Below are 144,179 nucleotides of genomic sequence, written 5' to 3'. Positions count from 1 at the left end.
TGCAGATTTTTTTTGAGTGGTTAAAGCAGTCTTACTCATTCCAGCAAAATATGAGAGCCTTTATTTACCCCACACAATCACAAATCATGGATTATGAATCATTTCAGTTTTAGACAAACTGATGAATTTCTAACATGATCTTATTGTCATTTTATTTACATTTTCCTTCCCCCATAAAAATGAGCATAATTTAGTTTGCTCATTAGCCATTTGTACTTCCTCTTCTGAAAATTGCCTACTCCTACCCTTTGCCTATTCCTTTATTGAATTTTTTAAATCTTTTCAATTTGCAGAAATTCTTTGTAGATTAGAAAAATTAACCCCAGAGTCCTCCACAGTACTTTTCCTGGAACTATTAAAAAAGAGGCACAGCTTTTTTGTTGGGATCATTGGCATAAGAGAAACAGAAGTCTAGAGGTGTTGATGCTATCCTTGCCACCATGTGAGACACTGATGAAAAGCAAATCAATACAGAGAAAGTAAGTCAGAGTAGGACTTGAGAAAGAGCCAATGATATCATTTGGATACCCAGATACAGCCATACTTGAAGCTGGTACATTTCGTCATTACAGTATCTCAGTAAAGACAGCCAATAACTTTCCGTTTTAGTCTGTGCTGGTTTTTTGTGTCTTGCAACCAAAACCTTCCTGACTATAGTGAGTTTGCACACACTGGACCAACTTGGATTTTGCATCAGTCCCAAAGAATTGGTCACTTTAAATTCTGGGTCCAGCCAATACTTGAACTAGTCTTATCGTTGTTCCCAGGTGTCCCTCAGGTCTCCTACTACATGGCAACCTCTAAAGGTTTTCTGGGACAACAGCACATCAAGCCCATGGGAAGAGTTCACAACACACTCCTGCTTATTGGTCACACCAATGGAATTCAAGTGTCTTCAATTTGTTTACACCTTGTGTGTAGATTGGATACAATTAAATGAGACTCAGGCCAGATCATGTACAGAGGCCCAAGTCAGACAAATCACAAGTTACTCTTCCAACTGCTGGATATCTGTGGGAAAGGGGTCCATGAAATCACAGACGTACTAGAAGGCCTATGCAGGCTAGGTCTCCAGCTGCTCACTGAAAGACAGTGCCTGCCTAAATGGGCTGTCAATTACAAGGTTGCTTTTTGTACTTTATTAAACTACATATTACGGGATTACTAGGCAGTGGTGTCGGAGAGAAGAGGAGGTCAATAGGACCAGGCATTATGAGGCTCTGTCTACTCTGGAAACTCTTCTAATAGAAGGGAATCAAGGGTGCCTCATATGGAATTTCTGATTAGGTGAGAGGGCAAGATACCAAAATTCTAGAAGTTTAAATAAACTCAGAACACGGTATCACATGTGCTAAATTGCTTCAGTCGTGTCTGATTCTTTGTGACCCTGTGGACTATAGCCTGCCAGGCTCCTCTGTCCATGGGATTCTCCAGGCAAGAATACTGGAGTGGCTTGCCATGTTCTCCTCCAGGGGATCTTCCTGACCCAGGGATCGAACCCACATCTTTTATGTCTCCTGTATTGGCAGGCAGGTTCTTTACCACTAGCACTACCTGGGAAACCCACACAGTATCACAAAGTCATTTAGGCATAATATACAGGCATCCCCAACCTCAACAATAACAGCAAGCATTAACATTTATTAAGTACCTGCTGTGTGCCAGACATTGAGTGAAACACTTTTTGTAAATTACTTCATTTCTTTTCCCCGTATAATAACCCAATGAGGTAGGTACCAAAGCTTAGAAGAAATCAAAGCTCAGAGACAGTCTATCGGGCAGAATAAACTGTGTTATGCCAAAGTAGCCAAACCTTCAACATCTCAGTGGTTTGACCAAAAAGTTTACTTCTTGCTCCTGCTACTTAACCTGTGCAGGCTGGCAGGGAGGACTCTGCCCATCTTAGGCTGGTGGATGCTCTAGCTAAACCATGTTTCCATGATCTGCGGCAGGATGCAGAAACCATGGCAAATGGTGTGCTACCTCTTACACGGAACTGATACCCATCACTTCTTGCATCTCATAGACCAGGCAAGTCTCATGCCCTGATCCAAGGTGGAGGGAAGGGTGGGGTGTAATCCTCCTTGTGCCCAGAAAGCAGAGAACTTGAAATATTTGAACCACTCTGAACTGGCCTCACCAAATACAACCACAGAGCATGGTTGTTCTGGAATCTTCCAGGAGCAGAGATGTTTCAATAACTGTAGTGCATTCTGTTTCTTTCTGCAACCACTCCAGGCTAACACTGTAAAGCTGAAAGTCTCTTTGCCTCAACTACCCACAGCCTGACTGCATCTCCATTGCTTTTGCTGTTCTCATAGCTAATGGCACTTATTTATTATAAATCTAATAAATCTATATCTGGCCAGAGTTTCAGAAGGAAAACCTTTTGATGAGTCCCACCAAGTATAATCGTTCTGCCAGTTCAGGTCCTTTGCACCTCCTTGGGGAAGGGTTTTCTCAAACTCATGGTTAGATGGGTAAATGGATTTATCCTTTAGATTGCCTGCTGTCTTGATGCAGGAGAGAGATGGATCCCAGGGGACAAACTCCAGGCAGAGTAGCTGGAGTCTGTCCCCTATGGACAGATACTCCAAAACAGCAGGCGCGGGAGAGGAGCTGAGCCCTGCCCAGATAAAAGATAGAGACCATATATTGCTCATTCTCAAGATCAAGGACACCTTCCCAACTATACACTTGCAGAGACTCCTTGGAGTTCGAAAAGAGTGGTGTCAGCATACCCATAGGCCTCTCCACCAGAATTCACCTTGGCTAGGAGATGCGTGCACACACATGAGAGGTTTCTGAGATACACCAAATACAGACTCAGAACCACACAAAGCAAGATGATTGGCCAAAGGAAACCCAGAAGAAATTATCCAAATGGGTGATTCAAACTACCACCAGGGTGAGACTCTCTCTGAGTCCGCCCATGTGTCTACGCACACGTACTGTACTCTCTTGCCTCCTAATAAACACTACTTGTTTTACCACTTTCTGTCTTTGTGGGAATTCATTTCTACAAAGCTTCAAGGCCAGGCCTTGTCACTGGTCACTGGTCTAGTGGCTAGGATACAGTGCTTTCATTGCCACAGCCTGACTTCAACCTTTGGCCAGGAACCAAAATCCTGCCTCAAAAAGCTAAAGGCCGAGTCCACCAGAGATCAGTTCAGGTCAGTCGTTCAGTTCAGTTCTGTTCAGTTGCTCAGTCATGTCCGACTCTTTGCGACCCCATGAGCTGCAGCACGCCAGGCCTCCCTGTACAGCACCAACTCCCAGAGTCCACCCAAACCCATGTGCATCGAGTCGGTGATGCCATCCAGCCATCTCATCGTCTGTTGTCCCTTCTTTTCCTGCCCTCAACCTTTCCCAGCATCACGGTCTTTTCAAATGAGCCAGCTCTTCGCATCAGGTGGCCAAAATATTGGAGTTTCAGCTTCAACATCAGTCCTTCCAATAAACACCCAGGACTAATCTCCTTTAGGATGGGCTGGTTGGATCTCCTTGCAGTCCAGGGGACTCTCAACAGTCTTCTCCAACACCACACCAAAAGCATCAATTCTTCGGCGCTCAGCTTTCTTTATAGTCCAACTCTCACATCCATACATGACCACTGGAAAAATCATAGCCTTGACTAGATGGACCTTTGTTGGCAAAGTAATGTCTCTGCTTTTTAATATGCTCTCTAGGTTGGTCATAACTTTCCTTCCAAGGAGCAAGTGTCTTTTAATTTCATGGCTGCAATCACCATCTGCAGCGATCCTGGAGCCCAGAAAAATAAAGTCAGCCATTGTTTCTACTGTTTCCCCATCTATTTGCCATGAAGTGATGGGACCAGATGCCATGATCTTAGTTTTCTGAATGTTGAGCTTTAAGCCAACTTTTTCACTCTCCTCTTTCACTTTCATCAAGAGGCTCTTTAGTTCTTCTTCACTTTCTGCCATAAGGGTGGTGTTATCTGCATATCTGAAGTTATTGATATTTCTCCTGGCAGTCTTGATTCCACCTTGTGCTTCCTCCAGCCCGGCATTTCTCATGATGTACTCTGCATAGAAGTTAAATAAGCAGGGTGACAATACACAGCCTTGATGTACTCCTTTCCCAATTTAGAACCAGTCTGTTGTTCCATCTCTGGTTCTAACTGTTACTTCTTGACCTGCATACCGGTTTCTCAGGAGGCAGGTAAGATGCTCTGGTATTCCCATCTCTTTAAGAATTTTCCACAGTTTCTTGTGATCCACACAGTCAAAGGCTTTAGGTAGTCAATGAACCAGAAGAAGATGGTTTTTCTGGAATTCTCTTGCTTTTTCTATGATCCAATGGATATTGGCAATTTGATCTCTGGTTCCTCTGCCTTTTCTAAATCCAGCTTGAACATCTGGAAGCTCTCCGTTCACATACTGTTGAGGCCTCACTTGAAGAATTTTGAGCATTACTTTGTTAGCGTGTGAGATGAGGGCAACTGTGTGGTAGTTTGAACATTCTTTGGCATTGCCTTTCTTTGGGATTGGAATGAAAACTGACCTTTTCTAGTCCTAAGGCCACTGCTGCGTTTTCAGTCTGTGAAAATAGAGAATGCAGATTTCTTGAAACTCCTCCCAAACAACAGCTTTCTTCACCATGCAGGCTACCTCTCCTTCCATTCACTACTCCCATTTTCCGTCTATAACACCTTTCTACAGGAATTTTCATCCATTCACTTTATTTTACTAGAACTCTTAGCTTTTGGGCATAAAACTCTTTAAAGTTTTTGGTTCAGTGGGGTTGTATTTTTTCTTCCAAAGAAAGTTTAAAAACCTTTATTTTGTATTCAGGAATAAATGAGAAGTGGTGTTATTTATAATTGGCTTCCTCTAATTCAGACTAAATGTAGATTAATCCTAATTGATAACACATAAAATTTAATTAAACCTTAATAAAGAACCTGGGAAAGAGTTCTCAATAGATGATATCAATGGTAATGTTGCACGTCGCACGCTGCAGTCCTTGAGATAAAAACACAATTCATAGAAGTATTTTCAGGGCTTTGTGCAAGTCCAGATACAGGTCATTATCTCAAACACGACATTCATTAAAGTTGTTGATAAATCTGAGAGATGGAGTACTCCCTACAACTCACTGATAAGAAGCTTGGACCGCTAGAGCTCCCAGCGACCTCTTCAATCCTCCTTCCTCTCCCCAGCCTGTTGGTCAGATGGCTGCCCAGTTCCCTGACCATGAAGCCATCCCCAGGTCATTGTCAGGAGCTGCTGTCACAGCTCACGTTTCATCAGATAGACTCCAACCGACAGAACATCTCATTCTAGAAATCCAATTAACAATGCTCCATAAACATCACCCTGCTGATCAATGTTCCCAGCACAGTAACATTTTTATTTCATGTCTTCACAAATATTTTATGTGTTCAGGAGTGATTGAGAACTGATCTTCCGTGGTCAATCACCCCAGTATCTAATTACTTAGAGCAGAAATAGACAGCCCAGGCAGAGGGGAGACCCCACCCACAGGATGGGACTCCTGCCATAGAGATGGGAGCAGAGACATTCTAGCTGTGAGCAACTAGTCAAAGGTAGCAAATCCAGACAGCTCCACAGTCCAGGAAGGTAACCTAGCTGAAGAAAGTGGGTGTCGTTGGTACCACGGCAAAGTAAACGACAAAGCATTTCTCCACTCTGACTGCAGTGTCCATTAGAGAATGTGGGTCTGTTGTTACCAGATCACTGTATTCTTCATTAAATTTTTAATTTGGATTGGAATCTGCAAAATGTGCTGTGTGCGCTCAGATACTCAGTGGTATCCAACTCTTTGCGGCCCTATGGGCTGTGGCCTGCCAGGCTCCTCTGTCCATGAGATTCTCCCAGCAAGAACATTGGAGTGGGATGCTATTTCCTCCTCCAGGGGGTCTTCCCCACCCAGGAGTCAAACCCAACTCCCCTATGTCTCCTGCATTGGCAGGCGGATGCTTTACCACTAGCACCGGCTGAGAAGCTTTACTTTGGATTATAATCTGCCAGATAAAACCAGATTTTCAAGTTAGAGTTCACTGTCTAAATACCTTGAGGACCTTGTGATTCTTCATTTCTTTGTTTTTTCATTTATTTTTAAATTGAAGGATAATTGCTTTACAGAATCTTGTTGTTTTCTGTCATACATCAACATGAATCAGTCATGGGTGTACATATGTCCCCTCCCTCTTGAACTCTCTCTTCCCTCCCGTCTCCCACACCATCCCACCCCTCTACATTGATACAGAACCCCTGTTTGAGTTCCCTGAGACCTATTGCAAATTCCCATTGGCTATCTATTTTACGTATGGCAATGTAAGTTTCCATGTCTTCATTTCTTTATTTGGCTGTGCCGGGTCTTAGTTATGGCACGCGGATCACATTTCTTAGTTGCAGCATATAGGATCTTCTAACTGTGGCATGCAAGATCTAGTTCCCCAACCAGGGATCAAACCTTAGCCCTCTGCATTGGGAGCTCAGAGTCTTAGCCACTGAACCAACAGGAAAGTCCTATCATTTCTCATTTATAAGTTGTCTCCAGATCTTTACAGTTGTTCCTTCCCTTGGGTGCACTCTTTCCATTAACAAACATTTATCAAATGCCTACTGTGTGCCCTTTCAGTCCCTTGGACTGCAAGGAGATCAAACCAGTCCATCCTAAAGAAAATCAGTCCTGAATATTCATTGGAAGGACTGATGCTAAAGCTGAAACTCCAATACTTTGTCCACCTGATCCAAAGAACTGACTCTTTGAAAAAGATCCTGATGCTGGGAAAGATTGAAGGTGGGAGGAGAATAGGAAGACAGAGGACGAGATGGTTGGATGGCATCACTGACTTGATGGACATGAATTTAAGCAAGCTCCGGGAGTTGGTGATGGACAGGGAAGCCTGGCATGCTGCAGTCCATGGGGTCACAAAGAGTCAGACACGACTGAGCAACTGAACTGAACTGAACTGTGTGCCCAGTGCTGTCCTAGGCTTTGGAGATAGACTGATGAACAAAGCAAAGATCCTTTACCTTATGGATCTTCTATTCTAGCAGAAGAAGTCTGCCAACAAGCAGTAAATATAATATGTAAGTAAGTGTATGGAATGTTAGGTGGGGTGAGTGTTAGGAAAAGACAGAAGAAGCAAAGAGTAGGGCAAGAGGAATTGGAAATTGTCAGGAATTGGAAATTATCAACCTCCTGTTGATATTTGGGCAGGTGATCAAGAAAGGCCTCATCGAGGAGACAACATCTGAACAGAGATGGGAAGAATGCGAGAGGATGAACCATGCAAATATCTAAGAGAAGAGCATTCCAGGAACAGAGGAACAACCCATGCAAAGTGCTCAAAAGAGGAGTATGCCAGGTGTGTTCAAGAAACATCAGATAAACTAGCGTGGCTGGAATGTATGGGGTGAGAGAGGGAGAGGTGGGAGGTGAGGACAGAGAGGAGCAAAGGAGGGAGCAGATCACATAGGGAGAGACCTACAGGGCCTCATTTGGTTCTCGTTCTGGGGGAGTTGAGGAACTAGTGGAGGCTTTTGAGTAGAGACAAGATGGAACTGACTTGTGTTTTTAAGCACGATCCCTCAGGCTACCGTGTTGATAAAAGACTGTTGGGGGTAAGGATAGAAGCAGGGGGACCAGCTACTGGGTAGTGCCCAGGAGTGAAGTGATGGTGGCTCAGACAGGAGTAGTAGCAATGGAGGTGGTGAGAAGTAGCTAGATTCTACCTGTATTCTAAAGATAGATCCAACAGGAATATCTGATGGCCTGGTTGTGTGGAGTGAGAAAAACAGAAGATTTAAGAATAATTACAAGTTTTTTAGCTTGAACAACTGGGAGGGTGAAAATTCTCTGTATATACTCACCCAACCCAAATTTGCCCATATAATTTCAAGCAACCAAGATACCCTACTTACCATCCTCTGTCCCATAATAATGATGACATTAATGAGTATTGTCTTTTTTTGAGCACTGACTATATGCATTATTGCATTTAATCAAATTATCACATTTCATCCTATATCAACTCTGTGAGTTAGACACTGTTATTAGTGACATTTTCTCTATGAGGACACTGAGATTCAGAAAAGTTAAATACGTTGTCAAGTTAGCAAAGCTAGTAAGTGACAGAGGGACAATATAAGCCCAGGGCTCCATGAATGCAAGGTTCATGATCAAAACCACCATGATATACTACTTCTTCAAACCTATAATTTTATAACTACCACCCAGGTATCAGGCACAGACTGGGGCCATTTACATATGTGATTTTGCTTAATCTCGACAACAACCTTATGAAGTAGATATTCATCTTCCCATTGGGAATGGAAGCAAACTGAAATACCTTCCCAAGTCCTACTTCCCTTAATCAGAAATCCTTGTTTTTCAGGAAAATATGATAGGGTAGTTGACATCTATGTCCCTGCCCAACATTAGCTTGGATAGAACAAGAAAGTGAGTAAATTGGGGGTGGATATAAGGAGGATATAAACAAGCGTAAGATGCAGTTTTTGCTCTTAAAGGGTCAGATTCCCCTGGGAAGATGATCAATAATTCACAGTCACTTAATGCCATTGCCTCTCAGGATATGCATCCTTCAGTGGGCAGCCCCCTCCCCACTCCAGCATGCAGGGGGCTCACTCCACGCCCACACTCTGTACTAGACACTGAGGATAGAAAGATGAACTAGAGGAAGTTCCTACAAAATCCATGGGCAATTAAGAACTTTGGAGGCATCTGCATTTCTGTAAATGATTTGCAAGACTTATTTAAATGCATCATAACTGCCACTGAGCCGAGTGTCTATTCCCAGTTCTTTTCCTTAAATGTTAAAGACTAAAGACAGCATTCACCATCTGCTGCAGCTTGGGATCTGCTCCTTCCCCCAAGGTCTCTTGACACGGCAGCCCTGCCTGGCAGCCCCATCTGACACAGCCTGCCAGCGACAGCCAGAAGCAGCCAGAACATCTGCTGGCCTTTCCTTTGCAATAGGCAGCTGTTATAGACTTGTCACTCTCACCTCTCAGGTCACTGCAGCCTGTGGACAATCGGGACCCTGAATCCGAGGACATTCAGCTCAGTTCTCAACCAGTCGGGGTCCTCTTCATCCTGGTTGTTTACTCAGATGTTTACTAAGCACCTGCCATGTGCCAGGCATGTGATGATGATACCGTGGAGAACAAGAAAGATGCAGCTTCTTCCTTATGGAATAAAATCCTCAAGGGCAACAAACTTTAAGTTCACTGGATGTTGGGAAGATGTACGGAATACTTCAGGAACACAGAAGAGGTAGATCTGCTCCCATTACTTACAGCTAGGAACCCAAACAGCCCAATCTTGAATTTCAAGTCTTCTCCCCACCGTCTGGTTTCTGATGAGCGACCACAAGACTAGTTTATGGAGAAAGAGGGGCAGGAGATCCAGGAGGATCTTTCCAGCATCTGACAGGGTACCTAGGAAAGAACACTAGGACCAGGAAATTATGAAAGGAGAGAAAGGTACAAGAAATTGACTGAGGGCTTCCTGGTGGCTCAGTAGTTAAGAGTCCACCTGTCAATGCAGGAGACGGATTTGATCTCTGGTCTGGGAAGATCCCAGGTGTCATGGAGCAGCAAAACCCATTTGCCACAACTATTGAGCCCGCGCTCTAGAGCCTGGAACTGCAACTACTGAAGCCCATGTGACCTAGATAGAGTCCGTGCTCCACAGCAAGAGAAGCCACTGTAATGAGAAACCTGCGCACTGCAACGCAGAGTAGCCCCCTCTGGCCGCAACTAGAGGAAAGCCCGAGCAGCAGAAAAAGCCCAGCATAGCCAAAATAAATTAATTAATTAAATTTTAAAAAAAGAAACTGACTGAGAGGGACTTCCCTGGTGGTCCAGTGGCTAAGACTCCGTACTTCCAATGCAAGGGGCCCAAGTTTGCTCCCTGGTTGGGGAACTAGACCCCACATGCTGCAACTAAGAATTTGCAAGCCATAGTGAAGACCTGGTGAAGCCAACTAAATAAATAAATAAATTTTTTGAATTTTTTTTTTAAAAAAAGACACTGAGGAATTAACTACGCACAGTGGATCTTCCAAATACTAAAGTTCACTTAGGAGGTCAAGACAAGAGTAAGCCCTCCAGGGTATGGAATGAGCGGGACTAGAAAAACAACCAGGGAGGATAATGAGGGGACAGCAGCTGCAGGAGGGGACCTTTGCTGTGCCTTCCCCAAACAACCTCCAAAGAACAACGTACACTTAAAATGCTGCATGAGTTTGAGACTGCAGTTTGGGAGTGCCTAAAACACTTCAATAATGGTATTGATTTAGGTCCACAACTTCTCATTAAGAGATAAAAGAAAAAGCAAGAACATAGGTAATTATGTGTGCACATAACATAGTGTTCATAATATACTCTTTTTATAAGAGGGATGAAAAGAGCATCTTGTGGTACAGAATGCATAATATGATGTTATTTATGTTTGCACAGAAAACTTTTAAAGTCTGGAAGGATATACCCTAAATTTTTAGTGATAATCATCTCTGAGAGGTGGGAACAGAGTGAGATTCTTGGTCAGCAGAGTTTTCACTTTTTATAATGATTCTGTATTGGGTTGATGTTTGGCCAGTATGCCCAGTGCAGCAGTGAGGATTGTTAATGATGGTCCAGCAGGTGAAGAGTTAACGCCACCTACAGTTGGGAGCTTCCGGGTCCTCTCTAAGGCTCAAGTCTATTCTGATTGGTCAGTTTGTAAGCTGAGCAAATTCTTAATTTTTAAAATACCTACTTTGCCCCAAAATTTATATTCCATTTTTTTTTTTTTGTTTGAAGCATGGCTTTGTCTCCAACAGAATTGCATAACGACTATCCTGAAGGAAAAATTTTAGGATGCTGGTTTGAGGTTTTTATTGTGGTCACTACTTACATGTCAAATGACATTTAATAAATAAGGACTCATTTTATAGGCTTACCCAAATTCTAAAACTTATTTTAAAAATTTTAAAGCAAGCGGTGCTGCAGAGACTTTATTTTTTATTTGCATTTTGCCCTGATGTAAGCTGCTAAAATGAGATTCTTGCCCAGGACTCTCTGCCTGATGCTATGTCACAAGCCCAAGTGTGGTTGCTTCCTCCTGAAGGCCTGTGTCAGCTCGCTTCTTACCACTAATTTTACACTTGGCCTTTGTGCCTTAATATTTCTTGTTATTATGTTCTGTCAGCCTGACTGCTTGGTAAGCACTCTGAAGACATATAATTTGGCAGGTTTTTTTTTTTTTTTTGTCCTCGCTCTACTTAGACGACTGCCTAGTTTGTGGAGACTTTCAAGGATATTTATTGCTACTGGTACTGAAACGTGTTATTTGCAAAGTGATCCTCTTCCCTGGTGACTGCCAGAACTGCCTCTGTAGGGTTAGTGCAGGAAAAGATACAAAGTCTGTTATCAGAGGCTTAAACAGGACAAGAGTAGAAAATATTCCCCCATCTTATGGGGCAGAAATCATCCATCTACCTGCCTGTCCCATTGGGCATCACTTTCACAGTCTTCTTTCATCCTTGATATCTTTTTTCTATTCATACCACTCTCTGGTAACAAATATTCTCTTCTCTCTTAGAATGGTTGCCGTGCATGCATGCCAAGTCCCTTAAGTCGTGTCCAACTCTTTGCGACCCCATGGACTGCAGCCCACCAAGCTCCTCTATCCATGGGGTTCTCCAGGCAAGAATCCTGGAGTGGGTTGCCGTTTTCTTATTCAGGGGATCTTCCTGACCCAGGGATCGAATCCCTATCTCCCGCAGCTCCTACGTTGCAGGCAGATTCTTTACCTCTGAGCCACCGGGGAAACCCAGAATGGTTGTCACAAGATGAAAATTCTTTACTGATCCCAGATATTCCATGCTGGACATGAGAAGGAGCCACTGCTCTTATCAGCACTTCTGGGTCAGGAAGTCAAAGTGTTTTAAACCAGGTAGAAGTTTTCAGCTGATCAGTACAATTAATGAGCAACCCTCAAACTCCAGGAATTCAACCTAGTGAGAACTTACTTCTCATTCACATGAAAGCTCAGTGATGGTATTTGTGGTCAGCAGGCAACTTCCTTACATGCAGTGATTCAGGGACCCAGCCTCTTTCCACATGATGATTCCACTGCCCCCTAAATCTTTGAAATTATCTGTGCACAGTTGACAGAGAAAGAGAAATGGAAAATGCACACACATCACTTCTATTCATATCCCATTGGTCAGGACTCGTTGGACAACCACACACTGATGATGCACAGGGAAATGGGTCACGTGGTCCCTGGATGGGATGTTGTCTCCCAGTAGAATGTCATGCTATAGAAAGGGGATCACGATGTCTGGGTGGATAGCTGGCCATCTGCCATTATAAATGAATATCAAAGGTTTATAAGATTAACTAACAAGACTCTTAAAGAAAACCATCTCCAAATGGAGGCAAATAAAACAATTTCAGGTTTATCTTTCCCAAGACTTTTAACGACACTCCTGTTACTTATCACAGGATGTGGGTTTCTATAGTAATGGGGAAAGGTTTTGAATAGGGAGGGGATTGCATAATGTGACAAGGGTACAATCCACATAAACCCTCAAATGAGGCTCATAGCATCGTCTGGCTACTTCCATAAAGCTTGTGGGCATCAGGAACTCAATAAAACATCCTGTAATTCTTTGAGCCAAATTGGTCTCCATTCTCTCTATGTTACCACTACCCGCCAGAGCACCCTGGCACTAGAATCATCCGTGCTTCCTGTTCTCGATGCAAGAATCAAGCCTGTGAGGGAAGCCTGAAGAAAACTCACAAAACGTGTCTCTAATAAAGCTATTCTTTTAAAAATATAAGCAACTGCTATTGGTCCATAATGAGTATTTTTAAAGTATTTTCGTTCAGAGGGAAGAAATGTAATTCATTCTTTTCCCCAAAATAATACAGAAAATTGCTACTGGGAACAGTTTGGCATTTGAAACCTAGTGGGAGATTTCACCAGCAGATGGTTTAGCGGCAAAAAGCTTTGAAGAATTTCTGACTGCTGGGAAAAAAAAATATATACGAGAGAGACACAGAGAGAGAGAGAGGGTGACTTAATGTGATAAAGGAAAGATGTAGCCAAAGAAAGCAATTCTTATTCAAGGTCTGATGACTCAAATGATCCATTTGACTAGATCACAGATTTCAAAACCTGGCTGAGCATCAGAATAGCAAGGGAAGCTTGTTTAAAATACCCGTGGAATCAGAATATCTGTGGGTGGTGACCAGACATGCTTATTTTTCAAAGCTCCATTGAAGATTCCGTGGAAATCCAATGGCCTAGTTGTTTTCTCATTTCTGTGGTAGTTATGGAGCCAGGCAGTCTTATTAGCTTGGCAAATATTCTGCGTTGTCGATCACTTGGCTATCATTTGTTACACACTCAAGTCCGCCAAGAGCCAGCTTTTCACTAGGCCCCTCATCTTTTCACACAAAGCATTTGGATGATGTACTTGAGAACCCCACAGGCAAAGATGACAGTGTGTCCGATTATCTTATTTGGAAGCAAGGCAGGCAGAGCTCACAGCCAATCCACCCAGCACTATCTGCAGAGGATCAGAACTACGGCCCAGCCAGTGCTCTGTCCAACACCATTGGCTACATCCTCTGGGAATACAGGGTGGTATCTAGGAGAAACACAGGCTTGAGCAGGTCAGCTTTAACTCCCAGGATGACCACCTGCCAGCTAGAGCCCAGAACAAGGCCCCCCAACTCATTTTGTTTATTTGTAAAATAGGAATGAACAGTCTTGGCCTCATGCTGTTATGAGTCGCGAATGGGGAAAAGAGAAGAAAAGCATCTGGAAAATGACCTACCATAGAAGGAATTTGATTGATGGTACTTTCCTTACCATATTTCTTTTAACTTTCTTCCCCCTGGAAAAAGGAGAAACAATGATCAAAGGCCAACAGAATGCATTCATATTTTCCCAGTACGCCATGTATTGTCTATGGGAGGGTTATCCAAGATGGAATTATAGAGGGTTTCCCTGGTAGCTCGGTCAGTAAAGAATCTGCCTGCAGTACAGGAGACCCGGGTTTGATCCCTGGGTTGGGAAGATCCCCTGGAGAAGGAAATGGTAACCCACTCCAGTATTCTTGCCTGGAGAATCCCATGGACAGAGAAGCCCGGTGGCTTACAGTCCATGGGGTCGCAAGAGTCGGACATGACTAAAGCGGCTAAGCACATCCACACATCCAGGACAGAACATGAAGACAGGCGTCCCTCTCTGTTATCCTTTGTGTGAGTGGCTACCACTGACCCATGCTCTTTCATGTAGTCCCAGGTGTCACACCAACCAGAAATCATCTCTACGTACCTATAGCCAATAGTAGGAAATCCCAGATATGGTTTTTGCAGCTGTAACTTGGATTATGGGCATGATCTCTGTGAGTCCCACACGGTCAAATACTAAATTATATGAGATTCAAATTAATCACATAGTCGTAAAACACCAGACTCTAACTATTATTTACCCAGCACCAAGCAGATGTTTGTTTCCAAAGCTACAATCTCCTCTAATTGGCTGACACTGCGCTGCATAAACTCCAATGCAAGCTTATGTTTTATAATGAATGACAAATGCCTAGAAGAATCCTCTGTGAACGGGCAGCCTCCCCCTCCAGCATGCAAATTCCGTCAAAATTCCATCGGCAGATGCAGATAAGCTCATCTGCATGATTGGCAGACTAGTGGATAAACACACCCATGAATTCATTGTCCAAATTCAATTTCGTTGGTTCATCTGTGTTTTTACTGATCACTTACTCGCTAATTTATTCATTCAGCCAAACTTTTATTGAGTACCTATCCCACAACAGGCACTGTCTTAGGTTTTAGGGATGAAGCATGAATGAAGAAGTGGTCTCATCCTTCACGAAGTCCACCATGAAGGAAAGAAGACAAGACTGGGAAAGAAGGAAAATGAACCATGTGAGAAGTGCAAAAACAGAGATGCAGGCAAACGCCCAAGAGAGGGAATAATCAACTCTACCACGGGGGTTACTGGTAGCGTCACAGATTTTCAAGGCAAAACTTGGAGGAAGATTTTAGAGTCCGCTAGACAGACAAGGTGTAGAAAGGGAGATTCCAACAAAGAGAATAATAAGGACACGTGACAAAACATGCTGTGTTCTGGGAACTGCTGGAGCTTAAGTTGCAAGCAAGTGTCGGCTCTGTTTTGGCTTCTTAAAAAGGCACCCAGGTGGGCATGCAAACAACACAGCCCCTCAAACTGGCAATGGGGCTGTATCTATTAATATTTAAAATGTGCATTTCTTGTTGTCATTATGAAAGAAAGGAGAAAAAAAAGTGATCCCCTATAAGGAACTAGTTAAATAAAGTAGGGTACGTCAATGGAAAGAATAATACACAGACCAAATGCTATGTTTAAAAGGCATGAGTACACATTCTATATACTTATATAAGAAGATTTACAGTTATGGGAAGATAACTGTAAACTCCACAATATACTGTCAAGTGAAAGATAGTGAAATAAAGAAATATATATATAGTATGCTAGGAGTACATAGTCTCCTTTGCTCTGTTTTCATCAGGAAGCCCTAAAAGGATGAATAAGAAACTAATACCTTATTAGGGATGGGAGATGGCAGAAAACAGGGAGAGGTGAGGATTTGCAGTGTATACCTTATATAGCATTTAAAAATTTTTTTTGAATCTCATAAATGTTATCACCTACTTGAAAAATAGGACTAAATTTTAAAATGTGTTTGCCTCAGGGCCTAGCAATCTCCGTCTTAGCATCAGTCACAGAGAGTCACTCAAACATACATATAAGGAGATGTCATTGAAGGTGTTTGTTTTGATGTTGGTGTGTTTTTTATAGTGGAAAAAACTGGAAATAACCAGTGAAAGTGAAAGTCGTTCAGTTGTGTCCTACTCCTTGCGACCCCATGGACTGTATTGTCCATGGAATTCTCCAGGGCAGAATACTGGAGTGGGTTGCTGTTCCCTTCTCCAGGGGATCTTCCCAACCTAGGGATTGAGCCCAGGTCTCCCACATTGCACACGGATTGTCTACCAGCTGAGCCACCAAGGAAGCCCAACAATACTGGAGTGGGTAGCCTATCCCTTCTCCAGCGGATCTTCCCAACCCAGAAATAGAACCAGGGTCTCCTGCATTGCAAGAGGATTCTTTACCGACTGAGCTACCAGGAAAGCCTCCATTAGAAAATCATGGAATAAACTGTGGTCTGTTAATACTTTGGAATATTATGCAACAGTTAAAACAACGAAGTAGACCTATGTCTACCAACATGGACAAATCTCCAAGGCTTATTGTTGTCTGAAAAAGAGATACAGAAGAAGATGCCAGCATTGCTGTAACACACACAGTACTATATAATACAGAACTATATGAGCAGAAATAATTCACACAGACTGTAATAGTGCTTGTTTGTGGGCAGGGTCTAGAGCAGGGGTCAGCAATACCCTTTTGTAAAGGGTCACAGATTTAATATTTTAGGTTTATTAGGTCTTACTGTCTCTGTTGTGACTGATCCACTCTTCTAATGGAGTTCAAATGCAGTCACTGACAGTATATAAATGAAAGAGGTGTGCTCCAATAAAACTATTTCAAACATAGAGAGAGTCAGACTGGGCCTGTGGGCCATAGTTTACCAACCTCTGCACTAGAGAATCAAGATGGGAGGTGTTGGTTAAAGACTCTTTAATATCTACTTTTGTTTACAAGGAGAATGGAAGTATCCCTTATTTATATAACTAAAATCAATTAAAAACAATATGGGTACATTAGTCTGCTGAGGTTCCATAATAAAGTACCATGACTGAGTAGCTTAACAAGCATTTATTTTCTCATGGTTCTGAAAGTTAGAAGTCCAAGATCAAGTTGCCAGGGTTGGTTTGGGCTGAGAACTCTCTTCTTGGCTTATAGACAGCCGCCTTTTACTGTGTTCTCACATGGCCCTTCCTCTCTGTGCTGGGAGAGAGAGAGAGCTCACTGGAGTCTCTTCCTCTTCTTGTAAGGACATCAGTCTATTAGATCATCCTTATGATTATATTCCCTCCCATCAGATGGGAAGCTTCCACAAGCCTCTTACCCTCATCCATCAGAGGGCAGGCATAATGAAAACCACAATCACAGAAAACTAACCAAACTGATCACATGGATTACAGTCTTGTCTAACTCAATGAAACAATGAGCCAATCTGTGCAGGACCACCCAAGATTGTCATGGTGGGGATTTCTGGCAAAATGTGGTCCACTGGAGAAGGGAATGGCAAACCACTTCAGCATTCTTACCCTGAAAACTCCCATGAACAGTATGAAAAGGCAGAAAGATATGACACTGAAAGATGAACTCCCCACATCAGTAGGTGCCCAATATGCTACTGGAGAAGAGCAGAAAAATAGCTCCAGAAGGAATGAGGCTGAGGCAAAGCAGAAACAATGCCCAGTTGTGGATGTGTCTGGTGATGAAAGTAAAGTCCGATGCTGTAAAGAACAATATTGCATAGGAATATGAATGTTAGGTCCATGAATCAAGGTAAATTGGAAGTAGTCAAACAGGGGATGGCAAGAGTGAACATTGACATTTTAGGAATCAGTGAACTAAAGTGGACCAGAATGGGTGAATTTAATTCAGATGACCATTATATCTACTACTGTGGGCAAGAAACCCTTAGAAGAAATGGAATAGCCCACATAGTCAACAAAAGAGTCTGAAATGCAGTACTTGAGAGCAGTCTGAGGTGTCTGCTGGTGAAAGTTAAGTCCAACGCTGTAAAGAACAATATTGCATAGGAACCTGGACCAATATTGCATAGGACAGAATGATCTCTGTTCGTCTCCAAAGCAAACCATTCACTATCACAGTAATCCAAGTCTACGCCCCAACCACCAGTGCTAAAGAAGCTGAAGCTGAATGGTTCTATGAAGACCTACAAGACCTTCTAGAACTAACACCAAAAAACAAAAAAGATGTCCTTTTCATCATAGGTGACTGGAATGCAAAAGTAGGAAGTCAAGAGATACCTGGAGTAACAGGCAAGCTTAGCCTTGGAATACAAAATGAAGCAGGGCAAAGGCTAACAGAATTTTGCCAAGAGAACACTCTAGTCATAGCAAACACCCTCTTCCAATAACACAAGAGATGACTCTACATATGGACATCACCAGATGGTCAATAACAAAATCAGATTGCTTATATCCTTTGCAACCAAAGATGGAGAAGCTCTACGCAGTCAGTAAAAACACTGGGAGCTGACTGTGGCTCAGATCATGAACTCCTTATTGCCAAATTCAGATTTAAATTGAAGAAAGTAGGGAAAACCACTAGACCACTCATGTATGACCTAAATCAAATCCCTTACAATTATACAGTGGAAGTGACAAATAGATTCAAGGGATTAGATCTGATAGACACAGTGCCTGAAGAATTATGGATGGAAGTTAGTAACATTGTACAGGAGGTGGAGATCAAAACCATTCCCAAGAAAAAGAAGTGCAAAAAGGCAAAATGGTTGTCTGCGGAGGGTTTACGAATAGCTGAGAAACGAAGGGAAGTGAAAGGCAAAGGAGAAAAAGAAAGATATACCCATCTGAATGGAGAGTTCCAAAGAATAGCAAGGAGAGATAAGAAAGCCTTCCTAAAAAAAAAAAAAAAAAAAAAAAAGAAAGCCTTCCTAAGTGAGCAATGCAAAGAAGTAGAGGAAAACTATAGAATGGGCAAGACTAGAGATCTCTTCAAGAAAATTAGAGATACCAAGGGAATATTTCATGCAAAGATGGGTACAATAAAGGACAGAAACAGTATGGACCTAATAGAAGCATAAGATATTAAGAAGAGGTGGCAAGAAAACACAGAAGAACTATACAAAAAAGATCTTAATGACCCAAATAACTACGATGGTATGATCACTCATCTAGAGTCAGACATCCTGGAGTGCAAGGTCAAGTGGCCTTAGGAACCATCACTATAAACAAAGCTAGTGGAGGTGATGGAATTTCAGCTAAGCTATTTCAAATCCTAAAAGATGATGCTGTGAAAGTGCTGCACTCAATATGCGAGCAAATTTGGAAAACTCAGCAATGGCCACAGGACTGGAAAGGTCAGTTTTCATTCTAATCCCAAAGAAGGGCAATGCCAAAGACTATTCAAACTACCACACAATTGCACTCATCTTACACGCTAGCAAAGTAATGCTTAAAATTCTCCAAGTTAGGCTTCAACAGTATGTGAACTGAGAACTTCCAGATGTTCAAGCTGGATTTAGAAAAGGCAGAGGAACCAGAGATCAAATTGCCAACATCTGTTGGATCATAGAAAAAGCAAGAGAATTCTAGAAAAACATCCACTTCTGCTTCATTGATTATGCTAAAGCCTTTGACTGTGGATCACAACTGTGGAAAATTCTTAAAGAGATGGGAATAGCAGACCACCTTACCTACCTCCTGCAAAACCTATATGCAAGTCAAGAAGCAACAGTTAGAGCCAGACATGGAACAATGGACTGGTTGCAAACTGGGAAAGGAGTATATCAAAGCTGCATATTGTCACCTTGCTTATTTAACTTATATGCAGAGTACATCATGAGAAATGCTGGGCTGGATGAAGCACAAGCTGTAATCAAGATTGCTGGGAGAAATATCAATAACCTCAGATATGCAGAGGACGCCACCCTAATGGCAGAAAGTGAAGAGGAACTAAAAAGCCTCTTGATGAAGGTGAAAGAGTAGAGTGAAAAAGTTGGCTTAAAACTCAGCATTCAAAAACCTAAGATCATGGCATCCAGTCCCATAGCTTCATGGCAAATAGATGGGGAAAAAATGAAAACTTTATTTTCTTGGGCTCAAAAACCACTGCAGATGGTAACTGCAGCCATGAAATTGAAAGACACTTGACCCTTGGAAGAAACGCTATGACCAACCTAGACAGCATATTAAAAAGCAGAGACATCATTTGCCAGCAAAGGTCTGTATAGTCAAGGCTATGGTTTTTCCCATAGTCATGTATGGATGTGAGAGGTGGACTATAAAGATTACTGAGCACCAAAGAATTGATGCTTTTGAACTGTGGAGTTGGAGAAGATTTTTGAGAGTCCCTTGAACTGCAAAGAGGTCAAACCAGTCAATCCTAAAGGAAATAAATCCTGAATACTCATTGGAAGGACTGATACTGAAACTCCAATACTTTGGCCTCCTGATACGAAGAGCCAACTCATTGGAAAAGACCCTGATGCTGGGAAAGATTGAAGGGAGGAGGAGAAGGGGATGACAGAGGATGAGACGGTTGGAAGGCATCACTGACTCAGTGGACATGAGTTTGAGCAAGCTCAGGGAGATGGGAAGAACAGGAAGCCTGGCATGCTGCAGTCCACGGGGTCACAAACAGTTGGACACGACTGAGGGACTGAACAACAACAATGATTCATTTAACCTTATTTACCTCTGTAAAGGCCCTGCCTCCACATTCAGCCACACTGGGGGGTTAGGCCTGCAACATATGAATTTTAAGGAGACACAAGTCAGTCTGTAACAGTGGGTCAAGACATGTATCCTATAATATGCATAGGCTTCTCTTCCTAAAATCCAGGAGAAAGGTCATAATCATGATAGTTTTTGAGATCAGGAGGCCCAGCCAGAGGTTCTACCTTCCTCTCCTAGCATTCTCTCCTCCTCCTCTCTGGCAGGATAATTTCTCTCCCTAAGGAGGTTCTGTTGCCCTGCTTTGGTAGAAAGTTTTCCACCCTCTTCCCCCCATACTCTCTCTGTCTGGATTCCTCCTTACCTGTCAGAGGTGCTAGAAATGCATGTATTGAGAGAAAATCATGACAATAGATCCAGATTCCCTTTGGAACTTAGATCTATATATCTTTATATCTTTCCATTGAGAGAGAGATTGGTTATGAGGAATTGGTCCTTACAGCTACAGAGGTTGAAAAGTCCAGACCCAGGAGAGCCAATGACATGGTTCCAATCTGAGTCCAAGTCCAAACGCAGGAGAAGACCAATGTCCCAGCTCAGAGACAGTCAGGCAGAGAGAGGATTCTTTCTTATTCAGCCTTTTATTCTCTTCAGACATTCAGTGGATTGGCTGAGGCCCACCCACATTGGGGAAGGTGATGTGCTTATTCAGACCACTGGATCAAATGTTAATCTCATACAAAAACCCTCAAAAACACACCCAGAAATAATATTTAACCAAATATTTGGCACCTTGTGGCCAAATCATTGCACATAAAATTAACCATCATAGCAAATGACTGGTAACAACTCAAATGTCCTTTGGTAGAAGGCTGATTAAATACTAATGGGACAGCCAGACAATGGAACACTGCAGTTGTAAATTTTTAAAAGTAAAGAAAAAATGAAGTTCTCTCAATCTTGTCATGGAAAGATCAAAAGTGAAAAAAAAAATCAGAATGTATATAATATGGCACATTTGAAGGAAAATGGAGGAAAAACTACCATTTCTATTTTCTGGCACAGGAGCACCTCTAGAAGGAGTCATCAGAGACCAGGAATAACCTTCTAGGAAAAACCAAACTAGGCAGATGCAAGACCAAGAAGGAAGGAGGAATTTATGCTGATTGTTTATACTGTCTTGGGGTTTAACTATGAAAATGTAGGATCTGTTCATAAAGTTTGTAAAGAGCTGAAAAGGGAAGAACAAGTGGGAAGATTCCGTTTGGGAGCGTCAGCACACAGCTAGCTGTGAGTCAAGGCCGCAGAGAAGATGAGGTTGTCCAGGCAGGCTGTCCTTCCAGAAAAGAAGGAAATGGTGGGGAAAACAAACCCAGGATACAGGTTGGGCCAGGGGAGCTCACGCAGAGCAGTCAGAAAGAGAACAGGGGAGGCCAGTGGTCTCAGAGGGCATATATAGTCATTCTTGCTCATCCAAAGTTTCTCTGCCCTATCTGCATTTTCAGTTACCCGTGGTCAACCACAGTCCAAAGATACTAAATGGGAAATTCAGAAATAAAGAGCGTATGTATTTTAAACAGTGGGCTGTTCTGAGCAGCGTGATGAAATCTCACGTCTTCCAACTCCATCCTGAGCGGCATCCCTTTGGCCAGCACGCTGCCCTGTTGGTCATCTGGTAGACCTTTAGTTTATCAGGACTGCCTGCCTTGGTACTTCAGTCCTTGCGTTCCAGGAACCCTGATTTTACTCAATACTGTCCCCAACACACAACAGTGGTGATGCTGGCAATATGGATTTACTAAGAGAACCCTTAAAATGCTCCCTTTAAGTAAAAAGGTGAAAGTTCTTGACTTAATAAGGAAAAAAACACATATACTAAGTTTACCTATGCTAAGAACAAATTTCCTATCCATGAGACTGTGAGAAAGAAAAAGAAATCCATGCTATTTTTGCTGTCACACCTCAAACCAAAAGCTACAGCCACAATGAAGGATACATGCTTAATTAAGATGGAAAAGGGATTAAATTTGTACAGTATTTTGACAGAGAGAAACCACATTCACGAAACTTTTATTACGGTACATTACTACCATTTTTTATTATCAGCTATTATTGTTAACCCCTTCCAGTGCCTAATTTATAAATTAAAGTTTATAATACCTAAGGATGTAGGTAAAGAGAAAAACACAGTATAGAGGGTTGAGTACTATCCACAGTTTCAGGCATGTACAGGAGGTCTGGGGCATATCCCCCATGGCTAAGGGGGGGACTGTTGTAATGATCTCACACCAAGAAATATAAAGTGCAGACTTAGGCTTTCAGCAGTTGGATCGTTTCTGAGATGATATATTTAACCAGATAGTCTGTATTGTGTTTGCACTTTCTGTAGGAAATATATCATGTAGTTACATTTCTTCCCTGGAAGCCCTTTCACTCCTTGTCAGTACAACCTGATTTGAGATGTAAATAAACAGCAGAGATAATGCCCGGATCTCAGAAGACTCCTGTTCTGCCACCAACCCCGGACGTGAGCCATGATGGATGGCGTGAAGGCTGCTGCATAATCGCTGCTGCCTTCATACCCTATTATCGTGTCCCTCATCTTCCCCACAACTGAGATCCAACACATTAAAATCTCTTTGTTCCTCCCACAATGCTGTATCTCCACTGCATCTCTAGCCTCCTTTAATAGTGTTCATTATTGAAATGAACACAGAAAACCAATTATCCAGGTGACGGCAGCAGCTGGTCATGTGCCCAGCCTGCCACACGGAGAGCCTGATTCCCTGTTGAGATAAACAAGAATCCCCACCAACAGCCCAGCCCCTCACCTGTCCTCGGGCTCCTCGAGAGTCACCCGACACAGCCACAAGGCTTTCCACGCACTCAGCTAATTCAGTACATGTTTGTTGTCACCAGAAGCTACAGCAGGGCCATGGCGTGTCTGAAGTGCCAGGCACGCAGCTCTGCAGGCAAAGCGGTTGTTGATACAGTGGTTTGGGTTACAGCCTCCCAGAAGATCTGAGTTCAAATCCTGGCTCTGCTAATAAAGCTGTATGACCTCAGATAGATTCTTAACCTCTCAATACCTTGAATCCTCATGCTGCGAAATGGAAATAATAATAGTACCTGCTTGTTGTGGGTTGAATTTTATCCCCCTATAGTTGAAGTCCTATCTGCACCCCCCAGGGTCTGTGTATGTGACCTGTTTTTGGAAATGTGATTAAGATCCTCCTTTGTAGAGATATGGATGGACCTAGAGACTCTCACCCAGAGTGCCGTAGGTCAGAAAGAGAAAAACAAGTGTTGCCTATTAATGCATATATGTGGAATCTGAAGAAAACAGTATGAGTGATCTTATTTACAAGCAGAAATAGAGACACAGGTGTAGAGAACAAACGTATGAACACCAAGGAGGGATGGGGGGAGATGAATTGGGAGACTGAGATGACATTTATACACTATTGATACTATGTATAAAATAGATAATTAATGAGGACCTACTGTGTAGCTCAGGGAACTCTATTCAATGCTCTGTGGTGACCTAAATACCAAGGAAATCCAAAAAAGAGAGAATATATGTATACATCTAGCTGATTCACTTTACTGTACGGTAGAACCTAATACAACATTGTTAAGCAACTCTACTCCAATAAAAAATTGTTTAAAAATATGAGGTCCTCCTGGATTAGGGTGGCCCTAAACTCAATGACTTCTGTCCTTAGGAAGAGAGAGAGAGAGATTCGGAGCCATGGAGACAGACTCGCAGGAAAGAGCGCCATGTGAGGACAAAGGCAGAAACTGGAGTGATGAAGTTACAAGCCAAGAAGATGAAAGAGGCAAGGATAGATCCTCCCCGGAGCCTTTGGAGGGAACGTGGCCCCACTGACACCTTGATCTCAGACTTGTAGAGTCCAGAGCCACGAGAGAGTAAATTTCTGTCGCTGCAAGCCCCCAGTTTGCAGCAATTTGTTATGGCAGCCCCAGGAAACTAACACACACCCTCAAAGCTTTGTTATGAGGATTAATTAATTATACATGCAAGCCATGCAAAGTACTTATAAGAGTGTCTGACGTCTAGCAAGTCACACAGAGGTGTAGCATCATTCTCATGACTAATTATTACTATTATTATCACTCTGGTTGCTTTGTCCTGTAAGCAAGCAAGCGTCTCTCAGCACATGGAGTGTAAGCGTGTGTGCTCAGTTGCTTGGTCGTGTCCGACTCTGCGATCTCATGAACTGTAACCAGCCAGGCTCCTCTGTCCGTGGAATTTTTCAGGCAAGAATACTGAAGTGGGTGGCCATTTCCTCCTTCAGGGGATCTTCCCAACCCAGAGGTTGAACCTGCATCTCTTGTGTCTCCTGAACTGGCAGGCAAATTCTTTACCACCTGGGAATCCCCAGCACATTGAGTAATAGCTGACAAATAGACGGACTAGGTGTCTCCCATCCTCACAGAAACCTGGAGTTTCTGGTTGGTAAGTCCTATGTCCACCTCTACTGCAGGTTCCCCTGTCCACGTTGCAAGTCACCTTAGCAGGGTGACAATGTGAGCAGGACACCAAGGGCATTTGTGTAAGTTGACGACTTTCCAAAGACTGATCTTGTTTCTGTTGCACGAAATCATCCCAAAGGGAGGGACCAATTCCTTAGTCTAAGTAATTGGAGCCTGGGTAGCGCTGCAGTTACACACGGGTCTTGGAGACAGACTGGCTGGTTCAAATCCCGCTCCCTCCCCTTACCAGCTCTGTGACCTTCAGTAACTCTTTAACCTCTCTGAACCTGTTTCCTCATCTATAAAATGGGCAAAGGCTGACATAAGTTATATAATCATGTACAAGTGAATAATCTAGGGAAGGGGAGAAAGGGCAATGTTTTCAACACAGCCCCTCTTCTTCCTCCTCCTACACACACATACACACTCATACACATACACATGTCTGGTAGTACTTCTGAGGTCAACAGCCAACTGTAACTTTCTGTCCTTCAGTCTGTCTGTATAGACTAAGCTCTTTAAAAAGAAGGGATGTGTGTTCCCAGCATTCTGAATGAACAAAGTAGTCATTCACATATTGAACAAAGTGACAGCTTAAATCAACGTGTCTCACTCTTGAGGCATTTATATTTCAGCTTTATGGTTTCTACTATATCCACTTACTCCCTGAATTCTAGTTACCATAAAAAAAATTTTTCAATCAGGGATCAGCAAACAAAGCCTACAGGCCAGGTCTGGCCACACAATTGTGTCCATGTTGTCAGTGGCTGCCTTCAAGCTATGACAGCAGAAATGAGTGGTTGCAAAGGAGACGTTTGCCTGAAAAACTGAAAAATATTTACTATCTGACCCTTTGCAGAAAACGTATGTTGACCTCTGCTTTCAATCAAATCATTTTTACTTAAAATACATTTTTAAATAGGAAACCTCATATAACTAATGTAACTGGAAATCGGTATTCCTTACCATAGATGGATTTCCATAATCACATAAGAGTGTGTGTATTCTGTGTGTGTGTGCTCAGTCGCTAAGTTATGTCTGATTCCTTGTGGCCCCATGGACTGCAGCACGCCAGGCTTCCCTCGTTCACTATCTCCCAGAGTTTGCTCAAATTCATGTGCTTTGAGTCGGTGATGTTATCTAACTATTTCATCCTCTGCCACCCTCATCTCCTTTTGCCTTCAATCTTTCCCAGCATCAGGGTCTTTTCCAAAGAATCAGCTCTTCGCATAGGTGGCCAAAATATTGGAGCTTCAGCTTCAGCATCAGTCCTTCCAGTGAATATTCAGGGTTGATTTCCTTTAGGATTGACTGTTTGGATCTTCTTGATGTCCAAGGGGCTCTCAAGAGTCTTCTCCAGCACCACAGTTCGAAAGCAGCAGTTCTTCAGTGCTCAGCCTTCTTTATGGTTCAACTCTCACATCTGTACATGACTACTGAAAAACCATAGCTTTGACTATATGGACCTTTGTTGGCATAGGTCTCTTCTTTTTAATACTCTATCTAGGTTTGTCACAGCCTTCCTTCCAAGGAGCAAGCATCTTTTAATTTCATGGCTGTAGTCACCATTTGCAGTGATTTTGGAGCCCAAGAAAATAAAATCTGTCACTGCTTCTAGTTTTTCCCCTGATCATGAACAGTATCACATAAATAAGTAACTATTAAACCACATATGAGCTAAAAGTACCTACCACACCTCAGGAAGCTAGGTTACTGCAGAGCAAGCAGAAAATTAGGTCAAGGTGGAGGTGACGGATGGTGTAAACTTGATGGCTGAGTTCCCTACAGGAGCAAATATAGAAAGATTAAGGCAGAAGGGTCAGTACTGAATCTTGTAGGGCACCCATGTCATCATGTAGAAGGAAGAAGAATACACCAGTAAATGAGTCAAAGCAGAAACGCTCTGGGCAGAAGGAGAACCAGGATTTATAAGAGCGGAGCATCAGAGGGGACACAGGCAAAGAGACCACTGAGAAAGGCAGGGAAGGTTCCTCGGATGACAGAGGAAATAAAGGCATAAAGGAAAAAGGACACTGGGAACCAAAATAATTCTTTTCCACACCTCAAAGTAATAAGCATAATTTATAAACTAGATTAGAAAAGAACATCTCAGCACATTTATAATGAAAACAGCTGATGCTAATGAGAGCAATAACATTTAAATAGAAATCTGTTTACCTTTGGGAAATTTATGCATAACTTCAATGATGTACTGATTGATTTAAGGACCAGGGACTGGGGCTGATTAACCTTCCTGGTTTGTTTTTAAGGGGTAGCTTGCCTGGGATGCAAAAGAGTGCTGAGAACTCAACAGCCTGACCAATAATTAGAAATAATTGGAAGCAGGTGGAGCAGAGGCTGGCTCGCCCAACCTGGTCTGTGCTAGATAGTCCTTTCCTCTAAGAGCATCACAGACTTCTTGGAAAAGCTGGAGAAAGCTGTGCCCCATCTTCCCAGGAAAAAAAATGCACAGAAATACATATACCAAAACTTTTGCATTTAGATTTTTCTACATTGGAAATGTATTTCCTGCACATGAAGAGAAGTTAAAAGCAATCTTTAAAAAAAAAAAAAAGCCTTGGTCTCATTTTTTATAACTTATTTTAAGATTCAAGGTCTATTTGAGTGGTAGAGCGAATAGATCTAAAATTGCACATAAAACAAAAATTTTCAATTCTTCCTCAAATCACATGTTAATGAGATTGCTGTGATTTCTTGACTTGAATAAAAAGTTGGAATTGTGGAGTGGTCTTTGATATCAACACCAAATCAATTTTAAATTTTAATTTAAATGGAACCTGAATGATCAAAAATCCTGGACCCCAAAAATGCATTGGAAAAGAAAAGATTAACATTCCCAAATGTTTCTCTGAGTTCTGTGAGCCACTCTAGCAAATAAAAAGAGAGGGTCATAGGAACCTCTGATTTATAGCCAGTCAGTCAGAAGCCAGGTGACAACCTGGACTTGCCACTGGCATCTGAAGTGAATGGGGGGACAGGAGTTCTGTAGGACCAAACACTTAACCTATGGAATCTGATGCTGTCTATAGGTAGAGAGGGTTTGAACTAAATTAATTGTAGGACACCCAACAGGTGTCTGGAGAACTGGTATGGGGAACACCCCCCTCCTCATTGAAATTGGTACTAATTCCTCAATGTCTTTAGATTTTAACATACCAAGAAATCAATGAGGCTCTATCATTCTCAACTCCAGTCTTCAGAAGCTCTTTCTTTTAACTACGTCAACTTTGGAGAGTTGTCCTCCCGCAGGGTAATGGGCCAAAGAGTTCAAGGTTTCTCTGCAACATCCATCATGGTAACTGAAGCACCCTAAATGGAAGCATGTGCTTCATTCAGATGGCTAGTAAGGTCCCCTAAGTAAGACCAGTTGTGAAAGACTGCTGCCAAATTATTTCACAAGGCAGCTTTCCCTTCCCTTATAGAGGTAAAAATTCTGTCCAGTGTTCAATCAAGAGCTTGCGGATTTGTTTTCTGGAAAGGCCACATGTTTGTTGAAATAAAAACATAATATTATGCATCCATTTTGTGACAAAAACTCCTCCAACGACCAGCTTTTATGGCACTAGACAAGACTTCTTTCAAGATTTTGGCAGTCTTTGATGCCAACGTAGACAGCAATGAAGCGTGCAGCATCTCCACCCAAGCAAGGAAGCCATGGGTTGTCAAGCATGCCAGATGCTCCCTTCCATGCCCAGATGGTTGTGCCAGTTAAAGTCGTGCCTTAAAAAAAGTAAACTTGCAGTCATTAATGTTTCCAAAAGAACCCATTAAAAGAAAGCCTTTCTTCTGATGGCACAAAAATACACATAACAAAGAGTCATAGCTCCACACTGAAAATAATATGCAGTTTCAATGCAACTGCAGGCCGAAGGGAAGAGGAATAGTTGTACGTCTTGCTGTAAAACATCAGGAAGTAATGTTCATCTCTTAAAGTAGGTGAGGTTATTTGATAAAGGCATTAGATTGACATCTCTTCTCCAAATCATAATACAGCCTGATAATTGCTAGGGCCTGGGTCTTCTCCAAGACATCCCCATTGGGCAGATTCTCTGCTGTTTGGCAATGTGAGAGATGAAGTTGTGGGGTCTTCCAAGATGTGATTTTGGGCAGATGCAAGTAAGTCCAGGTGAAGTTTCATCCTTTCCAAATCTCACCTTCTTCTCAGGAAACACACTTGCACTGCAGGATGCTATACAGGGATGCTGGGCTGGAAGGTGCTCCTTCAGCATGTTTGTTTCATGGGCCCTTTGACAAGCCATTCATATTCCAAGTCCTTTTGCTGCCTTAGTGACCCCTTATGTTCAGTAATGAAAGTGAAAGCTAGGGATACATAAATTTTACATAAATTTCTCCATGCTTTTATTTCTTGAAACTTCCCAAATTAGCTAAGCTTAAGATTTCTGTAAAAATTATGACAAAATATATCTTCTCCAGTTTAAATCAGTGAGAAGCTAATATAAGCATTGACATGTGATAAACACAAACTTTGTATATTGCCTTATGGAACAAGCATCCCATTCCACAGCACAATTTTTTGAAATGAAACAACACCTAAATTTGACAACAAATTTTTTTTTTCAGAGATGTCTTCTCTTACTTCAAAGTAACACAAACAAAGCTGGAAGAAAAGCTTTGTGATTGCATGTGTGTGTGTGTGTGTGTGTGTGTGTGTGTGTGTGAAGATGACACTCATCCACTGGCCTCATATCTGCCTTCCCTCCCCCTGCCCCAGGTTAAGAAACTCTGCGATTCATATTGACTGATCCACTGATGCTTGTACAGTGTAAGGGAACATGCATTTCAAGGAGGGATAATCAAAGAGAATTGCAGTGAGCTGTTCTGAGCAACCAACTGAGGGACCAAGATCTACAGTTGACATATATTTCAAACCCGAATTGGCCCATACTTCCCACCCTTCCCACCCTTTTTATGCTTTAATATTGTCCAGCTCCCTGTTTATAGATAGGGCCCTCCACTGATAACCGAGATCCCCTTTGTGACCTTTGAGGAGCCCAGACTGTTAGAGCTGTGAGTTCTTCCTTTCCTCCCAAGAGTCAGTGTAACCTCGTGTTCAAGTGAACTGATTTGGAAGTCACATGTGCTTGAGTTTGACTCCTATTTCCACTATCCATTTTATTTCTTTAATAGCTACGTGTCCTATTTAATCGTTCTAAGGCTATTACCTCATCTGTAAAATGAGACTGAAGGAGACGATGTATCTCTAATAAAGAGTTTGACTCCATTTTTAACTTTGAGTGCCAATAGCTTTCAAGCTCCATTCTTTTTAGTCCCCTTCTGCCTCACATCTGAATAAGTTGATAAGAAAGTCTGGCTGTTCCTTCCTTCGGTGATGGCAAGAAGTTCAAACTGGGACTTCCCTGGTGGTCCAGTGGTTGAGAATCCACCTTCCATTGTGCGGGAACATGGGTTCGACCTCCGATTGGGGAACTAAGATCCCACCTGCCCCAGGGCAACTAAGCCCATGCCCCACAACTAGAGAAGCCCATGTGCTGCAGCAGAGACCCAGTGTAGCCAAAAATAATAATAAGAAAAGAAATGCAAACTACACCAGCCCCGACATGCGGGCAGTAATCTTCACCCCATCCCTACCCTCAAACTACCATAAAAGCCAACCTAGCCTCCTTTCTTTACTCTCGAGGATCTCTTTGTGAAGGTTGCCCAGCTTCCCAGAAAGCCTCATCATGTGGGTAATAAACCTTGTCAGATCCTCTTGGGGTGTGTGTGATGTATGAATTTGGGGTGATGGAGCTCATCCCAAGTCTTCAGGGTAACACGGGATATCTAGACAATGACCACCACTGAGGGTCTGTCTTCACCCGCACTGACCTGCTCACCAGCTCAGCTGCCTGCTGGAGAGGTTGCTTCATGAACGGCTCCTGGCCAGCCTGCACCTGAGCTATGCTGCTGCCTGCTGGCTAGCTCACACTGAGCTTGCTGCAATTGCTGAGTTCTTTCAAGCCTCTGTTATATTTAACCAACTTAAAGTCAGAAATTTCAATAACTGGCATTTGGGAACCAGAGTATGACACTGGGACATGTGTCTTGGCCTGGACCCATCTGCATGTCTCAGATTGAATTGCACATCTCAATTCCAGCTTCAGCCATGACTGTCACTAGGTTGCAAGGAATGACTCTTATCTTGTGACCACCGTATGTGTCTCCACTAGGCTTTAGTTCCCATTTAATGGAGGGCTCAGGGGAAAGACTGAGACCCTGTGCAATGTGCATGCCCTTTGGGTGATCACTCCCACGGAAGAACAGACTATGATCACACTCCTAAAAGCAGATGGCCCACTAGGACCCTCAAAATGCCTTTGCTGCCATCTGTGCCTCCATCATAACAAAAATTTTTATCCTCATGTTTATAGGAAAAAACGCTCATGGCCCCACATGGCACAGCCAAAGGGTTTATTCAAACCTGACTTAATCAGTGAACCCTAAAGCCACTATTTTCTCAGGGGGAAGCCCCTATACCTGACAATATTATTTTGAGGTTCTCTGGAGGAAAAAATTTTTAAACATGAGTAGGATAGAGAGGACCTCCTCCCCCAAAGTAGACCTAGTAACCACTGCCAAATAATAATAAAAACAACTCCTGGAGAGGAAGAGACAAAGAAACTGAAGCAGAGATCCACAATCTGGCTCAATTGGAAACCTAAAATTCACTTAAAAAAAAACCTTGCACAGTAAGAAGATAAACATGTGCAGTTTGGGTTTTGCAGCTATATAGCACAGGCTCTGAATTAATTGTAACACCTACTGAGATGCACTAGTTGGCCAGCCTTCACAGCCTTAATCAATATTGAGACTCAAATTATAGTTACACCTGGGGATCCCACTTAAGTTAAAGAAGGTACTCCCTGTAATCTTAGGGTAGCTACTGAACCTAAAATGGAAGACAGAAAAGTGTGCCTCTTCTTAGCCCTCAGAAATACTGTCTTTCCTAAGTTCCCTATAGTCAAAGGGCCATTGCCCAAAAATATCCCATAATGGACATGGAGGTTCTGACTCAATTTGTGATAAAGTTCAGTCTTCGATATGTACAATCATTTTAACAAATATAGAAACCCATAGACCTCTCTGCTGCTGGATAAAATATTTAATAAGACCCAGTATAAATCAAAACAGGGCATTTGAGATTGAAACCCATTATGCAAGACCTATTTAGAGAAGGGGGTGATTATCCCCACTACTGCTCTATTGAATAGGCCAATTTGGCCTTTTCTTAACCCAGGAAGGAATGAATGGCACCTCACCACGGATACTGCAATCCTAATTCCATGATCCCACACACTGAGGCTCCCCACACCAGGTATTATTTAAATTGCTGACTTTGTCTGATCAGCAGCTCATAAACACTTTGCAGTCATAGATTTGGCTAAATCTATTCTATTCAGTGCCTATTTTAACAGCTTCTCAGGTGCAGTTTGTCTTCACCATCAAGGGAGTATGATATAGCTTTACCTGGCTACCCATGGGTATCTCAAAGCCCTGCCTTTGTGCACAGTCTTTGCAAGAAAGATCATAATCACGTTGTGATGGAATGTGCTAGAAAGCTGCTGGTCTCCACTTCACTCCAGGATATCCCTGAAAAAGGATGGTACCCAAGGATCAGTACCCAAGGATCAGTACTCAAGTTTAGGAACTTATCCCAGCACTGCAAGCAGCATCTGCACCATTTTACAGACTCACGGACCACTGCCAACACTCTGACCATCTGGTCTTACTGATGGGAGAAACGATATGGTATGTTTTGCCCTGGTATGTTTGCCCTTGATGTGTTTGCCCTGAATCTCTTGCCTCACAGATCCCCAAAATATATGAGTGTAAGTCTTATATGCATGTGGGCTAAGTCATTTCAGGCCTGTCTGACTCTTTGTGACCCTATGAATTGTAGCCCACCAGGCTCCTCTGTCCATGGGATTCTCCAGGCAAGAATACTGGAGCAGGTTGCCATGTCCTCCTCCAGGAGATCTTCCCAACCCAGGGATCAAATCCATGTCTCTTACATCTCCTGCATTGGTAGGTGGGTTCTTTACCACTAGCGCCACCTGGGAAGCCCATGTCCCACATCTCCTTATAAACTAAAGCCAGAGTACAAGCCCTCCACAAGACACTTCTTATCTCCTTCGGAGTTTCAACCAAACTCTCATTTCAGTTTTTAACACACACAATGCTGGGCTCCTTAATGAGTCATTCAGTGGAAATTTCATCTCCCTTACTGATCTCAAGATACAGGCTCACAGACAACCACAATGGTTTAATTAAACAAGTTCAAACTCAATTAAATGAAATATAACACATTTCAGTCATTAGTCAAACATCAAGGATGAACTGTAATAAAGAGTCTGTCTCTGTTTTTGAGGTTTGATTGCTGACATATTCCAAACCCACCCCTCACGCTTCCACTTCTGCCCCACATCTGAGCAGGCGGATAAGAAAGACTTGATGCTGTCTCTTTGGAGCCAGCACATAGTTCACAGCCTCAGCCCTGACACGAGATCCCTCAGTCCAGAGCCACCCCGAACCATCGTGAGCACTGGCAGTCACCTTCCCTATTCTCAAGCCATTTTTGGACCTGCTTGGGAGCCTGCCCTGCTCTCCCCAGAAAGTTTCATTATGTGTGAGCAATAAACCTTTTGCATTACTCTTGATATCTGCACTAAATTGGGGAATGGGAGTCCCTGTCTTCTTTGTGGGATGACCACAATAATACCCACCACATTATACATTTAGTAGTTGGAAATTTGAATATTCGTTGGAAGGACTGATGCTAAAGCTGAAGCTCCAATAATTTGGCCACTTGACGCAAAGAGCTGACTCATTGGAAAAGACCATGAGGCTGGGAAAGATTAAAAGCCAAAGGAGAAGGGGACGGCAGAGGATGAGAAGGTTAGATAGCATCATTGACTCAGTGGATATGAATCTGAGCAAACTCTGGGTGATAGCGGAGGACAGAGGAGCCTGGCGTGCTGCAGTCCTTGGGGTCGCAGAGCCGGACATGACTGAACATCAGCAACAGCAAAACTGGAAATCAGTGTTATTTTTATTTCCCCATTTAAATGGATGCATATATGGAAACCTGATCATTACCATATTTATGCTTGGATACAAGAGAGTCAGTGTATGAATCTAAGTGTTACCCTTGATGCCAACGATGTCAGAGACCGTCTGTGCCAATGGCAGATGCTTCATGCCCCGGGATGCTGAGAACCCAAAATGCAAAGCACTGAAGGAAAACTTAAAGGATAAACACCTCCAGATTGGAGGGGAAAGCTGCACATTTGGGTGTTCAATAAACATTTGTTGAATGAATAGATAAGCCCAGTATATGGGATTTGAGAACTGATTGGATACAAGGCAGAGAACAAGAACAAGTCAAAATATTTCAGAAATCAAGAATGAGAAAACAGCCCTGAGGTGCTCATCCCTGCACTTGGCACACTTCAGCGATTAAGAGAACAATGGTTTAAAAAAAAAAAAAAAGTCTGGGTGGTGAGACATTCAGGAAAACCTATCAATAAATAGCAAGCCTGGTCCTTTTTAAGACACTGTGTAGAAATAATTCCAAAAAGATTAAAATCAGTGCAGAAACCAAGGAACCATTTTTTTCTGTATCATATTGATCATTCCAAGTGGAACTGTTAGTTATCTTAGAAAAATTGTGGCTCTGAATTGCTTTTGCCTCTTCCTCTGAATCTCTGTTCCTAAAGGATTGTTTCCTAAAGGAAAACATTCAACCAGAAAATTTCAGCACATCAGAGTCTCCCTAAAGATGAAGAATTCTCTGTAAAAGACTGAATGTCTAAATTGAAAAGGTTTTGCTGTCACATTCAGGTAGAAGTGAAATAGTTCTTCATATCCCTTTCCTTTTCTGTCTGTAGTTCACCTATGACAACTTTCCTCACAGAAGTGAAATAAAATTAAAGCCCATGACACTGAGTGTCAGTCATGAAGGAACATGTGCCCAAGTCTATCTTTGCTGAAGTGTTTCCAGAGACACCTGTCTCACAATGAGCCTCCACCGCACTTCTTTCCTACTCATTTTCACATAATCCAAAAGTCACATTTCAGACTCACAGTTTCCACCGGGGTGACCTCATTAGGCCTGGCCACCTCTGTAATTCTTTGAGAAGTCTCTTATTTAAAGGTTTGTTTCCCCCTCTCCAGCCTGTGTGGGTTGAGTTTTCCCCCATCTGGGTTGCTTGGAACAAAAATAACTACCTCAACACCTCGGCACTAAAGTGAGAGGAGATGGCATCCGGCTGCTTGGAACAGGATATCACTCCCCTCTGAGCTAAGGTAGGACATTGGAGTGGCCCTCCCTCCACTGACCTTGCCACAGTCTGCCCACATCTGGCGTTTGACCTCCAGAATGCCACCTTTGAGTCCAGCAACTTCATGAGGCTAGAACACAGGAATCTGAGGACCCAACTTAAGTGATTCCACTGGTTTCTTTTATGCAGCTCTGCTTCCACATAACCAAAAGAGGGCCTTGCAAAATGGCAGCCAAAGGGACTCGCCCGTTGGTCCAGTGGTTAAGAATCCACCTTGCAATGCAGGGAGATAAGGGTTCAATCCCTGGTCAGGGAACTAAGATCCCACATGCCTCAGAGCAACGAAACCCACGGGCCGCAACTACTGAGCCCACACACTCCACAGCCTGTGCTCTGCAACAGGTTGTCTATGCGCCACAACAAAAGGCCCACATGATACAACTAAGACCCAACACAGCCAAATAAAGAAATGAACAATTTTTTTAATGGCAGCCACCTTTCTTAAACATTGGTTGATCTGCATATGTAAACCTCATCTCCAGATCCAACAAAAAGTCAGCTATTGACTGTCCTTCAAGGGCAAGGTCAGGTTTGGCAGCTACCTTTGGAACCCAGCACACATGGGACTGTAAGAGATGCAAGAAATCTGACTTAAAGGCTTTTCTAATCTTCCCTCTATCTTAATTCTTCGTTGGAATCAAGGTAATTTTCCTGCTTAAAGAGCTATTTTCTTAGGGCAATGGGCAAGGTACACATCCTTAACCCAGTGTTTTCAAACTTCCATTACATACTACCTTCACTATTGTAGCTATATAAATAGATAGGGGAAAAAATGGAAACAGTGACAAACTTTATTTTCTTGGACTTCAAAATCACTGCAGGTGGTGACTGCAGCCATGAAATTAAAAGATGCTTGCTCCTTGGAAGAAAAGCTATGAAAAACCTAGGCAGCATATTAAAAAGCAGAGACATCACTTTGCTGACAAATGTCTGTATAGTCAAAGCTATGGTTTTTCCAGTGGTCATGTACAAGTGTGAGACTTGGACCATAAAGAAGGCTGAGAGCTGAAAAACTGATGCTTTTGAACTATAGTGTCAGAGAAGACTCTTGAGCATCCCTTGGACAGCAAGGAGAACCGATCAGTCAATCCTAAAGGAAATCAACCCTGAATATTCATTGGAAGGACTGATGCTGAAGCTGAAGCTCCAATACTTTGGCCACCTGATACAAAAAGCTGACTCATTGAAAAAGTCTCTGATGCTGGTAAAGATTGAAGGCAGGAGGAGAAGGGGGTAACAGAGGAAGAGATGGTTGGATGGCATCATTAACTCAATGAACATGAGTCTGAGCAAACTCCGGGAGACACTGAAGGACAGGGACGCCTGGTGTGCTGCAGTCCATGGAGTCACTAAGAGTCTGAGCAACATGACTGAGGGACTGAACAACAATAACAACCATTTGTTTCATTATTTGCTTAGCCTTGTTGCTTAAGTCACTTGTGACTTATTTTTTAATCTTAAACAATAATATCTAAGGGATAATGAAATTGATGTGTTATATATTTCTTTTCCTAATGCACAGTATACCCATGCAAATTTTTTTAATGTTCAACATAGTACCATTTAAGATAATCTTATAAACTATAGGTAGGGCTTCCCAGGTGGCTCAGTGGCAAATAACCCACCTGCCAATGCAGGATATGTGGGTTCAATCCTTGGGTTGGAAAGATCCCCTGGGGAGGGAAATGACAACCCACTCCAGTATTCTTGCCTGGGAAATCCCATGGACAGAGGAGCCTGGAGGGTTACAATCCATGGGGTCGCAAAGAGTCTGACACGACTTAGTGACTAAACACATACTCATTTACCATATATCACAGTCAATATTCAGGCAGGACAACAGAAAATGCACACGTTTGTTTTATCAGAATTATTTAAACAGAGAACTAACAATGCAAAAAGGGAACACTTGAGTTAACACAGAAATAATAACTGCTTGAAGCAGCTACCATCCTGAAGGAATAGAGAGGAGCGTATAGGGTTATTAGCACCTAGAAGCTTAAAGCAGAGCTCCTTGGAGCTGGAACTCAGAGCTCTGAGAAGGAGCTGATGCCCAGACAGTGTTGGTGTCTATGAAGGGGCTCCCAATTCTGGTTCTGGGAACGTGGGCGACGAAATCAGAAACTGGAACACCTCCCAGTGTAATCAACTGCCACTGCCAAGGTGTAGAATCATTACTGGAGTGATACTGACCAGAAGAGAAAGCAAATAAGAAGGAAGGCACACTTTTTCCTTCCTCCCTCCTTCCAGTCTCCCTGTTCACAGAGCATCTGGTGGGGAAAGGAGAAATATGGTTCCCAGGTCCCCGGCCCCAGCATCGCAGAGTGGAGTCTAGAAGGATGGGTTAATTGAGAGACAATAGCTTAACAACCAACACACCACACTTGGCAAAATACTTCCATCCAAAAAAAAAGTGCCCAGAAGAGAAATGTCTGTTTGGGCAAGCATGCTTGTGTGTTGTGAGAGAGAAACAAGTTGGAACAGGCTTTCCAGACCCCCTCGAGGCCCAACAAACAAATTATAATTTAGACAAGTCTGGGATTCTTCGCAGCTCAGCTTGCGGTGAGGATATTAGCTTTGCAACTCCAAACAAGCTAAGCTGTCTTCATGAAAGCCCCTAAGCAGCACCTCACTGGGAAGCCTGGAGGTGCTGAAAACGTGAAGCTTTCTGTTCCTGTTTCCAGCCACAGGGGTTGAGCAGGCAGATGGATGCTGTGTCCAGCCCTGGCCCACCAGCCACGTGGTTAGGCAAGCCAAACTCTCAGAAGTTTCCATCACAGTGCAGCACAACTCAGCCTGGCGTGTGCCCAGCTATTGCCAGTTCCCACTTTAAAATCTCCTGTGCCTTCCAGGAAATTCCTCACTCGGTTGCGAATTCCTCACTCAGTTGCAAATTCCTCACTCGGTTGCAAAACTGCCCATAATTGCGCACCCCTCCCTACATCCCACCCTCTATCATGTGACTTTGCAGCTCCTCCCATCAGGAATTGGAATGTATGTCCTCAGCCCTCGTTTGGGCTGGCTCTGTGACTTGCTTTGGCCGATAGACTGTGGCGGAAATGATAGAGTGCCCGTTCTGAACAGAGGTCTTACATGCTTCCACTTTCCTCTTAGAACCCCGCCACCAGGTGAACAAGCCTGCCTGAGCTAGCCTAGGAGAAAAATGAGAGACCAGATGTCCCAGCCAACAGCCCACCGACCCCCAGAGGCCCCAGCACCTGTGGGTCCTTAGCTGACTGCAGATGTCAAAGGGACTTCAGCCTAGATCACAGAAACTACCAGCTGAGTCCAACCCAAACTGTCAATCTGCTGAAACACGAACCAGTAAATGATTGCCATGTCAACTGGCTACATTTTGGAGTAGTTTGAAAGATAACAATAGCTAACTGCTAAACATGGCCAACAAGGCTGTAGAAGAACCTTCCCTGCCACTCTCTCCAGCCACATATACCATTTTTCTCCCCCTCACTCATTATTCTAATCTCTCTACCTAGACCACACTTTCCTCTCCCTCATCCACCACCCAACAGTAACACATTAAGATCTCAGTTTAAATATTCCTCCCTCCAAGACCTCCCTCAACCTCTAATATAAATTAGATCCATGTCTTATACTCTTGCACAGAATATTCTACTTTTTCCTGCAGGGAATGCATCATGATTTGTAATTATACATCCACCTGTGGGATTCTTTGTTTACTGTCTACATCCTCCAGTCTCCTGGAAGCTTCATGAGCACCTCTCTGTACCCAGCACCGAGGCAACGCCTGGCATACACAGTGGGTGCTCCGTTAATTCAATAATGAATCACTGATGTCTTCCAAGTTAAATAACTGAGAGCCCTTCATACCACATTCTTAAGGAAAGAAAAGAAGCCAATTTGAAGGATTAAAAAAGAAAGTGGCACCTCTTCTTCCTCACTATTTTACCCATTCCGGTCACCAATCCAGGCTGCTTGGAGTGGATGTGACTGATGACAGGTGCAGAATTATTGCTTTTACTGGACCATGATTCTGCCAGACTCTGAACCCAACTGTCCACAAACACAACTGTCCCTCCTTCCTTCTATACTCCCCTATGGGGTTTTAACAGGGTGCATGGCCTCCCTATTTTAATTGATAGGCAGGGAGTTAGCTGAGAGCAAGGAGACACAGACCCTTCAGTTAGCCATGGAATAGCCACCTAATCCCACCAAGCAATTTACCAGTCCTGCCCCTAATACGCCCACCAGTATCCCAAAAATAGTCAGGGGGGAGGGGGGCAGAAAAACCTGGGAATCTCCCTACTTAGCACATGTGCACATTTCCCACCCTCCTATATTGAGATAACCTTTGGTGGCCATTGGACTCATTAACTGCTCATAAATATTTGTGAATATATACATCTAATTATAACAGACTGAATTATGGGAGGGACATGCACAGTAGAACATCTTAGTATATAACGTGCAGCCGTCAATAAAGGCTATCAATCAGTGACACCCCCCAATATGCAAATGACCTGCCTTAAAAACTCTGTAACCCAGCCCTTCAGGGCTATTTGCCTCCCTTGGTGTGACCCACCTCTCTCTTGAGGTGTTCTCTCTGTTCTTTCCTTGCGTGTTCTCAGTCGTGTCCACCTCTTTTCCACCTGTTCTTTCTTTCCTTATTGTTAATAAACTTTCTTGCAACAGGTATGACCTTAGATTCTTCTTTGTGTCCTTACTAAGAACAGAAGCCCACAGGAGAAAGGGTCTCCAGACTCCCTTTCAAGGTATTAGGGTTCTAATGGAATCTCACTTCTCAGCAAGTAGGTATGACCACATGAGTAAATTCCCACCAAGGACATGTGAGTGTAAGTGATGTATCAGCAGCTTTACCATTTTACTTAAGAGAAAATTACTGGTCCTCAATTTCCTCTCACCCTTCCTATTAGCTGGACCAACGATGTGGTGCTGGTGCGTCAACTTTAATCACATGAATAAAGGTGACATCCCAGGGGGTGACAGAGCAGTAAGACAGAAGAAGCTTGAGTTCATGGAATCAGACCACCTACCCAACCCTGGACCAACCTGGACCAGAATATGGAAAAGAATTGCAAGCTTTAGTCATATTTTTTAGGCACTGTATTTTAGGGCTTTTGTTATAGCAGCTCAACTGGTGGTCTAACCAATACATCTCACCAAGTCTCCTGCTCCTGGGGGAATCAGGAAAGGGAAATAGATATAAAACATCAACTTCACCAGCCTCTAGTGGGTGACCAGACCTCAGAATCTCACAGTATTCCTTTTTCACATCTCCCCACCTAGTTCCCATCATCAGACAGGACAAATTCCCGCTGTCTTTTTCCATCACAGATTTTACTTTAGAATAAGAGCTTAGCCTCCACAGCCTGGGTCCTCCTAAGACTCACTCAGGAAAGTCGGACCCATAAACATTTCTGGTGCAACACTTTATCTTGCCGAGGCTGACGGAGTTTAAAGGGACAGGATTTAGAGCATTCTAATCATCAACTCATGATGACTCACACCAAAAAAAAATGTTTAATTCATTATACATTTTAAATGAAAACGTCCTTAATGTCTTATCCTAAACAGATTCTGTACCCAGGAAATTCCTTACCCAGGTGGAGGACTGGTCTCCTGAACTTTCAGAAAATCTCATCACACCAATGTCAGGATTTCTCACAAAACTTTTCTATCCCAGTCTCCTCAAACTGCACCAGGAAAGAATTTGAACCCAAAAATGTTTAGGGATTTAGCAGAAAGTAGCCCTCCACAAGCAGGGGATTTCTTTGAAGTGTTATAGTTTATCTTTAAAAATTGCAATGCAAATTGCTTACATAGTCTGCTTGTTTTAGTATGAAATGATGTTTTCTTTTGCTTGCCATCATTTTAAAGCTGTTGAAAATACATTCGACCTCACTCACAAGAAGAAAAACAAATTAAAATTACTATAACAGTATTTTCACCTATAAAATTGGGAACATTGTTAAATGTGACCATACACTCTGTTGACAAGGGTGTGAGAAAACAATTCTCTCCTCCCTGCCTGGTGGGGCTGTCGGCTGGCACAGCTGGGTGGGAGGAGGGGGTGTTTAGACATTATGTATCGAAAGTTTAAATGCAAAATTTAAATTCAACCCCTGGGAACTCATTCTCCAGATATTCCTGCATATGCATACAAAGACACGTGTGCAAGGATTTCATTTAGCACTACCTGTAATAGCAAATAACCGCAAGCAGCCTCCATGTCAACCAATAGAAGACTGGATAAGGGAGATGTGGTGTGTGGGTGGTTATGTGGCAGTGGGTTCTAGGTGGGTTCTCTGAGAAGCAGATACCAGACCAAGTATAAAAGGTTCATGAGGGAGTAACAGTTATAAAGGAAAGGATTGAGAGGGTAGGGTGCCATTAGAGCCCAATTTAAAGCTAAGAAGGTCCCCACCAGCCCAGAGAAAAGACAAGATTGATTGATGGAAAAATAGCCAGGCCCTTGTACCACCACTTTGCTCACTTCTGGGTTGGAAGCTGCCCCAAGAAGAGTGTGACCCCAACTCGACACTAAGGAGGATCCTGAAAAAGCCCCAGTCAACTCCCCTCCTCCTCACAGCTAGGCAGCCAGCCCTTTCTCAAAAGCTGATCTGAGCTGTTCATCTCCAGGTCTGGCACAAGAGTCCTCCATAGAATAAAGAAGAGAGAAACTTGCGCTTCCCAGTATGGAACAAGCTCCAGGAGGTATCGTTATGTGAGAAATAATAGCAATAAGGAATGGGGGGAAAAAAAGAGTGAAAGAAAACACAATGTTTTGGAACTAGACAGAGGTCTTGGTTGCACATCAACATGAATGTACTAAATGCCACTGAATTTTGTTATGTAAATTTCGCCTCAATGTTTTTTTTTAGAAAGAGAGAGAATGCAGGGTGCTACTATTGTGCTAATAATAAAGGGAATGCATTTATGTGCACAGATAGGCATGGACAATCTCTGGAAGGAGCCGCAAAATACTGGTGCTGAGAAGAGAGACTTAATTTTCACTGAATACCCTTGGTACCACTTAAATTTTTACCATGTGCATGTAATTACACCCCTTCTAAAAAGAACAGCATTAAAGAGGGTGTTTAATTGTTCTCATGAATGAATAAATGACTTGCCATCAGGAAGCACCAAAGAAAAATTCCCCACGAGATTATGATTAGCAAGACCCCGTCATATTGATCTTTCCATTTCAGAAAATGCAGCCTCTGTCCAGGTGCAAGGACATCACAGCTTCAGGGTTGTCCTTTCTCTCAGGGTCAGAGAACTCCAGGAGCAGAGACACAGCACATTTCTGAACCACATGACAAATATCGATACTGCTAGAAAAGGAGAAAAATTATATCTTGCTGAAAATTGTTCACCAGCTGCTATCCCATTCAGCACTGAGCAAATTAGCACACCGGCATGGCCTTCATTATTTTAAAACGTAAAATGGTAAAATGGCCAAGCCACTGACATTTCCCGTTTCATCACACGTAAAGAGCTGGCTGCCCCTGGGTCTCTCCACCAATTGCCCAGGTGCGTCTTTTGAACCCATTTGATGGCATCACTCAATAAGGGCACCTTTTTCAACCTAGCTGCCTCTTTTTGACCCAAAATAATTTCAACCATTTCTACAGCTCCAGGCTCCACCAGGTTTTCTATTATTACATGTACCCTTTACAGTGATTCTAAACTGACCTTGAATGAAGAGACAAGCAATTTTTATCTGTTTATTTGATTGTACTGCTCCAAGCCAAGACTTTTCTTTTGAGTTGCAAAAAAACACGAGCACTTTGCCTCCCAAGTCACACAAGTGGTTTTCAATGTCTCTGCAAGCCCTTTGTTTCATACAATCAGTGCTCAGACTTTTCTCGATGGAGACATATGGTTTGGGCCCATTTTAGCATTTCCATAATAAAACCAATTATAAAAATAAGCATCTAAGAATATCTTATGCTTTTAAGATTGACACCACCACTCGCTACTCGATTGCTGGTTGTGGTTGGCAGTGCACTCAGCTACTTTGTGGTCAAGTTCACTGGCAAACTCAGAGGCAATGTCATTTCCCAGATCAGAGACTTTGGGTCGTGGGGACATCCATCAATCCATAGCACAAGTCATTGATTTTGAGTTTTTGCTTCAAACTCTTATACCTTCTAAGTGAAAGTATAGCTTTAAACATTTTGCTGCTTAAGAAAGTAAGTGGAAAATGATACTGAAAACCAAAAGCTAGAATAGTCAGCAATCCTACATATCTTTCTTCATTCATTTATTCAAGAAGTATTTATCAAGTGCCTCTTTACATTCCAGGCACTGTATGGGACCCTGGGAATATAATCAACGGTGAGCAATAAGAACAAGGCCCTGATCCTGGAGCTTATGATCTAATAGGAAGACACAAATGTTAAATAAATCATCACACAAACAAATAATTACATATTGTGGAAAGTGTCCTGAGAAAAATAAACCACTCTTAAATGAGTATAGGAGGCCTGTTTTAATTTGGAATGTTAGAGAAGTGATATTTTAGGTGAGACCATGTCTTAGTCTGTTTGGGTTAACAAAATACCAGACAACGGCTTATAAACAATAGAAATTTGTTTCTCGTAGTTCTGGAGGCTGGAAATCCAAGATCAGGGTGCCAGCACGGTTGAGTTCTGATGAGGGTCCTCTTCATTGTTGTAGATGGCTGACTTCTCTTGTGCCTTCACATGGCAGAGAGCACGGATAGAGTGCAAGCTTTCTTGTGACTCTCCTAAGGCACTAATGCCATTCATGAGTGCTGCACCCTCCTCCTGCATCTAATTCTGGTTACCTCCCGAAGGCCCCGCCTCCTAATTCATGTGAATCTGGGGACACAGACATTTAGTCCATAACAGACCTGAAAGATAAGTCATTTCACTGGTGCAAAGTGGAAGGAAAAGTGCTTAAGCAGAAGGAACAACACAAGTGAAGACCACGGGGAAAGAAAGAGGGGATGCAGTCGAGGAAATGGAAGAAGGTCAGCACGGCTGGGGTGCAAGATGGAGATGATGATAATATGGCCAGAGAGGCTGGCAGGGACCTGGCTCGGCTTTGCAGACCACAGTAAGACTCTAGGATTTTTAACTTTAAGGGAGCCTCTGAAGGTTAAAATGAAGGGCCTCACATTAGCAGATATGTATTTGTTTGAGGTGTCTCTGGCTTTTGTTGAAAGAACAGCTTGCAGGAGGCAAAAGAGGAAGTGACGGGATCAGGTACTGTACAGGCTGTTGGAAGGAGGTGGAAAGAAGTGGGGGAACTAAAGGTATGTTTTGAAAGTGGAATAGACAATACTTGGAAAGACAGGGACTGTTCAGATGTGGAGGCGTATGAAAGGCAGAGTGTTGAGAACGTCAGTAGAGCAGCTGACACGTCCCCTTTTTAGAAACTGGTCTTCCTGACTGTCTCAAACATCATATCCAAGACTCAGTTTCCTCCTCTATGAAAGAGGACACCACTATTTACCTCTTCAGGTGGTTGTGCTGATCAAAAGGGATAATACGTGGAGAGCACCATAGTCAAAAAATGGCTTTCTTATGACTGTCCCCTTTTTGCCCTATAACTTCAACTTCAATCTAGGTGAGCTAGATTTAGTCCTCTCTTTGCCCATCCCCTCACCTCCACCCAAATTTCCTCTCTCAGAATTCCCTGGCAGTCCAGTGGTTAGGACTTCGTGCTTCTACTGCAAGGGGCACAGGTTCGATTCCCTGGTTGGGGAACTAAGATCCCACTTGGCATGTGGCACAGCCAGAAAAATTCCTCTCTCTATTCCTTTTGTGCAACACTGAGGTTACTCCTTCTCAATCCATTGTGGTCGTTCAGTCACTAAGTCATGTCCAACTCTTTGCAACCCCATGAACTGCAGCACACCAGGCTTCCCTGTCCTTCATTACCTTCCAGAGTTTGCTCAGACTCACGTCAATCCATAAGTGTCCCCATTATCAGCGTTCATGTCCAAGGTGGTTTTTTTCTGGGATGCTGAGCAAAGAGTTGGGCTCTCCTTTATTATCAGCACATCCTTGAGGATCTGTGATCTATTTAACAGGGGCTTCCCAAGTGGCTCAAGTTGTAAAGAATCCACCTGCCAATGCAGAAGACAGGAGACACCTGTTTGATTCCTGGGTCAGGAAGATCCCTGGAGGAGGAAATGGAAACCCACTGCAGTATTCTTGCCTCGGAAATTCCATGGATGGAGGAGCCTGGCCGGCTACAGTCCGTGGGGTCCTAAAGAGTCGGACACGACTGAGCATGCGTGCATGCATCTTTTATTATTTTTGATGGCAAGTAGGTTAGCTAGACTTGTCCCCATCATGGTTGCTAGGGCATTGACTCAACTAAATGAATAAAATATCCTCTAACAAGGTATTCTGGATAAGCTCCTGGCCCACACAAAGTACTCAAGGAAGAGTCCTCTCTTCCTTTTGATGAGGAAAATCACATCGGGCCCCTCACAACAAGAGGTTGTCATCATGGAAATTTCTAACATGTAATCTGTTTGCTGTTCTCACAGAGCGTAGTTGCAACTTCTCCAGCCAGGAATTACAAAGTTTGTGATAGCTGCTTCTGGACAATACCCCAGTTAAGTAATTAATAAATAAAGCTTAAAAATCAATTGGAATAGTATTAAGCCAACATCAATTTCTTGTTTTTGACAATGCAATAGGATTATATAAATATCACTGGGAGAAGCTGGGTGATGAATATTCAGGACATCTATAACTCTTGTACATCTTTGTTGTTTAGTCGCTCAGTTATGTCCAACTCTATGTGACTCCAAGGACTCTAGCCTGCCAGGCTCCTCTGTCCATGGGATTTCCCAGGCAAGAATACTGGAGTGGGATGACATTTGCTTCCCCAGGGATTGAATCTGTGTCTCCTGCATTGGCAGGTGGGTTCTTTACCCCTGAACCACCAGGGAAGCCCTTGTACATCTTACATTGTTTTAAAATAAGAAGTTATAATTTTAAAGATCAAATGCAGCTTAAAAAATTATACAACAATCCAGTTTTGAAACACTCTGTCATTGTACTTCTACATGCTCTGAGGAGGAATAAAATGCTTCACAAACCATCAGAGCTGCAAAAGCAAATGGAAGTCACGTGAAAAGTCAGACAGACACAAGGCAACAAAAATACCTCATTGGCAGAGTCTGAGTTTCAAGTTTATCCCAAATCCTGAGTGGTAGCAGTTGTCCCCAGGTCTGCTGGCAAAGGTTATCTTGTATCCTGGGGCTTTCAGGACCCCAACACAAGAGCCTTCCACAAACCAGCCAGCCCCAGGGCCCTCCCCACCTTCCTCAGCCTAAATCCTGAAAAGTTCATTAAGTAGAAAGATCAACCATGAATTTGTTCTCCCATAACCCTTGGTACAAATACCCTCAAGTGTGTCTGGTAAGCTCATGTGAGGTGCTGAGAATAATCATAGCTAACACTGGGCACATCCAGTATTCTAATTCCCATAACACCATCAAGAGTGAGATCAAATAGTCCACAGGTAATGGGCACAATAAAGGACAGAAATGGTATGGACCTAACAGAAGGAGAAGATATTAAGAAGAGGTGCCAAGAATACACAAAAGAACAATACAAAAAAAGATCTTAATGACCCAGATAACCATGATGGTGTGATCACTCACCTAGAGCCAGACATCCTAGAGTGCGAAGTCAAGTGGGTCTTAGGAAGCATCACTACAAACAAAGCTAGTGGAGGTGATGGAATTCCAGCTGAGCTATCTCAAGTCCTAAAAGATGTTGCTGTGAAAGTGCTGCACTCAATACACCAGCAAATTTGGAAAACTTAGGAGTGGCCACAGGACTGGAAAAGGCCAGTTTTCATTCCAGTCCCAGAGAAATGCCAAAGAATCTTCAGACTCCTGCACAGTTGCACTCATCTCACACACTAGCAAAGTAATGCTTAAAATTCTCCAAGCCAGGCTTCAACAGTATGTGAACCAAGAATTTCTAGATGTTCAAGCTGGACGTAGAAAAGGGAATACCAGGTCATCTTACCTGCCTCCTGAGAAATCTGTATGTAGGTCAAGAAGCAACAGTCAGAACTGGTCATGGAACAACAGACTGGTTTCAAACTGGAAAAGGAGTACATCAAGGCTGTATATTGTCACCCTGCTTATTTAACTTATATGCAGAGTACATCTTGTGAAATACCAGGCTGGATGAAGCACAAGCTGGAATCAAGGTTGCTGGGAGAAATATCAGTAACCTCAGATATGCAGATGACACCACCCTTATGGCAGAAAGCAAAGAGGAACTAAAGAGCCTCTTGAAGAAAGTGAAAGAGAAGAGTGAAAAAGCTGGCTTAAAACTCAACGTTCAAAAACCGAAGATCACGGCATCCGGTCCCATCACTTCGTGGCAAATAGATGGGGAACAACAGAAACAGCGACAGACTTTATTTCCTTGCACTCCAAAATCACTGAAGATGGTGACTGAAGCCATCAAGTTAAAAGATGCTTGCTCCATCAAGTTAAAAGAAAAGTTATGACCAATCTAGACAACATATTAAAAAGCAGAGACATTACTTTGCCAACAAAATTCCGTCTAGTCAAAGCTATGGTTTTTCCAGTAGTCATGTATGGATGTGAGAGTTGGACCATAAATAAAGTGAGCACCAAAGAATCGATGCTTCTGAACTGTGGTGTTGAAGAAGACTCTTGAGAGTCCCTTGGACTGCAAGGAGATCAAACCAGTCAGTCCTAAAGGAAGTCAGTCTTGAATATTCATTGGAAGGACTGATGCTGAAGCTAAAGCTGCAATACTTTGGCCACCTGATGTGAAGAACTGAGTCACTGGAAAAGACCCTAATGCTGGAAAAGATTGAAGGCAGTAGGAGAAAGGGAAGTCAGAGGATGAGATGGTTGGACGACATTACCGACTCTATGGACATGAGTTTGAGCAAGCTTCAGAAGTTGGTGATAGACAGGGAAGCCTGGTGAGCAGAGTCAGACACAGCTGAGCGACTGAACTGAACTGAAACCAGCAGTCCTTATCCTAAACCAGTGTCTTTTCCATGCAGTTTCCTGTTCCCATGGTAGTTAAGACATGTCTCCCCACCCCCACCTTCATTTCTAACCCTTCTGGCCCCTCCTCTAATGTCAAAGAACTTACAAGTAAAAAACACCCCATCTTTTGAGATGTGGAGTGAGGGGAGCAATCACTCTTGCCTTCAACCAAGATTATGAAAAATAAACTTAACCAAACTTGAGATAAATTTTGAATGCTTTTGAAAAGATTCATAAATCAAATAGCATTTGCTCCTCTCTCTGCTCTCTAAAATTATCATGCATGCACCTGAAGTTTAAGCAAAGAAATACATTAAACAAACAAGTCCCAAATCATAAAGATTTAGAGACTTATCCTTTCACTCTAATGAATGTCCAATTCAGAATAACATTTTGTCTTCAAAGAACCCTGAAGGTTCTTATCTTTGCTATCTTTCTGTACTGTTAGCAGAAATATTACATCTTTGAAAAGAAGAAAAACATTATTCCCAGAGCTAAAACAGAAAAAGCTTTGAAGTATTTAGGGATAAATCAACTCATCGTTACCAATAAACCAAAAAGAATGAAAGAGACTATTTCAAACCAAGTGGGCCCCTCTTACATACACAGTATTCAAGTGTTAATTTCCAAATCGGCCTTAGAATATGCACATATACATTCAAATTCTGCTGAAATATCACACAAGCCCTGGTTCAATCAGATAAACAATTTAATTCTTTCTCTAAGAAAAGACAATTCAAGTAAAGCTTCTAGACCCTGATTCAGGTAGATTGTACAGGGTTCCATCCAACCTCATTCACCTGGATGGCATTCTTTATAACTTATACGCAAATTTACCTTAACTTCATTTAGATTTTAAAATGCTTCTCTCAGCTGTCCGAGTGGCTGAGTTTTGTAATGAGGAAGAATAGCAGGTACCCTCAGGGCCTTCAAGCACAGTTGGGCTGTGCGTGCCCTTCACAAAGCGCCTGACGGAAGTAATGAATGAGGTCAGAAATCAAGCCTTCCCTCGGATCACTAGGTAAGCCATCTGGCCAGGTCCAAAGGGCTTCAGCCAAAGGAAGGGTGCCTTTTGGTAACTGGTCCACTCTACCCACTGGAGGAACTTCTTTTAATCCACCTGTATAGAAGTGGTACCTCCTTGTAACTCATCTAAAGGAAATGCAGGTGCCAACTGTGGCCTTGGACTCCACCCACTGCCCCAGGTGATGCATGCACACTTGTGGGGAGAACCAGGCTTTTGTCCACAGCCCTCCCCAGATCCAACCCTTCCCTGCTATTGTCTCTCAGGCTTCACCTTCATTTCTCTTTTTAACAGTTCACTTATTTATTTAGGCCGTGCAGCATGTGGGATTTTAGTTCCCCAACCAGGGCTCGAACTCATGCCCCCTGCAAAGGAAGCACAAAATCTTAACCACTGGACCCCCTAGGGAAATCCCCCTTCACCTTCATTTTTTTTTCCTTTATTTTTATTAGTTGGAGGCTAATTACTTTACACCTTCACCTTCATTTTAAACTTTTAGCTTTCAGTTCCATATATTCCAAGACCCATTCTTTCCGATTCTTATTTAACCTAGAAGTTCAAGGACAGATGTTTCCTGGAATGCCCGGCCTTTGTCATGTACAGACATATAGAGTAAAGTGCACAATACAATTTCAGAGATGAAGAAAATGTCGCATTACAGATGAGTGCACAAATAGTCTGGTGCCCAGATGGATAAACCAAAGAACCTCGGTATATGGAAATTTCAGATTAAGTTTCTGTCTTATAGGATCATGGGAAAAGTGGCTGGAGAGTTTCCCAACAAAGTTAGGGGGACTGTTTGTGATAGCTTTGACTTCAAATATGGGAAACAGGGCACAAGGGGAATATACCTCGGGGGCTGCTGGAGGACCTCAAATAAATAGATCACTATCTTCTAGAGTTTTGTGAGAGCCTTTCTGATCAGGGGGCACTGCCCATATACATCAAGACAGTGTTAATACACACTGCTATACTTGAAATGGATGACTAATAAGGACCTACTATATGGCACCGGGAATTCTGCTCAATGTTATGTGTCAGCCTGGATGGGATGGGAGTTTGGGGGAGAATGGATATATGTATATGTATGGCTGAGTCCCTTTGCTGTCCCCCTGAAACTACCCCAACATTGTTAAGCAGCTAGACTCCAATATGAAATAAAAGTTTAAGATGCTGTCGATACAGAAAACCAGCAGGCTTTCAAAGAGAAGTCCTGGGATGTCAACTGGTCAGCCACTCTTTTTCTGTTCCTTTTTTGTCAAATATTTTTTCCAACCTTATTAGGGTATACAAATAAATGACAAATAAAAAAGTCATATGTATTTAAGGTGTGCAAAATTCTCCAAGCTAGGCTTCAGCCGTACGTGAACCGATAACTCCCAGATGTTCAAGTTAGATTTAGAAAAGGCAGAGGAACCAGAGATCAAATTGTCAGCATCCACTGGATCATAGAAAAAGCAAGAGAATTCCAGAAAAACATCTACTTCTGCTTCATTGACTACACTAAAGCCTTTGATGATGTGGATCACAAAAAAACTACGGAAAATTCTTTAAAAGATGGGAATACCAGACCACCTTACCTGTCTCCTGAGAAACTTGTATGCAGGTCAAGAAGCAACAATTAGAACCAGATATGGAACAATGGACTGGTTCCATATTGGGAAAAGAGTGTGTCAAGGCTGTATATTGTCACCCTGCCTATTTAACTTATATGCAGAGTACATCACAAGAAATGCCAGGCTGGATGAAGCACAAGTTGGAATCAAGATTGCCAGGAGAAATATCAATAACCTCAGATATGCAGATGACACCACCCTTATGACGGAAAGCAAAGAGGAACTAAAGAGCCTCTTGATGAAGGTGAAAGAAGAGTGTGAAAAAGCTGGCTTAAGATTCAACATTCAAAAACGAAGATCATGGCATCCGGTCCCATCACTTCATGGGAAATAGATGGGGAAACAATGGAAAGAGTGACAGACTTTATTTTGGGGGGCTCCAAAATCACTGCAGATGATGACTGCACCATGAAATTAAAAGACACTTGCTCCTTGGAAGAAAAGCTATGACCAACCTAGACAGCATATTAAAAAGCAGAGACATTACTTTGCAGACAAAGGTCTGTATAGTCAAAGCTATGGTTTTTCCAATAGTCATGAATGGATGTGAGAGTTCGACCATAAAGAAGGTTGAGTGCCAAAGAACTGATGCTTTTGAACTGTGGTGTTGGAGAAGATTCTTGAGAGTCCCTTGGACTGCAAGGAGATCCAACCAGTCAATCCTAAAGGAAATTAACTCTGAATATTCATTGGAAGGAATGATGCTAAGGCTGAAGCTCCGATACTTTGACCCCCTGATGCAAAGAACTGACTCATAGAAAAGACCCTGATGAACGAAATGAAATGTGTACAGCAGTGTGCTCTTTATTTTATTTTTGGCTGCTCTGGGTCTTCGCTGCTGTGCATGGGCGTTCTCCAGTTGCAGTGAGTGGGGGCTACTCTCTAGTTGCGGTGCTCGGCCTTCTCACTGTGATAGCTTCTCTTGTTGCGGAGCACAGGCTCTAGGCACACAGGCTTCAGTAGTTGCAGTGAGTAAACGTCTCATTGTGGTGGCTTCTCTCATTGGGTTTCCCCTGCAGCTTAACTGGTAAAGAATCCACCTGCCAGTGCAGAAGATGCAAGGGACGCAGGTTCAATCCTGGGCAGGAAGATCCCCTGGAGAAGGAAATGGCAACTCACTCCAGTATTCTTGCCTGGAAAATTCACAGAGGAGCCTGACAGGCTACAGTCCATGGAGCTGCAAAGAGTCAGACATGACCAAGAATGCATGCACACACACTCTTGTTGTGAAGTGTGAGCTCTAGGGCATGCAGGCTTCAGTAGTTGTGATGCACAGGCTTAGTTGCCCCATGGCAGGTGGAATCTTCCCTGACTAGGGATCGAACCCATGTCCCATGCATTGGCAGGCAGATTCTTATCCACTACACCACCAGGGAAGTCCAGCAGTACGCTTTTATATGATCTGGTCAGGGAGGTGGCCAAGGGGTGACATTTGAGCAAAGACCTAAAAGAAGCGAGTGAACAAGCCTGGAGGCAGTGGTGTGAGCCCCTTCCAGGCAGAACAGCCAGCGCAGGTCTGGGGACTGGAGGGACCAGGAGGAAACTGGAGTGGCAGGAGGAAGGATGGGGAGCTCAGACAAGTTGGGGGTGGGAGACAGCGTGTGCCTTAAAGACGAAGTTAAGAAATCGGGGGTGGGAGACAGCATGTGCCTTGCAGACAAAGTTAAGAAATTTAGTTTTTACTTATGTGGAAAGACACTGGAAGGTTTTGAGCAAGGAATGTCATGATCTGACTTTTTTTTTTTCCATACATCCCTGAAACAACATCCTTCTTTGGCTGCATCAGGCTCTCTACCTTTGGAAACACTATGATGTGTTGCTGACTGTAAATGGGCTTATACAATAGGTGGCCATTTGTGACTGATTTCTTTCACTCAACCTAATGTTTTCAAGGTCTATCCATACTGTAGAATGTAACCATGCTCCATTCCTCTGTATGGGTATATGATGCTTAGTTTATCCACTTATCAGCTGAGGGACATTGGTTGTTTCCACTTTTTTAACTAGTATGAACAGTGCTCTGACTTACTTTTCCAAAGGATCATTCTGATTGTTGTGTTGAAAATAGACCCCAAAGGGGCAAGTCTGAGACGAGAAGAAAAGCCAGGAAGTTCTCACAGGGATCCAGGAGAGAGCTGTCAGAGCCTCACACTTTAAAAAGTCAGAAATGGCCATGTGCTGAAGTATTTTTTTATAGTTTGCTCCTGAAGTTTTCCCTGTATCTTTTTCTTTTTTTAATCATTATTACTATTCACTGCATTTTTTCCAACATATTGGATCACATGTTTAAAACATTGATGTAAACACCTACACTTGTCTTTCTTGCTTGAGTATATGTTAGGTATTTAGCAAGGTCTTAGCTCACCCAGGGTCTGCCTACATGAACCAACCAAGTCAAAAAGTGCAAAACAGGAAGTCTACAGTTTCACTGTAACAATTTCACAGCCTTAGCAGTAAAGAACCCGCCTGCCAATGCAGGACATAAGAGACGCGGGTTCGATCCCTGGGTCGGGAAGATCCCCGGGCGGAGGGCATGGCAATCCACTCCAATATTCTTGCCTGGAGAATCCCATGGACAGAGGAGCCTGGAGGGCTACAGTCTACGGGATCACAAAGAGTCAGACATGACTAAAGCGAGAGCACACAGTCTCTAAAACCATCTCAAGTTCAAAGACTGTGTGTTCTGGAATTCTTTTCTAGCCCATATTTTTCCAACAATGTTACTAACTGTATTTCTGTTGCAGTATTCTTGTCTAACATACTAGCTGAAATGTTAAAAAGCATAGGATTTAAAAGACTTTTTTCCAGCAGCATGTACTTCTCCTTCACATGCCGTGTGAGAACTTGACTCAAACAATGTCATAAGGGCATTTTCTCTGTTAACTGGAAATTTTGTTTGTGCATTTTTCGATAGCTTTGAATAGCTCTTGAATAGCAATATATGCAAAAAAAAAAGCTAAGAGACTTATGTAACAGATATTTTTTAGATCTATAATCCGCACTGCTCCCCGAGAAAGGTGGGCTGCGTTAACAGAGAGGACATTGTTCTGTTGGAAACTTGGGGGAGTTTGTCAACGAGTTAGGGAGTAGAAGTTAGTAAGCATTAAAATTCTCTGCAAAATAGAGAAAGAATTGAAAACCTGAAGTCAATGAAGCTAGGCACTGCCAAGATGAAAAGTGATATCAAGGGAGAGCAAGACAGAGGATCCCTCAGCACTGAGGGGGCTGAGGACACAGAACAATGCCTGCTGGACAGTTATTTGTTGTTGCAAGTCCCACTTTGGTCTCCCCACTGAAATCATCAGTAAAGTTTACTGTGCTCGATGTTTAGATTAGATTACTGTGTTAGATGCTGGAGAAGACTTTTGAGAGGCCCTTGGACTGCAAAGAGATCAAACCAGTCCATTCTAAAGGAAATCAACCCTGAATATTCATTGGAAGGACTGATGCTGAAGCTGAGGCTTCAATACTTCGGCCACCTGATGCGAAGAGCCGACTCATTAGTTAAGACCCTGATGCTGGCAAAGATTAAAGGCAAAAGGAGAAGAGGGTGGCAGAGGATGAGATGATTAGATAGTATCACTGACTCAATAAACATGGTTTCAGCAAACTCCAGGAGGTGGCAGAGGACAGGGAAGCCTGGCGTGCTGCAGGTCATGGTGTCTCAAAGAGTCAGACACAACTGAGCAACTGAACAGCAGTAGTGTCAGATGTACATCACTGTGTAACAAATCACCCCAAAACTCAGCAGCTTAAGACAGCACATATTTACTACCTCACGGTTTATGTGGGTCAGGAATTTGAACCTGGATTAATGGGGCCCTCTGCTTCAGGGTCTCTCACATATTGCAATAAAGGTCTCAGCCAGGTTTTATCCTAAGGCTAGACTAGGGAACTCACTCACATGGTTGTTGGCAGAATTCAATTCCTCCTTAGCTGCTGTTAGAGGCTGCCCTCAGATCCCTGCCGGTGGTCCTCTCCCTAAGGCAACTTACAGCATGGTGGCTTGATTTATCAGAGTGAGCAAGAGGGAGCATGTCAGAAAGAAGGAAGTCCCAGTTTTCTGTAACTTTATCTCAAGGGCAGCATATCGCTACATTCTACTGATTAAAACAAGTCAATGGGCCCAACCTCACTCAGGGAAGGGGATTACAGAGAGATGTGAATACCAAGAGGCTGGGGTCGTTGGGAGATATCTTAGAAGCCTCCCACCACAATTACCCACTAGAGCCCTTCTGTGAATGGGTTATTTGAGATGTTTCACACCCGAGGCAATGAACGCATCAATAGTATACACGTAGGAGGATCCTGGGCTTCCCAGGTGGTGCAGTTGTAAAGAATCTGCTTGCCAATGAGGGAGGCCCAAGGGGCATCGGTTCAATCCCTGGGTCAGAAAGATCCCCTGGAGGAGGAAATGGCAACCCTCTCTGGTATTCTTGCTGGGAAATCCCACGGACAGAGGAGCCTGGTGGGCTACAGTCCATGGGGTCGCAAAGAGTTGGACACCACTGAGCACATTTTAGTCTTTTTAGGAGGACCCCAGAGGCATTGCTTTACCAGGAATTCACAGAAACCCAGATAGGGCTTTGGTTTTTCCCTGGTCATGAAATTGGGGGTGCTCCTCACAGGGTGGATAGATTCAGCTGACCCCAGATTAATTTGAGAATTGTATCCAGGGTCATTAACAACAGGTGCAGTGCCCAGCTAGCAATTCCTGAGTCAAATGCAAGAAGCATGCATCTTCATGACATCAGTAACAAACTTGATCAGAGAAAGTAGGGCAGCATTAATTGACCTGATTCATCCCTACTGGAGGTGGACAGCCACCCCAATCAGAGGGACATTGGAGAAACTTCTTTGGGACTCGCTCGCTTTGCAGCCTTTGGAGAGTGCATTTTTTTTGACACTAGATGTTCTAAACAGATCGGTCTGGTCCTGGAAGGAAAAGCATGGCACACTCAAATGGGGTATTTGAAGAGAGTTTAATGAAGGGAAGATTGCAGAGTTGCAGGCAGGGTTAAGAGAAAATAAAGGATGTAAATTACCTTGGAATTGTCAACAGTGGCAAGCCATTACCACCGGGGTAAAGGGGAAATGGAGAGAGAGGCTTCTGGAACCCAGAGAGAGTTGCAGCTGTAACGAAGAGCCCCCCCAAAGGAACCATGGCCTTCAAGGATGGGACCCTCAGGCTGACAGAATGGGAGTCAGGACCCTCCAATCGTCTGCCACGCCCCACTGCCCAACCCAGCTGGAAACCAGAAACAGTGGAGCCTACCCAGGATCTGGGACAGAGGGGAACTGATGAATGGAGGGCGTATCTGGAGGTAAGAGCAGAAAAATATCCAAACAAAACACCAGGCAGCTTGTTCTGAGCTAAAAAGTGCAGAAGTCAAAGCAATTCTCCTGGGAAGGAGCAGACATGGGAAGGCTCTTCACAGCTGGTATTCCAACCAACATGGAGAAACACAAAGTAGCTTTTAAAATAAAGCCACGACTGAACTGGAGGCCTTATTGGTAAGTGTCGTACAGGCACCAAGAGCCGGGGTTTGAGCCTGCTTCAGGATGCTGTAAGAGAGTCAGTCCTTGGGGAGCAGCAGGGAGTGAAGAACCTTAATATGATGTTCCCAGGGATCCAGTGAGCAGCCTCGCATATTAAGCTCCGTTCTTTCATTGCTACAGCCCAGTACTTGACAAGACTGGCATGGGCGTTTGACTATGGAGACAGTCATGGACTATACAAACAAAGGGAAAAGCCCCTCCCCACCACCACTCCCATCTGTGTGAAGACCAGGCAGGCCTTTACAGGAAATCATACAAGATGCAGCTGGATGTCAGTGAGAAAGTCAGACTTGCTAAGAGCAGGCTGCTGTTCCGGCAAACCCAGGCTGCATGGGAGAACTAAAGGCCCCTCTTCTGTACCCAGAATTCGTGCCCTGCATGATGCTAAATCAGGAGGAAGAAAAGCAGGAGGTGCTACTGGCTGCCCTCGGGGGACAGGAGAACTGCCCCATTGGACAAGCAGATCCAGACTTGAGAATTTGGAGTCAGCCGGTCATGACTCAGCCACCTGAGGCCAAATTCCCAACAAGGAAGGTCCCCGGAGGGTGAGAGGAGCAAATCTCCCACCTCAGATGAGTGTCACCTCCAGAACAAGACCAGGGCTCAAGGCAAAAACCTTGAACATTAAATCATTACTTTGTCATCCATGTAAAGAATAGTTTTCAAAAACAGGGCCCCTATAAACCCAACAGACACTCAGGTGCATCTGAGCCAAATTCAGAGTAAAACAAAGCTGTTAGGGACCCTGTGAAGCCAAGATACCCATAAATGATTTGTTATAGAGGAAATGACACTTTGTGATCAGCTACATCCATAATAAAAGACAATTTGCAGACATTCAAAAATCAAAAAAAAGGAAGAACAGAGATGCTATTCAAACCAACTGGAAGGATAAAAAAAAATCCACTCCAATTTTGTTCTTGTACCTGAATGGTCCAAGGACAGATGTGCAGGTATGGTTTGATCCAGGCTCCAGACACTTCTACCAGAACCTGGGTTTTCTTACATCATCCTCTCTTTATTAAAAAAAACTTTTCGTTTGTTTGCTGTTTCTCACATCCTCCCTTAACTCCATTCTTATTCCATTTCTCAGTTCCATTCCTTCATACAACCTCTCTTCTCACGGTTTCAAGATGGCTGAACAGCTTGAGTACAGAACAAAAGAACATCCCCCTCGCTTTCTCCTTCTCCTTCTCCCTCTCTCTTTGAAGAGTTGAATAAAAATCCCAGGCCTGGCTCTCATTGGCCCATCCCTGAGTCAATCACTGTGACCTGGGGAATGGGATATGCTGATTGGCTTCAGTGCTTCAGAGCCCAGCACTGGAAGTGAAGGCGGTATTGATCCCACCTAATCCACGTGAGTGAAAGTCCTAAAGGAATGTTCTCAAAGGAAATTCATAGTATTGTGGAAAAGGAGGAAATGATGCTACGTAAACGTCACTCAGTCGTGTCCAACTCTTTGCGACCCCAGAATTCTCCGGGCCAGAATACTGGAATGGGTAGCTTTTCCCTTCTCCAGGGGATCTTCCTAGCCCAGGGATCAAACCCAGGTCTCCCGCACTGCAGGCGGATTCTTTACCAGCTGAGCCACCAGGGAAGCCCAAATGATGCTCAGTCACTATCAATGACAAATGCAGAAAATAAATAAACGTGCCAGGCCTCCCTCCTGCCAAGAAGCAAAAGAGGCAGAGATAGTAAAAGGGTAGGATGCCCACCCACCCAAGAAAACTTCTTAGGTGAGTGGGGGCAGGGGGGTGGTAGCGGGTGTTCGTGTTCATGGATATGTTTCCAGGCTAAGCTTAAATTTCAGAGCTGGTTTATTTCAGCCAGAGCTGACCACTCGGCTTTCAGCTCCTCGGACACCTCAGTCATTTTGCCTCCCCTGTGTTCATGTCCCCTTATTCTGTGTCTTGATGTTCCATTGCTACAGAACAGAACAAATTAACAGAAATGGAGTGGCTTAAAGAACACACATTTATTATCTCGCAGTTCTATAGGTCAGAAGGCGCAGCTGAATGCTCTGCTCAGAATCTCAGTGGGCTGAAATCATGATGCAGCTGGGGCTGGGGTCTTGTCTGGGACTGAGATCCTCCTCCAGAATGGCTGGTTTTTGCAGACTTCATTCCTTCTGATCGTACAGCCGAGGTCTCTGTTTTCCTGCTGGTCATCAGCCAGGGACCTCTCTCGCCTTCTTAAGTGCACCCTGGATCCTTGTCTTGTGGCCTCCCCATAGGTTCTCACATTCTGAACAGCTCTGTCATCAGGAAGGGCCTGGTTCCTTTCAAGGGCACACCTGATCAAGTCAGTTCTACCCAGATGACCTCTCTTTTGAGGAACTCAAGAGTCAGCCGATGAGCATCCCAGTCTTGGGAGTGACATCCACCCACACGCACAGGTTCTGCCTGCACTTAGGGGGAGGAGGTTACATGGGGCATGCACTCCAGGGAGTTTGAGGCCAGCTTAGAATTCTGCCTGCCACGGTTTGGTACCTGAACTCCCCTGGAATCAGCTCTTTGCTGTTCGGTCACTGTGATCTGGGGTAGGATTTGGGGTCACCTCCTGACCTAGCCTTGGCCAATTGGTGTAATTCACCATCCCAGCCACAGGGGTCAGTTCAGCAATGCCACCTGCCTCAGGCAGGCTGGATCAAAGTGAATCCAGGGAACCAGATCACTGACGTGACCAGGAAAGACCAAGCTGTCTCTCTTGATAATGCTAAAATGTTAGGCTATGAGTCTAATGCTGATGGTGGCCACCGTGAAAGGAGAGTCTGCCTAAGAAAGAAACCAGGCTTAAAGGCAGAGTCAGAAGATAGCAAGAGGGAAGCCCACTCCCGGGGATGTTTTCAGAGCTCCTGGATCCCGCCAGGCCTGACTTCAGAACCTTTCCCAGCTCTCAGAAGGGATAGAAGTCAAAAGGGTCCTGATAAACCACCTACAGTGATGAGGAGAGACTCCTGCGGCTGACCGCTCACCTGGCAGTGTGGGGAGAAGGAAATGTGCTCTCGGGGTCATCAGATGGAGGAGGGAAGGGTCAGGTCCCTCCCCACATCGAGAACACAGCAAGGGGCCTGGAAACAAAATCCTGAGTTAAATCTTCTAAGATTAAGATAACGCTCACCAAACTGAACTGATGCAAAGACTCCTTTACAAGGAAGCAACAGGGTGAAAACTACAGGGAGCCCGACAATATGTAGAGGTTGCAAGACAGAACCCACTGGGGTTCTGGAGCTACAGCCACTTTTTCTGAGCTGCCCTTGTGTCACGGGAAGAGGGCAAAGATCCCATGGGGTTCCACCTCCTTCCACTTTCTGTTCATTCAGAACCAGGAGACTAAGCCCGGTGATGCCCCCGAGGCCTTGCCTGATCTGGCCCGTCATCTCTCCAGCCTCATCTCCTGCCTCTCCCCACCCACCATGTCACCTGCTGGTCCTCGGACATCCGGAGCATCAGTCCTGCCTCTGGGACTTCACACTCGCTCCTCCTTGCTACCCAGACCGGATACAGATAGAGATGATGACGTCGATGTAGATACGGATGCCGGTGTGAATGTAGATGGAAATATAGGTGTAAGTTTAGGTATACTCATGCCACCCCATACCGCCTTCCAGTCTTTGCTCAGTCACTATCTTTTCCATGACCACTTGATGAGCTTATTCTCTGCCCTCACGCCCACCACCACCAGATTGACCTCTCTCCATCGTATTGATCACTATCTGATTTGCACGTGTGTGTCTATTATGTGCTTCCTCTAGCTCCCAGCACAACGTGGCCTGCATGAGGACAGGGCTGGGTGTGTTCTCCCTCCATCGTGACCAGCACAGGGGCTGGCAAAAAGTGAGTTCTCAATACGCATTTTCGTTAAATGAGTATATTCTTATCACAGCCCCCCAGCACCCTTGGAGCTAAAGTTTACCAACACTTGCCTGACCAGAGGTCCTACTGAGTTCAGTCTGATGTGAGGGGGAATGCAGTTTCACTTCCATATTCAACAAATAGGCAGTGAACACCAACCATGACCCAGCCCACTGGGGACTGCTGAGCAGGAAGAATACGGCAGTGAACAAGACAGTCAGGGCTTCTGCCCACGGGAGCTTACATTCCAGTGGGGCTACATGCTGGCCATGTCCATTCCTCCAATTCCAAATCCTTCCTGGTGTGAGAGGTCCTGAAACTGACTGGACACTCACTAGTGGAAAACCACCTGCCTGCTCATCAGTCTCAGGATCCCTGACCCAAGATGTCATGGTAGAGAGTGGGGTCTCAGTGGGCCTGACATGGCAAGGAGCAGAAGAAGATGGATGGAGCAGACCCCCAGGGGAGAGTAGCTCAAGGTCAGACTTGTGGACCTCGGCCGCTTCAAAGGGTCTTGCAGCTTCCAGGGTGAGTGGCGATGACACACACCTGGAGGAGAGCCAGATGGCTTCTCCAGCTGGGATGCTCTCCCCCGAGGATGGGCCGGTGCACCTATTCCATGTGCTATTACTTGACCTGAAAATCCATCCCTCTGGGAAACTCCAGCTAACAGAGCCTTGATGGTACCAGAGGGTAGAGCTAAGCTGCAGAGTTGGAGGCAGTGATGTTGATCGGTGAGTGCTCCAGGTGAGACAGTTCGATGAGCCATTAGATATGAAGACTGCCATGGCAGAGCAGATGGAACAACCATGTTATGGGCAGAAGCTCTGACCCCAGAGGAGCAGTTACCTGATTTCTACGGCCCCTGGTCTTGGAAATGGGAAGTAAGAGGCAGTTAGGGGCCGTAACGTTGTATCAAGAAGCACAGTATTTAACAAAGAGCTTCCCTAATGGGCACAGTCTACAGGGCAAATGATGGGAATGTGAAGAAAGGGACAGCACATGACCAGCCCGTGCCAGGAAGGCATGTGGAGGACATGGGGTGCAAGTCAGCTTTGGCTACAGTAACAAATAACCCTAAATCTCCATGGCTTCCCTTAACAAATGTTTACTTCTCACATATGAGTATTCAGGTTGGCTGCGGCTCTCCTGGGCTTGGCTGAGCTCAGCTGGGTCCTGCTGATCTCAACTTAGCTCCTAGCTTTGTGTTGGGCTCAGGTCTGCTCCACGTCTCCTCACCCATAGGTCTCCTTACATGCAGAAGCAATACCAAGAGGTCAAATCACACAAGCACGTGTAAGACGTCTGCTGGAGGGATGGTGTCCTGTCTGCTCAATGGCCAAAGCCAAAGTTAGCAGGTGGGGAAGCAGACTCTACCCACTGAGATGCACAAGGAAGCCATGTGGCAAAAGCTTGGCTGTTCCATCCTAATAAAGGGAGTGAGCAGAAGAGTTGGGAACCACTGTCTAGCTGCCCCCAACACAGAAGTGTTCCAGAGGGTCTCGGAGACTGGAAGGAGATCCTCAGGGCCAGAGGTCTCCTGGGAAAGGACAGTCCCTTCCCCCACATTTCATCAGCAGGCATTTTGTTGGGCTTGTAAAAGGCCAGGATGAAGGTGAAGGCAAATAAAGTCTTCGCCTGCTGGTGAGTTGCCAAGATTTCAAGGATCAGACAAGCTATATCCCTTTCTGAAATAATCAGTTCCTGGGGAAGCAAAGACAGAGAAGTGGACAACGACCCTCCTGAGGTGGTTGAGAATCCCAGGAATTGCTGGACGTCCTGGATGGATTTGTAGCAAGGACACTCACTTCAAGAAGGTTTCAAGATTTGCACTTTGAAGACGTGCCACTTAGACACCGCGTGGGCTGGAATTCTGCCAGGCCTCCCTGTTTATTATATATATGCTTTATAGGGAGGCAACAGAGATGTGTTTAAAGGAGTCAAGGATGGACAAAGAACTTTTAAGGACAAAGAAATACCTAGTATTTAATATTAAGTTGTTTACTGCCTCTTCCATGACAGCATTTCTTCAGTAAAGCCAGGTAAACATACACTCACACATGTTCCCACATGCACCAACTCACAGCCACCTTTCATTGGCAGTAGAGCCCATCCCAGCCCCTCTGGCTGAACCCCTGGGTACCAGGTCTAGAGGGAATAGCTTAAATCTAAGTCCCACTGGATGACAGGCTGAAGGTGCAGAAAGATTCCCAGCCCCCATCAAGCTTGATGGCAGGGGATCTGTAAAAGGATTTAGCTGAGCAGTGTTCAAAAATTTGAATAACCACTATGGCACAGGCCCTGACCAATCAGAGCCAGAGCCAGCACACTGTGACCCACAACGGCACCCGCCAGGCACCGTGATCTCTGCAAACAGCTGGGGGGAGCTGCAAAAGGTGGAGGCTGGGAACCCAACAGCACCGCCGACATTGAAAAGGTGAACGGGAGCTGTACCTGTGGTGTGACCGCTGCTTTTCTGCGTGCAGAAGGCTGCACACTTCAACTAGAGACCCCGGGGGTCCTGCAGGGCATAAGCTGGATTTGTCTTCCTGCCTGAGGCAATCACCAATTATATGAGCTGTGAGGCAAGCTGGCCTCCCGCCAGAGGAGGAGGGGAAGGGATCTACAGAACCTCTCTCTGATCTAACTCATTAGAGAAGTTCAAGAATATCCATCCGGGAGGCAGCAGAGGGCGAGACAAAAAGTCAGAACCCAAATCCTCGCTATCTGAGAGGCCTTAGACAAGAGTTCCTTCATCTTTCTTGGGTTCAGTTGCCTCATCTGGAAAACGGGAACTAACAGCATCCACCTGGCAGGGCCGGGGGGATGATGACGTGAGCTAAGGATACAGGCAAAGACCTCAGAGCAGCGCCTGATGCAGACTGGACCTGCAGAACAGGAGCCGTTACTGTCAGCCACAATGGGAGGAATGACCCAGAAACTAACCCAGAAACAAATGATCAGAAGCCAAAGTGAGACGCAAAGCTACTTGGCATGGGCAGCATGAAGTCTGACTCATAGGAAGTTGTGGTTGCCCAGGATAATTCAAGGCTGGAAGAAAGTGGGACTACTAAGCAAGGTCCAAGGCCTCTCTGACAGGAATCTGGGCAGACACATTCTCACCCAGCACCCCGCTCGAAGCAGCTGGTCCCGCCCAGCTAAACTGGGGCTGGAGTTTGTAACGAGATCCGTGATCTGGGCTCCAGAAGCAGCCCTAGCGACCACTTCCCCACCAGGATGAAAGAAAATCAGATCAGACCCCAGGTAACACCCACAAGGCCACACCCTCCACACCCCAGTCTTTTATGACCAACCTAGACAGCATATTAAAAAGCAGAGACATTAATTACTTTGTCAACAAAAGTCCATCTAGTCAAGGCTATGGTTTTTCCAATGGTCATGTATGGATGTGAGAGTTGGACTATAAAGAAAGCTGAGCGCCAAAGAATTGATGCTTTTGAATTGGTGCTGTAGTGTTGGAGAAGACTCTTGAGAGTCTCTTGCAAGGAGATCCAACCAGTCCATCCTAAAGGAAATCAGTCCTAAATATTCATTGAAAGGACTGATACTGAAGCTGAAACTCCAATACTTTGACCACCTGATGCAAAGAGCTGACTCATTTGAAAAGACCCTGATGCTGGGAAAGACTGAAGGCAGGAGGAGAAGGGGACAACAGAGGATGAAATGGTTGGATGGCATCACCGACTCAATGGACATGGGTTTGGATGGACTCCAGGAGATGGTGATAGACAGGGAGGCCTTGCATGCTGCAGTTCATGGGGTCGCAAAGAGTCGGACACAACTGAGCAACCGAACTGAACTGAACTGAACTGAACTGAATAACCACACATGACTTCTGAAGACCCGCCAACCTCCACAACATCTACCTGTATTAATAACCAGTACAGTACAGGTCCTGACGGATCAGAGACACAGCCAGCACACTGTGACCCATGCACCAGTACCGTGATCTCTGCAAACAGCTGGGGGAGTTGCAGAAGGTGGAAGCTGGGAATCCCCCCCTCAAAAAAACTTGCCACCTTAAGCTATGTCGTGAGAAACAACTTTGATGGCTGAATTTGAGAAGGTGTAACATCCGGGAGGCAGCAAAACACCCCCTCCTGAGCTCTGCCTTCCTGAGCCAAAGGTCATGAGCATCTTGCAAATTTCCAGAGGTAACTCCATCCCAGCCTCCAAAAGGACTGGGCCAACGGGTGCATTTCCTCTGCTGCGCCATAATCGCAGGATTACAATGTATTTTCTTTTATTTCAACCCATCCCCAAAGCCCAGAGCACTTAAAACCCAGAAGAGCCACCACCTCCACCAAGAAAGGTATATTTTTGAAAGTTTAACAGCCATTCATTAGCTGACTCCCAAGGAAATGGAAGGTATCTGGAAAGGGTATTTTAAAATTGATTTAACGTTGAGCCATGTTAAATGTTTTAATTTCCAAGCAATGCAATGCCCACCAAAACATCAATTAGTCCCAACAATCAGGCAGGAATATCGGCGTCTATTATGGGATTCATTTATTTCAGCTCTGCTAAATATCTAAGAAGGAGAAATCCAATATGGCCTATATCTCCGAGGAAGGGAAATTAAAACCAGAAGAGAAGCCAGATCAGGTCTTGGTGAAACCGGGGCTTAGGCCTGCAGCCCTCACTGGCTGGCATCTCCCTCTAGAGGGAGGGTGTTAACTTGTACTAATGTTTTCATGCTGTTGACAGGAAATGCTCTCCCCTCCCCAGCTTCCCCGTCTCCAAGCTAGAAAACTAGGGAGACTGAGATGAGGTCTCCCTGCCGAGGATTCAAGCCAGTTTAAGAAGGTGCAGATCACATTTTATTAATTACTCTTCCTTTAGTGCCTCTTCAGTTCCAAAGTCCCAAGGTCTCCTTGCCCTCGTTGAGGCTCCGAGTTGGGGTGGGGGACTCCCATCCTCTGTAGGGTCCTCGGGGTCTGCAAGCGCTTTGGCCAGCTGCTTCGACTCCAGGGCGATGCGCAAACACCACTCACCACAGAAGCTTGGGCATCAGGACCAGAAGAGGGTAGCCCAGCCCAAGACCCCGGGAGACCCAGGCTCCTAAAAGGAAACAAGACAAGAGTTCACAGGAAGTCTCAGCAGTCCACAGAGGGTGGGCACATGGCACCAGCTCCCTGCACCTCCCCCTCACTAGGTCTTGGCTTGCTCAACCCTAAACAAGAATAATGACCCCAAATAGCAAGGGGCGGGAGGGCAAAGTATATGAGACTGCGTGAATTAGCAAGTACCAGAACTGCCTTCGGAGAAGGCACTGGCACCCCACTCCAGTTCCCTTGCCTGGAAAATCCCATGGACGGAGGGGCCTGCTGGGCTGCAGTTCATGGGGTCTCGAAGAGTCAGACACGACTGAGCGACTTCACTTTCACTTTTCACTTTCATGCATTGGAGAAGGAAATGGCAACCCACTCCAATGTTCTTGCCTGGAGAATCCCAGGGACGGGGAGCCTGGTGGGCTATGGGGTCTATGGGGTCGCACAGAGTCGGACACGACTGAAGCGACTTAGCAGCAGCAGCAGCAGAAGTGCCTTAATCACAGGAGTCACCTGGGGAGATGGCTAAAAATGCAAATTTGGGGACCTTCCCCTGCAAATTCTGATTCAGCAAGTCAGGTACCAGGCCGGGGGATCTGGATTTTAAGTATCACACCCAGGTGGTTCAGATAACAAAGCAAGTTTGGGAAACAAGATTAAGTGCCTGGCCCCCAGGAACAGTTCACCCGGCTGCCAGGACCAGCTCAGGCTGGTGGGGTGAATGGAAGGAAAGAGGAACTAAGCTTCTCCTGCATCAGAATTTCCAGATGCACCGACCCTCTGACCCCCAGTCTCACTTGGAAGAGTTTACCCTGCAGATATACTTGAACAGATGCAAAGTATATAAAGTCATTCACTGCAGCATTGATTGTAACAGTATAAAAATAGAAACAACTGAATTATCCTCTATAGAGATCTAGTTAAAGACAGTTACAGCATAGCCAGAAAACCACGAACTGCACGGCTCCTAGACATGGATACGGAACTGTCTCTAAGGTAAATTTTCAGGTGAAAAATGCAAGTCACAGAACAAAGTATATAATAAGCTTTTGTAAAAGTGCAGAGATAATCTTTGGATGTGCATAGAATATCTCTGGACAGATCCACAAGCTGGTAACATTGGTCGCTCTGAGGAGGGGAACTGGGTGACTGTGGAACAGGGGGTGGAGGGTGGATGTTTTACTTCACACCTTTTCAGACTTTTCATATTTTAAACAATGTGCATTATCTATTGTGTGCATTATATAAGACCCAAAACACTGCAACATTTTCAAATACCTTTTACATGTATGCAGATTATATTTCGATGAAAAAGTTTAAAGATAGCAATAAATCAAAGGGCATGGCTCCCATTTGCAGAAATTAGGCATCCTCCCATCCCCAAGGTGAGGCGGGGCACCTCTCTTTGAATTCTGGGTATTTGCATCTGCTCCTGCCTACCTGGGACACTCCCCACGTGGCTGGGTCCATCTCTCCAGCTGGGTTTGCAGCCTAGAAATCAGTCTTCAGGAGGTTTCCACAGCTGCTTGCCCTCCCCGAAGCCCAGGAAGCTGCCTCTCCCCAGCGATCGCTGTGTCCGCCCTCACAGTACCCCTCCTACTGCCACCTGGTCGCCTGGGTGCTGGGGCTTCCGTCACCCCCACCCTGGACTGGGAGCTCCACAAGGACAGGCTTGCTCACAGCTGCCTCCCGAGCACCATCCTTGGTCCAAAGACCGTGCTCAGTAAAGACAGGAGTCATAAACAAGTGTGAGGGAGAGGGGAGGGGATGTGAGACAGGCAAGGAGGGAAAAAAGGGGGCGGGGGGGGGAGAAAGCCACCTCCACCCCGACTCCTCAGCTCAGCTCATTTCTTCGTCACCACCACTTCCTTCTGCTGCTTTCCTTCCCTGGTCTCAATCAGATTTGAAATCTCCTCGTTTATTACGAGAGAGCCTCACCTGCCTTACTCACCACTCACTACTGCAGGCTTAGCACATAGTAGGTGCCCAAAATATATCGCCTGAATTTATTAATCCTGGACGGTGAGAAGGACGGAGGAGCAAAGGAACCACTGAAAGGGCTTAAGTCCTGAGAAACTCTGATTCAGTGGGTTCTGGGTGGGGTCCGTGGGGCTGGCAATTTTTAAGAGCTCCCCCCATCCCAAGACTTGCAAGTGCTCCGGAGTTGACCATTCTTTATACATGCTTGGTACGGACTGTGGGTTTTTCTCTGAATGCAGAATCTTCAAGGACCGTCCGAGACCCCACCCTGAATTTTAGGAACCTTCTCGCCGCCCCATGTCAGGCGGGGCGGGCCGAGAGACGAGGAGTGGGGATTAGGAGTGGGAGGTGGGGCTGGGTCTGTCCGGCTCACCAGCAGGAGAAAGAGAGGAGGGGGTCCGGGCGGGGCTGGCGCTCGGAGGCGCGTCCAGCCAGGAGCGAGTCTTGGCGCCATCTAGCGCCCGCTGGAGGCTCTGCAGCTGCACCATGCTGAGCTGCCGGCGCTGCGCTGGGGTCACCGCCGCCGCGTTTTCAGGGCCCAGGGAGGCGATCTGCTCTGCCGACAGCTCCTGCAGGGGGGAAGGGGACAGCGCCCTCAGAGGCGCCCCTCCCAGACTTTCCCAAAGCTCGGGCATCCGCCCTGGGCCCGCACAACTTTGCGGTACCCATGTATCTCTAATTTGTGCTCCTCTTCAGGATTTTTCCTTAAAATCAGATCACTCTTTCACTTCTAACATAAATGTATGATAAAATGGGAAAAAAAAGCAAATTAATGGCAATTCCAAAAATGGAAACTTAGGATGACTTGCAATAAGTACTCGTTTAAAATATGCCAGAAGAAGTAAAACATTACTAAATTCTAGCTAGGTCTGTTGGCCAACACTGTCTGATCCTGGGGCCTCTTTTAAATATACATATGTGTGTGTGTGTGTGTGTGTGTGTATATATATATATATACTTAGTATATATACAATATATATAATATATACATATATTAGTTCCAAATTGAGATTTCCTCCTTGAAGTAATCAGTAGTAAAAGAGAGTTGATAAGGCGACTTAATGTTGTTTAATGCAGTGCAAGTCACCCTGCCCACAATGCTTCAAGTCCCCCACCGGAGAAACCCTGATGTGGTAGAGAAAACACACATCTAAAGGGCAAAGCTTTTACTCTGTGTCCCAGCTCTGCCACCCACTAGCTGTGTGACCTTGGGCAAGTTTCATAGCCTCTCTGTGCTTTTGGACTAGATATGGGTTGGCACAGAGAACTTATCTCCTATGTGGATTCTCAACTTATCACAGGTGAGTCCGGTAAGGGTTCTAAAAAGGGTAAGTGCAGTAATCTATTAGTGATGTGTGCCATAGACACACAGCAGTGGGAATTCTGCTCAAGGGCCCTAAACAAGATGTTTTCTGCAATCACTTCTGGCTTAGAGGACTCGGTGACTAGTTCCAGTGGGTGTGAAATGAGATGGGATGTCAGGTGCCTCTAAAGTCACCCTGCTCATTTTCTAAGGGCCCCAAAGATTCTGAGAAAGGGGGTTCTGCTCTTTCACCCTGTCTTTGATCCTTCACATTATTCTTTCTTGTCGGGGTTGATGTTTTCCTGGAATCATGTCATTCCCCTGCTTAGAACCCTTTCTGCCCCCTCTCCAGGACACAGTTCAAGCTCTTTACATAGTAATAAGGCCTTCAAGCTCTGGATCCTGCCCACCTCTCCAGCACCCCACCCCCACTCCTTGCTGGTACCCTTCACTCCTGGAGAATGGACAGCCATAGGTGTAACCCCCAGGAGGCAGTACATCCTTCCACCTGGAACACTGTTCCTCCTTCTCACCTAGCTGACCTGTCCTGCAAAATTCAGCATCACCTCCTCCCGCTCACCAAACACACACACAGAGCAGACATGCACTGCTGGCTTATAACTTACATCTACCATTAACACAGAGTCTGTATTATAAAAATTATCTATTTTTCCTATGTTGCTGCTTGCCACCCTAGGCCTATTAAACTGTTTCAAAAAATAAATTCAAAGCGGTTCCAACATTTAATTATCAGGAGATGTCACATGAAAATGAGACTTCAGGATTCTTAAAAAAAAAGAGAGAGAGAGAAAAGGAAGATCCGGCAGCAATGCTAGGCCCACTCTGTCACACTGCATCGCATCCTGTGCCAGAGATGAGAAGCAGCCTTCCCAGCTTTAGACTGGTTCTCCATTTCACCTTAGTCCCTGCCCAGGCCACTACATTCTTTTGTTACTTTTTCAGGTCCCTGAAGGCACTGCATTACACGCCTTCACCGGTGCATGCCATGTGAACCTAGTCTGGTATCTATACCCTAGCACCTAGGCTGAAGCCTACCACAATGCAAGTGGCCGCTAGGAATTTCCAGAAAAAGTAAACTGCAAAGTACGTTCCAAACAAGACCAGGAGAGCATGCTCAGCAACATGCCAACTTCAAGGACCAAGCTGCCTACCCCATGCAGAGCCCCCAGAAGAGAAGCTGAATGGCCTTTAAGGACAGCTACTTATTTATTTCCCCCAAACAGCTTTCCTGGGAGCTCAGCTGGTAAAGAATTCACCTGTAGTGCAGGAGACCCCAGTTTGATTACTGGGTCAGGAAGATCTTCTGGAGAAGGGATCTAGGCTACCCACTCCAGTATTCTTGGGCTTCCCTGGAGGCTCAGACGGTAAAGAATCCGCCTGCAATGTGAGAGCTGGGTTCAATCCCTGGGTTGGAAAGATCCTCTGGAGAAAGGAACAGCTACCCACTCCAGTGTTCTGGCCTGGAGAATTCCATGGTCTGTATAGTCCATGGGGTCAGAAAGCGACTTCCACTTTTCAGAGCGCACACCTGGTCTGTGCTGGGAACTGTTCTTGGTCCTGAACAGTTCAAGATCTGTTCTCTGTCTTAAAAAGAACCAATGACGTGGCATCATGGGAGCTTGTCTAGCCTGGTGTGCCTTATCCAGTTTTGGTGGACAGAATATGTTTCCAAGTTACCCAGCAAACAAGAACACCAGAGTCACTCTTCATCAGAGCAGACTGCCCCCACGAAACCCTCTCCTAATCTTATACATCTGCTTCCCTATCCTCAGATCCACTTCAACCCTCTCAATTTTTCCCATAGCTGTTTACTACCTATCCTATTGTGGCTTTTTTAATTCTTTTCTTTAAATCAATTTAAATGTTTCACGTAAATTTATTTTAAAAGGAAATGTTAATGGAAATGTCATCCCTCATCTACAATTCTGAAGTCCAAAAAAAAGTCTGAAACCTGTAAGTTTTTTCCAAAGTTTAAGACAAACTCATTTGCCAGCAAAATCTGACCTGAATTGATGTGAAACCATTTATAGTCTCTATTTATTCCAATTAGTGTGATTTGTCACAGATTTCTTCACAGAAATATTAATGTACTTGCTTACAAGGTGCTTCCCCAGACATTGCTGAAGGTGTTCATTTACAATACTGTAGATTCATAGAGTGATCTTTCTAAACTCTGGAAAATTCCAAATTCTGAAATATATCTGCTCCCAAGGGTTTGGGATAAGAGAATATACACCTGTCATACCATCATAAATAGAAAATTAGTGCCAGTGGCTGTGAAGAGAGGGAAACCATAAAAATAGACACAATTAAAAGATAAGTTAAAAATCAAAGAAAAAAACTTTAAAAACAAAAACAGCTAAAATTATGTTGTAATCCATCCATTGTTGGCATATAGCTCTCCTCTGGCCCTGTTAGCAGAAGCAGGTTGCAGGTCCCTAGAATCCAACACCCACCATCTGCTTCCCTGTGTGATCTGAAATGGGGTCAAGCTCCCATTCTCCTTGAGGAACTGAGTACTTACTTTGAATATCTCATCAGGAAGGCATTTGATTGCTGATGGCTGGAAATAGGGCATCAGATCCTTATCAAGCATTCGGAGCTCTTCTTTAGTTAATCCAGCTGGGGAGAAAAAGGAATCAGAGGGTTTAATTCAAGCCATCAGAACTCCGTTTGTTTTATTAATGGCACTGCGTAATGTACAGATCTGCATGTTCTAGGCAAACATCATTCCTTACAAAAGGCCCTGAAAGTCACACTGGGGAATTGGGTTCCTTAATCAACCCAGGAAAAAATATGTGGGTCACATTAGCCCTGATTGGTCTCCTACAAGGAAATTTATGCCCAGAAGGAGCTTCACTTTACACAAATTTTAAATTGTGTATAAATCTATTTTGGAGCCAATTAGATAACATTCTAAACCACTTTAGCCACACAGAATTACCAAGAGAGCTTGTTTAAAAAGCAGACTTGCAGACCCCACCCTCTGCAACTTGAAGTCATGAAATCTAGGTTGTACCATATCTCTATGGATGTTCACTATAGGTGGCCAAGGATTTTGTTGTTTGTTTTTGTCCCCAGATTTAAGGTTGGAGAGGGGGAGAAAGGCATGCTCAAGGTGCCTCTTACCTGCAATAGTCCCAAGCTCCTGCAAGACAAACCTGGGCCAGTCAGTGGGCTCCCCAAACACAACTTCTGCCTTCCTCTTAAACTCCGCCAAGACCTGGGGACTGCAGAGCAGGGTCCCGATTCTGGCCACCACCACCCTGGTCACAAGGGAGGGATATAGCGTGAGCCTAGGAGACTCTCCAGCCAAAACAGATATGCAAAAGGTAGGTAGGCTCAGCACTGAGAAAGGATCCAGCTAATCTCACTCCCTATTTTATCCCAGAAAGGTTGCAATGCAGCAGGAAGTAGAGAACATCTTGATGAATAAATTAATGAATGAATCAATCAATTAACAAATCAATCATTTGCCACTCTGTGCACTAGTATTTTGGTTACCTGAATTCCAAGATCTTTATAAGTGAGATTTCGGTGATGTTCATGGCACACAGCATTGCACCAAGTCCTACCAAGTGGAAGCTCTTCAGATCCTGGACACGATAGCCTGAATCCTCCAGAAACCCTTGCAGAATGGATTTAGCCTATAAAAATGTGGAAGGACAAGAAATGAACCATCCAGGGATGATCAAGACCCCAAGATCCAAGGGGATGATGGAGCCAGCTCCTGCTGATTGCTCACACTTCTCCTCTGGACATATTACCCATTCCAAACCATCCTAGCCACTCATCCAGGCTAACCTCCCGATAGTGCTGCTTCTACTGAGTATGTCCCCTGATCTATGGAGGCATCTTTAGACCATGAAGTTCTTGTATCCTTCAACATTAAAGACATCGGTACCTTGGGTCTGTGTCTGCTGGCTTATTCCCCTCATCATTCGTGACTTTCAGATAGTTTGGTCATTTAAGTTCTTCTGCATTAGGATCCAAACTTTTCCAGCGTCTGTTTTCACAATTTTCTGATAAAACCTTGTAATTTTCTGCCTTTACACCTTTACTCAAGTTAGTGCCTCAATCTGAAATGCCCTTCCTACATTCCCAACTGTTAAAATCCATCCTTTTATTTGGAAGTTCAAGTCAGATGTGACCTTCATGAAATCGACCCTGAAATAGGTTTGCCTCTCACTCTTCAGTTCCAGGGGGTAGTACATTAAATGCTTTGGCATTTAAAATGACACGGGAATCTTTCCAATTAGCTTTGGTTTTAGGGGCTGATGTGTAGTGGAGGATCCCCTTAATTTAACATAGTGGCTATTCATTGTTCATGACTTTCCCTGATGAGCCAGCCCTCCCACACTCTTACTTCATGTGGTCCAATTGGAGCTAACTGCATTCTGAGTTCGAGGAGTGATGCTGTGGTCCAGTCCTGGCCAGCCAGAATGTCTCTTAGCCTGACCGTAGTGATTGGTTCTAGATTGGGCATGTGATCCAGTCAAAACCAACCAGGACTTTGGCTGGAGCAACTAGAAGAGCTGAGCTTTCTTTACTCGGGACTGGACCTTGGAAGACAAACACCTGAATCTGCTAGAACTCACCGCATGGAAAGAAACTGCCTCTGAACAAAGCCAACAGAAGAAAGCAGGGTCAAAAATGGTGAGGGATTCCTGACAACAGTGTTGAAGCCCCTGGATCCAGCCATACTTTAACTCCACTCTTGACATCCTCTGTGATAGGAGTCAATAAACTCCATTCTTTTTTAAAAAATTTTATTGGAGTATAGTTGATTTACAACACTGTGTTAGTTTCAGGGGCATAGCAAAGTGAATCACTTATATATATATATGCACATATATATATACACATATATATATATATACAAAATATACACAAATATATATACACATATATGTATACACACACATATATATACAAAATATACACATATATATACACATATATATACACACATATATACACACACACATATATATACTGATATATATATACACACACATATACATATCTCCACTCTTTTTTAGACTCTTTTCCCATATAGGTCTTTACAGAGCATTGAGTAGAGCTCCCTGTGCTACATAGTAAGTCCTTAGTGAAAAGTGAGTGTTAGTCACTGTCATGTCAGATCCTTTGCGACCCCATGGACTGTAGCCCACCAGGCTCCTCTGTCCATGAGAATCTCCAAGCAAGAATACTGGAATGGGCCATTCCCTTCTTCAGGGGATCTTCCCGACCCAAGGATAGAACACAGGTCTCCTGCATTGCAGACAGATTCTCTACCATCTGAGCCATGAGGGAAGCCCTATAGTAAGTCCTTTCAGTTATCAATTTTATATATGGTAGTGTGTAGATGTCAACCCCAGTTTCCCAATTTATCACTCCTCCCCTATCTGCCTGGTAACCATAGTTTGTTTTCTGCATCTGTGACTCTATTTCTGCTTTGTAAATGTGCTTTCATTTGCACCATTTTTTTAGATTCCATATATAAGTGATACCATATGGTATTCTTCCTTCTCTGTTTGACTTATTTCACTCAGTATAAGAAACTCTATGCCCATCCATGGTGCTGCAAATGGCATTACTTCACTCTTTTGATGGCTGAGCAGTATTCCATTGTACCACATCTTCTTTATCCATTCCTCTGTTGATGGACATTTAGCGTGCTCCCTTGTCTTGGCTGTTGTAAATAGTGCTTCAGTGAACACTGGGGTGCATGTATCTTCTTGAATTATGGTTTTCTCTGGACATACACCCAGGAGTGGGATTGCTGGATCATATGGAAATCCGGATTTCATTTTTTAAGGAACCTCCATACTGTTCTCTATAATGCACCAATTTACATTCCCACCAACAGGGTAGGAGAGTCCCCTTTTCTCCACACCCTCTCCAGCATTTATTGTTTGTAGATTTTTTGACCAATCTCAGGTGATACCTCACTGTAGTTTTGATTTGCATTTCTCTAATAATTAGTGATGTTGAGCATCTTTTCATGTGCTTTTTGGCCTTGTGTATGTCTTCTTTGAAGAACTGTCTATTTAGATCTTCCATTCATTTTTTATTGGGTTAACAAACTCTATTCTTGCTCAAGTCTCTTTGAGTTGGGTTTTCTGTCACTTGTAACTGGATGAATCCTGATTAATTTCATCTGCCTATGTTGGACTTGAGGAAGGACCCAAGTCAATCCCCTAAAGATGAGCGCATAATAGTGTGGATTGTCAGGGATCATGGAGACAGATTATAAAGATTACAAAAGGACCAGAGCTCACAAGGCAGAGGTAAGGAGGGGACATCCGAGGATGAACATCTCCTGAGTGGAAGTAGAGGAGTCACAGTGAATCTTCCCATCTCTCTTTAATGTCAGTCCATCCCATCACACAATATGGATCACTCTAGTGTTAAGAGAAAGTGTTGCAAACATTGTGAAATGTTCCAATGGGATTCCACTTTTTAACACGGCTGTTGCCTTTCTATCCCTCAGGTCTGTTTAAATGCCACCTGCTCAGAGAAGACTTCCTGTATTCTCCCATCCCAAGTAGCTTCCCTCCCTGCTATTTCCATGAGAACCTTGTCCATCTTCTGCTTATCCCTTATCAAAAGTTGTTAAATGTTTCCTCTTGATTGCTCAATTTTTGTCTGTATCACCAAGCAGAATCTCCAAAGATGAAGACCCTATCCAGCTAGTTCACTACCATATTCCCAGTACCTGGCACAATGCCTAGCCCACAGTAGGGTACATTATGAATAATAAGTACTTTTTGAATGAATGAATGGATGAACATCTGAGTGAGTGATTTACAGAAGCCATAGGCAATATATATTCCTTTAAAATGACATCAGATTACTCCCTCTCTAATCCAATCACATGATGGATTGGCTTCAGAGAGATTTCCTACATTTCTGCAAATCAGATTGGTCAATGTCTTCATGAAGTTCCCCTCAATGATTACAAAGCTCACAGGTGCTATAAGGGAATTTCAGTTAATACTGTGCTTAGATTTAAATGTCCTTGACTGAATGGAAATGTGCATCCCAAATAATAACAGGTAATATTTATTGAATGCTTACTGTATGCCAACACTCTTTTGACCATTTATACATACTATCTTTTCTAATCCCCACAACCCTAGGAAGTAAATATTATCTCTATTTCACAGATGAGGAAACTGAGGCACAGAGAGGTTAAGTAACTATGCCAAGATGCCAAGGTAATGCCAAGTATGCCAAGATGACTTGAATGACTGGTTCTAGGATTACAACCCAGGCAGTCTGACTCCAGAGCCTCTACTCTTAGCCAGTGAAGATGTTTGGGGATGAAGGAGAGGTAGAGATTCAAGTTAGCTTTTGAACTTTTCTTATTAAGTCTTCATAATCAGGTTTCACTTGTTGACTCATAGCAATCTGTGCTCCCCAACTATCAGGCATGCCCATTTTAAAATGAAAGTGCAAAAATACAATTCAAATAAAATTACTTTGAAGATGTGATATTAAATTGTTTTGCCACTGGAACCTGGAAAATGCAAGCTCAGCCTGCAAGGTGATAAGCCAAAATATATTTCCTTGAACGACTGGGCCAGTGTATCTGTAATGATTCCAAGACAATTAATACCAACACTTTTAGGCAATATTAACCACTGAAAGTGAATAGCTATAAGATTTCAATCTCTCTGTTCATCCCTCTGGCTTCTATAATAGTTTTTTTCCTTTATATTGGTTTTTAAGCTGAACTATCTGTTAATGCAATTCCGCCGGGTCTGACTATTAATCTAGAAACATGCATTTAAGGGTTTGATTGGGAGCTAAAGTTGAGGAACTGACTGCAAATGATATATGCAAATGTTAGGTTTTCATATCCCCTTCAAACATATTGATAAATCTCACTGCCATCCATGGGAATTGAAAATTGGTACAAAGGGAAAGAGACACTGTAGTTTCTAAGTTGGAGATATTTTCCTGTTTTCTCCCAGACTGCAAATAGAATGATTTTAATATTGGAGGTGTGATGTGGCACTTCTTAAGCCGGCCAAAACCAGTTTTAGAGTCACAGAACCCCAGGATTATAGAACGTCAGAGTGGAAGGAACTGCAGACTGATGGGGCAGGGGGAGGTCCAACCCTCTCATCTTGCAAATGAGGCAAGTGTTAAACTGCGGAAAGAGGGGGTGTGATGATGCCAATATACTGATGACAACAATGAAAACAACTAATTGTTTTGACTACTAGGTGGCAGGCATTGTTCACAATGAAAGTGAAAGTGAAAGGTGCTCAGTCGTGTCCAACTCTTTGTGACCCCATGGACTGTAGTCCATCAGGTTCCTCTGTCCACGGAATTCTCCAGGCCAGAATATTAGAGTGGGTAGCCATTCCCTTCTTCAGGGGATCTTCCCAATCCAAGGATCAAACCCAGGTCTCCGGCATTGCAGGCAGATTCTTAATGTCTGAGCCACCAGGCAAGCCCATTGTTCACATATTTAACAGGTATTAACTTACTTCAACCTTCGGGCCAGGACCTCCACGTTGCCCAACTCCGGCGGGGCACAATTCACCCTGTGTTCTATTTGAATGTTGCCACTCAGAGTCATGACACAGCAATCCTGATTGCAAGAAGCTCATGAGAGTAGGGGACATGCCTTGGTTTTGCCTGCCTAGTATCCACGCTCCCCTTGATAACACCACGCTTTTCCCTTGGTGAACCACCTGTATTCATTTCCTTTTGCTGCTGTAACAAATTACCACAAACTCCGGGGCCTGAAATGACACGGATATATTCTATTATAGTTCTGGGGATCTTAAGTCCTAAAATGGGGCATCAGGATGTGTTCCTTTTGAGACTCTAGAGAGCATTCATTTCTTTGTCTGTTTTAGCTTCTGGAGGCTGCCTGAAGCCCTTGACTCAGAGCCCCGTCTTCGATCTTCAAACCCAGCAGCGCCGCACCTTCAAATCTCTCAGTGTCCCCCTGCCTCCACGGTCACACTGCCCTCTGTATCTGGGGCCCTCCTGCCCCCACCTCCATCACTAAGGACCCTTGTGATTACGTTGGGCCCACCAGGATAATCTCCCACTGCAAGATTCTTAACCTAATCACATCAGCAAAGTTCCTTTTGCCACATAAGGGAACAAATTCATGGGTTCCAGCAATGAGGGAGTGGACACCTCTGGGGGTCATTACATAGCCTATCACACACACGTTCCCCGTTCTCAGTTCAAATGGTCTTGATGAGATGGATTCTACTCTCTGATGTGTGCCAGGCCAACCCACATATTCTACTTCTGACCAGATTGTTTAGGACCAGGCAATTGCATGATTGGAGGCAATGCTGGGGCTGTTTCAAAAATTAATGAGAAAGAAGTGCTCTTTTCTGGGGTTGCTAATTACATGATACGTAAGCCTGGTGCTGAAAATGACAGCTGATGGGAGGGCCGCCTGAGAACCAAGTTAACACAGCGCAGCTAAGATACCACTTTGCAGCAATACAGTGGATGAACTTCCTACCCAACAGAAACATATTCTGGGCAGAAGTCCTTCTTTTGCCCATGAAGGATTCACTGACACAGGAATCACCCTCTCACCATAAACTGAAAAAAGTAAATGATATGACTCTATTTAGACACTGGACAACAGGAAGCACAAGCTTATAATACTGAAAGAAGGAAAACAAATCAGGTGACCCCCACAATTGCCCTTACTGTCTGCCCGGAGGCAGTTTCCAGGCTGTGGAGCAGGAAAGGGAACCCAAAAAAGCCCAGTGGTCAGGCTGAGTTGAGGATACAGAGGTCCATGTCCAGAGAGGCCAGAGATCCTAAAATTTGTCAGGCGAAGTACTGGAGAGGAGGAAACTGCACAGAGAGGAGATGGGGTCCAGAAGCCTACAGAGAGGTCTTAGCAAGTCTGGCTGAGCACTGATCACACACAAGGTGTGGAAGTCCACATAAATATCAAAAAGGCATCAGAAAGCAGGAGGCCAAACAATTCTCGGAGCTCACATGGAGCTGGGAAGAGTTCACATTCCCACCAGCCCTAGAGAAGAGATCTTGAAATACACAGAGCAAAAAAAAAAAAAAAGAAATACACAGAGCATTAGATAGAGTCCTCAGAAGAATCACGTCTCAGTGATGGGGATAAATTAACCACAGAATAAAGCTCATTCTAGATTCACCCTTATAATGCTCAAAGGGAAGCCTCAAAATCATCAAACTGATCTAAAAGTAATTGAAGTGTATGCCAGAACAAAGCCTAGTACTCTTCAAAGCAGAGCAGCTAAACTGAGTGCTCAAAGATGTAAAATTCACAATGCCCATTAGCCCATTAAAATTTTTAGACTTACAAATATGAAAATATGACCATAATTAGGGGGGAAAATTAGCTAACAGAAAGACAATGATGAATTTCCCTGGTTGTCCAATGATTAAGAATCTACCTGCCAATGCAGGGGACATGGGTTTGATCCCTTGGTTTAGCAAGATCCCCATATGCCTAGGAGCAACTAAGCCTGTGCACCTCAACTACTTAAGTCCAAGAGCCTAGGTCCCATGTTCCACAACAAGAGAAGCCATGGGAAAGAGCAGCCCCCACTCACAGAGACTAGAGAAAGCCCATGAGCAGCAGTGAAGATCCAGTGCAGCCAAAAATAAATAGAAATGACAATGGTGATGAAATTAGCCACAAAGACTTTTATTTTTTTTAGTTATTTTTTAAGTCTTTGTTGAATTTGTTACAATATTGTTTCTGTTTCACATTTTGTTCTGTTTTTTTGCTGTTAGGCATATAGGATCCTAACTCCCTGGCCAGGGATTGAACCCACATTTCATACATTGAAAGTGAAGTCTTAACCACTGGACCATGAGGGAAGTCCCTAGCAGCAAAGACTTTTAAAGCTGCTATAATGACTAATGTAAGTATGCTCTAGGATGTAAAGGAAAATATACATTCTATTAAGACAGGAATAGAATATTTAAGAGATCCAGCATGTCTACTTACCTGCCCTGGGGTCCACTCTGTCTGCTGGCTGAGGGAAGCCACGGTATCAATGGAGCTGAGATCCAGCTGCTCCAGCTCACTCTCATTAAGAGCCAGAGCAATGCGCCCCAGGGAAACAATATGGTACTCTCTCCAGTAAGAAGGCATGTCCCAAACCTTCAGGTGGAAAAAAAAAAAACAGATTAGACTGACCCTTCTGATTGTGGTTTCCCTGATAGCTCAGTTGGTAAAGAATCCACCTGCAATGCAGGAGACCCTGGTTCAATTCCTGAGTGGGAAAGATCCCCTGGAGAAGGGAAAGGCTACTCACTCTAGTATTCTGGCCTGGAGAATTCCATGGGGTCACAAAGAGTCAGACACGACTAAGTGACTTCCACTTTCACTTTTACTGACTGTATTTGAAACTGACATGGGGTAAATTTCTTTAATATATGAAGTTCTCTTATAAATCAATAAGAAAATGATGACTATATTTTTTAAACAGACAAAGAACATGAATAGGAAATTCACAAAAGAAGAAATAAACATATGAGAAAAGTTGTCTCAGTCATATTAAAGAAATGTACGTTAACAACAATCAAAGAATACTAAATTGGCTGATCGAATTGACAAAGAGTAAAAAGAATGATCACTTATGGTATTGGAGAGATATGGGATAAAGGATGCCCTCATTTGTTGATGTTAAGAATGTAAATTGGTACATGCTTTTTAGAGGGAAATTTGGCTACATGCATCAAAAGCTTTTAAAATATTCATACTCTGATTCAGAAATTCCATCTCTGAGAATTTAGCCTAAGTAAATAATAAGACAAGTACCCAAAGAAATATGTATAAATATGTACATTGAGGCATTAAAAAAATAAACAGTCTAAAAATCTACCAACTAGTTATATAAATAAAGATCAACCATAAAATAGGATATTATGTAGCTATTTAAAATGCTGATATAGATTTATATTTCTGATATGTAATAACATGCACTTACACTGTTAGTGTGGAGAGGAAGCTATTGAATAGTTGGTGAGTATGATACTATTTTTTGTAGAATATATATGTGAGATATATGAAATACATGTATGAAATATATAAATATATTTTACATGCATACACAGAAGTCTGGGAAGCTTCAGGTGAACATACCAAAATATTAACAGTGCTTCAAAGTGAAAGTAGTAGTCACTCAGGCGTGTCCGACTCTTCACAACCCCATGGACTGGAGCCTGCCAGGCTCCTCTCTCCATGGAATTCTCCAGGCAAGAATACTGGAGTGGGTTGCCATGCCCTTCTCCAGGGGATCTTCCCAACCCAGGGATTGAACCCAGGTCTCCCGCATTGCAGGCAAATTCTTTTCCATTTGAGCCACCCAGTTATCTCCAGGTAAAAGATTGACTGACTTTCTTCTTTATTATTTTCTGACTTGTCTACAATAAACTTGGATTACTCATATGAAAAACAGAGTTATCATTTTAAGGAATTTAATGTCTTAACCCCACAACCATAACTACATCGCCCACAACGATCTTAACAGCTGAAACAAGCCACTTAAGGGAATCTTTATAAAGATGGCAAATTACTTCAGTTCTCTTTTTATTTCTTTCTGCTCTGTTCTCAGGTGAATTTGCCACAGATTCTGAGAAAACCTCCTGCAAGCAGCAGTGGGGTTCTCCAAGTGGAGAAAGAAAAGGCATGATTCCTGGAAACCACCTCAGCCAGAGGCACCAGGGTATCCACAAAATTTGATTTACGGAGCATCCTTTAGATGCCAAGACATTTCATCCCGTCCTCGACAGAGCCCTGAGAGGGAGGAGCTGGAACTCTCTCAGGCTCACAGATCACAGCTCTGGCTCAGAGAGGACGCAGTGAGATTCCAACAAAATGACCCAAGTGCCAACTCCACGAGACGGGTCTGTGCACAGCAGGGCTGGGACCCTGGGCTGGGTTTCCCTCTGTGAGGGCTTCCTCCCTGATGCGGGCTTCACCTGTACTGCCTTCTCCTTCAGCTTCCTCAGCTGAGCCAGGCTGAAACTCCTGACGGCCCCCAGCAGCTCCACGCTCCTGAGAAACGTGTCCTCCTCCAAGCAGAGCAGGTCCTCAGGGGCCCAGCAGGCATTGGCTTCGGCCAGCTTGACGATGTCATCGAAAGAGGGAGCCACGATGCCATGGCAACCTGAGGAATGAGTGACATGGAGAAGGAACAGCGGAAAGAGAATTTCAGGAAATGTGAGTCTTTTCTCCTCCCCCAGCCCCCATGATCACTGGTTGCAGTAACTTTTTTTTTTTGGCTGTGAGGGCTATGGGATCTTCATTCCCCAACTAGGGATCGAACCCGGGCCCCTTGCAATGAAAGCACAGAGTCCCGACCACTAGACCGCCAGGGAATTCCCTGAGTCTACTTCTTTATTGAAGTGAGTAATATTCTTCTCCAAGCAGATTTACCCACGAGAAGCAGTGTAGGGTAGAAGCTGAGCCCAGGCATCCAGGGACCAGTTTGAATTAAACTTCTGCCGTACCTTACTAACTCTGTACAAAGCCACATGCACACAGTAGAAGCTTTGCATCATCCTGACTGGGCAGTAGTAGGAGCCGTTCACTGCGGTGAACAGTTCTGGATTTAGATTCAAATCCAAAGCTATTTAACCCCTCTGTGCCTCATATTCCTACTCTATAAAATGTTGAATACCTCACAGAATTTTTGTGAGGACTAAACGTATCATTACATATAAAGCCAAGTTTACAGTAAGCACTCAGTACATGTTAGCCATTTTTATTATTTACACTACCTGTCACAGCTGCCCCATGCATTTGAGTTTGCAACCCAGAGTTAAGAGTTAGGGCTTCCAGAATTATGAGGAAGATGTGCTCCTAAGTGTGGAAATGGAAGATAACCTGCCTTCCATAAAAGTCTTGGTGGAGGCTGTGGCCTTCCCATCCCAGGAGAGAAGAGAAATGGGTCTGTTACATTTTCCTTGGCAACAGGAGAAACCCATCCGTGTCGGTCGTTTAATAAGCTGAACCTTACCTAGTCAAATCATTTACTCACCAATACACAAATGAGATACTGTCTTAGCTGGCCCAGATGTGCACAACCTAAGAGAAAACCAGGCCCCTTGTCTTAAGAGGAGTCCTGGATTTCCCATCTTTGTAGCTGACAACCCCTGATGCTGACAGACTCACCAGCACCACCCAGGGTGGGACATTTCCCAAGCCCTGTGCCCACACCCCTCTCACTGCATCTTCGATGGAAATTCATTGGACATCAATCAAGAGGCAAAACTGGACCAGGTCAAAGGTACACGTCTGTGCTCAAACATCTTTATCACAGCCCACTTGTAGACGATAAAAGACCCGTCTCTCCTAGACCCCCTTGGCTCCACTTTCCAATGAAAGCAGGATCCAGTGAAAGTACAGAATTGAGGAGAAAAGAATGGTTTTTAAAGTACAGCAGGGATTTGGTCTTATCACTGCTGTGTTTCCAGGGCTTAGAATGGGGCCTGGCACATAGTAGGTATTCAGCAAATATTTGTTGAATGAATCAACACACACACACAAAATTTACCAAAGTGAAATCAAGTAGTAATTCTGCTAATCCGTTAGTCACTATAATCACAGCAGCAATTAATACCCAGAACCAACCAAAGAAAATGCCAACTAAGCACTGGAGGTAAGGGCCTCCTCCCCAGGTGAGAAAAGTCTTACTTTCTCATAGCCACGGGCACAGAGGAGTTTATAACAACTGGATTGTTGGGCCGTGAGGGCCGTGGGGGCTAGTGGTGATCTTCACCTGCTTTGGGTTCCGTTCCAAGAGCTGCCATTTACTAGCTCTGAGACTTCGGCCGAATCGGAGTCTCTTGAAACTTCGTTTCCTTTGTCAAGAGTGGGAGGGCCCATACCACCCACCCCACAGGACAGAGGTGAGGACCCGAGGTGAGCATCAGTCCGACTGTGACGCTGCCGCGCTTGCTGCCCCGTGAAACCCTCACCTTAAGATCTCCTTCACAGGGAGCCAAGGCTCCACTCCAGCCACGCCACCCTTCATTTCTCCTTCCTCCCCCAGTCCTGGCCACTCCTCTGTCTGGAGACGCTAACTCCGCATGTCCCCTGGCCCCGCTCCCAACTCCGTTGAGTCTTTCCTCAAATGTCACCTTAGAGAAACCTTCCTTAACCAATCTGCTTTCAAATTACAACCCCGCACCCCACACTCTCTGACTCCTGTCCTTGCTTTAATTTCTTTTTAAAAATTTTCTTGGAGGAGAGTTGCTTTACACTGTTGTGTTAGTTTCTGCTATACGGCTAAGTGAATCCACTATATACACATATACATACATCAGTTCAGTTCAGGTGCCCAGTCATGGCCGACTCTCTGCAACCCCAGGGACTGCAGCACACCAGGCCTCCCTGTCCATCACCAACTCCTGGAGTTTACTCAGACTCATGTCCATTGAGTCGGTGATGCCATCCAGCCATCTCATCCTCTGTCGTCCCCTTCTCCTCCCACCTTCAATCTTTCCCAGCATCAGGGTCTTTTCAAATGAGTCAGCTCTTCACATCAGGTGGCCAAAGTACTGGAGTTTCAGCTTCAGCATGAATCCTTCCAATGAATATTCAGGACTGATCTCCTTTAGGATGGACTGGGTGGATCTCCTTGCAGTTCAAGGGACTCTCAAGAATCTTCTCCAACACCACAGTTCAAAAGAACCAATTCTTCGGCACTCAGCTTTCTTTATAGTCCAACTCTCACATCCATACATGACTACTGGAAAAAACATAGCTTTGACTAGACGGACCTTTGTTGGCAAAGTAATGTCTCTGCTTTTTAATATGTTGTCTAGGTTGGTCATAACTTTTCTTCCAAGAAGCAAGTGTCTTTTAATTTCACGACTGTAATCACCATTTGCAGTGATTTTAGAGCCCCCCAAAATAGTCTGTCACATATAAATATATATATATGCGTGTATATATATATGTGTATATGTGTGTGTATATACATATATATGTGTATATGTGTGCATGTGTGTATATATATACAAATATATGTGTGTATGTGTGTATATATATACATATGTGTGTAGTGTGTGTGTGTGTATATATATACATATATGTGTGTCTGTATATGTGTGTATACATATGTGTGTGTATATAAACATATATGTGTGTATACATGTGTGTGTTTATATACATATGTGTGTATATGTGTGTATATACATATATGTGTGTATAGGTTTGTGTATATACATGTGTGTGTATATACATATACATATGTGTATATACATACATGTGTGTGTGCATATATATGTGTGTGTATACATACATGTGTGTATATACATATGTGTGTCTATATACATATATGTGTGTGCGCATATATGTGTGTATGCATGTGTGTGCATATACATATGTGTGTATACATACATGTGTGTGTGCATATGTGTGTATGGTATATGTGTGTGCGCATATATGTGTGTGTGTGTGTGTATATACATGCATATATATGTGTGTATACATACATGTGTATAGGTGTGTGTATATATATGCATATATGTGTGTATATACATATATGTGTGTGTATATACATTGTGTGTGTGTGTGTGTATATATATACACATATATGCTATGCTATGCTAAGTCACTTCAGTCTTGTCCAACTCTGTGCGACCCCACAGATGGCAGCCAACCAGGCTCCCCCGTATCTGGGACATATACATATATATATGTGTGTGTGTATATACATATATATGTATACATATATATATGTGTGTGTATGTGTATGTATATATACATATATATACATATATATGTGTGTGTGAGTGTATATACATATATATGTGTGTATAGGTGTGTGTTTGTACACATATATACATATATGTGTGTGTATGTGTGTATACATATATGTGTGTATAGGTGTGTGTGTGTATATATACACATATATACATATGTGTGTATGTGTGTGTGTATATATACATATATATGTGTGTATTTCTCTTTTTTTTATTTCCTTTCCAGTCAGGTCACCACAGAGCACCAGTCAGAGCCCCCTGAGCTGTAGAGTAGGTTCTTACTCGTTATCTATTTTACACATAGTGGTGTATATATATAAAGCCCAATCTCCCAATTCATCCCTGCCCCTCTTTCCCCTTTGAAGCAACCTAAATGTCCATCAACAGACGAATGGATAAAGAAGATGTGGTACATATATACAGTGGAATATTAGCCATAAAAAGGAATGAAATTGAGCCATTTGCAGAGACACAGATGGACCCAGAGACTGTCATATAAAGTGAAAAAGAGAAAAACAAATATTGTCTATTAACACACATATGTGGGATCTAGAAAAATGGTACAGATGAACCATTTGCAAGCAGGAATAGAGACACAGACATAGAAAACAAACAAATTTTCCTTCTTGATACTTATCACACAACACACTTCGTATTTCACTTATGTCTGCAATTTGTTGTCTGGTGACCGCTCCCCCCTGCCACGCCCACCACCATTTGAAAGTAAGCTCAGCTCTATGAGGGCAGGGATTTCTGTTTTGTTCACATAGTCAGTGCTCGAAAATTAGTTGCTGCAGGAAACCAAGTAAGCACGGACTGCCAACTATCATTATTACAACTGTTCTTGGGTCTGGTTAACTTTGTCTCCTCCTTCTGGGCACAAGTCTACGCTTAATAGGTGTACAATAATACTTGTTAATATCTAATACTTACTGAGCATTTCCTACATGCCAGGCACTGTTGTGGACATGTTTATAGGTTTTAGGGGCTTCCCTGGTAGCTCAGCTGGTAAAGAATCCACCTGCAATGCAGGAGACCTGGGTTCGATCCCTGGGTCGGGAAGATCCCCTGGAGAAGGGAACGGATACCCACTCCAGTATTCTGGCCTGGAGAATTCCATGGAGTTTTTAGTCCATGGGTTTGCAAAGAGTTGGACACGACTGAGCGACTTTCACTTGCACTTTTATAGGTTTAAATCCACCAGTCTTCACAATAATCTAGTGAGGTAGGAACTTTCATTATCCTCATTTTACAGAGGATGAAACCTGAGGCACAGGGAGGTTAAGGAACTTACCCAAAGTCACACAGCCCACAAGTAGCAGCCCCAGGATTCAAATCCAGTCAGCCGGGCCCCAGCACAGCAATTCATAGTCACACTGCCATTCTGGCCCTTAAATCAATCGTTCTGAAATGTTTGTTGCACATGTTCACCCATTAAACCTACTGGCCTGGCTGAGGAGCACAAGATACAATTTCAAATCACTTTACAAAGATGTAACTTTTTGCCGGTGGGTTTTTGCTACTCTTCTTGTTTTGCAAACACTGCATCCAGTCCCTGGGACAAGGAGTCCGCTTGATGGCAGGAACTCAGCCAAAACACTGCTGCCAGACCCAGACTCAGAGACCCCAGAAACACTCACCAGGGCTGGGGTCAGAGCTGGGGTTCTCCACACTGCTGTTCCGAACAGACTCAAAGACAGCCTGGAGGAATTCTTTAGGGGGCAAAGTCCCGGCCATCTCAGAAGCTATTTGCTGAAGGATGTCAGGAAACTATGTGGGGCAGAAAAGATGAACGACGAGGAATGAGTAATAATTAAAACACATTAAACAGAGACCTAAATCAGAGTTTAAAGTGGAACACCACTGCATTACCCCCATTGTTTTGATTTTTCTTTATACAGGCATACATCATTTCATTGCACTTCACTATATTGCATTGCAGTACTGCATTTTTTTATACGTTGAAGGTTTGTGGTAACTCTGATGACCAAATCAATCAGCAACATTTTGCCAACAGTATTTGCTCACTCTGTGTCACATTTTGGTAACTTTCACAATATTTCACACTTTGTCATCATTACTATATTTGTTATGGTGATCTGTGATCCGTGCCCCTTGCTGTTACTATTATAATTGGGGCACCACAAACCACACCCTTATCAGACAGTCACCTTGATTGATAAATGTAGTGAGTGTTCCGACTGCTCTACCGAGGAGCTGTTCCCATCTGTTTCCCTCTCCTCACACCTCCCTATTCTCTGAGACACCACAATATCGAAATCAGGTCAGTTAGTAACCTGACGATGGCCTTTAAGTGTTGGAATGAAAGGAAGAGTCATAAGTCTCACTTTAAAACCTAGAAATGATTAAGCTTAGTGAGGAGAGCATGTCAAAAGCTGAAACAAGCTGAAAGCTAGGCCTCTTGCACCAAACAGTTAAGTGAAATCATGCCTGCAAATGAAAAGTTCCTGAAGCAAATAAAAAGACCTACTTAGTGAACACAGAGATGAAGAAACCACAACAGTCTTATTGCTGATGTGGAAAGTTTTAGAGGTCTGGTGTGTACATGAAGTCACTTCAGTCGTGTCCGACTCTTTGCAACCCTATAGACCACCAGACTCCTCTGTCCACGGGGATTCTCCAGGCAAGAATGCTGGAGTGGGTCACTATGCCATCCTTCAGGGAATCCTCCTGACCCAGGGATCAAACCTGCTTCTCTTATGTCTCCTGCAGTGGGAGGTGGGTTCTTTACCACCAGCGCCACCTGGAAAGCCCTTTAGTGGTCCGGATAGAAGATCAAACCAACCAGAACATTCTTTTAAGCCAAAGCCTGATCCAGAGCAAAGTCCAACCTTCAATTCTGTGAAGAGCTGAGAGGCTGAGAGAGGTGAGGAAGCCGCAGGGGAAAAGATTGAAGCTGGCAGAAGTTGGTCCATGAGGTTTAAGAAAAGAAGTCTTCTCTATAACATAAAATTTCAAGATGAAGCAGCAAGCGCTGATGTAGAAGCCACATTAAGTTATCCAGAAGATCTAGCTAAGATAATTAACAAAGATGGCTACACTAAACAGCCTTATCTTGGAAAAAGATACCACCTAGGATGCACATAGCTAGAGAAGAGAAGTCAATGCCTGACTTCAAAGCTTGAAAGGACCAGCCGATTCTTTACGGACTAATTCAGCTGGTGATTTTAAGTTGAAACCAGTTCTCATTTACCATTTCAAAAATCCTAGGGTCCTTAAGCATTGTGCTAGATATACTCTGTCTGTGCTCTATAAATGGAACAATAAAGCCTAGACGACAGCGCATCTGAGTGCAGCATGGTTTACTAAGTATTTCAATCCCACCGTTGAAACCCACTACCCAGAAAAAGAGATTCCTTTCAAAATATTACTGTTCATTGACAATGCACTCAAGAGTTTTGATGGAGATATGCAATGAGATTGATGTTGTTTTCATACTTAACACAACATCCATTCTGTAGCCCACAGATCAAGGAATAATTTTGGCTTATTACTTAAATGTTTTATTATTCAATTCAATTATTATTATTATTTTAAAAGTCTTATTATTTAAAAATACATTTCCTAAGACTATGATTGCCACAGATAATTTCTCTGATGGATCTGGGCAAAATAAATTGAACACCTCCTGGTAAGGATGGTTATTCTAGATGCCATTAAGAACACTTGCGATTCAAGCAAAGTGGTCAAAACATCAATACTAACAGGGATTTGGAAAAAGTTGATTCCAACCCTTGTGGATGACTTTGAGGCATTCAAGACATCAGTGGAGGAAGTAACTGCAGATGTGGTGAAAATAGCAAGAGAACTAGAAATAGAAGTGAAGCCTAAAGATGTGACTGAATTGCTGTAATCTCATGATGAAACATTAATGGATAAGGAGTTGCTTCTTACGGATGAGCAAAAAAGTGGTTTCTTGAGATGGAATCTACTCCGGATGAAGACTGTTGAAATGACAGCAAAGGATTGAGAATATTATAGAATCATAACTTAGTTGATAAAGCAACAGCAAGATTTGAGAGGATTAATTTCAATTTTGAAAGCAGTTCTACTGAAGGTAAAATCCTATCAAACAGCACTGAATGCTACAGAGAAATTGTTGGTTAAAGGAAGAGTCAATTGACGCATCAAACTTTGTTGCTGTCTTATTTTAAGAGATTAAAACAGTCACCCCAGTCTTCAGCAACCACCACCCTGATCATTCAGCAGCCATCAACACCAAGATAAAAGCCTCTATCTGCAAAACATTAACAACTCACTGAAGGCTTAGATGATAGTTAGCATTTTTAGCAATAAAGTATTTTTTATTTAATGTATTTACATTGTTTTTTTAGGCATAATACTATTGCACACTAATAGACTATAGCATGGTGTAAACATAACTTTCGTATGCACTTGGAAACCAAAAGAAAAAAATCACGTGACTCGATTTATTGTAATACTCACTTTATTGTGGTCGTCAGTAACCCAACCCACAATATCTCTGAGGTATGCTTGTAGCAGCTTCTCATATAAATTTAATTCCTTGCCCAACTAACCTAGTCTCTACAAAGAATCATATAAAATGATATCCAACCTCAGTGCTAATCCAATACATGTTCAAGTATATTGCTTTCACCCATCAGATTGTAAGAAATAAAATAAAGTGACAATACCTAATGCTAGCCAAGATGTAGGAATTATGCATACTTATTTCTTTGTGGGACTATTAGATGGTGCATCATTACCACCTGATAATATCTATAAAAATTATGTATGCCTGTCTCTTTTGGGGTTGTACTGTTATTTAATTTTCATTGAAATATATATGTATAAAAGGAGGAGAAAAGAGTTATCTCTGAGTTTGAGGTGAAGACTAGCAATGAGGGGGCTTCTAGTTGCCCTAAGAAAGGTGCCATTTCTTATCCAGAGCTGATACACTTTTTCAAGACTCAGGATATTATTGGTAAATCTGTCCAAGAGTCCAGAGAATTCATCAAACTCTCCCCTGCAGTTGCGTGTGTCCCAAAAGTCACCCAGGTTATATGTAGTTCCTCCTTCTATTCTAATTTTCAGAATCAGAGTCACACATAAATTTATGTGGGAAATTTACTGGGAAATTCACAGACACTCAGGCCCTACCCTAGAGATTCTGAGACCATTGGTCTGGGGTGGGGCCATGTATCTGTCCATTTTAGTCCCCTGGTGATTCCCATATGCAGCTAAGGTCATGAGCGGCTGCTCTAAGATAAATGGTTAACTTTTAAGAGGAGATTACACAGCACAGTATTTTCCATTTTGTATTTTTAAAGGGAGGAGGAGGATTTTTCATAAAGGATGCAGAAGAATCTAGGAAGAGCAACTACCATTGATGGGAGAGGCTGGGAACCCAGAAACACAGAGCCAGAAACTTCACATCCTGTAGCCTTTGATGTATTTGGGATTTTTCTAACCCAAGTATGTATTTCTTGTTCTATTAACATTTCAGTCATTAAAACTAAAAGTAGAATAAGACTGCTGGGAGAAATATCAACAACCTCAGATATGCAGATTATACCACCCTAATGGCAAAGAGCGAAGAGGAACTAAAGAGCTTCTTGATGAAGGTGAAAGAGGAGAGTGAAAAAAGCTGGCTTAAAACTCAACATTCAAAAACCGAAGATCATGACATCCAGTCCCATCACTTCATGGCAAATAGATGGGGGAAAAAATGGAAACAGTGACAGACTTTATTTTCTTGGGTTTCACAATCGCTGCAGACAGTGACTGCAGCCATGAAATTAAGACACTTGCTGCTTGGAAGAAAAGACAAACCTCGACAGCATATTAAAAAGCAGAGACATTACTTTGCCGACAAAGGTCCGTCTAGTCAAAGCTATGGTTTTTCCAGTAGTCATGTATGGATGTGAGAGTTGGACCATTAAGAAGGCCAAGCACCAAAAAATTGATGATTTTGAACTGTGGTGTTGGAAAAGGCTCAAGAGTCCCTTGGACAACAAGGAGATCCAACCAGTCAATCCTAAAGGAAATCAACCCTGAATATTCATTGGAAGGACTGGTGCTGAAGCTGAAGCCCCAGTACTTTGGTCATCCGATATGAAGAGCCAACTCACTGGAAAAGACCCTGATGCTGGGAAAGATTGAAGGCAGGAGGAGAAGGGGACGATAGAGGGTGAGATGGTTGGATGGCATCATCGACTCAATGGGCATGATTTTGAGTAAACTCCAGGAGACAGTATAAGACAGGGAAGCCTGGCATGCTGTAGTTCATGGGGTCACAAAGAGTCAGACACGACTGAGTGACAGAAAAAAAACAAGAAAGAATAATACAATAAAACATCCACATGCCCACAACCCAGATTAAAAAGTGAAACATCACAAATATAACCAATAGCTCATCCTAGGCCTCCCTCCTTCCCCAGAAGTAACTCTCACCGCAAATTCAATATTTGATAATTAACCATTCTCACGCACTTTTAAACTTCTCTTACATATGGAATTGTTTTGAATGTGCTTAAAATTAATCTAACTAGTATTTATTTACTTAGTGTCCTACTGTATTTTTTGCAACTGTTTTTTTTTTAATCATACATTGTGTTTCTGAGATTTTAACTATGCTGATATAAAACTTTTTCAATTTTAAAAGTTGATTTTTTAAAAAGATAGATAAGCCTATAAGACATATGTATCTGCTGCTTATGACTCTAGGTTTGGACACCCCAAGAGAAGATTTTACCATGACTGGACACTGGCATGTTGCTGTTCATGTGTGAATCTGGGTGACATGCCAGGTATTCAGGTACCCTGAGCAAGTGTAACAACGTACATCTTACGTGTGTGAGTACAGAAAATGAAAGTGTGTGGAGGTGCTTTGCAGTCTATCTGACTCTTGTTCAGCACATCCCCTCCTACCCCACCCTCCACCTGCATGGAGGAAATTTCCTGCCCCACTAAGATGGGCTTGGTCATATAACTTACTTTGGCTAGTGAAAAATGATGGTTAGTAGTTTCCCAGCCCAGGCTTTAAAGAGAACTGCACTTTGCCCTCCCTTTTGTAGAGTTTCAGATTTCCACAGCAAGAAAACCAGGCTCCAGGTAGCCTATTCCCCAGAGGCAGACTCACAGCCCCAGACCCACAGAGCAGGCAGCAAAAAATAAATGTTTTCTGTTGCATGCCAGTGAGATTGTGCAGCTTTGTTACACAGCAGGAGATGACTAGTACATGACCATTTGGCACACCTCTTGGTCTTGTCGAACTCTTGGGGAGTTGCTCCAAGGAGAGTGTTACACCCAAAGGCAATGCTCAGTTAAGATTTGGTTTTGGATCAGATATGTTTGCCCATGTGACCGCACACACTGGACACACATGTTGTGTACATATTGTGCTGGTGGGTGTGAGCCCTCCAATGGGCATGCATGTGGGAGGCACACGGATAGCAGAGCGGCGGCCAATGACAGCTCCCAGGTCACGCACATCTGCCTAGAAGCCACGTGAAAGGCTCAGAGTTCCTTTAGATGCTGCCTCGTGGCCTTTCCCTGAACCGTGGGCATCCTGAAGTGGAGCTGGAAACACCTGAGCTCTTTGAGGCAGAGAGGAAGTTTCCAGAAAGACAAACTGACAACAAACCCAAGGGAATATAACTAACCACACTTTTCTCTTCTTCAAACTCCTTCAGCCTTCTCTAAGATAGAACACTGAGGTACCTTTGTGGCAACAGAGCTTAATTCATCTCCTGAGAAAAGCACTAGAAAGGATCCCAAATCCTTCACTGTCTCGGCTGTCCAGTTCTGGGGGAGTCTAGGAGAGAGAATAAGCAGTCAATGGAAAGATCGTGCTGTTGCCCTTGTCCCCCAGCATCTTTTTCTTCTAGGAAAAGATTATCTATATACCTGGAGAAGCTGTCAATCATGTGGTCCACATCCCTAACCAAGAAAACAGACATGTAATGCAGGCTGACCAATCAGAATCATCCTGGGGAATTTTGATGGAACTATGAGAGAAGCTCTCTTTCTTCTGGTATCTCTAGCAATAAAAAGGATATTGCAGGCCAATACTATCACCAAATGGAGAAAATAAAGGCCACACCCAAGAACACAGAGCTGAGAGGTGGGGGGAATGTTTTCCTGATGACATCATTTGAGCCCCTGGATCCAGTCATGCCTGAAGTCACATTCACTTCTAAACTCGGTCAACTCCCATTTTTTAGTGTGAATTGAGCTCCTAAATTTCTTTCATTTGCATCAGAGTGTTTCCTTCCTCCCTTTCCTCAACAGAAAAGTAATGCTATAATTATTTTTACAATTCCTTTTATAATTACCATTATAAGTCTCATCCTATGGCAAGATGAAATTTCCTCTCAAACTTGGCAGAATAATAACTTGCCAGGATCCTGGCACTGACCCAGGATACACTGTTGTTCTTATGGAGACACAAATGTCTACAGGGACGTACCCCACACTATCTCTAAAGGATGTCTGGTGATATGGCTAAAGGAGATCTGTCTAATTAGCAGTGATAATCCTTCGGCTAGGACCAAGGCAAACCATCCCTGGCCAAAAAACCTCCCTTTATCTCTTTCATTAACAACAGTATCCCATTAGACTGTAAGTTCCATGACAACAGGTAATAACACATGTAATGATAACAACTGAATCTCCTGAATCTCCATTCCTTGTGATAAAGCAGTCGTCAAATACTCAGTTCTATGTGCTGGGCACTGTTGTAAGTCCTTTGCATGCATTAACTCAGCTAATCATCACAACACCCCTGTGGGGACTCTCACTGCCCCCATCCTACATAAGCAAAAATAAAATGCAAAAAGACTGAGTAGCTTTTCCCAGATCACACAGGCTGTAAATGATAGAAAAATTTAACCCAAGGACTCAGCTTCCCAAGTCCTGGCTCTTAAACTCTATGTAATATTAAGTGCCTGGGCCACAGTAACTACTCCAAAGACATTTGTTGTCTAACCATTAACTGATGTCTAGGCCCTACTCAAGGCTGACCTAACTTCAGAAAATTCTGCATGGGAAAGGACAGCTCTGTTTCCCCCCAGGAAGTTCTCACTCACCCAGAGCTGACAGTGTCTCAGTTATTTACATTATTATTGTTGTTGTTATTTTAACAACAACAATAATAAGACCTCCTTGCATTTGTAAAGTGTCATCTTTTTTTTTTCCAAAGTTTATTTTTTGGCTGCATCTCACAGCATGTGGGATCTTAGTTCCCCAACCAGGGATTGAGCCCACCCGCCCTGCCTTCAAAGCATGGTACTAGACCACCAGAGAAGTCCCATAAAGTGCCATCTTTTTTGAGACTCCTTCATTTTCCATAAGCCAAGATGTATTGGTAATAACCACGTGAGGCCTGCAGACAAGCTATCATTCTCACTTACAGGGAATCTGAATCCAAAAGAAGAAAGGTCAAGCTTCCAGAATAAATCCCAGGGTCTAACCTCATCACAAGTTAGAGACTCTGCTTTGAGGTGGAAGAGCCAGGGCTGGGGGCCCCTTCGCCAGCAGCCCCACCCCAGCCTCGGAGCCGAGCCCGGGGCCCTCCTCACCCATGCTGTTCCAGGAGCCTCAGCCTCACCGCCGCCTTCTGCTGGGGGCTGAGGTCCAGGCAGTCTCTGAGGCCACGCAGGGCGGTGGCCCAGGCTCTGGGGGACAACCCGTGGCGGATGACGGCTGCCGGCAGGTGACAGAGCACGTTCCCCAGGATGTCCACGGCGTACTCGTCAGCAATGGTGTGGCTCTGAAATTGACAAGTGGAGCTGGTGGAAAGGCCCAGTGGGGTTCCAGATCGTGATCCCATAAAACACTTCCTGACCCCAAACCTCATCAAGGTTCCAGGATCCAAACCACCTACCCTACCGTGGACTCACACAAGGCCTAACTTCACCCCAAGGGAGTAGGCCTCAGAAGTCTGGGCGACCACACAGAGTCGGGGGCGGGTGTGGGCAGAAGGCTCGTCCATCATGAGCACTCACTCACTGAGGCTGCGGTCCTTGTCACTGTCATTGCTCTGAGGATACCCCATTGTTCAGTACCCGTTATGATGAGAGTAGAGCAATAATAAAAACAGTACTTTCAAGTTTATAGGCCCTTGGAAGCCTCCAAAGCTCTTTCTCAAAATGACAAAAATAGCTAACATTTATTCAGCGCTTACTATGTGCTGGGCACTGTTGTAAGTGTTTCCAGGTCTTACTCTATTCATCTTCAAAGTAACTATAAGTACTAATATCATACACTTTTTCAAGATAAAGAAACTGCCAGCTCGGCCCTTTGAGCCTTTGCATTAAACAGTATATAACCTATTTCATGTCCACAAGAGCTCTATGAAGAAAGTGCTACTGGACCAATTTTACAGATGAGGTGACCGAGGTTCAAGGATGAGAAGTGACCTGCCCAAAGCCACGAAACCAATCACTGGCAGAGACTTGTCCAGAACCCAGACTCTGTACTGTGCTCCTTCCAGTCCTCCAGGGCGGCCTCCCCTCATTCAGGCCCCAGAATGGAAGTCCCCAGAACCAGTGGCCAAGAGTGTGCCAGCTTTGAGACCCATAAATCAGACTTCCGGCCATCACACAGACCTGAGAACTCAGCCAGCTCCTCTGAGGATTCCCCAGGATGCCCACAGGCCCCAGAGGGGAAGGGACACGAATCAAAGTGTCACCCAGGAAGAGATTCCTTACCAGGCACTGCTGCACTTTCTTGAGAACGGAATTTTTTTTGTGGGAATCCAAAACCAAGGAGTCCAGCTGACTCTTCCCCAGGCTGATCAGGAAGGGCACACACCGCGAAGCTGGGATAGAAGCCAGGTAGCGAGCCCTGGAGAGAGATGGGGAGGATGAGGGAAGGAAGACAGGGGCTGCTCTGTATTTGCCCAGGAGCTCATCACAGAGCTGATCTTTAAGTGTTGGTTCTCCCCAGTGATGTCCTGGCTCCTCTGAGCAGGGAGCAAGCCTCCCACCCATCGTTTTTCTTTTTTACTGTCAGGAAACAAACTTCCCATAATGCTCTTCTCTCACAGGTGGAAACAAGCTTCCCATCATGCTCCTCTTCCATGACCCAACAGCGGGGTCTGAGAACAGGATCTCCACAGACAGAAGCTGCCTGTTGGGCTGGTTGAGGGGAGGTGAGGAGAAAGGAAATCAAAAAGCCGAAGAAGAAAGAGACAAAGAGGAGAAAAAAATGAAATAGAAAGTGGACGGAAAAGGATGAGGAGAGAGTGGGGAGAGAAATGACTCCCAATTCTGTCAAGCCCCGGATTCTCTAGGGCAAAGAAACACAGAGACCAGTTAATAAAACATTATTTCAGCTAGTAATGGATGGAAGGAAGAAAATTAAATGGCTCTATCATGAAGGATGATGTGGGGACCAGCCAGGGAAGCCCCTCTGAGGGGAGTACTGTTTGAGCTGAGAACCCTCCTCCAAGCTCTTGACCTTATATTCTCAACAGGGGACAATATTTCCCCCGATGGGGAGAAACTGGTTCAGGGAGAGGGAGGGATGTGGATGGGGAATATTAGTTATTTCAGTGCTTTGTGATCTGCCAAAGCTCAACCCTACTCAACACAATCTTACTCCTTGTAATTTCTCTCATTATGGAGAAGTTAAATTTCTCTCCTTTGGGAGGCAATAATGAAATAAAGGTTGAGAAAGACCCATGTGGCATCATTGCCACTTCACTATTCCAAAACCAAACTCAACCTCCTCCTTTCAAACATGTTCTGCTTTCTCTCTGCCATCCAAGACTCCTTCATCTCTTTATCCCTAAATCTTTCTTTGCTGGCTCCTCAATAATACTCAAATCTGTTCTTGTCTCTCCATTCCTAATGTCACTGTCTTATTTATTTCTTCATTCATTCAATCAGAGGGCTTCCCTGATAGCTCAGACAGTAAAGAATCTGCCTGCAATGCAGGAGACCTGGATTCGACCCCTGGGTTGGGAAGATCCCCTGGAGAAGGGAATGGCAACCCATTCCAGTATTCTTGCCTGGATAATTCCATGGACAGAGGAGCCTGGCAGGCTACAGTTCATGGGGTCACAAAGAGTCAGACGTGACTGTGTGACTAACACTTTCACTTTCACACTTTACTTTCATTCATTCAGCAAATATATAAAGAGCATCTGCAGCATGCCAGGACTTCCCAGGTGGCACTAGTGGTAAGGAACCTGCTTGCCAACACAGGAGATGTAAAGAGACATGGGTTCAATCCCTGGATCAGGAAGATCCCCTGGAGGAGGGCATCACAACTCACTCCAGTCTTCTTGCCTGGAGAATCTCATGGACAGAGGAGCCTGGTGGGCTACAGTCCATGGGGCAGCAAAGAGTTGGACACAACTGACGTGACTTAGCATGGACACATGCTGCATGCCAAGCGCTGTGACATGAGCGGCAGGTCCCTACCCTCAGGATTCTCTAGGGGGAAGAAACACAGAAACCAGTTAATGAAACAGATCATTTAAGCTAGTAATGAATGAAAGGAAGAAAATTAAATGGCTCTATCATGAAGGAAAATGTGGGGACAGCCAGGGGAACCCCTCTGAAGGGAGTACTGTTTGAGCTGAGACATGGATATGTGGAATAAGACATGGATATGTGGATAAGACAACCATGCCAAGGTCAAGTTTATAGAAATAAGCCTCCACTGTCTCTCTCCTTCCAGCCAGGATCCCTGCACTCCATCCTCTCTATGGCCCACGATGATGATCTCTCTGAAGCATAAAACTGTGCCCAGAATACAAAACACCCCAGAGTGTCACACAAGCCCTCCCTGACCTCTCTGGCCTTCTCATTTGAGCCCCAGGATCTAGCTATGCCTGGAGTCCATGCCTGGATTTTCCTGAACACAAAACTACCTTTTATTGCCTAAGCCAGTGTGAGTGAAGGTTCTGTTACTTTCAATCAAATATCAACTTGATATTATAGTTGGCTTAACGCTCATCTGTTTTTCCTCCATGAGATTGTAGGCTTTTATAAGGGGAAAATTAACTTACCTCTTAGGACTTAGTATGTAGTCAGTACTCAACAGATAATTTTAATTCAGTGAAGACAATGGCAGCAAGAGAAGAAAGAGGGAAATAAAGAGAAAAAGAGAGAAACTGTGTCCAGACCATATATAAAAAGCAGGGCTGCCCCCCAGGCCTGATCACCCACACATCTTAGAGGAGAAATCCCACCGTTTCCGTTAGTCCTAATTCCCCTGGAGCCTGGACCCAGCTGTGAGGACAGCCCAGATGTGACCCCCTTCACTGGCATTCACTCATTCAAACTCAGATTGCTTTGGCTTTGGTTTTTAAATAACAAGAATAATCAAGAGAGTGTGCCTGAAACATGACCATGGGGCTCAGAATTTATATGCCGGATCTCAAGGATTTCATTGTTGAAGGCACTCCCTACTTGCCTCCAGTTCCTCACCGACACCTAGGGAGAGAGAATCACTTTGGCTTTGGGGACACCTGCCAATCATATGCCAAAAAGGGGGACTTGATGTTCACTTACGGGAGTGCAGCCAAGAGGAAGAGTGGCATAGAGGACCTGGAAACCTCCCAGTATTTCCATGCCAAACAGTTAACCTGAAAGATTAAAGCAATTTTAGGAATTAAGTCCAATAAGACCAAACACAGATTGTGCTTTCTGTGGGTCAGACACTGTTCTAAGTGCTTTGAATACATTCACTTTAACACCCTAAGATGTAGGTAACACTACTACACCAAGTTTATGGATGAGGAAACTGGGGAAAGAACAAGATGCTCACAAAAATTTAAGTCTGAGAATGCTCACCACAGTTTCTTTTATAACTACAAACGAGATGTGACCTTAAGATACATCACTAGGGGACTGACGAAGTAAATTATGGTATAGTCATATGGTGGAATACTATGCAACTATTTTGTTTCCATATGGTAGATTTATGTGTATGTGTATCATATAAATTAAAACAGAACATCGTATATGTTATGAGCTTATTTGTGTTTTTTAAATTACATGTAGATATGTTTTAGATATACTAAAAATTCTCCAAGTCAATAGCAAACTTCCTCTGTAGTTATACCTCTGAAGCCTCATGACTGACATTTGAGGCAGGATAAATCCATGTTGCAGGAGCTATCCTCAGCATTATGGGATGGTTAAGTAGCATCCCTGGCCTCTACCTAATAGGTGTCAGTGGCATCTCCCCCAGGTGTGATGAAAAAAGGTGTTTCCAGATATGTCCAAATGGTCCCCTGTTGAGAACTATGCTCTAGGAGAAATTTTACTTTCTATCTATTGTTTTGTTCTATAATAATCATGTGTTTTCAGCAAAAAGATAAACAATAAATACTTGTACCTGAAGGTTCTTAGAACTGGGCAGAGTCAGGTAAGGAGGTTTATGGGGACAGCTCTTCCTATTTGAATGTGCAGGTCTTCCTCAAAGCGGGCCTGAACTCCATCCATTGCATCAGTTGGATGAGTGGAAGGAGACAGCCACGCCAAGGTCCAGGTTACAGAAATTACCTGCTTGCCGCCCTACCCGGGCAAGGCTTTTTGTAGGTTTCAGTGGTTCTCACCAGGAAACTGTTAAATTGAAAAGTATCAGGCTTCATCCCAGGAGCCCCAGGAAAACTCTGCAAGGGGGGCTCTGCATTTTTTAAGTTTTATTGAGATATAATTGATATGCATACTCTTTGATGAGGCAAGCACGTGCAAACACCCGTGATGGCAGGCATCACCACAGTCAGGGTAACAGGCATGCCCAGCATCTCCCAAAGTGTCCTTCGGTCCCTTTGTTTTGGTTCTTTAGAAACAGCACATAACTTGAGAGCAACCCGCTTAGCAAATTGTGAAGTGCAGATATATTGTGAACTGCAGGCGCTGTGTCGTACATCACATCACAACTCGCTCATCTGGCAAAACTGAAACGTGCTGCGCAGCAAACAAGCCTTTCAGGCTGTGCTGATGCAAGCCTGACTTTGAGAACCACTGACAAAATAAACAATCCGAGGGAATGACAGGCTTCATTAAAAATCTGCACATTATTCTAATGATGTCAAAGGATTATATAGTTGGCTTTACCCTTCCAGGCTCTTGGGGAGCAAATTCTCTTTTCATTTTTGTCCTGTTGCAAATATTTTCTAATTTTCCTTGTTACAGCTGCTTAGATACACCCATCATTTGAAAGTGGGACATTTAGCTCCCAAATACATGGGTGTTTTTAAGTATCCTTGATATTAATTTTCTCATTTAAATGCTGTCTTCTTTGCAATCACCCTCCTTGTTTTCTCAGTCTTTTAATTTTATTGAGGCTTTCAACGGCTAAGTCAAAGAGCTTGCTCAGTAAATGTTACATTGCATGCGAAAATATTTGGTTGATTTTCAAATATCTTTTAATATTGATTTCTAACACAATTCCACAGTGATAAGAGAACAGACTCTGTATGGCTTCAATGCCTTTAGAACATGAGATGTTTGTACCTTGTTTTCTGTCCCTGGATATGTTCCAGTGTCTCCTGGTTTATAGTCTACAAGAACTTGAATAGAATCTTATCCTGCTGTTGTGTGAAAATTATATAAATCTTAATCATGTTGAATTGGTTCATAGTGCCTTTCAGGTCTACTATAAACTTTCTGCCTATTCATTCTATTAATTTTTGAGAGTTTTCTATAGAAACTCCAACTAAAAATCTGAAATTATCTACTTAAAAAAATAATTACAATATATAGTGGAACTGTGTGTGACTTTGTTCTGTATTTTCCAAGTCTCCTTGGAAATGTGTTATCATACTCCCATAATTTAATAAAGAAAGAGAAAAAACTAAAAGATCTTAAAAGATAATAAAAAATTAAAATATATGGAAGGGGAAAAAAAAAGAAATTTTATTGCTTGGAAACATTTCATTCAGATCTGAAATGCACAGGCCACGTGCTCACCCTCTCAGACAATATACAGCTCACTGCTTACACTCCAAGTCCAAACACTGCTCCCCAGGCCTGTTTTCACTTACTTAGATACAGTGAAAATCAGGCACTGCCTCTGGTCTCCCCAAAGAGTTAAAGAGTCTCCTTAACTGTTTGGAAAGTGAAGTTCTAAATGAAAAATTAAATTCTCCTGGAGGACTGTTCCCATACCAGGCTACCACTGGCAAGGGTAGGAAGGTGGATGAGAGTGTGACCACCACTCCCAGGAGAGCATAACTGTGAATGTGCAAAAATGGTCTACTTTCCAACTGAAATCTGAGGTTCACATCTGGGTATAGAATAGCCCGTCTGCTGAGACTCTGGCTGCAGAGGCATGGGTATGTGGTGCTTTTAAAACAGAAATTAGAGAAAAGCTGGCTCAATACTTGGCCCCACATCATCACCTGCATCAGTAATCCTGGCACGAGTATCTTAAGACACCACAGCTAATCCACCCGGTGACCGGGGTTGAGAAAGAGAATGAGCAGCAGGGAAGGGCTTCGATGGTACCTGATATGGTGAAAGCAGAGAGAAGTTGTTCTCGAAATACTGGAAATGAACCAGAAAGGAGTCGGCGCTCATGGCGTCAATGTGGGGGCACGTCACACCTTTGAGCAGCTGCCCTGCACTAGAAAATGAGACAGGGGGCCTGGGAGAAAGGGGTAGCAGGGAGGAGGAAAGAAGGAGCAAGAGCAGGCAGATCTGATCCGACACCCACCGCAGGCAGGACGTCCAACTCTCCCTCCTGGGGAATGAGGCTCCTGGAGAGGGAGACTGCAGAGGGCTCGTCAGCCCCAGGCTTACCTCAGGAGCTCCTCCGGCCTCCTGGTCGTCTTTGACAGAAGCTCAAACAGGAACAAGGCCTGAGGGAAGAGAATGATTGCCGCATTGATGGAGCACTCATGGGCCATCATCATGAGTCCTATGCTCCCATTTCACAGATGGGAAAATGGAAGCTTTGCTATTTACCTAGAACCACACAATTGCTGGATTTCCCTGGCGGCTCAGAGTCTGCCTGTAATGCGGGAGACCCGAGTTCGACCCCTGGGTCGGGAAGATCCCCTGGAGAAGGAAATGGCAACCCACTCCAGTTTTCTCGCCTGGAAAATCCCATGGATGGAGGAGCCTGGAGGGATACAGTCCACAGCATTCCAAAGAGTCAGACACGACTGAGCGACTTCACTTTCACTTTCACACAGTCGCTAAGCAGCCCAGCTGGGATTTGAGCTGGCATCCAGTGATTGCAGAGCCCACACTCTCACACCCCCAGTGGTCCAGGAGGTGAACGAGGAGCAAAGTCAGAGGAGCAAAGTCAAGGCAGCGAAGCGGGAGGTTTACTTCCTGTGCTCAGAGAGGCCCAGTTGAGGACCCCCTGCAGCCCCTATTTCATGCCCACCTGCTGGTCCCTGAACACACAGCATTCCAGGAACTAAAACTGAGACGACTAGACCAGGATGGGCTAGAAAGTTCCATAGATAAAGAATCTCCTGGGTCTTCCCTGGTGGTCCAGTGGCCAAGACTCTGTGCTCCCAGTGCAGGGTGCCTGGGTTTGATCCCTGATCAGGGAAGTAGATCCCACACACTGCAGCTAAGAGTTCATGGCCCCTTCAACCTCTCTGAGCTCAGCTAGCCGCCTGTCTAAACAGCTCACTCCCCACCCTCTAGAACCCCTGCCTCCTCCCCTGGCTTACTGTCTCCTTAGCACTCATCAGCATCTGTCATCTAACTGGGCACACATCTATTCCCCAGAGGTCCCGTGGTTAGGATGCCATGCTCTCATCGCCAAAGACCCAGGTTCAATCCCTGGTTGGGGAACTTACATCCCACAAGCCCTGCAGGGGGACCAAAAAGAAAAAAAGAAGAAGAGGCAACAGGTAGCAGGGCATACATTTAACTACGGAACTTCTGTACTGTCTCCCTCATTAGGAAGGAAGCTCCCTTCACTCCATTTCCCCAGGACCACGAAGAGCACCTGGCACCTGAGAGGGGAGAGAAGTGGCCAGGGGCTCCATAAACACTATGAATGAATGAATGAATGAATGAATGAATGAATGCAAGTCAGAGGAAGTTCAAGGGCCTCCACAGCACAACTCTCCCCAGGCGGCCCCAGTAGTAAATGCTCTTGTGTACAGTGCATGCCCAGCAGAGTCTCGTGAGAAATGAGCCCCATTTTGCAGATGAGAAAACTGAGGCCATGGGAGGAGAAGCAGTGACCCCAAAGTTAATCAACAGTAGCCCCGGAATTCACACTTGGATCTCATCCAACTTAACAGTATTCTGCCTCCGCAGTTTGTTGCTGTTCAGTCACCAAGTTATGTCCGACTCTTCCCGAGCCCACGGACTACAGCACACCAGGCTTCCCTGTCCCTTACCACCATCTCCCGGAGTTTGCCCAAGTTCATGAGCTTAATCACCCAGAAATAAGTACCAAGTACCAAGTTAACCTTAGAACAGACCTTTCCCACAAGACAATCAGAACCCCAGGCACTATCTCTGGGCGTTGCAGTCGTACCTGACTCCTCCGGATCTCCTTTTCCTTCAGGACTGTGGAGTTGAATCCAGGTTCCCTCCATAAATCAAAGAGAGACACTTCCTTAAAGAAAGCCCCCTGTATTTCAACAATGCCAGAGGCAGTATCTTCTGCTTCCATCACCTGTCAAGAGTGAGAAGAAACATAATAACAACTTGGCAGAAGATGGACTGAGCGCTGGGTGAGGGCCAGGCACTGGGTCAGTCAGGTGCTTCAGGGGCAATAAATCCCACCAGGTCTGCTCAGCAACACAATGAGGTGGGGATGGTCCTTATCCCCAGTTTACAGGTAAGAAAACCAAAGCTTAACAAGTAAGTTGATAACATGAGATTCAAGCCCAATTCTGTTATTCCAAAACCCACACCCTTTAACCATAAGAGCTACAGCAACCTGCAAGGTATTGGTATTTTAGGCCCAACCCTTTGAGTTGCTTTCTTAGCAGACTGTGCAATTAGACATGGCAGGTCCAACGGGATAGGATGCCCAGAAGACCCACTGCAAGTGAGAGAGAGAAATGTGGACATGACTTTGGAACAGGAAAGGAGGGCCTTTCTGAAGCACTAGGGGAATTCAGGATTCATTTCCACATTTGAGAACCAAACCCCTAAAACTTTATGACAGCAAGAAATCCAATTGAAGGAAAGTGTTCTGGATTCAGCTGACTGGGGACAGCACCAGGGTCTGGGGAGAATCAGGTTCAAACCCAGGGGCACTTTCTGGAAAGAACAGGAGGCGGGCATCAGAAGAAGGCATTCTCCAGGCTCAGAACAACCCCACCCAAAGACACAGCCCCCTCACAAAGTCCCAAAACCACACGCCTGAGAGCCCCGGGGGTTGCGGACCAGACGTCTTCCTCTCACCTTGCTCAGGACACCGTGCTGCTGGGCAGGCAACAAGTCGGACACGTGCAGGGAGGTGGCACTTCTTAGGAGCTGCATGAGGTCCCTGCAGTCCATGGCGTAGAAGGCCTGCGTGCCGACCCCAGGCAGCAGCACCCCCATCTGACTGACGTTGTAGAAGGACAGCACCTGGGGCCGCCGGCAAGGGAGGGTGAGGACCAGCCTCGGGGCTGCACCTCAAGGGCGTTTACCAGGCCCCACTGCAGGCTGGGCGTCGGGATGGGCGCTGGGGCATCACTTGCACCACTGTGAGCAAGACCCAAGCTGCCCTCCCAGACCCTCCTCCTTCCATCAGGAAAGAGACTTAAGTATCAAAACACAACACACAGGTTAACCGTGCCACTGGGGTAATCCCTATGCCATCTGAGGCCACAGCAGAATTAATAAAAAAGCAGTGGAGGAGGGCAAAGCAACCCACTCCAGTATTCTTGCCTGGAGAAACCCCATGGACAGGGGAGCCTGGTGGGCTGCAGTCCACGGGGTCGCAAAAAGTCGGACACGACTGAGCGACACGGCACAGCACAGTGACCCATATGCCACGGCTGACCAGGCAACAGGCTCTTTTGTGTACAATCTGATCTAGCTGACGAGATTTAAAAGTTGGGGGGATCCTATAAAAATCCAAATTAGAGTTTCTGCTTTATTTACAAAAAAAAAACCAAAAACCTGAACATCAGGCAGTACCCGCAGTGGCAACAATGGGCAAGAACCTTCGGGTGGGTCATGGCGTCTCTGTTTACCCTGCCCACCCCTCTCATGGGACCAGGAGAAGCCTGCTGTCCTCAGTCACCCGTCAGGCAACTGACACTGCAAAGCCCCGCACTCATCTATCTTCATGTGGAAGCTTTGAGATGAAATAAAGAAGCATTTTAGGATGTGAGTCTGGTATTGTATATATATTAAAAAAAAATATGACTGTCACTGGCCACCTTAACAAAAATGCCTGTTTCCCAACCCCTCCTTTGGAGTAAAGAGGCTAAATGTAATATAATCAGAGACATTTCTTGGGTCTCCAAAAACAGAACCCAGTTGAGTGGTTTCCTTGAGCTATTCCCTGTAGAATGAACAGTCTCTTAACTGTCCTTAAGGAGGGCAAAGGCTTTTGAGCACTTGGCTTCTTAGCAAAAGTCGCCTCATTCCTCTACAAGAAGAGTTGGACGCCAGGAAAGAGAAAAGCCACTCGGTCCAGGGCTGGGAGGAACAAGACTGTCTCCCTCAGCTCTCTAAAATCACATTCACAGAGTGGACTTCAGTGGCCCCCGTCAAAACAGAAGGTCTGCAAAGCCTTCACACTAAAGTCTCCAGAAGTCTTGAAGGGACAAGACGGATGGTCTACCCTTAGCTCTGAGTCAGAAAGAAGAATGAGTGGGCAGTGGGCATGGAGCCATGATGGAGGCAGTCAGCCTGGCAATGAAGCAAGTGGGCTCTGAAGCCAGATGCCCTGGGTTCAATCCCAGGCCTGTTCCTTTCATGTGCCCTTGCAAGTTCCCTTATACGCTCTGTGCTTCACATGAATGACCTGGAAAATGGAGGTTATAACATTACTGACCTTACAGGCTTGCTGGGAAGGTTAAACGATTAACTCAGTGACAGCTAACACTCCCTGAGCTTGGACTCTAGGTCACGTGTTATCCAACCTCTTCCTGTGTACTGACTCTCATAAACCTATGGAATAGGTGCTACTGTTATCCCCATCTTACAAAGAGGGAAACTGAGGCAAGGAGAAGTTGTTGGTTCCCCACTGTCACGCAGCAGACACTGTCGCACATGGAAGACCAAGGATTTGCACCCAGGTAGCCTTCCTCGGCACCATCTTCTTACAGATTGGCCGCCCCTGCTGTAGGTCTATAACCAGCCCTTCGGTCTTGGGCCATTAAAACAGAGTCCAAAGCTCCAACTGACCTTCTGGTGGGCCAGGTATTTGGCAGACAAGATGATGATCTGGCTCCTGGCCCAGCCTGAGACCTGGCTGAGGGTCGAGATGGCGCCGTGCACAGCCTCGGGGGAGAGGGATTCCAGCTGCCTGTGGGTCAAGCCCACGACCGCATCCGACAAAGAGCCCAGAGTCTCATTGAGGGTCTGGTTCTCCGTGGCAATTTCCAGGAGCTCAGCTTTGAGCTAGAAAGGGAGCAAGCCAGGATGAGAGTCGACAGCAAGCAGGACGGTGGTTCCTTCGGACCACACCCCAGGGTGCACCCTCCCCCTCCCTCCCTCATCAAAAGGAAGGGGGCTCCTGCTGAGACCAGACCATGAGTCACCCCACTGAAAATGCCACCTCCTCTGGCCTTGACCTTCCTCTGCTGCAAATTCACTCTATGTTTCATTTAAATATTAATTTATTATTAAATCAACCTTAAAGCATGGCAGAAGGAAATTTTGTTCACTCATAACTCCGCCACAGTCCTGTAGCTTCTATTTTTTGTGTGTGTGACCTTGAACTCTACATCCTGTCTATATGGCTGCTTTTCTTTTATGAAATATCCAGGGAAGATTCACAATAATATATAAATGTGTAAAAACAATTCTTAACAGTAACAAGAAAGTAAAAGTCTCCTGAAAACTCTACCTCAAAAAAATTACTATGGTTAGTAATTAGGTGTTTATGTTTCCAAAATTTATTATGCCTATATAAATAAACTATGGTATCTAGTCTTTACATAGGTGTAACACGAACAGAAGTGCAATTTTCTGCTCTATTTAAAATTATGTCTTACAAGTTTTCACGTTTTTGTGATTTCCTTATTTTTTATAACATGCCTGTCCAGTTATAATCAAGGGTGTTTCCCAACTGCTTTCAGTAAAGAAGGTGATCAATTCATCAGTTGTAACGTGACCTCTATACAAAAAAAAACAACAGCAGAACGGTTTCTGTTTTAACACCTGAATTTGCATGAACCATATAATGATGTCAGAGGCGTGTACGTAAGTACTCCAGATAGCCACTGGGGGGCAGCAGAGTAAAGTGAAAGAGACCGCTGTCACAGCTCCTGGTTTTCTCCAAACTCAGCAGCTCCCCTTCCCTAGAGATCAGCTTCCACATCTGCAAAAGGCCTAGAGCAGTGGTTCCCAAAGTGTGGGGCTTAACCAGTAGTTTCAGCATCACCTGGGGAGTTGTTAGAAATGCAGCATCTCAGGTTCCACCGCAGCCCTCCTGAGTCAGAAGAGGGTATCTTATTGTTTCCAACAAGCCCTCCAGCTGATTCTGATGCACCCTCCAGGTAAGAACTATTGACCCAAATGAGCCAAAGGGTTCTCTCATATCTAATCGCACCCAACTTTCTTCTCGGTCACAACTGTCCCTGTGGCCCTAAACTACACTTATTTTCTTATTTTTGCTTGAGCTTGCTTGGGAAGGATTCTTTTCCTGGAAAACAAAAACATGCGCTAACCAACAAAATGCCTATAGTGTCAAATGCCAAATGGGACTGAGGATTTGGTGATGTGTGAAAAACTGCTGTGGAATAACTGATGATGTGACCAAAATTTTGCTCTCAAGTCATCTTTCCCATTTAAAAAATGAGAAACACAAAAAGAAGCGAGAGAGGGGCTTCCCTGGTGGCTCAGAGGTCTATCAATGCAGGAGACCAGGGTTCAATCCCTGGTCCAGGAAGATCCCACATGCTGCAGAGCAACTAAGCCCATGTGCTACAACTACTGAGCTAGTGCTCTAGAGCCTGGGAGCCACAACTACTGAAGCCCACAGGCCTAGAACCCATCCTCCACAAGAGAGCCACAGCTCTGAGAAGCCTGCACATCACAACTAGAGGGAAAGCCCATTCAGCAATAAAGACCCAGCATGGCCATAAACAAATAAATAAAATCTTTTTTAAAAAAGTGAGAGAAGCCAGGCAGAATTAAGACTTTAAGGGAAGAATGGAGAGAAAGAGATGGAGTCAGGGCGGGGGAAATGAGATAGTCCCCATGTGCCAATTTGCCCAAAACCTTGGTCTAGGAACTCAGTAACCCCCTGGCTACATTGGAATCATCTGAATAGCTTTGAAGACCTACCATACCTAGGCCAAACCCCAGACCAATAACTTGAGAATCTCTGAGGGTAGAGCCTGGGGAAGGGACCGAACACTAGTAGAACCAGATTTGAGTTCTGCTTTATTTCCTCTTTTCCAGGCACAGTCACCAGCCAAGCAGCTTCAGCATCGCCTGGAAGCTTGTTAGAAATGCAGTCTCAGGCCCCACCCAGACCTTAAATCTGCATTTAAGATCCCCAAATAACCCCCATGCCACTGAGGTGGCCACTCTGATTGAACTCTGACCTATTCAAGCTTGTCCTACAGTTTTTTGGTGTTTCTCCCTACTTTAAGCTCATCCCAGTGTTTCTGCTGTAGCTGGACCTCAGTCTCGATTCACTCGATCTCGATTCTCAAAGGGCAGACAGGACTGTTCTTCCCACTTCTCTGGCTAGTGAAACTGAGGCCAAGGGTGTGGGGCTTCAGAGCACTTCGGCACCTTCTGAACACCAGCCTGGAAGCCCCTCAGGTGGCTGCATCTGATCATCTGGTGGAGGAGGACTTGGGCCACAGCAGCGTCCAGCAGCTCCAGGTCATCGTAGAAACAAACCAGCAGCCCCAGCCTGCATAAGAAGATAAGGGTGCTGGTGGAGGGCAAGGTGGGGGGCACAACCCAGACTCCACTCCAGTTAGAGCCACAAGGTCACAATCACAGCAGCTGCTGAGCACCAGGATCCGTGCTGAGCCCTGTAACCTGGGTTATCTCATCACAACCCTGCAAGGTAAGTGCTCATCAGCCCCATTTCACAGAAGGGTAAACTGAGACTCAGATTAAGGCAACTGGTGCCGGGCCTTAGATCTAGATCCATCCAACTGAGCCGTCTCTCCTCCTGGGGCATTAAGGGATACCAGGAAAGCATTCCTTATCCACACAGAGATAAGGTATTTACCCACCCTGAGAGATTTCTGAGGCAGAAGTTTATTTCCAGGATGCTTTACAACCAACACCCCTAGATGATGACGCTTCAAAAGAAAATAAAAAGACAGAGAGAGAACAGTGTAGGAGCAGAGATGAGATCTGAACCCTGGTCCAGCTGGAAGCACTGCATCTATTGGTTAAGAACAGAACTTCACCCCCAACTGGAATTTGAAGCTCAGCTCTGTGAGACATCTGACCTCCAGCAAGTTACTTCTCTGCAAGCTACACATAGCTGTGCAGTGCACACTCTATAACCCTGCCTCTCTAAGCTTTTATTCGGGAGGTTTCCTTTGCTCATCATAGCATGTCAGAATAAATATGATGAATGAAGGAATGAGGAGTATTGTGGGAGCTAAATGAGAAGATGCATACCAGTTGATCAGCATACTTCCTGGGAGATGCTAAGCACTTATTCTGAAATGGATGCTCTTAGCATTAGTATGGAGTCTACTTGACTTAGCATGGTTGGACCACCCAGTTGACCATGATCAAACACTGACAGTCTCAGACATGTCCCCAGGAGAGCAACCAGCTCAGGGAAAGGATTTTAAAGTGTGTCTAAGGAGAAAAAAAATAGAGGAAGTGAAGACCAAATATTAATAACCATGTCAAGAATAACTAATGTTTATTGAGCACTTTCTGTGTGCAAATGTGCTTAATCCTTACAAGGGTCTTAATGAAATAGGCAGCTTATTAGCTCCCATTTCACAGATGGGGAAGTGGAGGCACAGGGAGGTGCAGATCACACAACTTGTAAGCGGCAGAGCCAGAATCAAACCCAGGACTTCTGGCTCCAGACCCCATGTTCTTAATCACTAAGCTATTTTTTGTGTAACTAAGATTGAAGACAGGAGGGGAAGGGGACAACAGAGGATGAGATGATTGGATGGCATCACCGAATCGATAGACATGAGTTTGAGTAAGCTCCAGGAACTGGTGGACAGGGAAGCCTGGCATGCTGCAGTCCATGGGGTCGCAAAGAGTCAGACATGACTGAGCGACTGAACTGAACTGACTAGAAGAAATAGGGCCCATGCTATTGGGTGAAAATTACTAAGGACAGGGGAAGAGGGTGTAAGAGTTTTATATGAGAATATTCTCTGCAGGTGACTTTGGAAAATGTAAGGTCATATGATACTGTCAGAGGAAGGTCTGTGACAGTGAGACCCTGGGAGATGGAGAGAGGATGGGTGACCGGTGCCCACCACCCCTCCCCACCGCACAACTACCCCCGACATTCAAACCCTTTCTGGGGTCACCAGGTACACAGCTCCTGGCCCTCCCCGGCTGGAAACGGTTCCGGTTCCTGGGGATCATGTTACAACCACTAAATCTGAGCTGACCTCATGCCAGGGCTCCCCCGCCTGAGGGTCTAGACAACAAGGTGTTCACAAATACAAAGCCCGTGAGCTATCTCCAATACTCGACCCAACCAATTGTAAATGACACATTTACAACTTGGAATGGAGGGAATACCAAGTATGTAAAAAGTTCCACTTCTGTGCTCGGAGCTGAAATATTAGCATTTGATAAGGTTGTATAAAATGTTAGCACAAAGGAGAGGCTTTAAAAGCATTTTGTTTTCTTCTCCACTTCATAACCTCTTTAAAGGGGTCTCTTTGGGGAGACACCTCCCTCACACGCACAGAGACGTGGGACGATTCCAAGAGATGGATCAGCCACCTCCCTCCCCTCCCCGGGTCTTTTGCCGCTCAGAGGAAGCTGATGCTTAGATGGGAAACAGCTCTGGGGGCCCAGCGCCCATGCCCCTTGCCTGTGGATGGTAGAGGTATTCCTCATGTCAAAGTTGGAGGAGCTGATCCTCTCCAGAAACGCCTGGGCCAGTACAGGTGTGACGTCATAAACCGTGTCCAACTGCTTGGTGGCGTTGTCATAGCTGATAAACAGCCCAATCTGGTGGAGGAGGCCAGGAAGATGAGGAGAGGCTGCAGGAGCCCTGTGAAGCCCCGCCCCGGTGGTCTGGGCTGCGCCCCACCCTCAGACACCTGGAGATGCCCAGTCCTCATTTTCACTGATTTCTTTTTTTTTTCTGTAATCGTTTATTACAAGATATTGAATATAGTTCCCTGTGCTATACAGTAGGACCTTGTGGTTTATCTTTTTTATATAGAGAGGCATGGATCTGCTCATCCCAAACTCCTAATCGATTCTTCAGCCCATTTCCTCTTTGGTAACTGTAAGTGACGTTGATTTCCTAATGGTCTGTAACTGCTGCTTTAGTTTCTTCTACAATCCAACTGTTATTTAGGAAAGTTTTTTTTTTTTTTTAATATATGAGCAGTTGAACTTTTTTCAAGCTAATATTTGTACATTTATTGCTAGATTTGTTTTATTGAGGTCAGAGAATGTGGTCCACAAATTGTTTGCTTTGGGGAATCAGAATTTTTTAAATAGATAAATCCATTTGTAAACAACCCACAGGTGATTTAAAAAAAGAATGTGAGTTCTCTCTGTAAGATATAAAGTTGGATATATGTATATAATATGTATGTAAATACATGCTTACATAATATTTAACACACATTTATTATGTAAATATATACATAATGCATTCAACTTTATTAAATATACTTTTCAGATTCTTTCTGTTATTGTTCACTTTTTGCCTGTGTGTCCAAGAGTGTCGCACTGAAGTCTCCTATATTCTGATGCACTGTTATTCTTCACTTAAAGATTTCATAAAGCTGTCCCTCCCTCACGGATTGTGCTCTTCGTCCATAAGAAATTCCCTCTGTGGCTTCACCTCCTTTCTCTACATGTTTAGAAGATGAAGAAATGTTGTGAACAGCCCCTGGATCTCAAGAAGTCCCTGCTAGGGGCCCAGTTTCCTAAGAATTTAACCTCTATCGACTTTTTGAAAGTCACTCAACTTTGGAAAAGTAAAATGGAGGTCTAATCCATTTTATAAGAGAGGGTTACAAAACTGAGATACATCTGAAATATTCCCAGCCTGTCAGGTAAAAAGAGGAACCTAGGGACTTCCCTGGTGGTCCAGTGGCTAAGAATCCATGATCCCGATGCAGGGGGCTCAGGTTCAAAACTTGGTCAGGGAACTAGATCCACATGCCACAACTAAGGATCCTACATACTCCAGCTAAGACCTGGCACAGCCAAATAAGGAAATTTTTTTTTTAAAGAAAGAGGAACCTAGTTCTGCCTCTGGTTTCATAATAACTAGACATGGTTGGGTCAGTCAGTCCTTGAACAGGCCAGTCATTTGATGCAAACACTTCTTTCACGGGCTAGGAGAAAGTTAGGGCACATAGGGTAACCCTGGTAGCAAGCCCCAAACTCTTTATGAAAAAGCCCCCTGTTGGTAGCATTCCTTGGAGGCTGTGTTCTAGAATCATGCTTCCCAACGGATTTTAGTATCATCAGACCAGCATCAGGAAAAAAGAGAGTAATTCCTGAGCAGGGAGTTAAGCACCATGAATATGTACACTTCTCCACTGTAAACTTTAAAGTCCAATCATCGCTCATGCTAAAGTAGCTATCAATAGAAGTAGCCATAAATAGAAGTAGCAATTAATCCATGTTGCTTTTGATTTGGGTTTGTGCTTCCAATGACTGTAAACTCTATAGCTACAATCCTTGGCATTTCTTGAGCTCAAAACTACCCTTAAATGACCTTTGGTTCATAGCCAACCTTCTCTTTAGATCATGTTGTTGACAACAGAACTGTCTTAGCTGTCCACGATTCTTTTTGTTTTCTTAACTCTTCTACACTAGAACACAATCCAGTGACTGCCTGCCTGAGGCCTTATTCAAGGAGTTTTCTTTAGATGCTCAAGTTATATTGAACTAAAGTGAGTATTCAACTTCCAGGGCACCTCGACTGGCTGGCTGAACACGAGAGGTTTAGAACACACCTTGTGTGCATGCTAAGTCGATTCAGTCGTGTCCGACTTTTTGCTATTTAATGGACTGTAGCCCGCCAGGCTCCTCTGTCCGTGGGATTCTCCAGGGAAGAATACTGGAGTGGGTTGCATTGCCCTCCCCTCTAGGGGATCTTCCCAACCCAGGGATGGAACCCATGTCTCTTACGTCTCCTGCATTGGCAGGCAGGTTCTTTACCACTAGCGCCACCTGGGAAGTCCAGAACATACCTTACTTCAGATGTATTGGTGATGGAGACATGTAAATGTACTTTTCAAACTTACTTCTATGGGACTAATTCTCATAATTTCTTCAAAGGATAGGTGAACCATGTATCTGCCCAAAATCCACAAGTTTTCTGCACTGACCCATGAAACAGAGTCATCTGCAAAAAAGACAAAACATAGATTAAAAAGTAAATAAATAAAAGCCTGTGCACTGGTAAATGACAGTCAAAAATATCTTTGATGTCAGGACCTCTTTTTGCATCCATTAATTCATTCAACAGCCATTTTTTGAGAGCCCTCTGCTTATGAGATGCTACACTATACACAGGCAATGACAGATGTCCACCACTTCGTTACTCTTAGAGCGGCTCTTTGGACCAGCAGCCTCAACATCACTTGGGAACTAGTTAGAAATGCAGATTATTTTTTAATACTAAGACCACAAAATATAGTTTCATTTTTAGTTTAGTTACTAACTTGAAATATATTTGATTCTTTTATTACTGCCAGTAACAATACTTATCTTCCTTATTGATTATCACTGCATACATGAGCGAACCCAAACCATTTGTCCTTTTTTATATGCTTCCCTAATGGTCTCCAAATCTTTCCTCTCGTGGACTTTCCCAACAGCTGGAATGCCTTTCCCCTAACCCTTCTGCTTCCAAACCCAACCTTAAAAACTGAGCTCAAATATTTCCTCTTCCTTGAAGCCCTCTCTCATCTCCTCAGCCAGCAGTATAATTTCTCTCTTTTCTGAATTCCCAGAGAACTTTATCACTCTGTTCAGACATTTGAAATTCCCCATCAGCAAATGTCAGTGGGATTTTAAGAACAATTATGGCCAGGATCCAAATTCAAATTTCAGTGAACTGGGACATCTCTGGTGGTCCAGTGGTTAAGCATTCACTTTTCAATGCAAAGGGCAAGGGTTCAATTGCTGGTTGGGGAACTAAGGTCCTGCAGGCTGTGAGAAAGTAAAAGGGAAAGTGTTAGCCGTTCAGTCGTGTCTGACTCTTTGCAACCCCATGGACTATAGTCCACCAGGCTCCTCTGTCCCTGGAATTCTCTAGGCAAGAACACTGGAGTAGGTAGCCATTCCCTTCTCCAAGAGATCTTTCCAACTGTGGGGTATGGCCAAAAAAAAATTTTTTTTAATTTCAGTGAACTAGAATTGGCTGCCATTGCCCCTAATCCTCCACCTCCAGAAAAAGATTTACACAGAAAAGTATTGCGTTGGCAGCATTTGGGGGAAATGAAAAAAGCAAGGGAGCATTTTTAGGGTGCAGTGAATCAGTCACCAAAAGCTATTGCAAGAAGCCATGGACAACGGCTAATGCCCAAAGGAGATGGTGAGGTCAGCTGATCTGTGGACCATATCAAAGAAGAAGAGGGTGCATCCCCAACCCAGGAATCAGAGTTGTTGCTGTGAGCACAGGTAAACATCCTCTAGATGGGAACTCTGAACACTTGACTTGGTTATTAGGAGAAAGAGTGGCCCTGAAGGCTAGATAATTCTGGGGAGGAACCACTAACTTCACCAAGAACTAAGCTGAGATGTTCATTTTTAATTAATTATTAAGCATGAACTGTATTTCTGCAGACCAATGATCTCCAAACTCGGGATATTTTTGACACCCAAAGTATTTCCAGTTACCTCAAGGAACTTCATGAAAAAAAAGTTTAAAGTCAAAATAGAATTGATTTTAATTCACTTTAGTTTAATAATGAAATATACCACATAGGGATTTTAGGAGAGTTTGTCCCTAATTACATTCTGGCAACAAGGACATAAGGGAAGTCGAGAGTCTAGAACTGTGGTGCTGGAGAAGACTCTTGAGAGTCCCATGAACGACAAGGAGATCAAACCAGTTAATCCTAAAGGAAATCAACCCTGAATATTCATTGGAAGGACTGATACTGAAGCTGAAACTCTAATACTATGGCCACCCGATGTGAAGTGCTGACTCACTGGAAAAGACCCTGATGCTGGGAAAGATTGAGGACAGGAGGAGAAGGGGACGACAAAGGATAAGGTCATTGGATGGCATCACCAACTCGATGGACATGATTTGAGCAAACTCCAGGAGATAGTGAAGGACAGAGAAGCCTGGCATGCTGCAGACCATGGGGTCACAAAGAGCTGAACAGGACCTAGCAACCAAACAACAAGAATCTAGTGGGTGAGTTGAGTGAATTTCCCAGGTTACGTAGTGTGAGATTCAGTTTCCCAGAGGTCACAATTATGCACCAGGCAGAGGGAATTCTGCTGTGCATGGAAGACATTTATTATTCCACTGTTTGATGCTTCTTTATACACAAATCTCAGAGCTGAATTCCCGGAAAAGGCCTGGCTGGCACTAACTCCACTTCTACCCACTGGCTCTCTCTGTCTCCCCCACACACATAGGCTCACTTCCACCTCAGGGCCTTTTATCTGCTGCTTCCCCTGCCTGGAATACTTTTCCTCCAGAGCCTCACACATCTGATTCCATTTTTCATTTTGGCTTCAAAACCAAATGTCACCTGCCCAGAGAGCTCTTCTTTGACTCCTTTATCTGGGGGTCAGAAACTACAGCCTATGGGCCAAACCCACCCAACATCTCTTTTTGGACAGCCTTCAGCTTGGTTTTCACATTTTTTAATGGCTGAGGGAAAATCAAAAGAAGGATATTTTGTGACACTTGAAAATTACATGAAATTCACATGTCAGTGTCTGTAAATAAGGCTTTCTTGGGCTACAGCTACACCTACTTATTTGCTGTCTAAGGCTGCTTTTCTGTTATACTCACAAAGTCTAAAACTTTTACTCTGGCCCTTTACAGAAAACCGTGGCCAAGCCCTGTTCTAGTCTAAAGCAGTAACCCTCTCCATTGCATTGACCAATTTTATCTTCTGCAGAGCCGTTACTCATATCTATATTCTCTCTCTCTCCCTCTCTTCTTTTTATTTACTTGCCTAAAAGTTTTCTCCACCTACTCACCCACAATAAAACTGCAGCTCCACAAGAGCAAATACTTGTCTTCTATTCCTCTGTATCTCCAGTGGCTGACACATACTAGGCTTTTTTTTATAAATGTGATTTTTTTTTTTTAATTTTTGGCCACACCTCGTGGCATGTGCAATCTTAGTTCCAGACCAAGAAATGAACCCATGCCTCCCACACTGAAAGGTGGAGTCCCAACCACCGGACCCCCAGGTAAGTCCAGTGGGCTCTTTTTAGGTGTTGAAAGAGTTTTTTCTGTTTACATTACTAGCATTAAAGATTCAACAAGTTGACGTTACCTGTGAAATTGTTTGCATTACTAATCTGCATCGCTATTATTTTCTTCTCTATTTTTTGATTGTAGTAAAATTCACATAACATAAAATTTACCACCTTAATCACTTTTAAGTACCCAGTTCAGTGGCATTAAGTACATTCACTTTGCTAGGCAACCAGCACCACCATCCGTTTCCAGAACTTTTTCATCTTGCAAACCTGAAACTCTGTACCCACTAAACAGCACCTCTGGGAATTCCCTGGGGGTCCAGTGGCCAGGACTCAGCACTTTCACTGCCGAGGGCCTGCGGTTCAATCCCTGGTTAGGGAACTAAGATCCCACAAGCCACTCAACACAGCCAATAAACAAAATGAAATAAATAAAATAAATTTAAATAAAATAAAATAAATAGTAACTCTCCACACTCCCCATTCCTTCCTCTCCCAGCCCCTGGCAACCACCACTCTACAGTCCATCTCTATGAATTTGACTATTCTAGGAAATAGTAGGTTTGTTTTTTTTTAATAGTAGGTTTTTAATAAACATTTGTCAATACACCCATGGCTGATTCATGTCAATGTATAGCAAAAACCACTATAATATTGTAAAGTAATTAGCTTCCAATTAAAATTACTAATTAATTTACAAAAAAAAATAAGCATCTGTCAAATAAATAAATCCTGGCCTATTTCTGCTTTGGTTGCCAGGAAGCTTCGTGCTAAATTTCTGGGCTTTACTGTAAAGATTTTCTGCAAAAGAACTATATTGTCCCATTTTGATACAGATTTTTAACACAGATTTTTGAACTTGTAAACTTGTTATTATTTCCTAAGAAACTAGGACACACCTTTGATTCTAAGATACAGATGATTCTTACTTCAGAGACTTCAACATGTGAAAAATGCATTGATGAAATGGGGTATGTGTGTTTTCCCACAAGCCACATCATGTCCTTTTTGGAAGCTGAGGGAGGTAAAAGTCTTAAGTGACAATGAAATCAAATCCCTATTTATAGAGATGAAGCACCACCACGTTTAAGGATGGACTCCCCCTAAAAAGTGTTCCCACCTCAAAGCCTGGGCTCACCAGTCACATTGGAGGATGTCTTCAAAACCCCAGTCATCCAGCAGTAGAGAGCCCTCTGGGCGTGGGCTGAGGTCTGGTCATAGAGATCTTTGAACAGCGCAGACCTAAACAACGCAAACATGGGTATCAATTAAGGAACAAACAGATGCAGGCCTGCAGGCAGAGTCCAACCAGCAAATGCACACAGACTGGTTAAAAGCCTTTCCCACTCCCCTTGCTGTATGTAGCTATTTTCCCATTTTTCCTCTTTCCATCACATTTAAATATCTGCCAAAGACTGATCTCCACTTCCCAACCACCTGGTCTTTTTTTTTTTTTTACATAACAGTTTCATTAAGCTGTAATTTGTGTACCATACAATTTGTCCATTTAAAGTACACAACTCAGTGATTTTCAGAATATTCATGGACTTTTACAACCATCACTACAATCCATTTTAGAACCCATTTAGTGCCTCAAAAAGGAACCCTGTACTCTTCTCTCTCACCCCTGAACCTCTAGTCACCCCATCTCCTAGAAACCACTAATCTACTTTCTGTCTCTATAGATTTTCCTCTTCTGGATATTTCGGATAAACGCAATCATACACTATGTCACATTTGTATCTGGCCTCTTTCACATGGCATGATGTTTTCAAGGTTCATGCATGTTGGGACATGTATCAGTACTTTGTTTTATGGTCAAATTCTATTCTGTTGTACAAATATACCAAATTTTCTTTATCTGCTCATCAGTTGGACTATTTCCACCTTTTGCCTATTATGAATAATGCCGCTATAATTATTCACATACAAGTGTTTATGTAACATGCTTCATTTTCCTTGGATGTAGACCTAGAAGTGGAATTTCTGGGTTAAATGGCAACTCTATATGTAGTCTTTTGAGGAACTGCCAGACTGTTTTCCAAAGTAGCTACACCATTTTACTCTCTCACCAACAGTGTCTGAAGGTTTTGATTTCTCCACCTCCTTGTCAACACTTGTTATTATCTGACATTTCAGTTACAGACATCCTCAGGGTATAAAGTGTCTTGGTCACTTTTTAAGTCACAGTCATCTGGTTTCCCCACTGCCACACTACTGTTTGTGGTCCAAATCCCAAATGACCTCCTTGTCACCACACCCAGCAGTTCCATTTGGTCCAATGTGAGTTGACCTTTCAGCATTTGGCACTGATCACCCCTCTGGTTCATCCCGGCAAAACAGTTGAGTCTCTTCATCCTGGAAGACTTCCTTCAATTCTACCCACCACCACTGAAAATCAATTCACCAAATGACCAACTCGCCAACCTTTCCTAAGTTTAAAGTTTGTTCCTGCCACTCTCCCAGCCATTTCATATGTGAAGAGGCAAACTTTCCCTTAAATCCATCTCAGGATCTTCTCTCCATATCTTTCTTTTCTTCTTTTTCTCCTCGCCCTTCCTCCTCCTCCTCCTCCTTGTTTTACTTCCTCTTTCTCCTCTTATTCCGGTTCTTCTTCTTCCTCTTCCTCTTCTTTCTCTCTCTCTCTCTCTTTCAGTTGTTGTTTTGTTTTTCATAACAACAGAGGGGGTGAAAGGGACAGAAGATAGCTATATTCAGTAATTCTGAAAAAATGGTAAACATCACTTAAGGGAAAGCTTGCCCATTTGTAACAATGCTCTATCATGACCCAGGTCAAGTTATTCAATCTCACTGTGCCTCAATTTTCCCATTTGAAAAATGGGAATGGGGTTAACGACAACATCCTCACAAGCAGAAAGGGAGAGTAAGAAGAAGGCAAAAACTGAGGTTCAGGAGAACTGGCTTGAGTTCAGATTAAGTCAAGCCCCATGGGGTCACTGCAGGTATACTGTCCCCTTGTTGTGCCTCAGTTTCTTCATCTGTGAAAGAAGAGGTTGGATTAAATGAAGCTCATCAGGAAACAGGAAATGGGGGCATGTTCTGGACTCCCCAGTGATGATGAGAACCTGGAGTCAGGCAGTGTTATACCTGTATTGTTCTGCTGTCTTTCTCTCTGTAGGGCCCGAAATCTTTTCCTGGGTCCTTCTTCAGGGTTTCTATAAAGTTTTTGTGCTGGACATCTAAGTTTTGACTGTCAAGTATCCACCCCCTCTCTTGTCATAACAGCACCTCAGTTTTCCTTGGGAAAATGATGTTTCTCCCACATCCATGTGGTTTGGGTGGAACTGTGACCCACATGCAAGCCATTCATCTTACAGATCCCACTGGCCACAGTTATTGGCTCAAGAATGGGCATGTGACCTAATCTGGACCAATGAGATTCAGGTCTAGGACTCTGCTTGGAACTGCTGGGACAGTCCTCTGGACCAGGCACTCTGAGGAGGGGCCTGGAATTGCCCATGCTCCGTTGTGGAGAGAGCTTGCCTGGGAGCAAAGCCAACCCAGAGGAGGGCAGAGCTGAGAGATAAAAAAAAAACAAAACAAAACAAAAACAGATGTTGCTGATGGTGTAATTTGAGCTCCTGGATCCAACCGTGTTCTGTCAATCCTGCTGCCTCTCAAGGAGAAAGTCTCAATTTCGTGCTAGTGAGTCTTCAATACACACTCAGCTCCTTTTTTAACCTGAGAACAGGTCCCAAGCTCAGAGTACTATATCTAGCTAGGATTTAATGACACTTTTCAAATTGCTGTTGAATTTATTTTTATGATTCCTTACATGACAGCAACTAAACAACAACAAAGACAAATGATACTGGTTTCCCATTTACAGGAACTATATCATATTTACTTTTTAAAAATTTATTTACTTAATTTTATTCAAGTACAGTTGATTTAAAATGTTACCTTAGTTTCAAGTGTACAGCAAAGTGATTCAGTTATACATACGCATATATCTATTTTTTTCAGATTCGTTCTCCTTATAGATTGTTACCAAATTTGAATCTAGTTCCCTGTGCTATACAGTAGGTCCTTATTGGTTATCCCTTTTATATACAGTAGCATGTATCATTTTTTTTACTTTTAGTATAGATATTTTAAGCAAAGAGAATGAATCACTATTTTTTAAATACACGAAATAAATAATAATATAAGAGGTATACAAATATGGCAAAAATTATGAGGATGATACCAGAACGACTAAAACGTGGGAGACTCTGTTTTAATCACGCCATCTCTAAACTGACCTCGAATATTAACCTGTCCTCACCTGCCTTCTCCCCTCCCTCAGGAGGGGAGATGTGTTATCTCCTTGACCTCAGGACAGACTCTGAGGGGCAGCGGGTGGAGTCAGCGGGTGGCAGGGAGGAGGACACTCACAGGTTCTTGAAGGCGTCTTCACGCAGGTCACGCGGGAGCCTCTCCGTGATGTCCGGCTGGAGAAAGCGGCCTGAGGACCCCCTCAGCACCCTGCCCAGGATCTCCACACACTCCAGGGGGTTCAGCACCCAGAAACACCTCTCCAGCGTGATGAGAAACAGGCTGCGGTTCACACCCGGGCTCTGCAAGGCTTGCTTCCGAATCTCTCCCAAGTCAATAACGATGTCGCCCAACTCCTAAAGGAGTGACAGAAGTGAGGGTTGCCTGTCAACTAGGAAACACTGGGAGGGACCACACTTAGCAGCAGAGGTGAAATTCAGGACCACTGTTAAACACTCTGCTGCTATGTCAAATATTCTAGACTTTTCTGTCACCTACAGAATACCTTGTCCTTCTCCAGATACATCATGACTGCCACACCTCAGGCCCTTGCTCTAGCTGGAATCCTCACCTCCTTGACTCAGCAAATTCCAGCTGATTCTTTCAGGTCAAGGTCAGTCACCATTGAATCGGTGAAGTCTTCTCCGATGTCCTACTTTGGTCAAATCAAACCTCCCTCCACTCTGGGCTCCCAAGAGCATCCTGAACCAAACTCCATGATTAGAGATGCTTACAAACCTATCTTTCCTCCAAGCCAGCGGACCTCAACCCTGGCTGCACATCAGAACGACAAGGGAGGTGATTCCCCAGCACCACCAGAGTCTGCTTTAACAGGGCTCTGGTGGAGCCCTGGCATCTGATTCAGTCTCCAGCTAAGGCTGAGCCAGCAAAGTGCTGAGGCCCATGCCATGTGCCCAGTGGGATTCCTGGTATGCAAAAGATGTTGAGAAATAGCCTGTTAGGATGAATGAATGAATCCTTTGGACCACAGACCCAGGAACGCTGACAGAGTTTAGGCAAAATTTGACTGTTCATTACTCTCTCCTCCACCCACTACACCTTCCAAAAATAACAACCACAATTTACTGAGTATGGACTACACGCCAGGCACTGTGCCAAGCATGGAGCAACCACACATACTCTCCTGTTATTCTCACAACAGTCCTATAGGTTGAGACCCATCGGACTGAGGGTCAGATATTCCTAGGTTCAAATCCCAGGCCCTTGACTTATATGTGTGTGTCCTTGCATAAGTCACTCATCTTTTTTAAGCCTCGGTTTCTTCCTCTTGAATGAAGATAAAAATCAGTGCCTACCTCTTGGATTTATAAAAACTGAATGAGATTTAATGAATGGAGAGAGCTTGGTACCTAGTGAACGCTCAGCAAACATTACATGCTATAATTAACTCACTATCACAGGTGATGAGAAGCAAAAGCAAGACTAGACAACCTGCCCAAACCCACACAAAGCTGGGATCTGAAACAAGTGTACTGAATCCAAGCCCACTCACCCTAACCACGTCTACTAGTTTCCTAACTTCCATCATTGCCAACTGGGGCCAAACAGTGCGGCAGCTAAGAGTGTAACTTGGGGGTTCTGAGGCAGGGGTCTGTGGATAGTATTAGGGCATCTGTGAACACAGGGGTGGGGGTGGAGGGGATTGCATCCTCCCTTTCACAGCTATGGAACTGACCCCCAGCATCTCCTTCAAGGATGAACATAGGCAGCGAGCCAGCAAGGTGGCTTTGAACCAGAAAGAAGCTTTGCTGTGTCATCACTAAAAATCACAAACACTTTCATAACTCACGACCGTTGTTGCAAATGACTTGAAATCTCACTCACACTCAACATTTCCTCAAAATTACAGAAGCTATTAGACCAACCACTAAACCTCACTATTGAAAGTGTACAAGAATTACTGACCCCCAACTTTGTCTTACGTATTTTGATAAATGTCTTTCAATACAATCAACTTCCTTTATCATCCTTTGTATTTCATTGTATAGATGTTAACACCTTATTCTGAGAAGGAGCCTGCGGGCCTTACCACGGGCTCACAGCGAAGAGTCAGGAACCCAGGTTCTTACCTCAGATTTGCTACTTTCAAGCTGTGTAACCTGAAGTTACTTACTCAACTTCTCCAAGTCTGTTTCCTCATCTGAATATTGAAATGGTAAGATTCTAGTTACCCTTATTTCAGAAGGTCTTGGCTTGTTAAACCTTTAGAAGAGTGTTGGCAAATATGGCCCACAGGCCCAATTCAGCCCACCGCCTGTTTCTGTAAATAAAGTTTTACAGGTACACATCCAGACCCATTCATTTACCTGTCATCTACTTTGACACTACAACCACAGAGTTTAGTAGTTGTGACAGAGACTATATGGCCTGCAAAGCCTGAAATATTTATTATGAGGCCCTCTACAGAAACAGCTCACTGATCATTCCCTCAGGATAATACCTGACACATGGCAAACCCTCAATAAACATTAATCCAGACCATTTTCATAGGCCACCATCCTCATTTTTGCCATATCTTTCATCGCCTTTACAATTATTTAGTTTATTTTTAACTTCAAACTGACTCTTCTTAAAACTTAAATTCATTTCAAAAGGAAAAATTCTATCTCCATCAAACTCACAGTTTTGATGTGTATTTTAATAACAGACATTGAAATTAATTTATGATTATTAGAATGTTTAAATGCTTCAATTCCCTTAGGAGAATGCTGCTCTACTTTCAACTGTCTCTGAAAAACTCTAAACCTCCCCTTTCTGGTTCCCAGTGATTCTCTGTGTCTCAGAGGCCTTGCTTTGCTCTTTTATAGCCAACCTTATTTTGTGAAAATTACCTGTTTCTGTTTTTTGTCTCCTCTGGACCATAAGCTCCTTGAGGGCAGAGACAGTCTTTCATCTCAGAATCCAGTGTCTCCTGGTACACGGTAATCATTCATGGGTATTTATGAAGCCAAACTATTGGGACTCCTCAGTACCCCTCATTTCTTTGTGTGTGTGTGTGTGTGTGTTGTGTAGCCTTTTGTTAGCAACTAAAATAGAAGGGATCTGTTGTACAACATGGGTAGTAATTGAATATAACTGGAGATTTTTATATTCTAATACAGATCATTTATAAATGCAATATCTTTATTAAAAAGCTTCCTCCTTTTTGTGTATAATTTGCAGATTTATTCTGAAAGCAGAGCATATGTGCACAAGTCTGCAAAGAGGGCAAATTTAGGATACGGTAAATGCTTCACAAGTTACTTTCAAAAAACTGACTGCCACAACTGTGCCTTTACAATACCTTTTTTCTTTTTTTGATCAAAATATTTTTATACCAGCCTTCCTTAGACTGCTTTTAACTCCAAAGCATTTTTTTTACAGAGTTGAAATTGTGGAAGGACTATACCTACTAGAAAAGAAGAAACTTCTGTTAGTTTAAGATTTCAGAATGCCCCCAAACCAAGACCAGTATCTTGGTAAGGCTTAGGCCGGGACCCTGGACAGAGTGTGAGTGTGTGCAGGTGGCATTCCTGAGGGTTCAGAGCTGCAGTGAACTTGGAGTGGTCAGGCTGCACACCCCACTGAACTGTCTTGCCAGTTTCTACACTGGCTGGTCTGAGCTCCTCTCATTTCTTAGTCCTTATAAAGTATTAGTTGCTCAGTCATATCCAACTCTTTATGACCCCATGGACTGTAACCCACCAGGCTTCTCTGTCCATAGGCTTCTCCAGACAAGAATACTGGATTGGGTTGCCTTTCCCTTCTCCAAGGGATCTGCCCAACCCAGGGATCGAACCCAGGTCTCCCGCATAGGATGTGGATTCTTTACCGTCTGAGCAACCATCAGAATATGAATTATAAGGCCCTTCATTTGAACTCTGGAGGAAGTAAGACAGAAAATCTAGGTCCCAGGGAGTTTTCAGGGGAAGAAGAAGAGAGGCCAGGATGAGGCTCAGTTCCATTCAACTTGACAAGCACCAAGTTGAATGCCCTGGACTCCCCCCACTCCCAGGATGCCAAGAAAGCCTCACCAGGCGGTCCTTCTTGTCTTCCAAGAGACATTTCATGGCGGTGTGGAACTGCTGAGTGTCTGTTGCCCTCAGGTCCTCCAGCAGCTTCTGGGGCTGGTACAAACGCTGCTCCAGGTGATTTGCCATGGCTGCCTGGACATGGAATGCTGGGCGAGTCAGTGAGGACGGGACAGGAGCACACAGTCAGCACCCAGCCAAGCCACCTAATTCCCTGCAGAGACCGCAGGCTGGCAGCCTGCACACGCTTGGCGGAGTTGGCTCCAAAATTTTTAATGAGCTGCCAACATTTAAAATTCAGGAAATTCCTCACAAAAATCCACAAAGATGTGGCAACACTGGACACATATCCCCTTCTGTGTAATAATCAACAGGCCAAGGGGCAGTCGCTCACTGTAATTACTCTTCCTGGTCACCACCCTCCAGGTAGCTGATTATCCCACAGCTGCCTGGTCCCTGCAGGCAATTGAGGTTTCAAGTTCAGAGCAGCTGACCTCTACCCAGATAGTTTACTATGCCCAGATGGTCACTGCTCAAACCCTCTGCCATGCTCCAAGCCCCCTGCCATTCTCCAAGCCCCCTGCACAGGAGCAACATTTAGGCAGCATGAACTGGCTGTGGCATCCCCTCCAGGGTAAGGCGCAGAGGCCAGCAGTTTCTCCTAGAGGAGATTTCCTCTGCTATCTGGGGAGCTATTTTCTAAATCTTCCTTAAATAAAAGTGCTCTAGAAAGGCAGCAAAGCATCATGGACAAAAGGTAGGCTCTAGAATCAGACAACCCATGTGCAAATCCCCACCTTGCCACTTACTAGTCGTGCAGCCTCAGGCAAGTTCCTTAACTAGGATTGCTAGATAAAATACAGGATGCTCGGCTACATTTGAATTAAAGATAAACAACAAATAATTTTTAGCATAAGTATATCCCAAATATGGTATGGGATGTACTTATACTAAAAATGTATTTGCTATTAATCTGCAAGTCAAATTTAACTGAGATTCCTGGGTGTTATTTGACAAATGGGCAACAGCATCTCCAGGTATCAGTTTTCTCAGCTGAAAAGTAGGGACAAGAGTCAAACTTACTATGTAAGTAAGGATTAATCCTATGTCACGAGGAGTAAATGAGTACGCAAAGGGTTCTCAGTCAGGGCCAGCCATTATCCCCTGTCCTGAATGAGTGGAAGAATTGTTTACTCAACGTCTCTCCCTCTAGAATGACAGGCCCACATGGGTGGTCAGGTGACTGCCTGTTCTCCTGAGTCGCCAGTGTCTACAACTGAGCCTGGCAGAGGCTGGATGAGTAGGTACTGAATGAATAAATGAATATACAAACAGGGAGGATAGCTCAACTCAGGTTAAAATATACACATTTCATGAAGAGCCCTACTGCTAGAGAGAAAGGGGCAAGCATCACTTCTTTACAGATTACACACACTGATGAGCAAGACGAAGAAAGCAGATGCCATGAGGCCACCGGCCACCTCCACCTAGTGGCTGTAAGTGGTTAGCAAGCAGCAATCTCAGTGCAGTTCTCACATCAATGTTCATCTTCACCATAAGGTAAGTAAAAGCTGACACAACAAAGACGTATGTGGGAACTTCATTCATAAGCAATATGACCTCTTTGCTGAATCAGGTAACAGTCTTTGAATTCTGAAAGAATGTTCTTTCAGTTTTCTGTGCTCTTGACAGTGTATTGGTAAAGGCACAACATTGCACCCTGTCTACTAATTACGCTCATGAGGTACAGGTTGGCCAGCTCCCTGCAATTCCTACCATCCCCTATTGTTCCCTAATGTAAATATCCATTGCCATCCATTTACACACTTGCGCTACTGTTTTTCTCACACTAGAATTTAAAGGTAAGAAAAATATTTCCTGGACCTGCGTTTGAGAGACTGATAATTACACCCAAAGATCCACTCTCTCGTAATTCCTTTCAGCAACAAAAGTCCACAAGTTTTATCTGGGTACACGGCCTCTCATCTTACTCCTCTGCAGTGAGATGTGACTGTGGACTGTGAGCCAATGAAATGTGAGCAGGAGGAAGTATGCAACTTGCAGGTCACATCTTTAAAGATAAGCTGTTCACCCTTCACTTCCTCTTTCCCACGGCGCCCTCTCTGGGCTGGAGAATGGATATGTTATTTCAACCACGTGAGCAACAACTTCCTGTGTGTGTGTGTTAGTCATTCAGTCACGTGTGACTCTTTGCAACCCCATGGAATGGGGTCTGTGTAGCCCGCCAGGCAGCTCTGCCCATGAGATTCTCCAGGCAAGAATACTGGAGTGGGTTGCCATTCCCTTCTCCAGAATAACACCCTAGATGATGACAAAGCAACAAGACAGAAGAAACCTGGGCCTCTCGATGGCCTTTTGAGGTAGAGTTGCCTCTCCTCTCTGGACTTCCCACCTGGCCCTGGAGTATTACATATAATAGAAATAAGCTAAATTGTTTGAGCTGCTGTAATTTGAGGGGTCTTTGCTGAGAGACAGCAGCTCAGCCTACACCCTATATAGACACCAGGTCTCCATCAAAAGTAGAAAGACAAAAGACAAAAGAGCTTATAGCACGTTTCCAAAAACACTGGACAGAAGATGTTTCTTTGTGGAAGTGAAGACTAGCTCTCCACCAGTTCTCCAACTCACCTGGCTCCTGAGTTTGTAACCCCTGGGCACTGAGAGGGGAACACGGGGGTGGGTCTCAGATACACACCTGCAGGCTGGGGATGGTGAAGGCAACGTGCCGTGAATTCAGATAGGCCAGGACTCTGTGCGACAGGTCTGCCGTCCACACGTGGGAGCTTCAGTCGAAGACAGACAGAGAAGGTCGTGATGACAGGTTTCGCTAGGATGGGTAGTCCCCCTGCTAGCTGAGAGCTCAGGGGACCACAGTTCAGAGAGGACAGTGGGAGTGGACCAGGATGCTAGGAACTCTGTGCTTTGGGAGGAAGGAGAGGTGTTGCCCTGACACAGTGTGGAGGAGTTTCCAGTGCTAGGAAGCCACCCTAACACCAGTCTCTCAAAGACAATAATCAGTTTCAGAGCTGTGTACTATATTCTAAATCCTGTAACAATCCACTCAGATTAACAATCCAGACAAATGGACTTGAACAGGTGTCCCTTCTCCAGGGGATCTTCCCAACCCAGGGATCGAACCCAGGTCTCCCTCACTGAAGGTGGATTCTTTACCAGCTGAGCTACCAGGGAAGCCCCCTAACTATATTCAATTTACAAAGCAAATGCTGTATATACCATGAGAGGCTGGAATAGCAGAGTTAAGACTGTGGGCTCAAAACCTGGATTTGAATACTGGCTCTACCACTCAACTGCGTGAACTCAGGCAATCTACTGAGTTTTCCTGTGCCCCAGTTTCCGTTTCTATGTAAAAAAGCTAACTGTGAGAATTAAATTTGTCCACACATGTAAAGTGCTAAAACATCACCGAACATACAGAAAATGCACACCTTCCTTCATAACAGCCAAAAATTGAAAACAACTCAGATGTCCAACAACAGGTGAAATGTTCAACAGGTGGTAATACCTATTCGATGGAATGCCCCTCACTCAGAAAAGGGGAATGAGTGCAACTTTTGCTTCCAGCTGTTATGGAGTAACTGGCAGTGGATAAATTCTCCTGCCTTAAACAATTAGAAGGCCTTTTATAATCACATTCTCGTTATAGATAGATAGATAGGTGCTGCTAGATAAATGGAGAGTTAGAGACAGATAAAAAATGTTAGCCTGCAAGAATATATTCAATACTGTCAACTGGAGTTACCTTAGGGAGAAGAGTGTTTATGGGGATCTTTCACTTTAACATAATTGAGTGCTCCTGTCAGGGGCCCCAAGTCTCCCATCTGTCCTTCATAGTACTTGTTCTATTAGAATTATTTGTTAATATTTACCTTGCCACAACACTATGCAGTGCCCTGCTCCACAGGGTGGTATCTAACAGGACACAAAGGGACAGTGAGGGACTTTCCTGGTGGTCCAGTGGTTAAGACTCCCATAGCAGGTGGCATCAGTTCGATTCCTGGTCAGGGAACTAAGATCCCACATGCCACATGGTGTGACCAAATAAGATAAAATGATAGAGCATTCTAAAAAAATTAAGTGACAGTGAGCCCTGGGACCAGGCTGCTAGGTACATACCCTAGCTACACCACTTCCCAGCTTCGTGACCTTAAATCACCTCCTTGGGCCTCAGTTTCATTATTCTATCTAATGAGATAAAAAAGGACCTACCTGGGTGGGAGGAGGCGGAGGTTTGTGAGGATTATATGTGTTTTCTATGCATAAAGCACTTAGAATAGTACCTGCTACATAATAAGCACTCAGTAAATGTTAGCTCTTGTGTTACAGCAGAGGGGGCCAAAATTGTATGAAACAAATATATCTATTCTAAAACACTTGTGCACTGGATAAATTCTGGATAAATTAGATAAACGAGTATATAGTACTTTTTATAGTTAAGGGACTTCCATTAAGAAAATCTATTCCATCCCTCTCCCTCCCCTTTAGGATGAGTTACCTTTGAAACTGTATGAGATCCAGCAATGCTACAATGGAAATAAAATGAAAAGACAACTTAAAAGGGAATCATTCCAGAGAGATCACAGGCACCTCCTGTTTGAAATTCTTAGACGCAACAAGCAGGGACAGTGGGAACGTTACCATTCAGGTAGCTTCCATCTATTATTTCTTCCTAAAAGGTAAAAAGATAACATCAAGTATAACATCCACAAGTTGGCGGGTTCAGCAGAGGGGATGTTGTTTAAAAGAATATGGAATACTCACCGCCATCTTTTGCAACAAAGGGTGCAAATCTGCAACAAAGCCATTGAATGTATAAACAGAATTGAGTGGGATGACCTTCAAAAATACAGATGTGTTAAGAAAAGAGCCCCCAAAAAAGGTTAGTCATGGAGGAAATTTTTAGTGAATTTTTATTATGCTTGTTCCAGGGTGAGGAAATCTTGGTTTGAGAAATCCTTTTAGAATAACCCTGAAAATTCTACATATACAGGGACATACAGGGCACACAGGCAGGCACACGTCCCAGAACACTCTATAGCACCACGTACCTGAACTGGCCTAACCCCACTCCATTCCCTGAGATGTGTGGAAACCGTGGGAGATGACTCCTCCCTCAGGACTTACCCTGCCGGGAGTCTGAAGCTCTGTAACTTGCCACTCCATGGCTCAGGAAAAGAAACAGCCAAAGAGAGCATCTCTGAGTTTCCTGTGACATTCTCCTGCAGTTAATTCAAGCACAGACAAGATTCAGGGTTGTATATTTTAAACATATTTAAGAATAATCAGAAGACAAGGGAAAAACAGATAGAGCCAGAATCCCTTAAAGATTTTTTTTTTTAATTCCATCCACCTTGCTCCATCTAAACTTCTTTGCTGGTATAAAACACAATCATCTCTCTCCTGAGTTATAATGGCCTGTTTATATCCTTAAAACCACCTCTCATCCCCCTCAACTGAACAAAGAGGAGTGGTTAAAAGCATGAACTCTGTTATAGCTGACAAGGGACTTACATCTAGAATGTAAAAAGAACTCTTACAATTCAGTAAGTAGAAGATGAACAAGCCAATGGGGAAAAAATACGAACCTAAACTTCATTAAAAAAAAAAAAATACAAATGGCCGATAAGCACCTAAAGGACTATCAGTATCATCCAGTTCAGTTCAGTCGCTCAGTCGTGTCCAACTCTTTGCAACCCCATGGACTGCAGCACACCGCAGCACGCCAGGCAAATATTAGTTTTCAAGAACATGCTGTTGATAACTAATGAGATACTGTAAGTGAGCCAGACCCTGCGGAGCCTTCCCAGAACAGACCCCCTCCCCCAACCACCATGTCCTCTGCCTGCCTTTTGTGTAAAGAAAGACTTTAGCTTCCTAGGGCGTCCCCAAGTTCCAAAGAGTAAATTTAATTAGAGAAGTGAGAAAATGCAGAAAGGAAGGGAAACAGTCAAGCAAGACAAAATAATAGTACTTTAGCCATTAAACAGTGTCAAGGACCTTTAGTTTCTCCTCAAGGACTAAAGATAATCTTCTGAGCCATGTCGTTTGAGCTGTGTTGTAGATACTAAAGCCCCCAACAGGTGGAAGAAGTTAACTGTATTCTGCCCCTGTGTGTGTGCATCCTCAGTCGCTTCAGTCATGTCCGACTCTTTGTGACCCCATGGATTGTAGTCTGCCAGGCTCCTTTGTCCATGGGATTTTCCAGGCAAGAATATTGGAGCAGATTGCTATGCCCTCCTCCAGGGGATCTTCCCGACCCAAGGATTGAACCCAGGTCTCCTGTGTCTTATGCATCACAGGCAGTTTCTTTACTGCTGAGCCCCTGGGGAAGCCAGTATGCTGCCCACAAGCCCAAAAACCCCAGACCAGTTGGAACCAGATGGTCACTCCCGATTACCTCACCAGCAACCAATCAGAAGAATGTCCATGAGCTGATCACCCCAAGCCCCTCCCCTTCCTTCACTCTGTCTTTAAAAGCCTTTCCCTGAAAGACTTTGAGGAGCTGGGGGGCGCCTTTTAAGTACTAGTTGCCCTGGACTCTTTGCTTTGTGCCCTGCAATAAACACAACACTTTCCTTCACCACAACCTGGTGTCTGTAGATTGACTTTACCATGTGCAAGCAAGTGGACCCAAATTTGGTGTGGTAACAATTTCATTACATATGCACTAGAATAGCTAAAAGTTAAAAGAGATTAACAAAATCAAGTGTTGACAATAATGTGGAACAGTGTGAATTCATACACTGCTGATACAGCCACTTTAGAAAACTGTTTGGAAAAAAAAAAAAGAAAACTGTTTGGCAGTGTCTTGTAAAGTTAAGTATACAGTACTCTACAATCTAGGAATTCTACCCCTAGGTATTTACCCAAGAGAAATTGAAACATACGTCCATACAAAGATTTGTACAGTTCCATTCCAAAAATAAGAAACAACTCAAATGTTCAACAATAGATGAAAGGTTAAACAAATACGGTATATCCACTCAATGGAACACCACTCATCAATAAATAAGGAATGAGTTGGACTTTTGCTTCCAGCTATGATGGAGTAGTTGGCAGTAGATAAATTTCCTTGCCTTAAACAATTAGAAAACAAACAAAACAAATGAAACAAAGGTTTTCAGATATCGGACAACGGATAGAACAAGACTGAGACCCCTGAGAGGAGGGAAACTGTGAGAAAATATAAAATATTTATTGGTTTCTGCCCCCAGTTCATGGAACAGGGCCACTAAATCCCTTTTCCTAAATGATAAGAGCACAAGGACCATCTCCTGTTCTAATCCTTGGTTTTTGATCCATCCCTGACACAGGGCTCCTAAGTCCTTGCAAATCCTTAAGTGATAAGAGAACTAGGAGTGGTGCAGCCACTCTGGAGAACAGTGTGGAGGTTCCTTAAAAAAAAATAGAGCTACCCTGGATGACTAATAAGGACCTACTATGTAGCACCGGGAACAGCAATCCTACTCCTGGGCATATACCCACAGAAAACGATAACAGGAAAAGATAATATGCATCCCATTGTTCATTGTAGCACTATTTACATTCCATCCAGGACATGGAAACAACCTAAGTCTCCATCAACAAATGAATGGATAAAGAAGATGTGGGACATACATATAATGGAGAATTACACAGCCATAAACAAAAACAATGAAATAATGCCATTTGCAACAACATGGATTGACCTAGAGACTGTTATACTGAGGGAAGTAAGACAGACAAATATCACATGATATCATTTATATGTGGAATCTTTAAAAAGACTACAAAAGAACTTATCTAGAAAACAGAATCAGAGTTATAGATATAGAAAATAAACTTATGGTTATGGGACAGGGGAGGGGGAGGGGCAAACTGGAAGATTGGGCTGACATGTACACACTACTGTGTATAAGATAGATACTAATAAGGACCTACTATATAGCACAGGGAACTCTACTCAATACTCTGTAATGACGTATATAGGAAAAGAATCTGAAAAAGAGAAGATAAGGGCTTCCCTGGTACCTACCTCATAGCGTCATATGAGGATAAAATTAGTTAATGAAGTAAATCCCTTAGAACAATGCCTGGCACCAAGAAAGCCCTACATATGCATTTAGGAAATAAACAAGCCAGACTGATGTTTTCAAAATTCAAATAATGGGAAAGTCTGGAGAAAGAATGTCCCAGAAAAAGGGAATCAGACGTGCAAAGGCTGTGACGTTAGGAAAGCAATTTACATGTTCAATAAGTCACACAAAGATGATAGCAGTAGGTGAGATTAGGTCATTGTAAGCACCTTGACTCCTACTCGGAGGGAGATGGGAGCCATTGAGGGATATTCGAATGAGAGCGGGCTTCCCTGGTGGTTCAGCAGTAAAGAATCCACCTGCAATGCAGGAGACACAGGAGACCTGGGTTCGATCCCTGGGTTGGGAAAATCCCCTGGAGAAAGAAATGGCAACCCACTCCAGTATACTTGCCTGGAAAATCCCATGGACGGACGAGCCTGGTGGGCTATAGTCCACGGGGTCACAAAGAATCAGACACGACTGAATCAGACATGACTGAGGACAGCACAGCCTGAGTGTGAAAGCCATGCTCTGACTTTTAAAACACTAGCCCCATAACCCCAATTGCTTGTTGAGAATACTCTAAACAAGGGCAACAGATAAAGCAGAGACCCGTAAGAGATGACTAGTGATGACTCAGTCACAGATGGCAGTGAGGGTGGGAAGAAGTGGGTGGGGATATTTTGAAGGGTTGTTGTAGTTCGGTCGCTCAGTCATGTCCAACTCTTTGCGCCATGGACTGCAACACGCCAGACTTCCCTGTCCTTCACCATCTCCCGGAGCTTGCTCAAACTCAGGTCCATTGAGTCGGTGATGCCATCCAACCATCCTGTCCTCTGTCGTCCCCTTTTCCTCCTGCCTTCAATCTTGCCCAGCATCAGGGTCTTCTCTAATGAGTCAGCTCTTGGCATCAGCTGGCCAAAGTATTGGAGCTTCAGCTTCAGCATCAGTCCTTCCAATGAATATTCAGGGTTGATTTCCTGTAGGATTGACTGGTTGGATCTCCTTACTGTCCAAGAGACTCTCAAGAGTCTTTTCCAACACCACAGTTCAAAAGCATCAATTCTTTGACACTCAGATTTTAGGGTCCAACTTTCACATCCATATATGACTATTAGGAAAACCATAGCTTTGACTATATGGACTTTCGTAGGCAAAGTGATGTCTCTGCTTTTTAATATGCTGTCTAGGTTTGTTATAAGGAGCAAGTGTCTTTTCATTTCATGGTTGCAGTCACCATCTGCAGCAATTCTGGAGCCCAAGAAAATAAAGCCTGTCACTGTTTCCATTGTTTCTCCATCTATTCGCCATTAAGTGACGGGCTCGGATGTCATGATCTTCATTTTTTTGAATGTTGAGTTTTAAGTCAGCTTTTTCACTTTCCTCTTTCACCTTCATCAAGAGGCTCTTTAATTCCTCTTCGCTTTCTGCCATAAGGGTGGTGGCATCTGCATATCTGAGATTGCTGATTTTTTGAAGGGTAGAGCCAATAAACTGAATGTGAGGAATAAAAGACAAGTCACAGACACTTCCAAGGATTTGGGCCTGAGCATCTAGGGAGATGGGAAATAGGAAAAAACCACAGGAGTTGCAGATTTGAGGAAGATGCCCTGGAAATGTGGACAAGCTAAGCTTGAGATGACCATAAAACATCCAAGCGGACAAAGCAAGCAGGCAGTTTGGTGTTGGAGTCTGCAGTTAGAGCAGGGCTCAGACTGGAGCTATCTACACAGAGCAGTCAGCAGATACTTGAACCCAGGCCACTGGATGAGGTCACCAAGAAAATGAGCACAAGGGAGAACGTGGGTGAGCTTTAAGGACTGAGACCAATCAGAGAAGAAGGTGTGTTTTCCCACCCGAGGTTCTTAGTCCCTTGGGAAGCTTTCCCCTTTTGTTTTTTTCGAGCAGCTGCTTCCTCTGACTGCCATTTTAGACAGTTTCCGTATTCTAACTACCTAGCACAATGTGTTAGTTTTAGGTGTACAACAAAGTAATTCAGTTACACATATACATATATCCATTCTTTTTCAGATTCTCTTCTCATAAAAGTTATTACAGAATACTGAGTAGAGTTCCCTGTGCTATAAAGTAGGCTTGTCTTGAGAGGTCCCAAGATGAGTTGATCTCTACCCTCGCCTCCCCAGAATCTGCAAAGTTTACATAGAGGACTTAACCGATCTCGGTCAAGTCCAGGTGGTCTCAGCAACACATTGCTCTCTCAAGGTTACCTCCCTGAAAAAACGCTCCCCTGGTGGGAACAGTGGGCAGAACATACATTCCAAGGATGAGGGAGGGGTGAGGAGGCTCTGATTGCTCTGGTCCAGCTTGAAGGTCAATGGGTGGTCACATCCTCTCCATGACCTCCTTCAAGGAATTCAGTTCAGTTCAGTCGCTCAGTCGTGTAGGGCTCTTTGCGACCCCATGAATCACAGCACGCCAGGCCTTCCTGTCAATCACAAACTTCCAGAGTTTACTCAAACTCATGTCCATGGAGTCGGTGATGCCATCCAGCCATCTCATCCTCTGTCGTACCCTTCTCCTCCTGCCCCCAATCCCTCCCAGCATCAGGGTCTTTTCCAATGAGTCAACTCTTCGCATGAGGTGGCCAAAGTATTGGAGTTGCAGCTTCAGCATCAGTCCTTCCAATGAACACCCAGGACTGATTTCCTTTAGGATGGACTGGTTGGATCTCCTTGCAGTTCAAGGGACTCTCAAGAGTCTTCTCCAACACCACAGTTCAAAAGCATCAAGGGGTTAGCTAGCTACAACCCAAGGGCCAAATTCACAGGTTACCTGGTCTTGCATGGCTCGTGAGATAAAAATGGTTTTTACATTTTTAAACAGTTTCAAAAAATCAAAATAACAATATGTCTGGACACATGAAAATTTCATGTATGCAATTTAAATATTAGTGTCCATAAATACAGTTGTATTAGACGACAACCACTCCACTCACTTAAGTATCATCTATGGCTGCCTTCACGCTACAATGGCAAAGCTGGGAAGTTGCAACAGAGGCTGCATGGCCCCACAAAGCTGAAAATACTTACTCTCTGTGCCTTTACTGAAAAAGTTTGCCAAGCCTGCTCTAGGTACATTCTTATATACTTACAGAAGAAATGTGACGTTTGAGATGGTTTCAACATAATACAGGAGGGAGAATATAAGTATGAAGGAAACAAGTTGAGAACTGAAGCTGAAGCCCATTATATTCCTGTCTCTACCTTTGTGTGGGTTTGATATTCTCCGCACACGAAACATAAATTATTTTTTAAAAGAAGAACAAAATAAACTTTTTATTTTTAAAAAAGGGTGGAGAGATGTGGACAAACTGGGAAAGGGTTCTGAAAGGAGTGACCAGAGGCTGGTAGGAAAGCAGGTGACTCCCAGGCAGCTCACAACCCAGTCTCCAGATGCCAGGCTCCCCGGAACTTAAAAGGAGCCCCACAATGCACAACCATGGTTTCTTGAGATTACTTTATGGGTGCCCCAGCATCCTCTAATACAGATTTCCCTGCTATTGTCTGACTTGTTATGCAAATAGATTCTCTATCCCCCCCAAGGGGACTTCCACAACGGGTTTTGGGAATAGTTACGCTCATTTTACTGCTCAGGGCAAAAACAAACTGAAATTTTGGAAACCTCCAGACACGGAAGGCAGAGCATTCTAACAGATTCTGAGTGAACCTGATCTCAAAGCACTTAGTAGACGCCTTCTGCCCCATCAATCCCACCCCACAGGTGGGGATGTTCAGCTCACTTAAGAGCTCTTACTGGCTTTGAGACTTTGGGGAACCTTTGTCTCTTTTTTTCTCCCTTTCCTTTGGTCAGCTGCCCTGGGGCATTGGCCTCATTCACTATTCTCCAGTTTCCCAGACAATGAGGCTTCTTGTGCTTATTGCTGCAGTCTCCCTATTAATTCTACAAGGGGTTTACAATTACTGAAACAGAAGCTCCACTTTCTGCTGCACATTAAGTCTTCGTTCCAACGAAATCCCAGTCCAAAGCCAGGATGGGATTTGATTTTAATTAAAAGTCCCTCAGGTCGCTCTCTTTCAGGAGCTTGGCCAAGAGGATTAAAAGGACTGAGCTTGGCAATGGTGATTTGGGGGTCGATAAGCTTTCTCCATGCATCCAGCCCCCTCCCCACCCAAAGGCCTGCAGATGGGCGAAAATCAGGCAGGCAAGGACTGCTTTGAAGGAACTCAAAATGAAACCAGTAACAATAACCACAAATCTGAACTGAATGTGGGTTCTTAAAAACCTTGACCATCAGGGTTTCCTGGGACTGAGGGATTCTGCTTTAAGACCTGGAAAGTTGCAGGCAAACCGGGATGAGCTGGTCATTCAATGAATGAGAGACATTTTGCAAAGATGCTGGGAGGTTCCCCCAATGCTGGGGCATCCCATCCCAGACACAAACCAACAATTCACAATTACATGGAGTTTTACTGTCTGCAAAGCAGTGCCATTTACGGTCCGTATCATGGATACAAACATACAGGTCTACAGATACTAACCTGGAGATTTTCTACCGAAAGCAAAAAAATAACCCACAAGACCATATTCATTACTATTAATGCAAAGTGGTATAACTTGTCTGGTTTGTAGGATACCATGCTATTTGCACTGGATTTGGATTTCATTTCGAACTGTGGTATTGGAACGGCCCCATCCCTTGAGTTCTACTCAAGGGAATGTGTGCTTTCTTTCTAGACTAGAGGCATCAGGCCTGAGTGCTGCTCCCAGCTCTGTCCCTAAAGGTGAGACTCTGGCCTGTCATTCTCCTCCCTCCCTTTGAGTCTTAGGAGAGCAAAATGGAAGGCTTGGGATTCTGCGATAGAAGGAGAGACAGGAGGATGCTGTCTTACTGGGCATCCTCTATCTGCTGGACCAATTCATTTGCTCCGTCCACCAGACCTGAGGGTTTATTTGGTCTCACTGGTGAGTTCAGCAGACACATAGAACTCACAGAGTGAGCAAATGGCAGAAGGGGGGCCCAGACACAGGGCTGCCTGAGTCCTTAGTAATCATAATTGTAGCGACCACTGAATGAGTGAGAATGAAGCATGCACCCCTCCACACACACTGCCTCACTTAGTCCTTGCAGGATCTTTGAGGCAAATATGACTGTTATTTCTATTTCACAGACAAGGAAATGGGTTTTAAAAGGTCGAGTGGCCTGCCGAGAATCACACAACTATTAGGTGGCAGGGCCAGGTCCCGAACCCTGAACGAAATGATTCCAAACACTTAGTAGGTCTGCTCTCCAGCCCCTGCTCAGTGGCCCTGAACCTGAACTCCAGATGGCCAGTGCCACCTCAGGGCTAGAAACCCCAGTTTTCACTTAGACCACTGATTACAGCTGTGTGCTCTTCAACAAACTCCTTGACCTCGCTGGGCTTAGGATTCCTTCTCTGTACAATGCAGGTGGCGATAATACCTCACAAAGACAGAGGTTTCCCTGGTGGCTCAGATGGCAAAGAATCTGCCTGCAATGCAGGAGACCCAGGTTTGATCCCTGGATGGGGAAGAGCCCCAGGAGGAGGGCATGGCAACCCACTTCAGTATTCTTGCCTGGAGAATCCCATAGATAGAGGAGCTTGGCGGGCTTCAGTCCAAGGGGTCCTGAAGAGTTGGACACGACTGAAACTGCTAAACAGGCACAAAGGCTGTGTAAAGGTGTTTTTTAAAGTTCATCAAAAATAAAATAAAATAAGGTTCATCAATTTTTCCAATGCATAATGGGTGCTGTTTGCTCTACCTGAATATTCTCATTTCTTGCTCACAACAGCCATGAAATATAATTTGAAATATATGTAAAGAAATTTCCTTGTATGTAAAATATGTAAAAAGAAACAAAAAACTGACCCCAGCGCTGGCACATATAAACACTGGACAAATAGTAGCTGTTATTATTGATGCTACTGTTGTTCCTACTGATATTATCATGACTAAGTCGTTGCCTTCATGGCTGCTCTTATTAACTGGGTTCGGATCCCTTTCTTAGAAATTTCCTCCCCTCCCCTCCCGTGGACGCCCCCTCCCCACGAGCCCTTCAAGTCGCCGAATCTCTCTCTGCCCACCCTCCTTGCTCCCTCTGCCCCCGCCGCCCTCCTTGTACCTTGCGCCCCTTCTCCAGGCAGCCCCCCGCGGCGAGTCCCTGGCCCCCGCGCACCCCAGCGCCTGAGCAGCGCCCGCCCGCGCCTCACCTGCGGTGCCCGGCTCCGCTGCTCCGAGTCCAGCGCGCGGGCGGTCCCTGCGGCGGCCGGAGTGGAGACCCGGGCGCCGAGCGCCGTGGGGGTCACAGGCCCGCAGCTGCAAGACTCCGACAAAAGCGCGCTCTCTCCCTCGCCCCTCTCCGAAAGAGCGGCGAGGAAAGAGGCTGAAGGGCTCTCCAAACACATCCACCAATTGCGTGTAGGGACTTTATTTGGATCAGAATTCAAACAAACTATTTTAAAAATGATGGAACAATTGGAGCAATGTGGTCGCTGGAGGTTTACTGGTTAGTTTTTTTACATGTGACAACTGTAATGTGGCTCTTTTTTTAGAGTCCTTATATTTTGCAGATACATATTTTCAAACCTGAAACATGATGTCTGGGACTTGCTTGGAAATAACGGGGACCAAGGAGTGGCAGGAATCTGGGTGAAACAAGACTGGTCCGGTGTTGATACTAGCTGCCTCCTGAGCAGAGGTTATTATTATCTATTTTCTTCTTTTTCATGTGCTTGGAATTTTCCATAATGCAATGGTAAAAAACAAACAAAAGAACTGTAAAGATATTCAGACACCTAGGTCAGTAAATGTGACCAAATTTATATAAAGGGGGAAAAAATCCTCAGAAGTAAAAAAAAGTTTGTGCACCAAAATATTTAATGCAGCAGCACTGCATGTAAATGCAAAAGGAGAGTCAGGTAGGAAAAGAGCCAACTCCTGTTCCCATTAAGGAAGTGGTTACGTGAACTATACTACATCAACTTCATGGATTATACAGCTATTTAAATGGGTGTGAACAAAGACTGTGTAATAGACACACAAGGAAATAATTTTATATCTCAAAATGTCAAACATGAAGTCATATGTGTTTATATAAGGGCTTCCCAGGTGGCTCAGTGATAATGAATCTGGCTGCCAATGCAGGAGACACAGGTTCCATCCCTGGGTTGGGTAGATCCCCTGGAGGAGGAAATGGCAACCCACTCCAGCAATCTTGCCTGGAAAATTCCATGGACAGAGGAGCCTGGAAGGCTACAGTCCATGGGGTTGCAAAGAGTCGGTCATGACTGAGCATGCACACATGCAACATATATGCATGTGTGCATAACTTGTATTAAAACAGGAAATACATTGAAGTGTTAGGTGTGCGTGATGGAATTATGCATAACTATCTTTTCTATCTTTTCTAAACTCTACACAGTCAACAAAAACAAGACCAGGAGCTGACAGTGGCTCAGATCTTGAACTCCTTATTGCAAAATTCATACTTACATTGAAGAAAGTAGGGAAAACCACTAGGCCGTTCAGGTATGGCCTAAATCAAATCCCTAACAATTATACAGTAGAAGTGACAAATAGATTCAAGGGATTAGATCTGATAGACCCAGTGCCTGAAGAGCTATGGACAGAAGTCCGTAACATTGTACAGGAGACAGTGATCAAAACCATCCCCAAGGAAAAGAAATGCACAAAAGCAAAATGGTTGTCTGAGGAGGGCTTACAAATAGCTGAGAAAAGAAGAGAAGTGAAAGGCAAAGGAGAAAAGGAAAGATATACCCATCTTAATGCAGAGTTTCAAAGAATAGCAAGGAGAGATAAGAAAGCTTTCCTCAGTGATCAATGCGGGGGTTAAAAAAAAAAAAAAAAAAAGGAAAACAATAGAATGGGCAAGACTAGAGATCTCCTCAAGAAAATTAGAGCTACCAAGGGAACATTTCATGCAAAAATGGATACAATAAAGGACAGAAATAGTATGGACCTAATAGAAGCAGAAGATATTAAGAAGAGGTGGCAAGAATACACAGAAGAACTATACAAAAAAGATCTTAATGACCCAGATAACCACATGGTGTGATAACTCATCTAGAACCAGACATCCTGGAATGCAAAGTCAAGTGGGCCTTAGGAAGCATCCCTCCGAACAAAGCTAGTGGAGGTGATGGAATTCCAACTGAGCTATTTCAAATCCAAAGAAATGATGCTGTGAAAGTGCTGCCCTCAGTATGCCAGCAAATTTGGAAAACTCAGCAGTGGCCACAGGACTGGAGAAGATCAGTTTTCATTCCAATCACAAAGAAAGGCAATGCCAAAGAATGTTCAAACTACCACACAATTGCACTCATTTCACATGCTAGCACAGTAATGCTCAAAATTCTCCAAGCCAGGCTTCAACAGTACGTGAACCGAGAATTTCCAGATGTTCAAGCTGGATTCAGAAAAGACAGAGGAACCAGAAATCAAATCGCCAACATTCGCTGGATCACAGAAAAAGCAAGAGAATTCCAGAAAAACATCTACTTTTGCTTCATTGACTATGCTAAAGCCTTTGATTGTGTGGATCAAAACAAACTGTGGAAAATTAAAGAGATGGGAACAGCAGACCACCTTACCTGCCTGCTGTGAAACCTGTATGCAGGCCAAGAAGCAACAGTTAGAACTGGACACAGATCAACGGACGATTCCAAATTGGGAAAGGATAACATCAAGGCTGTATATTGAAACCCCGCTTATTTAACTTATATGCAGAGTACATGATGCGAAATGCTGGGCTGGATGAAGCACAAGCTAGAATCAACATTGCCAGGAGAAATATCAATCACTTCAGATATACAGATGACGCCGTCCTGATGGCAGAAAGTGAAGAGGAATTAAACAGCCTCTTGATGAAGGTGCCTTTTCATACTGTTCATGGGATTCTCAAGGCAAGAATACTGAAGTGGTTTGGCATTCCCTTCGCCCATCACTTCATGGCAAATAGATGGGGAAACAGTGGAAATAGTGACAGACTTTATTTTTCGGGGCTCCAAAATCAGTGCAGATGGTTACTGCAGCCATGAAATTAAAAGATGCTTACTCCTTGGAAGAAAAGTTATGACCAACTGACTCATTTGAAAAAACCCTGATGCTAGGAAATATTGAAGCGGGAGAAGGGGACAACAGAGGATGAGATGGTTGGATGGCATCACCAACTCAATGGACATGAGTTTGAGTGAACCAGGAGTTGGTGATGGACAGGGAGGCCTGACATGCTGCGGTTCATGGGGTTGCAAAGAGTTGGACATGACTCACCAACTGAACTGAACTGATGAAGGTGAAAGTGGAGAGTGAAAAACCTGACTTAAAACTCAACATTCAGAAAACTAAGAGCATGGCATTCAGTCCCATCACTTCATGGCAAATAGAAACAATGGAAACAGTGACAGACTTTATTTTGGGGGGCTCCAAAATCACTGCAGATGGTGACTGCATCCATGAAATTAAAAGACGCTTGCTTCTTGGAAGAAAAGCTATGACAAACCTAGACAGCATATTAAGAAGCGGAGACATTACTTTGCCAACAAAGGTCCGTCTAGTCAAAGGTATGGTTTTTCTAGTAGTCCTATATGGATGTGAGAGTTGGACCATAAAGAACATTGAGCATTGAAGAACTGATGCTTTTGAACTCTGGTGTTGGAGAAGCCTCTTGAGAGTTCCTTGGACTGCAAGGAGATCAAACCAGTCAATACTAAAGGAAATCAGTCCTGAATATTCATTGGAAGGACTGATGGTGAAGCTGAAGCTCCAATACTTTGGCCACCTGATGTGAAGAACCGACTCACTGGAAAAGACCCTGATGCTCGGAACGATTGAAGGCAGGAGGAGAAGGGGATGACAGAGGACAAGATGGTTGGATGGCATTGCTGACTCAATGGACATGAGTTTGAGCAAGCTCCGGGAGTTGGTGATGGACAGGGAAGTCCCTGGGATCTGCAAAGGGTCGGACATAACTGAGCAATTGAACAAATCTTCTCTAATGAAAATATAATTGTGAACTCTAGAGATTTCCTCGCAATCCTTTACATTTAATGAAGCACATCTCAATGCCTGAAATTTTTTAAAAACTGAAATGTATAATGCTGACATTACTTTGTTGGTGGCAGAATTACATGTACTCTTCAGAAATTACCGACTCTGCTGCTCTGTTGCTCACTTGATAGTTATTTATAAATATTTATTAATGTTATTTATAAATAGTTGTAATACTTACGAGCATCCTTAAAAACATCCTTTTATTCCTAGGCTCCTGGTTTAATCCTTCAAACAAGAAGCATACTCTCAAGCACTAGATGATAGAAAATGTCTTCCATCTTTTGTCAATTTTTGATTTAGAAAATAGGTGTCTATGAGTTTCACATGATTCATCTTGGAAGAATAAAAGTATCTTTTATTGTCAAAATTTTTAATGTTAAAAATTTGTAAATGTGTATGTGTGGGCACATACATGTATGTAAAATGTCCAGAAGGGTATATGCTGCTGCTGCTGCGTCGCTTCAGTCGTGTCCGACTCTGTGCGACCCCACAGATAGCAGCCCACCAGGCT

At 44.0% G+C, this 144,179-nt stretch overlaps 1 protein-coding gene across 1 annotated transcript; it reads right to left on the bottom strand.

Moving 5' to 3' along the window:
* Positions 1-64,829: 64,829 nt before the first annotated feature.
* OTOA (otoancorin) lies at positions 64,830-139,944 on the bottom strand. Its single transcript, XM_043914509.1, has 29 exons — positions 139,810-139,944; positions 130,665-130,759; positions 130,302-130,330; positions 130,179-130,209; positions 130,036-130,063; positions 128,218-128,305; positions 125,505-125,636; positions 121,591-121,826; positions 118,331-118,434; positions 114,039-114,139; positions 111,632-111,771; positions 109,378-109,501; positions 106,816-107,031; positions 104,875-105,042; positions 103,997-104,137; positions 102,289-102,347; positions 101,995-102,112; positions 99,049-99,122; positions 96,235-96,370; positions 95,104-95,294; positions 93,245-93,338; positions 87,181-87,310; positions 81,749-81,936; positions 79,770-79,925; positions 72,281-72,423; positions 71,906-72,042; positions 71,301-71,398; positions 67,826-68,021; positions 64,830-65,482 (listed from the first exon to the last, which is right to left on the bottom strand). The coding sequence occupies exons 2-29, from the start codon at positions 130,753-130,755 to the stop codon at positions 65,412-65,414; spliced, it is 3,420 nt and encodes a 1,139-aa protein (XP_043770444.1). The 5' UTR covers positions 130,756-130,759; positions 139,810-139,944; the 3' UTR covers positions 64,830-65,411.
* Between the last annotated feature and the right edge of the window lie 4,235 nt (positions 139,945-144,179).

The sequence above is a fragment of the Cervus elaphus genome, chromosome 10, assembly GCF_910594005.1.
Source record: "Cervus elaphus chromosome 10, mCerEla1.1, whole genome shotgun sequence".
NCBI classification, from domain to species: domain Eukaryota; kingdom Metazoa; phylum Chordata; class Mammalia; order Artiodactyla; family Cervidae; genus Cervus; species Cervus elaphus.
The sequence above is the reverse complement of the archived record's forward strand: the minus strand, read 5'-3'. Positions and strand labels throughout refer to the sequence as shown.

Bases quoted from the DNA above. Each gene is read 5' to 3' on its own strand.
- OTOA (XM_043914509.1), bottom strand. From the start codon at position 130,755: ATGTCACAGGAAACTCAGAGATGCTCTCTTTGGCTGTTTCTTTTCCTG. The intron at 130,064-130,178 runs GTAACGTTCCCA...TTTCCATTGTAG, and splicing joins AGATGGAAGCTACCTGAATG to CATTGCTGGATCTCATACAG. The intron at 107,032-109,377 runs GTGCCGAAGTGC...CTCCCTTTCTAG, and splicing joins TCCAGGCTGGTGTTCAGAAG to CTCAAAGCTGAGCTCCTGGA.